Here is a 141,005-nt window from a genome sequence, read left to right on the forward strand (position 1 = left end):
CAAGTTAGCACATTATTATGCGTGTTTCTTTCAACTGTCGGTTTTTTCAATCATTACATCGCCTTCTAAGTAGAAGATTGTGTGTCAATCAATCAACCCATCAGTCCCCTGGTAAGTATTCTTGTTTTTCTGCTTATTTTCTAACTACAACGTTTTCAAGTCGTGCAAACCCATAAAATGTGTGCATTTAGACGCTGGAATGATACATTTTTTCTTCCAATCTGGTTAAAAAATTATAGGAATCAGATTATTAAATAAATAATACAATTTTCTTTGATGATCTTAATGAAATTTTATTTTATATAGCATCTGGAAGATACGCCTTTTTCGTACCACATTACTTTTAAAAACTAAACAAATCGGGAACCAAGGAAATATTTTGATGTGCGATGGCATCTGTTTTTAATCAAACAGCATAGGCTCGATATGGCATTCGTAAAAACATTATAGAAGAGTTTTTGACAAATGAATCCAACGAAATATCAGTCCTCTGGCCTCAGTTCTCTGAGCTCTTGATGAACAGAACCTAGAAAAATCCGGGGAACTGATAAACTTTGACCTCCTTGTTGTAAAAACTATTATGATTCCTTTTTTACTTAATAGGAAAGAAAATGGCAAGAGAAAAGAAAAAATGAAGTAGAGAAGAAGTATTAGAAAAGAAGAAAGTTGTCGAAACGAAAGAAAGTTGTGTTATGAAAGAATAAAAAAAAGTCCCGAAGTGGCGTAAAAGAAATGGAGAAACAGTATCTTAGGAAAAAAGGCAAAGGTCATCAATGTCAGCTCGCGGAAAAAGACAAGCTCGCAAAAAATGGAAAAGGTACGCCGCAAGTCATTATTAAAGAAAAAAAAACTGTATAACAGAAGGCTGAAAAATTAACAACGAATGAGAGTTCATTCGCTTTGAGTAACGAAGACGAGAGCAGTAGAAAATTACAACAAAACATAACAACGCATAACAATACCGAAACGTAACCAACTATTAAAGAAAGAGATAAAATTATTACAAAATTCAAAGCTGATTTCAACAAGTATGAAAAAAGCTACCAAAGGTGGAAGAAAAAAAACCAAAAGTCACAAGAACTTACGCCAAACCCTAAAATGACGTCTCTGGCTAAAGTTCCAACGACAAAGCCAATTGTGGAGAACATTTCTAAACTAGAAACGATCCACGAGGAAAAACAATTCAGTAAATTACTTTTGAAAAAAAGAAAAATTTTTAAACTCGTCAATGAATTGTGTGATATACAAAAACTTTGGCATACACAAAACCATAAGTCAAAAAGTTGCCTGAAAACAATCTTACAATCCTTATTGGAAGAGGACAAGTATAGCAAGTTGTGCGCAGGTGAAAAAAAATTATAGTGAAAAACAAAATTAGAAAGCAGAAACGTTACCGATTAGATATATTTAAAAACCTGTACAGAGAGTTTTGGAAGTTGGGGAACGTTATTATCACTTATTTGATGTTCACTAGATGATCTCTATTTTGGACCCAAACGTTGCAGACGGAGATACGTGCATAGCAATTAAACATTCAGTTGCTTATTGCTGCTCGAAACCGTTCGAAAAGTCTTCGGCTATCAAAATTTGTTAAATTACATCTCAAAACAACTCTGTAAAATTTATCCTTTCTTATGACGAGGTTGATGACACATTGTTAACTTCATACAAACAATGGACAGTTTCAAAAGAAAAAAAATATTGATTTAAATTTAAAAAAAAACATTGTATTTAAACAGAAGTGTAAAAGTTTTGAAATATTTGCTAGAGAACTCGTCGCGAAACTGCAATACGTCCGTTCTGATTAATTTTTTCCGACACAGGACACACAAGAAGAAAATTTGGAAACCGGACTGACCGAGTCTTTGTTAAGAAAATGGTAAGAAAATTCAGAATCGAAGAAGAGAGCAAAATTTGAAGGCAAGACCAAGCCTAATAGAAAAGTGAAAACCATCAAACGCCAAAAATGAGAACACTTCTTTAGGTAATAGTTGTTTGATTTGTGGAGATATATGTGAAGGAAACACTGAGAAAACACACTGAGAAAAAAAATTGTTGATTCAATCGCAATTGATTTTATTGGAAGAGTTTTCTTTATTTAACTACAACAGTTTTGAAGAGAATGAATCTGCAGTTTGATCTAAAACTATTTTATTCGCTTAGTCATGTTTAAAATCGTGATGATCATACATTTTACTGGCACCCCGTAATGCCACATTTCATTGTTTCAATGACTTTTTTCCCAATGTACTGTGCATCATTTGTTGTCAATGAGCACAATTTGACTGCATTGAGAGTGACCCTATTCTATTCAAATGTTTTAAATGCTTTTAGATTGCCAGAAATAAATAGAAAATGTGCACAACACTGTTGTTCAATGTTATATAATATTATAAATAAACTCTCAGACTTATCTATTCTTGTAAATTTGATTAAAAATGAAAATTATGTTTTGTTGACTGACCAGTTTGATTTGGGCTAGAAAACGTTCTATTCTTAATTACAAGCTGCTTTACTCAGCCAATATGCACAAAAAATGTTATACCAGGATCGATCACGTTTCCATCCCTCGTTTGTAGAACTACCCATATGTGTCGATTCTTTTAAAAGAGTATTGAATCGAATCTGCAGAGTTAGCGTCGAATTGCTAGTAAAGGATTCACCAGAATTTTTGAAAGAAACGGACATTTGAATGGGACAAATCTGCAGGTTTGATGAGTGTGTGAATCAGTTGCAAAAATGGAACGTACAATTGAAATTTCATGGTCTTTTGCGAATGTGACTCTCCCTTCATAGCGTAACTTCTCTCAGTTGCCCCGATAAAAGTGGCCCAAAAACTTCTCTGATTAATCAACGAACTGCAATGGATCTGCCGTAGAAAGTCGAAAGATTCTTCAAGAAAAGAATTCAGAAATATTTAGAAAGCGTGATTGAACAGATTGGATTCTTCGACAGCCTGTCGTCACGCTGCACACTTGGCTATTCGAACAAAATGATTCGTGTACTACGAATTTGGGCTCAAAGTTTCACACAACAGCAGCAACAGCCTGAGAATTCTCGTTCGATTCCGCGGAAGCGAGTTCCACGTATAAATTGTATCAAATTTTCTCTTATCCGTTTATTTTTATCAGGACTATCTCGGCTTTATTTTTACCACTAGTCCACGAAAATTGATCATTGATCACGAGGCTTTTTGTTCTCATTGCATTAGTGTCTAGCCTACGAAATCGAAATTGTCGTAACTAAGAGAAAAAGGAGTGTTGCAAGTTCGCTCTCTCTCTCTCTTTCCCTCTCTCTCTCTCTCGATGAAGAATTTACTTAGTATCGAGATGCAAGAGAGCGTGGATGAATGTACTGTGTGTTCATGAGTAAAAAGTCTAAGAATATTGGGCAATCTAACGCGACCAAGGCTAGTAAAGCCTTGAAGTCACCTTTCCAAGTGTTTCACTGGCAACACACACTCGGAGACATCAATCTTTCTTTCTTTCTCTTTCTCGCTCTTTTTCTCACTCGACAGTTTTCCACCGGCCACACAACTCGTGGCTGACACGTAAGGATCGTAACTACTGCTTGCTCACGAGAAGACTCCAATGAGGCGCGAGTTGCACTTCAAATTACGAGGAGAGATAGAAAGAGAAAGAGAGACACGAGTGATATCACTGTATTATAACTCTCGCACGTAATATCCCCAGTGCCAGATGAAGAGCGATTCCTCCTTAAAGTCATTCGTTGTGTTCACAAACGAACCTCTTAGATTATGTTTGCCCAAGCATTTGTCCTTATTATTCATACCTATCCATAATGATGTCTCGTATGGCATCCATAACCTCCTCTTCCTCCTCCATTTTTCCCTCATCCTCTCTCCCTCGCTCTGTACACACGAATGTACAGTGATATAACTTCACTCCTATTCTATCTTACGAGTTTTGTCCTTGGCGCATTGTTCGCGAGCTACCTACCCATTGTATCCAAGCTTCTTATGTTATTATACTTTTCTATCGCTATCAATTTCAACACACACGAACTACCAAATGTCATATCTTGAGAAAACTGTTTCTCAAACGTGGGCTAACTTAGCCGTGCTAAAAATGGAAAAAAGGCATCTTTCAATCGGGAGAGAATGTTAAAAAAAGTTACGAGACTCTTACCCGAGCTATGATCCAGTTTTGTTTTTATTTGGGCCCTGTCTTCACCTTCCATTCCATGATTGTTTCGCGTGCAAAATTCAAATTCAATATCATCCAAGGGCTTGTAAATGACGCGTTGATTGGTAAACTCGAGTGACAATATTTTTATGTAAAACAACATTAAATGCGATGGAGTAGGAAAATTATTGGATGACGATGATTGAGAACTGATCGAACGACGAGGTTGAAATGAATTTAACCTGAGCAGCAAGAACCCGCTCAGACATATTGGTGCAAAAGCAAGTTTATGCAATCATCTCGTTTCACACTAATACTCATTTTCGAGTGAACCTATTGTACTCCCTGATACTTAGACACAGAGAAACTCCAGTGTGTCATTCTTTCAATACGAACATGCACGTCTCTTGGGTCGCTGGCAATAGCGCAACCCACACACACACACACACACACACACATGCACGTTGCTAGAGAATGGGAGTCTACATATGTGCATGACCCAGGTCACGCCTAATATTTATCTCTATACACGTAAATTGTGCCAAACCTAGTGCAAGTTACGCACAGGGACCTCTGATGCACTGTCGAGAAACTCTACTCCATTATATTAGTGAGCACGTCTGCTGGACGTTCTAAATCACCATTAAGTCTCACTGCTCTCTCGGTCAAAGTTGAAACAGAGCCATTTATTATTAGAAAGCCTCTGAGAGCAGAGGTGAGAATAATAATTAAGCTCGGACTTTGGGAACAAAATTATTTGTACTGCAACCATCATACATCATAAAAACGTTTTACCAAACTTTCGAGTGTGCAGATTGACATGTTTTTTGGGCATTTTCCACCTCGCGTCTTTCACGCTCTTTGGTTAATCGGCGTCGAAATTTATGGCTCAGGCCAATCAATTTTTTCTTCATAGATTTGCATTTTCTTTTACACGACGTGAAAAAAGTACGAATAGCGAGTGAGAGAGAGAGAGAGAGAGAGAAAGAGCAAGAGAAAAAAAGGAAAAAGGAAGAAAAAGTTCGTTTGAATTGGAAATCCCGAGGACATCTCGTGCGTTCGCATATATAATCTAACGTGTACTTCGCACGCGGTGTGTATACATTCTTTCATACTCGTTTGTCCTCTCTCTCTTTCTCAGTGAGGGACACGCTCTAGCCCACGAGGACGGACGTCCCGCATTTAAATTACGTAAGAGGCACTTTCGTCGACGCCTCTCACGCTTCTCGCGCGTCCGCATGTTCGCGGCCCTGCCACGAGAGCCCGCGATTATACCGAGTGTCTTTCAGCTCTCGTTTCATCGTCTGTAACAGCGTCACACACGTGCGCTGCAAGGGAGCCTTCGAATCGCCATTTGGGGAATGCTTGACATTTCAATTTTCAACTAAAAAAGTTGAATCTGCAGTTTCCATTGAGAAAATCCACTATTTCGATTAGCCAATCGCCACCGCGATCTTTTCAGGAAGCTTCCTCGTTCATTTGACGTTTCGGAAATACGAAATGCCCGTAATGCAAATTCGCTTGATCGACAACATTGAAAATCTACATCGCGAATTCACTCGAGAGAAACACCCAACCGATCAACGACTCTCGACATTGGAATTTCATTTGAAAAATGAAAAATTTTCGTTTCTCCACTGTAATAAAAGTAAAATAAGACTGCAATATCCACTTTTTCGTTCCTCAACCACAACGCGGGTGCCGCCTTTTTTCCACGTTTCTATATGAATACACGCATAAATATATGAGAAGGAAACGGACGAGGACGCGAGGACAACGACGAGGAGGAGAAAGTTGGCTCGAAATATATACACGAAACTCGCATACACACATCTAGATGTGTTTGTCGAAATTATATATCTATACAATGCACGTTTGCAAACGATGTATCTTCCTCGACGCAAAGGACCTCTCTCTTCCTCGTTGAATGCGCGGATCCACTTGTGATAACGACTTGAACGCGCGGACGTGATGGTCCATATAGCGAGGGACTTTGCAGCTCTGCGAAATGCGCTGCCACCCACATCCGAATATATACATGCAATTCGTACACATAGATTTATTCGAACTCGTCAACGTTTCGTGCGTCTTTTTGTTCCTCCCTCTTTCTCGATTTTTTAAGCACTCGAGTTAAATTGGGGAGGATGAATAAAATCATAAGGGGATAAGCTCAAATAAAATAATGTGAGAATCAAATATATGACTCAATTCGTCACTTTAATGCTCAGTTTGTGTCGATTCGTATCATTTTGTTTTATGAGAGGTTCTAGCAAAGTTGAACGAGAGTTATCGAACACGGTGAATGCTTGGAACGTCAGGAAAGGTACAGCTGAGGGGGCATCGTATGGAATCTTTTTCGTGCATTCGACATCGTAGCTGCAGAGAAAAGTTGGCCTCAATAGAAATCACATGATTTCTTGCACGATTGGAAACGATTTTCACAAATTTGTGGTTCATATTTATTCATATTAATCATATTATCTCATTTATTTATTAATTTTTATTTAGGTTAATTAATAAATTAATCAATCATATTCCATATATAATCGAATTAATCGTATTAATAAAAATTAAAATTCATATTTTCAATTCGCCAATGATGTTTATGAGAAATATGCTTGCTTATACGAGAAACGAAAAATTTATCTGAGTACCATTTTGAATGGTTTTACTATTAATGTGCATGTTTCTATCGTATCTGTTCATAGCCACAAAAAATGAATTGTTTTTTTTTTTTCCTTTAAATTACAGTCAATTCATTTTCGTATTAACGTGTGGACGCGCGTGGGCAGAAAGGCGTCCGTTTTCACTGGCAATCTCGAGGTGCCCGACTCTTTTGCCCTCTCTTCTTGGGCCCCTTCCTTCGACTCTTATTCCGTACTCCGGGACCGGAGCACGTCGAGGTTTAACGCTTCGTAACAATGCTCAACTTTCTCCGTCACTTTCGTTTTCGTTGGTCGGTTGGTGAGCACTCTCGATTCTATATTTCTCTACCTCCCCCCTCTCTCTTTCTCTCTCTCTCTCTCACCGTACGGACTCTTCCTTTTCCTCTCACTCGGTCAGATTAGGAAATAGTGCGTATCCCGTCGCCTGTAACTCGTTCCTCCTCTCCCCGCTCTTTCCCGGCAATTCTATCGCCCTCTCCGCGCTCCCCTTTTCACTATATTCGCTTGGTTCTTATGTATGAAATAAAACGGCGAAGGAGAATGGGCCCGTTCTTATAAGCATTATACTTACGTGTGTTACAACGAACGAATCCAACTGTCTCGAGCATTCCCGCGATTTTAGAAAGGGCCTCACTTCCCCTCTTTCTCTCATAACCTCCGTCCCAGTCACCATTTTAGCCATGTACACCGAGTGAGAACGCAAACGCTTTGCCCGGGCTGCTCGGAAGTTCTCGTTCTCTTTCTTCAACCATTACGGCCTAGCCTCTCTCGCAACTCTCGGTTTTTTATTACGTTGGGGATTACACGGTCCTCAACGACCTATTGCCAACTTATACACTATGTGTATGTATACCTCGCACGTGAATCCGGTGAAATTTAACGGGCGAGTACCAAATTAGACAGACTTCTCGGTGACAACGATCAAACGGACTGTGTCTTTCGTCAATCGCTTTTTTGTCTTACGATCTCTCATTTCGTGACCCGAATCGTTGGGCTTTCGGAATAGAATCGCTCCAATTGCTGTGATCACAATCGCTCCGAATCCATGTGTTCACGTGTGATGATAATGCTTTTCAGGAACATCTTTCGTCGAAAATTATTTTATTACCGAAGAGTACGAATTTTCATTATATAGAAATTGTATTCGCGTACTCACGTCCAATCGTCGTTACTTGAAAGTGTCAAAGTTTGTCTTTTTCTTATTCCAAACTCGTTGTTTCTCGAGTATGAGTATTTTGGGAAGGGGAGAGGAAAATTATTTAATCGCAGAATTTAACACGTATATTTGTTTTTTTTATTATTCCATTGAAAAATAATGCCATACATCGTTTATAAGAAATAATAGAATCTGCACAAATCAACTTACCCGGCGCACCACTATTATTCGCCACTTCGTTAGGTATTTACATGTATTCCTTCACTTTTCTTTCAATAATCGATACTGTTGACAGCGATGTAAGTTTCATTTAAATGAATTTCGAGCGACCAAGGGGGAGAATTAAGGGAGTTGGAAATTGCAATTCCTAGGTAGATTGAAGGAGAAACGTGACAGATTTCGTAGCATTTTGAGGACGATAATGAGCGTTTTTATGTTCCTCAAAATTTTGGAAGAAATTTAAGGAGGGTGGCTCCCGACGATACAATGTTGCCATGCTAAACCATGTTAAATACATTAAAAATTTCAAAATGATAAGAATTTAATAAAATTTGGTGAACATATTCTTTAGGGCCAAATTTGACAGTACAAATTTTTTAAGATTTTTCTTCTGTACAGTTATCGAGTAATTGATCACTAAAGTTCAAGTGTATAAGCATAGCGTTTCCATAGGTATACATTCCGGGCATAAGAAATCTGCTTTAATCCGTAATTACTCGATAACTAAGCAGAAGAAAATTTTGAAAAAAATTGTGTCTTCGCACTTGATGTTGAAGAACATTATCACCAAATTTGATCAATTTCTTATCAATTTGACGAACGTAGCCACCCTCCTTAATGTTAGCGGATGAAATTCATCGCTCGTTCATATAATCATACAGCAAGACAGCGAAATAAGTGTGTGCAGCACTAGCCTACCCTGTTCCTCCAATAATATAAGAAAACACATCGAAGATTCATTTTTAAATAGTACAGTAATATAAATATAGTAATTAATCGAGTATTTTCGTTTTCGCTTCTTCTTCGAAGCCGCAGAGACTGACCCTTCGAAGTGACCAGCATCAGCAGTCCCTTCAACGATTCGCGCTCAATCATTTCAATACTTTTTGCTTCCTCGTCCCTTGTTCGTGTATAGTATAAAGAATTACGCCATTATCCTCAGAATTTGATTTTTTATTACTATCATTATTATCGTCGTTATTAGTTTTAATATTACTATTGTTATTATTATTATTATTATCATCTATTATAGATGCTTCGGCGCTGAGGCAGCCGTTTCCTGCCACTCTAAAAAAGCGTCGTTCCTTAATTTCATTCACGGGTGAAATCATGAATTATTTTATCAGCTAAATTCGAATGAGTGTAACTGGCGCAAGGTAATTGGAAATAAAAGAGTTCGTGACGTTTTGATGTTTTGTGAAAAACTGCTGTAAAATGAATTAGACATTATTTTCATAAAATTTTAAATAATTTAGAAACCGTGCTAATAATTTATTTCAATCGATCGCGAATAACGATTAGATTCTCAGAGAAGCTCATCTCTGATTTGGGGCATGTCAAATGATTGTAGCAATAGCATCAATCGACTTACAATTAGACGGTCGAGATCAATGCTTGATAATGACTCGAAAATGGCGGTGCAAGAATCGTGTCCGGCTAGATATAATGTAGATATAGATTGTTTTTCAAGAGGGCGAAATAGTTGAAAATTTTCATAGTATGAAACATGCGACATCTAAACACCAAGTTGTATGAACAGACCAAGTTGTATGCTTTATTTTTTCATCTTTCAGTATAATGTACTTGTTTCCTCTAATATTCTCCTTACTTTCTCGCAAAGTCACGTTTTTTCTTCTTCTCTGGCAGTGCGCGAATGAATACTTAATATTTCTTCAAGGCTGCTTTTTGGAATTTTTGTTCTGCGGCTGTTTTTTTCTTCGTTTTTTTTTTTTTTAAATACATTTTCTTTACAAATTTCGTAATGGCTTTTGTAAATGTTTCTAAACGAGCATAGCTATGCATAGAGTTCGGTATCGTTTAAAATGCTATTTATTAATAGTTTACGTGTTATTTGTTATTATACGTGTGGTCCGCGCACTGTCCGTTTACGCAATCGTCGTGTGTGCTCGCCGAAGGTCAGATACGACAATGCAACTGCATACTGTCATTCTCTCATTTCTCTCTCTCTCTCTCTCTCTTTTCTTTCTTACTTTATTTTTCTCTGTCTGTCTTCGAGAGCTTTGCATTTGCAAAGTGGAATTCTCGCAGCGTTCGTTCTGCTTGCAAATATCCGAAGGATTTCGTAATCGAGGATGGAGAGAGAGAGAGAGGGAGGGAAGGAGACGAAGAGTAAGAGAAAAAAAGAAAAAGATGGAGAAAGACGAACCAACAAATGCTCGCAGCAAGTATAGCTGCCATCGAGAATCGTCTCCCAGAGTAAAGAGAGATTTACCGAGTGGAGCGAGATCGAATTTCGCATCTGTTACTCGTTCTATCGACGAAAATAGAGAAACTATCTTCTGCCAAAGTTTTGTGTGATCTTTGCTCAATCAATGTTGTTTTTTCTACCTTTTCAGTCATCAAAAAAACATGGTATATGAAAAAAAATCTCGAGTCTCAATGGATTCAAACGCATCAATGAAGATTGTGTATTTTGAATCCGCGTGGATTTCCGTCCATAAGTTTTGCAAAAACTTTAAATTTTGTCAATCAAACTGATCTTCGTTTTCTGGTTTTCCATTTCAGACGTAAACATTATAGAATTTGATTCAAATCTCAACGGGCCCGGTTCGCATCAATCTATTTCAAATAAATAGGCGAGACAGAATACTAAAGAAATAGAACCAAGTATAGCTGTTACGAATTCCAAGCATAATTAGTATCGATTAAAGACTCTCAATATGCAGGAATGACAGGAAAACAAAATAGTGAAAATCCGAAACAACTAGTACGGAACTTCCATACAGAACAAGAGGAAATTAATCTGAGCGAGAATTTATAAAATAAATAAAAAACGCAGGTAACCCCCTACTGCCCTATATTCAATCAGAACCGAAGCTACTGTTTTAATCCAATAGCTGAGGACACAGTCAGTCACTACCGTATCTTCGTGAGATCATCCTACCGCAAGACAGCTTTTACACCTTACAGAGGGGTGCCAAGTACAAAACTAGCCTCACTGGACATCCAGGGTGGTCTTCTACTTCAAATTAGGATGGCAGCCGGAGGCTCTGCTCCGTCGGTACCTCTGTGTCCACACCCGAAATCTTTGATTCGGACTTTGTTGATTTCTAAAATCCCCAGTCGAACTTAACCAAAATTGTGAACATCCCTGGTAGACTTATTAGTTGAACCACCGCGGTTCAAACTTGCGAAGTCACTTGGCGTTTTTATGTAAGGTTTCTTCAATACGAATAATCAGAAATTCTACATCCAGCATCTGTTAAGATGATGGATCAGTCGGTAATCACACCTCGAATTTTTGAAATTGAAACTCTTTGACATCGTTCGTCCGATTAAAATAATAAAAATGTCATCGTACGCAGCACGATCGAAAAAATCCGATGACATTTTTATTTTTTCGATCAGACGAACGATGTGGAAAAATTTCCTTTTCAAAATTTGCAGCTATCTCTCTCGCACTCACGGTTGTGATTACCGACTGATCCATCATCTTAAGAGGACGGATCAGTCGGTATATGAGAACCGTGAGTGGGAGAGAGAAACTGCAAATTTCGAAATTCTTTGGCACAGTTTGATCGATTAGAAAAAGGCTCTGTCAGTCGATTTTTGCCATCGTCCTGCGCAGGCTGACAAAGTCTATTTTTAATCGGTTAAATGGTGTTAAAGAATTTCGGTTTCGAAAATTCCAAGTGAGGTTAGTCGACTGATCCATACTTTTATCGAGCGATGGTATATGCAGCGCCAAGTGTCCAAAAATCAAACTAAAATCCGTTTCTACCGGTTTTCGTCGCAAATATATCGATTACGCGAATATGAAAAATATCTAAAAATGCGATTTAATTAGCCGATTCCAAAGCAATTAATAAATCAAAATACGGGGCAGTTTGCGTACGCCATGACACCTTGTACGCCGGTCACAAAGATTATTTTATCACAAATTGTACACACATTCGTCACAACCGAAGAGACCAGAGTCGGATTCATACCACTTCACTGCTCATTACGAAATTTATTTGTTCCGATTTCAATAAAAACTGACGGAGAAATCCGGTAGACTACACACGAGGCGTCTGACATGTCACAGCGACCGTAATTTACTATATAGAGGAGACCGGGGCAAAACGGGATACCTAAGGGAATATTGAACTTTTCAGAAGTTTGGGAAGCTCCGTCTATTTTTACTCCCAAAAACTAAGAAATGTACTGGAATTCTGTTCAATTTTCAAAAAAAAAAAAAAAATCCGAGACAAAACGGGGTAGCCCTCAAAATCTCATGAATTTTTTTTTACTATGATTTTAATTCAATGCACCTTGGATGTATTTTACACCCGTAACCGAGTGCTTCCGACTTACCGCTGTAGGCGTTGAAAGCGATCTTAGCGCTTACAACGCTCTAACGTACGTCGAACGCACCATCTATAATTCAATTAAAAATGAATGATATGAAGAATAACGATGATTGCCAATGTTTATTTTGTAAAAATTTGTATTCTTTATCCACTGAATCATGGATTCAGTGCCAAAATTGTGCGGAGTGGGCACATGATTCGTGTGCAGGTGTAACCACACATGATGGTCCGCAAACATATATCTGCGATTACTGTCATAGACTGTAATCTGCGAGGCAGTAATCGCAGATTTACAAATACTTTTTGTATTTTTATGCAAAAACGTTTTTACTTTGGAAGTGATGTAAAAAAAAAGAGAATTTGAAAAAAAACGAATCTTTTGGAAAAAAAAAATCAAAATCCAAAAAAAACAAGGCATTTTGGGAAAAATATGTTTCATCTTCTTTTTGGACTAGTATGAAAATTGAAAAAAAAAGACAAAAAAATTCTCTCATTTTTCGAGTATCCCGTTTTGCCCCGGTCTCCCCTATATGGAAGGCGCCACCATCGATTTTGAGTTGATCACGTGAGCTCGGTGACTCTTAACCAAGGATATTAAACGTAATATAACCCTAAACCGTACCTGAAGTAACCAAAAATACCTCATTCCCGAAATGATACACGGGCTTTAATGTTGTAAAAGTTGTTACACGTGCATGAGTCTTGGTACATTGATATTTTGTAGCATCGATGGAAAATAAACCACGAGAAAAACAAACCTGACATGAGTAACCGTTCCATTAATACAAATTCCTTATTATCATATCCTCTCATTCACGGCTTTTCGGACTCTCCTCCCTCGAAATTCTATCCATATCAAGAGACGAGACTTTCTTCTCTGGGTAAGGACTTGATTTTCTTCAACTCCGATAAGCTCCTGGAGACGTAAGAGGACTTATTCAAACGAGAATATCCACAGAGTTGATCAGAATCATCCTGTTACCTTAAAATTTTTATGGCAATGATTATTATTTGAATTACTAGAAAACAAAAAAAAATGAAAAATCAAAGATCCTGCGGAACAAAAATGGCAAATCTGTGTATTTAAATCCATCGGTTTTTTTGCTGCGTCCGCTGTTTATTTGTAAGCGATCGAGAAACCCAGCTGAGCTAAAAAACACTCATCACCGATGTAAAACTTGGTTGCCGTCTCGAAGGCGCTCTTGCGTTCACTCGACAAATGCTTTGTCAGGATTTCCTGCAGTAGATAATAAAATCCAACGATTTCCAACTAATAATTAGTTTGCCAACAGAACCAATACCGATAAATTTCTCCATCAAAGGATCTTCATTTCTCAAACTGCATCGAGATTTTTTCAAGAGATTTGCAAATGGAATCAACCATTGAAAGGATTCAAGTAACTCAAATACGTAAAAGGACAGTGACATAACCTTCAATTCCAGCACGTAGTTTGATTATGAATCAGACTTTTTGTTATGATTTGATTGGCTAGCGTTAGCGAATAATATTGTGTGAAACATCATACAAAAACCTAACGTACAGTATTGTTGCTTTGCGATCTTTCGTTCATGGCGAATTCCAGGGTCTTATAGCATCTCAATATATAACATATGCATACACACGTGATGTATATACACATGTGTATATCTGTGTATGTATTCGTATATGGAAAACGTGGAAAAGAGAGCATATGTATAAATCCACGTCTTATCAATATTCCTATCGCGCCTTTAGCTTCAATCCTTTCCTCGTGGGATATCCTCGAATTTTCTTGAGTACAAGAAGGGATGCGAGAATGAGAGCGTTCTTACCAAGCACTGTGTACCACGTTTTCCAAACTCTCGATCACGATTCACTTCTTCGTCTTTTCATCTCATCCTCCTTTTTTCTCAGTCGTGTTTCTCCCTACCATATTCTCCTCACTTTTTCACCCTTTGGACCCGAACGCGCCATTCTCGAAGACGCCATTTATAAGCCACGTGCTACCATTCCTGAAAGCCGCATCAGGACTCGGCCATCACACGCTGCCGCCGGGACTCCCGTTTTGCCAAATCGACTTGAATAAAAAATCACCCATTTCCACTCTAAGCGATCGCGCCATTCGTAACCATCTTCGCGACGAGAAAAGGATGTAATAAGAACATGCTACAGATTTTCTCGTAGCCTGCACGACGACAAATATCCTTTTTCTTCAGTGTCAAAAAGGCGATACTGCGGGAGAGCAGATTTCCGGGAGAGATTCATTCGATAACACATGATTGTTTGATTCATGGGCGAAGGTTTCTTGCAGTTCGGATGTGTCAGGAAAAAAAATAGTTCCAGTGGGAAAACGAGTCCCTCGTAGTCGAAATTAATGGGAGCCTTTCGATTCGTTCGAATGCAAAAAAATCCTCGAAGTCTTCAACGAACTTTGAATCTCCCGCGATTTTGTTCGGCGTAGGAAGTCATTCTTCAGATGAAACCACCCAGGGCGTCGTGGAACTCTTGCAAATAAGCCAAAAGCTGAGGCATCGTTGGCCGATCGCGCGCTAAACCGAGCCAGCACACAGCCATCACCGCGAATAGCTCATCCGGACATGGTCTCGGCTGGGCCAAACGATAACCGTCTCGGAGACACGCCATCATCTCGAATGGATCCACCTCCACGTAAGGCTGCTGCCCCATTGTCACCAGTTCCCACAGAAATACTCCAAAGGACCACTTTGAACAAGAAACAACGAATATGTGACTTTGTGCATTGGAGCAGCATTAATGTTTCCCTCAATATGAGCTCAATTAAAAATCACGATCTTTTTTTGAGTATAATGAAAAAAAAAATAGGATTCGTTCGCTTCCGCCTGTTTAAAAAAAATAATCCTGAAAGATAATTTCTTCAACTCCAATAAACATCTCGATCTCTGTGTAGAAATCTGAAAATAATTGAATCTGTGTCTCACCACATCGGTCGACGTGTTGTACTGATTGTGCTGAAGGCTTTCCAAGGCCATCCAGCGAATGGGACGATTTTCATTGTCACCGAGGCAATGATAGTCCTGAGGAAAAATGTCCCTGGCGAGGGCGGCGTCTGCGAGTCTTATCCGAAAGCTGTTCGGCTCGATGAGACAATTTCTGGCTGCGACGTCCCTGCGAACCGTAAAGTTATTTTTTGTTTGTTCTCGAAGTGATATTTCCAAGAAAGTGGAGCGCCGAGTTTCATCAAAATTTTGTAATTTTACCTGTGCAGCAGGCCCCGACCGTGAAGAAACGCCCCGGCACGAGCGACCTGAGCGCCAATGTTGACGAGATCCCTCGTAACCGGATGATGATTGCCGTCGGTAAGATAGATTTTGAGATTCAATTCGCTCGGTGCACTCGCGTAAGCCAACAATGGACAGGGACTGTCGAGACAAGCGGCTACCAAAGAGGCGATGTTTGCGTGAACGAGACCGGCCAATTGGGAGCCTTCGACCACGAGGAGGGAGGCTTGATAGGCTGACGCAACTTCTGCAATATCATTTTTTTATTTTACCACTAATTGGTGATCCTTTTCTCGTGGGAATATTTGACGAAACAATGAAACTAATCGATCCAGAGATCCATTTATCGTTAGAGTACACCTGTTGGACCACAAGCTGATACGAGGTTTTTCTACTTTACCCAAAGCCAATGAGGTTCAATTTAAAAGCAAGTTTTTCAAATCGAAGGGAAACAATATCAACGAAAACATATAACGAAAGCTCGTACCTGTGACCGTTTTTATTATGACTTCTTGCTCTCTCCCGGCAATGTTTAGCGCCCCTTTGTAAACTCTACCGAAAGTTCCTTCTTGAAGTAGGCTTCTACAATATAGCGCTGATCTTGTGACTGCGAGTGCTCTTGCCTTGTCGCAAGGATCGGTCGTCTGCAATCAAAGAAAAAATCATCCACCTAAATTGTCATGTTTGAAATGTGCGCCTTCGTTCTCAATAATCTCGTATCTTGCAGGGGCCAGAAACGATAAACAACCATTTCAATTGTAGCGAGAAGCCTTCATTACTCGCTCGAATAAGTAACTCGGGGCGCAGAAATATACGAGGTTTCGTTACGTAAGGGAGTTGCTGTGAAATCCTCATTGAGGGGTGTCCGCCGCGGAACGAGAAGTGAAGAAGCGAAATACTTTGGCTCGTCCTCGTCCTCGTTTGTTATTAGTATTATACCGGAAAAATCCATAATATCGTCATAATCGCGATGCTTAAGAAAGTCACGAGTCTCAAAATAAGAACTGAGCGACGGGGGCAGCATCCGGGGGAAGGGAGATACGGATATCATGGCTTTCACTTTTCTCCTATCTCGTTTGCCTCCCCCTGTCGCCTTGTGGGGTTGGGTCATAGCCCTGGGCGGCCATCGCGAAGAGAAACGATGCGTTATAGCGAGAGAAAAGCTGTCCTTCACTCTCCTTCTTTTCCTTCTTCTCGCTCCCTCTCTGGCTCTCTCTTCATTCGCCAAGCCCTCCATCCGTCTCGCGCTCCGGATATCAATCCCTCTTTGTTCGCGGATGAATCCCCCATTGACCCTCGCAGCGTTTCTCTCCCAAGCATAATGTTCTCCTCTCCCAGACCTGGCCATTCATTAATTTCAATTTTCCGGAGTTTTGCCTCTGGTCGTGCCTGTATCCCTTCGCTCCCCGCGTACCGTAGCCGCGTCCTCTTACCGCCACTAATACCTGATATACGTGCGGACGAACGAGCATTATATACAAGGGGATATCGGTTCAGGGTTGTGCCGAATAAAAACTCATTTCTCCTGCTCGGAGTCTGGTGGCCCTTTGAAAAAATAAAACTACGCAAATATCGAGGACTCCGAAACGCATTAGTGTATGACCTCTCCCGGGTTAAATCCCCTCTTTTTACTCCTCTTGCCAGCAACTATCCCACGGTTTGGGGATGAGTGACAGTGGAACGAGACGATAGGAATGGAGGCGAAACGAAACACGAATAGCCGTATCGTTTGCAGATATATATCGGAATTAAGCAGTGGGGGGAAAAAGGGACGGACGCCAGATCGAATATTAATTCAACGGCGGAAAGGGCTTTTTCAACCCTGCGTCGTCACGATATCAAGGCCATTCGTGTGTGCATGTAGATTGGCTGATTGGTTGTTCAATTAACGTTTCCATTAGCCTTATGGAAATGTCCCAATCGAGGGATAACGAGTTTTTCTTTTAATCATTTTCTTTCCACAGCCTCACTTTGTACAGCTGTGCACACACCAAGTTATCCGAGTTACTTCACTAACATTCTTCATATAGAATTTTTTTAATTTTCATTCACTGCAAACGTTAAGTACTCCGATGATTCGACACTCGATGTTTCGAGATTCAAGAGCGAACGAACCGCGAGAGTGGTAACGAGTGGACCGATATTGGAATCGGAAATTATTTATGTGCTTCGTGCCACGAAGCACGAGCTCGTTTCTACGTGCCCCTGTGCAGTACGTTTGGTACTTGATGGGCACTGCGTTTGCCGTACTCTCGTTATACAACGTAAAATGCAAATACGCCAATTCCACGCAGCTTATCGCCAAGCGGCAGTCTGTAATTATTAGAGACACCCTCGTTACGAACACTCGTGCAAGCTGATATAAACGGTATATTATATGGGTCGTTCAATACCCGCCACAAGCTGCAACATTAATGGATTGTGAAGTTTCGAACGTGGTGATTGAAGTGGTTTGGGATACAATTAGAGCCTCTACAAGTTGCTCGACATAAATTCGCACTGATTAATTTATCCTTTCTGTTATATTCGAAAGAAAATTGCACCTTTCACTCCTCATCTATTAAACGATTCTGGTGAACCTCCAATGATGGACGAATAACGAGGATCAGTAATGAACTTTCCTATAGCGACAAGTGTTTTAATTAAAAGTATATACACAGCCAGCAACGAGGATTGGCACACAGTTTGGGGTTTATAGAGGAGAATCTACGTCGATCGATATTTCCGTTAATTAACAGGAAAGCGAGTAACCCGCATGGGAAAGGATAGAGAGACGAAAATTTAGGCCGCGATATTACGTGATGTCAGTCATCAATTTCACAACCAGTGAAATTCGGAATACCCTGTGAATTTCGCATCTCTCTTCATTTGTGTGCATATAAAATATTTAAAAAGCACATCAACGCAAATTTTCGTTCATCGCGTGGATAATTTAGAATTGATGGAACGTACACGATGACATCGAGAAATGCGAGCCTCGAAAAGCACCCGAGGGACGGCGCTGGGGAATTTTAATATGGAAAAACAAACAAATTTTCTGAAGGGTAAACATTAGTCCTGTGATCATATTGCTCCGTTCCTCTCGTGAGCATGAAAAAGGGAAAGAACCGAAGGTTATAAAGAAGGCTGAAGGAAAACAAGTCGAGTTGGGATAATAAGATTCGCGAGGCGATCTCAAGCGTATCGTTTTACGCTAAAGTATTGTGTGCATAAGATGTTGTCGGGGTTGGCTCGGGCTTAAAATTTTTTACGGTTCCGAGCCCACGAACCTTGGGGAAGAAGGGGAGGAGTCAGAAGGCAGAAGAAGAGGGAATGAAGGCCAAATATTATAGATAATGTATGTAGGACAGAATCGGTCGAGGAGTGAAATGGAAGAGCGGGAGAAAAGTGTTGGCGAACGTTGACCGCGTATACACAACGTAAGATGTACCGGTTGAACATTCCAGAGGATAGAAAAAACCTGAGAGAAAGTGAGTCGTCGGCAGGCGATTTCACACAGGAGAAGGGAGCTGGACGGTCCTCATGAGAGGGCGCTCTATCGAGCTTTTGAAGCGGCGCCTCTACAAACTTCCCAACCTCGGGAAAGAGAGCTGAGGTAGACGAGGAGGAGAAAATAGGACATTGGAGGTTGAGGCGTACGCGTATACCCGGTAAATTGATCCAAGATCAAAGCCGAAACAATCACAGGACCACTTCCAACCACCCTTGTTGGTTCACCCCTCACTCTCTCATTCCCTCATCTTCTCTTTACTTCTCCCTCTCGCTCTCTCTCTCTCTCTCTCTCTCTCTTTCGCTCACTCAATCCTCTTCCCTATCCGGTTCCTGGCAGCTAGGGACGAGGTTTCTCGCAAGCTCCCCTTCTCCAGCTTTCTCCGTCTGAGACGCTCGACGAGCATCATAGGCCTTCCTTTACCTAGATCTCCTTCTGCGTCTTTCTCGTTGATACTACCGTTTCATCGACGAGCCACGAGGAGGGTTCGCTCGGGCGGAGAGGTAACCGCGTGTGTAACCTACCATCGATTCCGAACCTTCCACTGCCTCTCTTCCCTCTCGCCCCTGCTCGCTCACTCGCTCGTTCTCTGCTTCTACGTTTGGATATCGAAGACTTCTCGCTGCCAGCAAATTCGAGATCCGCTCTATCCTAGCTTCCCATAACCTCGGAATTGCTAGACGATCGGATACAGGCGCAGCGCTGTCCCAAATATATATAAATGTCTATATTTACCGTGCAGTCGCTCTCTCGCTTCCTTCTTCATATCGATAAAACGAATATTCAAACTCCCAACTTATTCGATCAATTGAGAGATAAATTGGCCATTTTTTACCGTGCGTAATGTCAATTGCCTGCCGTATTTTCAGCGTAGAAATTCAACGAAATTGAAATACTCGTTAAAGAATGAGAACGTCTGCGTAAATACTCGCCGGTTGATTCTCCAATAAAAATAGCCGGCCCGTGGTCCCATGATTTTCAAGGAATTCACAGAGGAGAACGTCGAACAATTTAAAAAGGCTCGAAGGCATGAAGACTCCTAAATTTGGGGAAAATAGAACAAGTTTAAAATAGCCGAATAAAGGTCGAAAGGGTACTTCGAGTGCCGTATAGATATATATGATTTATAAATGTACGAGTTAACCAATGCTGCTGGTCGAGGCCTCAATACTGCTCGCCCTCACCGGCTCAAAGAGGCGGGCTGAGGGAGTAAAAGTTTGTTCGTAGAAAGCACGACTCGCTCGACCGCAAACTCGATAAAGTTTGAGCTCTACACCAGGGGGAGTCGGCATCAGCGAGCCATGGCCAGTCCGCCACGCGAGTTATCCCATATAACATTCCAATATATTTTCTCTCGCTTTTTCAACCCGGTTTGAGGTAGTTTCGCGCAAGCACCCATGTGCGAGAGAGATCGAGATGGAGCGAAAAGGAGACTATTGAGAAAAAGTAAATCGAGTAGATAGAAAGAGGGGAAGGAAAGTTCTCGTCTCGCGTGGTTTCCGCTTCCGGTTTGGTACAGCAGAAAGGCTTGAAAAAGCAAGGAAAAAGTCCAAAAGCGGAGAAGGAAAAATACCTAGATAAGAAACAAGAAGCGAGAGAGAGAGAGAGAGAGAGAGAAAGAGAGTGCAGGAAGAACAATGTGAACAGGAGTAAAAGCGATGGGAAAAGTGATCGCGGAAAACGGGGGTACATGGTATAAAAGTCGAATGAACGTGAAGTGCTGTACCAGCTCCTATCTTTCTTCTTTTACTCGTTCTCCTCTTTCGTTCCATCCTTCGAGTGAAATTGCTCGGTTACGGTGAAATCGGATTTTCCAGGACACGACAAGTGTCTCCGTCTTTCTTCCCTTCCTCTCTGTTATTCCTCATATAACTCATAGCGTTGAACGGATCTATGTATATTTATAGAGACATACATGACACTGGTAGGTAGTTTTGTTCTCTCCAGTCTTCCTGTGCCCCCGGCTTCCGTGTCCCGACTCGCTTCCTGTTTGCCTACAATTCCCTCTCTCGGCCTCTCTCATTACCGTCCTCTCTCACTCTTGTATTCCTCACCAACTTCAACAGGAGATAACGTCTTTGAGTCTGTGATTTCAATAGAGCAAGCTCTGAGAGAAACAACCTGATGACAAGGACGAGCTACCAAGTGAACACTGTACACCGCGATGTTACAACAATACTATACTATGTAAGACCCCAAGTGTATACAGCGTGTATAGCTGGGGGTAACATTGCACGAAGAGGCAATTCTCTTGATGTCAGAGAGCATACGTATACTGAATGTTTGCTTTTCGGTTCTGCCTTCTGTACTATACAGTTTAACAATGTAATTGTAGAAGAGTTGAGGCGTGTTCTGGGCACCATCGTAGCATCGGTATTTCTCTTTTTAATTAATTCTCCATGTTCTTAATGATTGCTAGTTTGTTGCAATATCTTAAGCAACGTAGGCTTTCGCACTGAGCCATTGTGGTGTAATCGATTAAATGTAGCTCGCAGATGGAGGCTTGTATGTTATTAGAACTATCTACTGATGAAAAGAATTTCTGTTTTGCGAGGACACTGAGTTGCGATGAAAGAAAATAGTGAGGACTGCAGTGAGGAAAAGTTGTCCAGAGCGTCCAATTCAAAATAAAAAATCCATGTGCTCGGTTAAAAACTGGCTGTTTAAAAAATGGAAATATTTCAGAATTTCAAGAATTGGACAACTATCGATCGATTTACTTGGCCGACAGAAAAATTCGCTACGAGAATTCCAATAAATATTTCATGAATTACTGTATTGAGATTGGATTACTGCTTCTTGGGAGTTGATTTATGGTATAGCTAAATTGATTTGGCGCAGAAAGCACCCAAACTAACAAAAAACATAAAAAAATTTTAAAAAAGAGGAAATTTGTAAAGAACTTTAACTATTGGTAACTAATTGAGCTTTAGTGTGCACATCTTCACAGCGAGACATTTCGTGCACATGGGGTCACTGTGACCCCAGGTCATTTTTAACATCGAATATCTCGGTAACTATGCGCTTTTCGGAATAAAAGGTTTAGTCACTTTTTGCAGTGAATTGATCCAACTTTAAGGCTGCAAAGTCGGATTTCCAAAAAAATCTTTTTCACTGCTCAAAAACGTGCTCAAAGTTGATAGTGCGCGTAAAAAGCACTTTTTCGGTTAAATCTCTCGTAAAAAATTAAATTTTGAGTTTTGAAAAAAATCCTTACAGAGTTTAACAGACAAGGGTCCATGCTTTGAGGGAAAAATAGTCCACTTTGCAACCGTTCCAAAAAGTGTATTTATTTTGGAGTATGAAGTGGCTATGCTTCCTACTTTTAGAGAGGGGATAACGATTTCTCAATATTGGGGGTTTTACTTATGAGATGCTCATCTGTAAATGCTATTCATGTGAGAAAAAAATTTTGGGGTCAACCTGACCCCAGATGCACACTAAGGGTTAAAAATCGAACTATAAAATTGGAGCGTGAATCGTTTTTTTTATATATTCTAATGCAAGGCACAGAAATTGGAGTTCAATCATAGTTGGACCGAGTAAAAACGTGATGTCCGATGAACTTTTTAGATACTAACGCTTGGCTACTTGATAATACGCGGTTCCTTTGTGATACAGTTGAAAGGGTCACCTCCACAATGTGCCGGACATATACATTATGTATGCACACGCGTATCATGGGTAGAAATGTTGCCTAGAGCGGCGTCTCGGGGGTTCCTGGAACTTGCATTTGCATCTCTTGGCATGGCAACCTCGAAGATTCCCCTGACACCCTCGAGCACCTCAACTGGAGTATTCCAGTGAAGCATCCGCCTTCCTAGACCACACCTAGTACACTTTTGTTCTATGGTCTTCCCAGCCGCGTTCTGTGCTCGTCTCCCGTCTCCATATACAAGCATGCACACACGTCCATATCACGACATGCTTTTAGCAATGATCTTCGTCGCCTTATCTTCTCACCAAGCTTTTCCTAGGAACGTGCTCCGCCCGAGTGTGAAATTCAACTTCCAGAAGGTACAGGAATGTGCTTGGCTCAGAGATAACAATATATTTTTATGAACGCAGAGAGATGCTAGGGAAAAACAAAGGAAGCCCTAGCCAAGATTTTGCTCGAGCGGGAAAAGAAATAAAGAAAATTACGGCGTTTGCAGGCTAAGTACCGCAGCATTCGTGAGCTTGCAATCTCGGTGATATGAATCGTGATGGCATGAAACGCGCTGACGCTTTTTTTGAGAATTACCCTTGAGATGAATAGGCTCGATTTTTTTTCAGCGTTGGAACGTCCGTCGATTCTTTGAACATCTCAATTCATATAAAACGTTTGTAGAAAGTGTCGAATTCACTTGCCTTTGATATAAGAAAATGAGGAGAGCTTCGGCACATGAAACGAACAATTTATTCTGTAAGTTCGCTCAAAATTCCCTCACCCACGAATCAATTATTCGTCCAAGAGAATTCTCGTTTGATATAAGTAAATTACTCTGAAGTGAATAATTAAGTTACTTACGTGACTGAGTTGAGTCACATTGCTGGCAGCGTAGTAACTCGCTCTGGATCCGCAAGGTCTCGAGTATAGGGGTTCGAGGTCGGCTATAGTTGCGTAACTTCCAGAATTGGCGCTGCCAGGTCTCGGGTCAACTCTGACCAGAACGGAACTTCCGGTCAAACCACCTGTCCCGGCTGCTGAGTAACTGCAACAAGGTAGCGTCTTCCTGTAAACACGAAGAAACTTTACGCTCCAGTTTCTCCAGTCTCCTTCAAACAACCATTTCCCATTACGTATGTGGACCCTTTTTGTAATAACAACTGAGAACGAAAGGAATAAAAATCATTTTCGAGATACATGCGGTCTTCATATTTCTTGGAGAGAACGTATAACCGAGGGCAAGAAATCCCCTTCGAAACGTCGCGAATCTATTGAGCAACATGGTGCTTTGGTTCATACATTAGTTTCAGGGTTCGATAAGAAAGAGAGAAAGTGGTTCCCCTCTATCGCAGTGACGTACACGATATTGTAGAGCGATTTGCATATCAGCCTCAGGGCAGGAAATCGCCGGTGGAGTCTCGAACAAATTTCTCCCTTTATGTCTCTCCCTCTCTCCCTCTCTCTCTCTCTCTCTGTCTTTTGCTTCTCTCTATCTGTACCCCACGTGCCTACATGCAGCCATCTCATTTTTGCTCAACTTGGTACCCTCGAATTGAGCGTCTATTGCCATTGTCCTCAAAGTAATGCCCGACAGGGGTAGAAGTACATTATACTAAGTGAATCTTTACAAGCATTAGCGCTAGTGGGAGCGGGTAAAGTGGATGATAATGAGAACGCTCTCGCAACGTCACTGATCGTAAATATCATTTCGCTATGACCATCCGAAAACGGAATACAAGTTTTTACTTTAGCTCGGCATTTTACCTCTTCACAAGTATATTTGCAATAAAGTCACGTTCTACCTCGTAATGTATCATTGTTTTGTTTCAACTCAGATCTGCACGTACACTCGAACCGCTGTGAAATATTGTTCTACTATCTCCAAACGATAAAACACACATATGCTATATATCGCTCAATTTCACCAGTTTGATCGTTCTTTCGTACTTGAAATTACCGCTTTGTCCTGAGGCCAGTGAATTTCAAAGGGCGCGAGTTACTCTCGACTCAGTTCCTATTCGTCGTATTGAAAAAAGGAGCCAATTTCACTAGGGGAGGACGAATATTGGGGTAGGCGAGACTCCCGAATATCGGAGGGGCTTTATTTTTCTTTCTGTTATCGAGGATGTAGAAAGAAATGAATTCCAATCGATTCTTCATCTTCCTTTACGTCAGTTTTTTCTGAACGTCGTTGATAGAAAAAAGATCAAACATACTTCCAAAGTATTTTCCTTTCAGAAACGAGAAAAAGGTAACTAAATGGTTCGGAATGCTCATGATTTCATTGATAGCTCTGTAACAGAAAAACCTTTTTTCCATCCAATCCTTGCAACATCCTGATTCACAGTAGAATTTGCTGAGTATCGAACAGAATTAACGAAATGGGCACTCATTTTTTCGACGTATCCCTGAGGACCCGAATTAATGATTTCTTTCCGTGTATGAACGCAATCCCTACGGTGATCCTGAAATATAGCGCATTCTCTCATCACAAGTATCTAGCTGGAGAGCCTCGGAAGGGCTAATATTTCCCGCGAGAGACAATCGGCTCGTTTCCCGAAGTCTTCTCCCGGCTCTTGTATACGGAATGTATATGGATCATTCCATGTTAATTCAACCACATTGCGACGGTGACTCTCTTCGATTTTTTTTATTCTTTAATATGTTTTTATACATGTAAAAAGAAGTCTTCAGTTAAATTTTTAGCTCGTTATCTCCACTCATTCCGGAGTTATCGATTTTTGCTTAAAAAATGTATATCTCTGAGTATAATTATCATAATGGCACTTTTAATACGGTCATTTTTAGCTGTTTTTAATCAAAAAATTGGTTTTTTGTTCAATGGGACACTTTCGATTTTTTTTTTTAAAATTCACAAAATGTTGTGTTAAAAAATAAAATTTTTGAGCCTTGTTGCAAGATGGGCTTCAAATAATTTCTAGTGAACAAAAATTAAAAACTTTTTTTTTTATTTCATTTCGATAATTCCTTCAACATTCTGAGACTGATTGAAGGAATGACATGATCTTAGAAGAAAAATAAATCGAAATGACAGAAATATATAAGTTTAAAAATTTTTTTTTACTAGAAATTATTTGAAGCCCATCTTGCGATAAGGCTTAAAAATTTTGTTTTTTAACACAGAATTTTGTGAATTAAAAAAAAAGTGTCCTATTGAACAAAAAACCAATTTTTGGTTAAAAATAGCTAAAAATAGCGGAAAAAGCATTAAACAAAATTATTTTTCCGTTTTTGCTTCCTCATAGGGGAAACTATGTGAAGATGAAAATTTTTTTTTCCAATTTTCAATGTCAATGCGCTCAAAATGTCCAAACAATCATATCTAGAAAAAATTTCCGGATTGCGCGTGTGCGCGCGCGCACGTGTGGGTGTTTCGCTGCCACCAACCTACACAAAGTGTAGGATTTTTGAAATGTAAAATATTTAGTAGATATTTAGTTTAATGATCTGAATGATTGGAATTAAGTTGAAATAATTAAGGCAATAGCTGAAATATTGCAATATTGAAATGATTAAGTGATCGAAATAATTTAAGAAATAATCAAGGGGTGCCTATATCGTCCCGTACGGGCCCCGAAGCAGGAGATTGGGTCGCTCAAATAATAATTAACAGGAAATTAGGTTTATTGATAAGATATGAAAAATAGAGGGTTTCGACGAGAACAGAAATATATGCGAAACGAAGAGATAACAAAAAGATTTACAATTTGAATGAATCGAGGTACAATTTTGAAGATGAAAACAACAGTGGATTAACGTTTACGCCAACTTACTTTCTCATGCGAACGGGAACAGTCCTCCCGTTCCGCGCCGCACACAATAACCGTGCCTTTAATCGACGCGCGCTTCACACACATACACACAAAATTAGTTGGTTTTAGAAGCATAACAAAAAGTGAGTTGCGAGCGGGCAATGTGTTGCTCACTTTGCGTGGTTTTCATGAAACCCAGACTTATAACCTCTATGGGGTTCATCTGTATCATTGTACCATGAATTACTACTACCCCGCCGCCAGTTAGCTGGATTACGGAGTTATCCCGAGGGACGACCAAGCGTCGGTTAAGAATCAAACGGAACTGATGTACAAAAATCCTCGCCACGACGACGAGAGCTCGAAAGCGATCGTCGTGATGGGGTTCTCAGTGCATCTCAGCACTTTAGTCTTTAAGTAACGACTTTAGTCGTTACCAAGGGTATCCACGAGCCACCTTGAAGGTCGCGTTCAGGCGATGCCGAATCGGCAGGTTCCAAGTGGCTTCTTCGATTCGGGATGGCACGAGGCATCGGGTAGTGACCGAATCAAGAGCGTTCTAGCAGTTTTAATAAGAGATAGTATATTACGACCCTAAGCCGGAAAGTTGGATTTCCTGGCATGTGCGATATGAAGGCCGAGGCGAAGCCGATTTAACTTGACAATTTATATGTGCTTTCCTATGAAACCTGGCATCTGGAAATACAACATTATTCCGAACGACCATATTCATTTTATTAGTAAGGTTACATTATTTTCTGTTTTCGCATCTGGACGAACAAATGTGTGTTATTCGTCCGGGTTCCTGGCAGTATAGCGCATAACATGAATGATGAAAGATATGCTATACGCGCCCGCTTGAAGCAAATAATGATGCTTGGCAACGAATAAACAAAATCATGGCAACGAATACAGGCTTCACATTCATATATCGAAATGAAAGGATCACCGGCCGCAAAAATATCGTCAGAGCGCACTGAAGTTAGCCGAGTTAGCCGGCCACGAAAAATGCTCTTCCCGGCCTGAAATGCGGCCGGAAAGTGCGTACTTTCGGCTAGGGGAGCAAGAAATAGTATATTACACACCTAGGGAGGGAAAGTAGACTACTTCAAACCGCGGGCAGAATTGTCACCCGAGCCGAAGGCGAGGGTGATAAGCACGCGGTTTGAGGTGGTCTAATTTCACTCCCGTGGAGTGTATACTATTTTTCACCACACATGCACCGAAAATTCAACCTTCCGATTTCGGAAAGTTGAACTTTCGGCGCATGTGTGGTGAAAAATATGTTAACGTTGAGAGGAAGCGTCATCAAGTCTTGCGTTTAATGATAACCAAACGCGGGACGTAATATGTGTATGTTATGGCACTACAAAATTCAAACGTTTATAACTCGAAAACGTTTTGAGATACAGGGCTACCGTTTTGCATAGATGTTAATCTGAACGAGCCCTTCATTCTCTGATAATTTTGTCAGAATTTGAAAAAAAAATACGAATCCTATGACGTTTTGAAATTTTTCAAAAAAGGGTGTCGACGCTCTAACTTCCGGAAATTTTAAGATTTATTACTAATTTTTTTTTATAAATAGATTAACATAATAGGAAGGTTGGTATATATATGCATATATATGCATATATAGATATACAGAATGCCTGTTCGGGATTTTGATCGTTCGCTGTTTCGACCCCCACCCGTATTGAATGTGGGAAATGTCGGTTGAGCGGTTTAAATTTTATGATTTTTGGAATTTTAAGAAAATATCAGTTTTTAGAAAAATTCGCTTTCATTTTTGGAAATTAATTTGGAAACGTTAAAGTCGATGAATAAGCTAAAATTTTCTTTAAAAAAACAATTAAAAGTAACAAATTGCTTGCTTTGAGCATCGTGCATCTTGTCCATCTTGAGGAAGCAATTTGCAAATTTTTTAATTTTTATTTAGAAAGAGGGTTGAAAATTTTTTAAAATTACCCGTATTAGGTGACATTATGATAATTATAGTCAGAGATATACATTTTTTAAGCAAGAATCGATAACTCCGGAATGGGTGGAGATAACAGGCTAAAAATTTAGCTGAAGACTTCTTTTTACATGTATAAAAACATATTAAAGAATAAAAAAAATTGAAGAAGGTCACCGTCGCAACGTGGTTGAATTGACATGGAATGACCCATATACGTCATGGGAGAGTCCTTAAAGACTCCTGTAAACGAGACCTGTACGCCTCATCCCTTGTATTTTTTTTTCATGTAGACCCGAATCTCTCCTTTCTTCTTCCTCGTGATTCCCGTGCCTTGCTTCCAATTTCTCTTTTTCTGCTATACTCTGGAGGACATTCGCGTGCAGGTCTTATATCCGGAGTCGAGAAGCCCGCAAGCCGCCCATGGAAGTGGAGTTTCAGGTCGTACAGACGAAAATCCTCGAACAGGAGCGCTAGCGTGTAATAAAATGTCGGGAGCAATGCCAAGCAACCGACAGATCACCCGGCTTATTGAAAGGATATTTCATTCGGGCTTTCGAGTATAGTGAGGGGCAGCCTCGAAACCAAATCTCCGGCGCTTATGTGACGAATTTCCCTACGGGTGTACGTGGCTGCTGAGATCTAAGTTGGGCCTCCATTTTTTTTATTACTGGGCCAACATACGTTTCGCCTAAAAGTAATAGGACAAATCCGCCGCAAGTTCCTTTGCCTACTTTGCTGTTTTTCGCCCCAAGAATTTGTCAGGATACTATTCTTTGTGGGGGATTGATTTTTGCCACTCTCTATGTAAGATCGGAAACCCTGCCAGAAATACCTTTCGCAAGCTCAGGTCTTGTGCACAGAGGATTATCCACAGATAAAAGACCATTCATGTGACCTCTAGATGTACCGATTCCGCAGAGATGAATCAAAAAACACGTTGCAGCTCAAGGAGAATGAATTTTTTCTCTCTTTGATATAAAAGAGAAAGAACCTAGTTCGAGGGTTGCACTTACTGGGATTCTTGAACTCGAGCTTTGCTGTTTTTTATGTACAAAGCGCTCGCGACACTTCCAACAACGAGAATGAGTGCACAGGCACAAGTGGCAGCTACGTAAAGGGCTCCGGTTCCGTTCACAAGTGGGCCAGCTTCCAGGCGTACTGAATCGTTACTAGGTGGTGTCTGGACACCTGGAACAATAAAAATAACGCATTAAAAACATTTGGCGAATGAACTGACCTTCTTGCAAGGATTTTCCTTTCATCAACTACGATTCAACAATACTGCAGTTTTATTTAGTTATCGGAATCTCATTGTATTCCGGTAACATATCATTGAGAAGATTTGCAGATATTCTAAAGTTCGCGTTTGATCCCTAAATGGTGTCGAGTCAGCAAAACTGATTTGACTGCGGTTCCTTTTCTTCGATAAACGATCGAGCCGTGAAGGTGTTGGAGTGTTTCTCTCGCCGCCGGGCGGTTGGAGAGTTCGATTACCAGAGAAACGAGGTGGAACCGGAAGAGTGCGAGCGCGAAGGACGAGCGAAGGACGAGAGGAAACCGCAGTCGTACGGGCAGGGAGAGATTGCTCGTGCAACGAGGCGCTTTGATCGACTCTCGTCTCGTCGTCAGGACGCGACTTTGTTCACCACCGCAAAGAGAGTTAGAGAGTCCCGTTGGGAAATTCGCGGATTCCTCCTTTTTATTTTTATTTTTTTACCCCATATATATATATATTTGTTAACGAGACAGTAAACCAGGGAGAGCCCCGTCTTCCTGTCTCTCTACTGATTCTTCTCATCAGCGCGCGCATTTCCCTTGCTGCAACTATTTTTCTTTTCCCATCGCCCATTCCCTAGCCATTCGTATTGCTGAGTTCACTTCACCAAAGAATCCGTCCTTTCCGTACATACCCTCTAAATAAAAATGCGAAAAAAGCCGGTTGCCAAATGAAGCCACGGTGGGCAGAGCGTGTCACAGCTCCCCGAACAAGCTTGCTCGGAGTCTTGACAATCTGAGAGAGGACTGATGTATGCAAGTGTACATTTCCAATGGTAAATTACTGGACGAAAAGCTCTTTTTTCTCGTGCTGCACAGATAGAAGGAAACGAAGGAACTCGAGTTATCGGGCAGAATAAAAAAGTAAGATGAGCCAGACATTTATACATTCTGTACCGGAAGATGAAGGAACCAATGGGAGCGCGGCGATAGCACCGGTAAGTTAACACAAGGGTCAAATCTACGTAGGACTTGATGAGGCGTGCCAAGGGTGAAAAGAAAAACTCGACGTCCAACTACAAAACAGGCGGTGAGAAAACTAAAGAAAAAACAGTTAAATAAATCTCCGATGTTTTTCGCCCTGGCTGGAAGCCTCTCAAGCATGGAGCGTAAGAAGGCATTCGGCTGGAGAGGCATGTTATTTTGTTTATTTACACCGACTTTCCATCCGAAAGCCTCAGAAAAGAGGTCGCAACGTAATACCGCGGAGTTTCGTTGTCTGTGCGCAACGTAAAGTTCCGTTTGCCCGGAAGCCTCTCGTCCCTTTCTTCCTCTTCCAACGTTCCTTCTTTCCCTTCCTCGTTCGTCCAGAGTTTCATGTTCTTCTAGGAAATATCCGTGTCTCTCGGCAAACCTTACCTTGGCAACGATGTTGCTTCTACAACTTGCATTAACTCCGAAAAAGGAAATTCTGAAGAAGCAGCCCGACCACCCTCGCCTCGTTCCTTCCACGTTTCGTCTTTGTCGTTTACTATGAATTCTGTCGTGCAACAAAAGCCCTGCAGCGAGCGAAACATTCGGGCGACAAAGTTTATTCGAAACTGTGCCATCGGGTGTTACAACGTCGCACCGTGAAATTCCAATATCCCGTATTCCGGCTCATTCTTCGATGCTTCAAACGGCCAAGTTTCTCCGATTCCCTCACCAACTTGTACGAATAATCAGTGCAACACTGTCATCTCTGTATATGTCGTATATATACGAACATACACCAACATTGGTCCAATCACATTTTACGATCTGTCGTTTGTACTTTCGTAGAAAAACCCTTTCGTCTCTTCCACCGAGGTACCTAACACCGCTCGAGCAGCGTATGCTGGAGCAATGTCGTGAAGAAAAGACGCCGAGGTTACGATGGAGATTCCATCTTTCCCCGTTTAAATTGGACGAGAGTTCCGAACGATATGTGCAAACTCGATGGCTCGTGTTTTCGGGGCCAAACCTTCGTATACGTGACCCAACTTCCTCGTTGGCAGAATTTAAAAAGACCAGACGGTCATGTACCACTTCGTGATCTCATCCTATTGCGGAACACGAACAGGGGTAGGGAACACACGTGTTCAACGCAATCTCTCGGAGTTGAGTGTCGTCATTTTTCATAAAACTATATCTACTTAGTGATACATCGTAAAATATATTATCCACAATATGGTAGGAGGATTATAAATGACACTTGAGTCTTCAGATCTTTCGTGATCGCTAGCTAGCCTGAATAAAAATTCTGTCAGTAGTTTCACGTAGCGCTGTCGTCGAGCTTTCTCAGCACGAGTTTCGCTGTCATTAGTTTCATTTTTTTCCGCAAAATAAAAGTGAGATTCTGTTTGGTTTGATTTTCATCAAGATCAGGGCTTTTCGATTATGAGATTCCTAGCGTTCAAACCTTTTTCACCCTAGTTCAAATGGAGATTGAGTCGGAAGTCACGGAGGCGTTAAGGCGGGTTCATTTATAAGACCGAGGAGATCGAGAAGGGGTTACTGCTCTCATGAAATTTCGCTTGGAGGCTGAGTTTGTGACCGAAGTATATGGTATACGGGTTTTCCATGCGGTGACCGGTCAACCACGATCAAACAGTCGCTAACCGAGATTTACGCCGGTCCGGAATTAAGTCCTGCGAAGACTCGGGGATTAACGGTCGTAGCGTCCAAACGAACGAAGACCAAACGAGAGCTGGTATTATACCTCCGTGAACCGCTGCAGCCCTCAACTGTTTCTATACTGCGTTTTCAATCCTTCGAAATCTCGTTATCTCTCTTCCCTCCTTCTTCCCGAGACGATCGCATTAAACCCTCAGGGCAATTTTCACTCTTTCATCAAGGGAAACGGCATCGAAAAATCAGAAGCTCGTTCCGAGCTTCGATTCGTTTTTTTCTCTCTACTCCCGTCCTGCTTCTTGTTTGCTTCGAGTCTGAGCCATCGAGAAATGTGCATAATCAGGAGGACGCAAAAGTTGAGACGTTGGACTTCGGGATAGAGCTCGCTCTCAAGAAAAGGAGCATCTCTTGATCTCCGAGATACAGAAATTCCCTCTCTTGATCTTGATTCTCAATGGCTTTGCGAAAGTCGGAAATCCCTTTCATTAAATCCTAGCCTCGGTGTCTCTCCCAATCGTAATCGCTACCATCGCCAACCATGACGAAAGCGAAGACAAGGACGATGAGATCCAATTTTGTTTCCGGTGGATTGCTTTTCCTTGTTCCGTCTCGCTCTGTAACCGGATCCGCTTCTGTCAACACTAGCTCTCAGCTTCCATTATGGACAGTGAACAAGAAGCAAGGGATGCTCCTCCGTACACCAGGAAAAGGGGCTGGAGCATCATTTTGCTCTCAGACTAAAGCTAAATCCATTTTGTCTTAATGTCATGAATAACGAGTAAAAATGATGGAACCGTCTGCCCGTTGAGTGTATCTGTTGCTCCACCCGGATCGTAAACGATCCTTTTACTATTAGATCTGAACGTTTCACATGATTGCCTTGGGAAAATACCTATCTCGGGTTCTTGACCAATCATTGTATCATGACTCATGATCCGCTAAATGTCCTCCTACCGAAAGATGCTTTTTCAGGAATAGCTCTAAGGATAGTCGTTGGTGATGATACGGTAGATTGAATTACACACATTGGATGTTTTCAGGGCTAATCGGATTGAAGGTCAATTATTAGACTGATTAGATGGAGGGTAAGACTTAACAAGATATATGCTTCGATCAAATTATCTATACGTGTCTGCTTATAACACAACAACACTCTGGTCAAGACAACGTGTAGGTGTGAGTCTTTATAAGCCCTGATAGTATGATGATATCACTGCAACAACGATACCGAGGCTCGGCTCATGGTAACATGGCTCTTGATACCGACACCTCTCTAACCCAGAATCGTTATTCGGTAATTATCTGCACCGGTATTATATTATCCACTGAATCACAGCGCGTAAACTCTGCTTGCATAGGTTCCCTATATCCCTTTTCGTATAGCTCTGACCATACAACAGATTATAGTATAGATTTAATTAACCAATATCGAATAACCGAGCGAAATTACCATCACACACTCGAGCAGATCGTCCCATCAGAGCTTGACGTACTACGAGCTTTAAAATAAGCGATAACCGCAGTCAATCAGAGATTTTAGAAATTACGGACATGAAGCATGTTATCGAAAATTCTGGTTCAAACTGGACCAATAAGGGGAATTTGTCTTTAGCGTCATACGGCAGAATAACAACCGTCCTCTTTACGGCTCTACTCAAAAACAACGCTGCTCCTAACAGTTCTACTCTCATATTTGAAAATCAATATGTCTCCTCTTTTTTGTCATTAATCTTCTGTGTTATCCGCCTAGGAATGTTAAAGAGTAGAGACGTGATTCATACATGAAATAAAAATCTTCGGAGTGGGAATGTTATCGAGTAGATTTGTAAGAGTCGAGTTGTGTTGCAGCTTGCAGCAAGTCGACTATTCTACTCTCAGTAATGTATTCAATAACAGTTCTCCTCTAAATACATGCTCGAAGAGCGGAGTTGTTATCGCGTAGAGCTGTGATAATGTAGCTGCTAGTTAAGAAGGATGGCTACATTCGTCAAAATAATAAGAAATTGATCAAATTTGATGATAATGTTCTTCAACATCAAGTGCGAAGACACAATTTTTTCAAAATTTTCTTCTGCTTAGTTATCGAGTAATTATATGGAAATGCTATGCTTATACACGTGAACTTTAGTGATCAATTACTCGATAACTGTACAGAAGAAAAATCTTTAAAAATTTGTATTGTTAAATTTGGCACTGAAGAATATGTTCACCAAATTTTATTAAATTCTTATAATTTTGAATTTTTTAATGTATTTAACATGGTTTAGCATGGCAACATTGTATCTTCGCTATCCACCCTCCTTAATAACTCTATCGATAGTCATTCTCGATAACAACTCCGCTCCTTAACAACTGCAGATCTGAGTAGAGGACGTCCACCCTCTTTAACATATCTACTACGATGTGATATTTAATCCCCAATATCTCTACTCATGATGATTTCAGAACGTATCTCATCATGAGTAGAGATATCAAAGATCATTGATTATACATGAGTAGACGTAGAGGTGTTATGAATTTTGGAGTGAAGATTTTAAGAGCAGAGTTCTTTTTGAATAGAGCCATAAAGAGGAGGGTTGTTATTCTGCCCGTCATACTGGTCTGGGACAGTTCTTCAAGTTTGCATTTTCAGAGCAACAAAAATGACCTGGTATAATAAACTGGTTAATTTAATAAAATAAGCATATTAATGTATAAGGAGTGCTTCAATACTTTGCGATTAGTCGGATCCCGATATGAATCCGTTCATAAATAGAACATTCAAAGCATACCTTTGAGACAAATTTTATTCCTTTTGAAAACAAGAACGGTGTCATTGTATCTCGTGCCAGGAGGTGCCGTTACGTTGAGTCTTAAGGTCATCGGTATTTCGGCGCTGAAGAGACCGGAGCAGGGCAGTCGGATTCTGAATACCTGGAGGGTAACCGGGACTTCACCCTTCGCCGACACATTGACCCGCGGCCGTAGGAGGGCGATGGACTCGGCGTTACCCCCGTGTACACCAATCACGTCGTAATCCAGTTCCATGGAATACTGCAACTGAGAAAATAAACGTGCAACGATAAAATAAAATATTCAAAGTGCAAGATATAAGGTCTTAGTTTCCACGTTTATGGGTGCATTTCGTAAGAAATTTTCTCGTGAAATTTCGACGTCTTATTTCCCGGCACGTAAAAACAACATAAAGTACACATAAAGTAGCATTATTGTTTTTTTTTTCCTTTTTAAGATGCGTCGATTAAAATATTACAAAGGAGCACGTAAAAATTTAAGCGAGCATGAATACAACGTTTTTCCCGGGGTTGTTTGAACCACCTCCACTTTCCTCTTCTTACGGAGCTTTTTTCCCCCGCACTGACATTGTTTTTCACATGCATTTTCATCCAGCCCTCACACATCGAACCGACTTTTTACCCATTGGCCGATTCCTCGGGAGTTTTACGAGCGCGTATCGCACCGACAATTCCCCGTGGCTGCTTGAATTCAACCCCCGCTTGCCCTCCACACTCCCGAAGAAGTCGACAATCGGCGATCACACGGAATGCCTGCGAGAGGGCCTCAGCTGTGAGACAAAGACCGAAAGGAAACCGCGATACAGCGTTCAGGCACGCCACAAGTTTTACGATGTTACATAAATAATAGGGTTAGTGCTTCGTGATACAGTGTCAACCCGAAGCCCCCACCCTCCCATTCTTTCTTTTTCTCTCACTCTCGGACTTTCAACCCTCTAGGATGACCTCTGGATCGCCTTTTTCGTATTGTCCAATGATAGTCCGAGCAGCAGGTTTTTAGACCTCGACGAGGCTCGTGTAATCGCTCTCCGAGCTCCGTAGCGTGACACCCGACGCTCTTGATTCATCCGACCCTTTCTAAAAACCTCACACGGAATCCCACTCTCTTTCGCTCCGCGCTTTGTCTCAACCTCTCTTCGTTATTCATGGTGGTTTACATGAGTAGCGTACGATATCGCAAGTCTCTCTTTTCCATTGCCACGATTGGTGCTATCAGTAATGAGTTACAACCGTAGAGGCGACTTTGTTAGCCATCTGGGGAAAAAGTTTTTCATTTGTTTGCACTAATAAAACGTTTTATTCGTTTTTCCACGTTGACGGAATACTCATGCAAAAATAACAGATAACGGAGAACAGGTTTTTAACGACAATGAAATACGTTTGGTCGAGAGGCAATTGGTTGAATTAAGCAAAAACACGAAGTTGCAATATAAACAGACAAGTTTTGGAACAACCGAGCGTAAATAATGTGTCGAGAGCTTGAATTATCGTTCTTTCAGTGTCTCCCCTGTCTCCTGCTGTCGTATAAACTTCCATACTCCGGATGAACGTCTTTCATGCAGTTCGAAAATGTATGTTTCCCTCCGAGCTAACTTTCTTCCGTACACAAGCTCCCTGCTCCTCCTTCCCTCTTCTTAAGTCAACTTTCCAGCACAGATTCTTCCTCAAGGTTTGGTAGGCCAACGAAAAGAAAACGAAATCCGTTGTAAAAATAAGTGGAAAAAATACAAGCGAAAGGAAGCGAGTTCGCGGTGGAAAGAGTAGAAAACACGAGCAGAGAGGCCATCCGCCGGTTCACTCGGCGAGCTATCCCCTTGCGTGATTCGAGCTCGAAGCGCAAGCCAATCGATTTATCTTAGCTCTCTCGAACATATCGAAAGGATTCGAGACTGAAAATCTATCGGAAGGGCGGTGGGAGGAATGAACAAACGAATAGTAACGCTACGCCATTGAGTGATTATCTGCAGCTCCAAGCAAGTTTGCTTAATATCCACTCTTGCAATCTTACAATCAGTAATAGCGTAAAAATGTTTGCACAAGGAGCGAACTCGCTCTCGCTACTTCCCAGTCCCTTCCAAATATTGTAACCCACTGTTTTACACCATTTACACTGCTCGCGAGTCCAACGTTACTAATACCTGCGCCAGCACGATTCTTGCTTCGGGAAACCGACTGAAAACTCCCGACCAATCCTCCAACTTCTTACTGTATTGTTCTACTCTTTTGTGACGTACAAATTTTTTATTAGCCTCAATGCTTTAACCATTTATTTAACATAATTCCAATAGTCTTCACGTTCGTTGTTACAATCCCCTATATTAATCGGATTTTGACAAAATAATTGAATCAACCACGTCGAGGTGAGGATAACAATGCTCTCCGATTACTATTCATAATTATAATGGGTACGAAATTTCCATTGAGCTTCGCTCATTACGAAGCATGCAAATAAAGCATGAAATTAGTTTGGCTACAATAGTGTACTTTAACGTAGAAATATAATGATGGAATGCGCTCGCGGATTCAAAGGATGACATACGAGGGTGAGGATACAACAATAAAGCTGAAAAATTTGTAACGTGTAACTGGAGTACCGTTTGGTAGTGGCACTTCTATTGGGGGACTGCATTTGATCTCTGCGGTAAAGGAATCGGCTGTGATGGCGTCGAGGGATGAGAAATAAAATAAAAAACGGTCGAAGAGTTTCTCGGTCGTCAAACCAATGTCATACGATAGTAGTAGAGGCACAGCGTTGTATAGACAGAGGGCAAAGGTCTTGAAGGGTTTTTTCTTTCCCGTTGTGTCCTTCGCTCGCGCAATAACGAAATGCCATTGGGTTTTCCGCTTTCTCCTTTCTTTTTTCCTTCAAGCCCTCGAGCGATCCCACTTTCTCCTTCGCGCGTTTTCTCGCTTCGACCTTTCCACCATTACCGTTATCTCGCCTCAAATCTATATACACTGTTCGGCTTTGCACGAGAGAGAAAAAGCTCGAACATGGTCCGGGGTAGAACGGAATGAAAGTTACGAGTTTACGCTTTGATTTGATTCCACGAATCCCCTCCGTCACCCTCACAGCTCGTGATCCGTCTCTCAGCATCCTTCACTTGCTCCACCAAAGTTTCAGTGTCGCCTCTTCTCACTCATCGAGAAAAAGTTCGAGAGAAAGAGAGACCGAAAGAGGAGACGAGCTCCTGCTCCCACACAGTTAAACACCAAGGGAGATTTCCACTGTGGTAGCCGTTAGACAGAAATTAAATCGAATCGCGTCTTTGACAGAAACGGGGTAAGGGATAAGAGTAAAGGAAATCGGAATCTCGTACAACAGATGAGAGAATTCCACGTTGAATACGCCAAGCGCTGCTTTTGGCATTTCCTCTTAGATTGAATGAACCAAATTCCGTAATTCATCGGTTGCAACATTTTACAGTGACTTTTTATATATAATCGGATTAAAATCATCAGTTACTTCTCGTAATTAGTTCGTGGAGAAATAATCTAAATTCCAGTTCCTGGTATCATGAAAAGTCCTGATTTTCAGTGAAATGAGAAACACTTTTCTAAACTGTTAGCATCGGTGTAAAAAAGATCAATACTAACTTGACCATTGAGAATTACAGGCAGATGTTTTGTAGCCAGCCGTGTATTCATCGGAATATAAGAAGCATTATGTTTTGTACAGGAAAAAGGACTGTGATAAAATATTGTTTATTTGAATAAAATTTGAAATAGGCTCCGAGGCGTCCTTCTTGTTTCTCGAGAAAAGTGAATTTGCAACAGCAACGTCTCGTGACGCTGTCAATGAAGTGCAGCTCGTTTAGTATTAGTGTGTACGTCGGTAGGAGAATCGCGTGACGAGCTTGAACGAATTAAAGGAACAAAACTCTCGAAGCTCCGAGCTCGCTTCGTGCTACGGAGGAATCCTCAATAGGAAAGCTCCTTAGAGGCACGCGAGCGAACAAGCGGCTCGAGGTTCCTTTTCCTCCGCCTTGCCCGTGACCCGCAAGCTCCCACGAGCGACGGTAATATTTCAATCAAATATTTAACCGTTAATGGTCTTACGTACCACGCTACAGTGAGCTGCAAAGGTTCTCGTTTTTCGTGAAAGTCCTGTATGAAAGTGAGTTTGATTCTCCTTCGTGTATAAAAGGTTTTATCGAGCTGTAAAGCGCCACTTTCGATGCTGCTATCAATCAGTCACGTTTATCCTTGTAATATGAAGCTCGCGTTCAAATTTTTCGTCGTCGCGAAAATGGTCCCTGCAAAAAGAGATTACAACGTAAGAAGAGTTCACGAGGGATGGGGAAAATTCCGAAATGAATCTGCGAGAATAAACATAATTCAAATCCATACATTTTTCAAATTCCCACGATCCTTTTGATCGTTTGCAATTATTATTAACACCGGTTGACTGGTGAGCTTTTTTCTAGTTTTTGTGCCAAAACTGGTGCAAGCCAATATGTTACCGAAAATCACGATAATTTATTTCTGAGGGTTTTCGAGGTTGCTGATTCCATTTTCATGTGACAAAGCATGAAATTTTCGCAGTGAAAAATTAACAAATTTCACCCTGAACCCTTATTTTTCACATTTTTGGGGGTAGCGAATTTTGTTTGATTTCGGTGAAAGAGTCCAGTGCGTCCATTGAAAAAACGAAAAATTTCACCCTCAACCTTCGATTTTCCCCATTTCCAAGGGTAGTGAGGTGAAAATTAAGTTCAAAAATCGACTCAGCGATCCAAAAAACCATTGTATACCAATTTTTGTCCAAATCAGTTGAAAATTGAAAAACTTATTTCAATATGTACACATACGATGCAAAACCAGAATGGGCCCGACTTTTTTTGTACACATATGATCGAATACCAGTCCAACCGGTTAAGATATATGGAGCGTTCGTAATTTTTTGAACATTCGTCGTATTTCAAGTGAGCTGTTAATTTCAAAAGAAACAACATTTTCTTCAGAGTTTTCCGTTATCTCACACGTGATAATAACGCCGGAGGGAAGATTGAGACCCCTACAAGCGAACTTGAGCCCTCTCGTCGCTTTAACGAGCGCTTTTAACGGTTTAATTATTAGCTCGACTGTACTCAAGAGACATAAGGGCTGTTTGCACCCTCGGCGTTAACGCAATACGCTTGAGCAACCCTGTACTCTTCGAGTGTGTATACATACCTATCAATATAAATATATGTATAACATTATATTGTACACATATAGCCGCAGGCGTGTCGAGGAGTCTGTTGCCTCGAAATTGTGAACGGTCCGGAGGATGCGCGAATCCGGGGCAGATGTGAACGGCTCGGGCGCGAGGGAGTCTCTACAACCCATTCCCGTTTTGTGGAAATGTTTCATCTATCCACGAGCCACGTTTTAGCTACAGTCTCTGCGGCAACGACCGGTACGTCTGTCTGGCTGTTTCTCCTCCTTCTCCACCCTCTGTCTCTTTCTCGTCGTCTAACATCCCTCTTCGGTCTCTCTCGTCGGTCCATTCTCGTCTGACGGGCAAACGAGCTAGCTCACCGGAGTCACGCGTATAATACATATGCAATTCTCATTCCCACTTCTCTCGTATACGTCCTTTGGGATACCTTGAGTTAACTTCAACGAGCGAATATGTGCGGATCCATGATCTGTCTCCGTCACTCTTCTGTCTGCTATACGCTGTGACACTCATTTCGTTTCTTCTTCCCCGTGTATATTGGAGGATTTCCCTTTTCATCGGTATATCTTTCCCTCTCTTTCCACTTCCGCATTTCTCTACGGCTCTTTGTGGCTTCGAAGCTTTGAGTGTGTTAATACGCGACAATCGTGCAGACACCGTCGCTCTCGCGAGAAGCTGAATGAACGCTCGAACAAACCCTGCTTCGCCGATAAGCAGTAAGCTGTCGCACCAACCCCGCACGAGATTTCCTGCGTCTATACACGTTGCACGTCGCTGCACTTGTGTCTGTAACTTCTCGTGTCTTCCCATGCGTATAACTGTGTGCGTTCCTGGGCACGATCGTTGGTCGTATGTAGATTGGAGAGGAAGGTGCATTAGTCCCTACTATCAGGGGCGCCAGTTCCAGACTCTCCCAACCCATTTATACAAAGAGACTTGGAATTATAATCGACGAAATTATATATTCCCTTGCCCTGGCCGCGTTGCCATATATCTGCGACGCAAATCAAACTTTTTCCATTATTTTATCTCCTCATATCGAATGCATCACAACGAACTTTTATTACGGTGAAAATTGGCTGGAATAGTATTCCGAATCAAAACTGTTATCGCATGATACGAATTGCTGTGCTTAGAAAGCTCCGCATATTTCACGTGTTCGGGGTGCGCTGATTCGTTCGTCTCTGGTCAAACTTTCACAATATACCCAATTCGCCTTAATGAAAAATATTGTTTTATTCCTCGTATTTCGGACATGTATTTTAAACGTGCGGAAGGGTCTGTAAAGCAGTCGCCGCTGAATTATTTCGTTGGGCGGCTCGTAGTCCAGACGCTTAATTGGTGGCAAGGGGCGAATAAAGTAAAAGTTGCCGCACGATATAAAGGGGTCCGAGGATAAGAAAGGGTTCCTTTGCCGTCAGTGGACGAAGACTTCACTATGTGCGGCGACACTGAAAAAGGCAGTTCGCAACTTAATGCGAAAACATTGCGTCTTCCGTCGTCCTCGCCGTGGAACTCGAGACTAACCGAGTCTTTGTCCGGGTGCTTGTGTTTGTTTATATTGGCTTTAGGGTGGGAAGGACGAGACGGAACGTCACGTGAGGGATTGTGCTACGAGTCCCAGAGGAATGTTGTGGTCCGAGGGCTGTGGAATTCCACATAGGACGCCTGGGTTTTTTCCTCACGCGCGCGCTCGTACGTACAAATAGTACAACGGTCGAGTCCACCGATACGGAACGACCTAATCTTTTAATCCTGACTCGGTCTGATCGCAGTGCCGATCGCAGGATTGGACTATCAGTTGGACGACGTAGAAAAATCTCTCTTTAATCCGAAAAATATAACTCAATAACGACCTTTTCCTTGGCAGTGCCGTTTATCCCTCAGCGTCGCGGCTCGATTATTAATCGGTGCAGTAATAGTCTCACGTTTTTCCAACTTCATTGATAGAATCAATCAAATCACCGCTAGACCGAACGCTGCGCTGGCGATCGGCCAAAAAATTCGGCGAGTCTTTATGGAACGATTAATAACTGAGCCAGTTATTAATTAGCAGCTTCATTTTTGTAAAAACCAAATTTCCGCGACCCGTCTCACAAGTTAATGAATGATATTTTCATTTTAAGCTCAAACGAAACGGTCAGAAAAACGTGCCGAGCGAATCGACCAGCGACCGAACGGTGGACCCCTGTCATGTCGACATTCCGGAGAATCATTCAGTTTCAAATACTTTTTTCAATATATTTCTTGCACGCAAAGAAACAATGCAGTTCGAATAAATCGATTTAACACCCGTTATCTAAATCTCATGTTAATTATCTTAGATCCATTCTCCCGTACATTTTTCAATTGCGCACGCTGTTGACAGATGTGCCTGAGCGAGCCTGCATACGTTACATTTATAATACGCAGTCATAAATCAATCCGCACGTACTTCCGTCCCATGTACATCGCCACATCTGCATAAATTGCACTCGATAAAATGTTCCCGGCCGCATATTCACATCTACATATATACAAGCGGATATAAATATTTTGCATATACATAGACCCACGTATACGAGCTGGAATAACAGCTACCTTTGTTTAAATATGCACATTCGAATATATACGAATATACATGGAGATAAGTGGTCCTCGCGTATCTATACATTCTCGCTGCATTCGCCCTGAGAGCGGAGAAGCGATACACTCGTAAAGAGAGGTGGCGTGTTGCAACTTAGTTGCGGAGTGTTTCACGCCTCTGCTTTTAGCAGTGAGCAACACGTTAAAACTAAAGCATCGTGCAAAAGCAGCGTCAAGTGTACGTTTCAACCGGTTTATCAAATGTAGTTTAGCGTTGCGTTTATCGTCGTCGTTCGCTCTCGCAAAATGAGGCAAGTAAGAAAGACCTTCGGTGAGCGACTGCCAGGTGTGCGCGACGACGAGTAAATTCCCTGTGTTCGCGTGTTTAGAAGGAAAACAGTCGGGAGAGAACGAAATTGGCGGTGACAGAGGTGTGGGCTGAAAAGCCTCGTCGTGGCTTGGAGCAGCAACTGTAGACACTCAATGTGCTTGTATGTTGCTAAAATAAAATATATACACATGTATGTATGCGAATGTAAGGTGAGAAACGAAAAGAGAGAGAGAGAGAGAGAGAAAATGCCCAAGGAGAGACGAATGCCCGGAGGAAGGGGGCACGTAGGGCAATTTTCGAGTAATTCGATGGGGCGCGATCGCCATAGCAACCCCTCGTCCTCTATGCCAGTTAACCCTCCTTGGAAGCTGGAGCGCCTGTTCAAACAACCCCCAAACTCTGTACCATATCAGACCAGTACTCACTTCGTCCCAGTCATTCCTCTCGCCTCCTCTCTTTCTCGTCCTACTCATACCTCTGTACTATAAATGTATGTATTCACCTCGCTCCCGCACTATCTCGCTTTCCCCGCTTCCTGTTCGTTCACTCGACTCCCTCGCGTTCCAAGTGTCCACGCACGTATATACCTATACTTGTATTCATATTGTATCGTGTGTACTTTCCAACACTATTCCTCGCACTCGTACACTCGCACGACACCAGATCAACAGGGCTGTTTATGTATAATATATATATTATGTATATAAAGTCCCAGAATATATTCTCGCGTACCAGGAGCCCAGGAATACCGAGAAATAAAAGGTCAGTGCGTATAGATATATTTTCATATTTGTTGTGCATCTATGTGTATTTCCGTTGTATGATAAAATTTGTACATTCTCTCGACGATCTGCATGCCGAGCTCGGAGAAAAACAGGGGAAAACAGTGGGATAGAGATACATCGTCGCGAGCATTGCATGGTGAGGAGAGCGTTGTTTTTCGACGGAGATTGAATGATAAACTAGATGCGGATAAGGCCTTTCTGATTTACGGACTGTTTCGTCGACGTGTTTTTTTACTCGACTTCCATCCACTTTTTCGCCGGAGTTTTTGATGAGACAATACTAATCTACAAAGTCAATTCACGCGCGGTGTGATGAGAATCTCCGGAGAATTGAAATTCTCCGCGTTCGCTAAAGTCGAGGCAAGAAAATATAATTTGTGAGCTCGTATTTTTAATACAATTATTATCCCAATGGATATGCAATCTCAGCCCTGGAAAACTGCGAGAAATCAAGATTGTCTGTACTGCCGGAGCTGCGAGGAAAACAGAGAGAAGAACGGGCGATAACATTCTTGTATTTCGAAAAATAAAAATAAAGCTTCGGGAAAAATACTCCTGGGACAGGGCCGCGGGAGTGTCTGATGTTGAAAAAATAGTCCGCAACCTCTGAAAATGAGAATACGCCGCAAGAAAAAAAATCTTCGCTCGCTCCATAATATTTCTCGAGTTCCGGGTTCGTATTCGTCTCGCTTGCACACACTCATTTATTTCCTCACCCGTTTTAGCGCTTCGCTCTCGCACGGAAATCCACCTCTTGAGATATTCTTGTGTACCAGACACTCGTATTATTTCTAATTATTTTTAAACCCACGAGAAACCGCCGGACGACTCGTTCTCACTACGCCGGTACACTCACGACTTGTACTACTTAGAGTAAGCTCTCTACCTCAATTTGTTTCCTTTGTGTACTCTAAAACTCGGAGAGAACATTTTTCTTCCACACGTTAAATCCACGAGTCCCCGATAAACTTGAAGGTGGTACAAAAACTAGGCGACCGTGAATCAAATAAAAAGAATTCTATTGACTCAGTTAACTCATCGTTCATCCTTCAACACGTTTAATTCTCGTAGTATATTCCGTAATGCTTCACCAATGGGCATTGAATTACCGGTAGTGAAGACCAACGGAGTGAGGGATATAAATTAGAGGAGAGTTACTCGACGGTATTATTGCGAGACCTGCTTAATTATAAAACCGATAAATTCATGGAGTTGCTCGGAAGGAATGATTGCTATGCTAGACTGCGCTATGTATTTCCCGTTACAGAAAAGGTCTTCTCGGTTGGACAGACGTCTGGAATCTCCGGGTGATAAACGAGCTTCTGATCCTGATCCCTGCGTACATGCAGGGAGAGTTTTTATTCTAAATATCACAATCTTAATGAAAAATTTAAACGTAATTTACAGAACGGACATGCAGAAAAAAGTAAATCTCGCATCGTTTATCTTTCTTAATATTCTCGTAACTAACTTTATGACTGAATCCGATTTAGTGACGATAATTGGAAATGAATGTATAAATAAAGAGTATCATTCCCGGTTTTAAAAAACATCGTTCATTTCAGAAGATTTGAAGGGTGAGATGCTCCATTCCTCAAACCTTTCTTATATGTTGAAGGTGTTTACAAGCGAAAGCATTGGACATTCGAGTCTTCTCGCATCTCTCGCTTATTGAGTAACGCTCAAAGAAGAGAAACCCGAGCTCTCGGACGGTTTCTCATACTTATCTTCCTCAAGACCTTTTCGAGTCTTCCATCACTCTGGAAAGTTTTCCAGCTCCCCTTTCACCGTTTTCGCAATTCCTTTGCTGCCCTTCTGCTCTCTCTCTTCTCGTGCCTTCGTCATCTCTTAACGCTCTTACCATCCACCTTTGCCCTGATCCTCATCCATGAGTATACAAGAGTTGGGGAAGCGTCTCTACAATTAGGTGCGTCGTTGGGCGTCGCCCGTGCGTTTCAAACCCCCATCAAAATTCGTTTTCAACGAAGCAACCGTAGATTTATAAAGATATACATATAGGACCCGCTTAACCGGTTGACTGTCGATCGAATCTTCAACTTCTCGAGTGTGTTGAGCCAACGTCGCGAATATTCATGTTTATCAAATGTGCAACCAACTGATAAATTGGAGATTCTTGGTCGCGCACCAATTTCCGATCGATACTGTCGATCGTTTCCCTTCTTTGATGGGAACCCCTTTGGACGAAATTATCTCTCAGTGATTTTCAAGCCTGAATGAATATTTCAAATTTTTAACTAGTCGAAACTTTCTTCACGACAGTTGTTGAAAACCGATTCGATAGTTTTTCATTGAGGAGTTACATTGGCCAGAAAAGATGAATCTACTAGATTTAATATAACAAGTTGAAAAGTTGCGATGAAAATAAAACACGAAAACCATAACTTATCAAATTTATTAAAAATTTCGGTAATTATGCAGAAGTGGGGCTCCGTTTACAATCCGGCTAATTTCTTTTTTTAAGTTTTTTTTTAAATATTTTTTAGTATTTAATTTTAAGTATTTAAGTTCTTTTTAAGTTTTTAAGTTTTTTTAAGTATAGCCCTGAATTCATAAAAAAAGATTTTAACCAGTTTTGGGGTGGAGCCCCACTTCTGCATATTTACCAAAATTTCAACCTTTCCGGACGGAATATTATTAGTGGACGTAGCCTGCACTGAAACAAAAAAAAATTATTTTTTCAAAAAATTTACAAAAAATTGTAAATATTGATAATGATCGATGATATACAATTGCAGTCATGCTTGCCATACTCGATTCACAACGTTTAACGCCATTTTTTCAAAAGAGACCAGGCAAGTAGGTGTCACTATTGGTGTATCGAACCCAGCCTCATATTGTTTCGTTGTGCCAAAGCACAAATACGTCTATTCAAAGCGCGATTTATATAAATTAGAAAAAATATTAAGAGTAATAAGAATATGCTAAATAAGAAAAAAAAGACGAAACAATCCCGGTCAAGATCGAGAACGGGAATAATATAAAAAACGAAAATTTCGAAAAATTAAGGGATTTGTCCTAATTAGAATTAAAAAAAAAATCGATTTTTTTATTGTATTTTTTAAAAGTGTGCATATTTAAAAGTATCATACTAAAATTTTATAAATATCTGAGCAGTCTAAGTGTACTTTTGAGCGACGTTTACTTGGCTGTCTGAGCGCGCTAAGCATCGCCCAGTGCGGTACCACACCTTTGTTTAAAAGCGTTTTTCTCAAAATTACGTTTTTGGATGGCTTGTTGATAAGATCTCCGAAACTAATCATCCAATCCTTACCAAAATTTAACCACATGTTCATCTTTATGACTATAGCTGTAGCATATCATACGAATTTTAAAATTTTGAGCGGAACTTTTTTGCAAAAAACGATGAAAAAAATGTGCTTTTTCGTAGTTTTTGGAAAAATGACCGCCAATTTGTCATTTTTAAAAAAATCGAAAATCCTATGATATGCGTTATAGCCATTTAGTTATCGAATCTAAAACCATTTTTATTTTTTTTCCGATCATCCATTCCAGAGATTTTATCAATAGCGCACAGCCACCTTTTTTTTGGACCTGCTTTCTCCCCCATTTTTCTGTACAAAAGGTGAGACAAATAAATATTAAAAAAATACATTTTTTTTGTGTATTTTAAAAGTGTTTTTTTTAGGCCTAATACTTTTTATATCCATATTTATAATTTATACCAGTCAAACAAATTCGGGAAGATAGTTTTTTTGCCCGTCTAATTAAGTAAGACCGCTTAAAAGGACAAGTGAATAAACAAAGGTTATGAGTCGTTAGCATGTATTCCACACGAACGAAGTGACGCAGAAAAAATTAATAACATTCTAGAAATTGTTTCAACTGGTAAGTATAAAACCTCCATGTGAGTAAATTTATTTATTTGAGACAATATAATAAAAAAAGTCTTATTTTTCGATACGAGAACTGAGACTCAGATACCACACGAATCTAATAAAAATAATAGACGATTTCGTCTTAAAAATATTCATTTGTTCACACGACAAATAACAAAAAGTTCCCATACGAATCTTATAAGTGTTATTATGGTGGATCAGCTCAACGAGTATCTATGAGCTCATAAAATACAATGAGTGTTGACTTGTCCTATGTCCTCATCCCTACTTATTCAAATCAAATTTTTGATGCAGAGAATGAGGCTGCGAAGACTTTGTGATGAGAGAAAATGTATTGCAAGCTCTCAGAGTAGATCTAAGTGGGCCAAAACTTAGAGAAATTAAATATCACGAGGAACTAAAAGATGCGTTATCACCATCGACCAAACGAGACCTTTTAGAGAAAAATAAAAAAGAAATTTAGAGTCGTACAACCAAAAAATTGACCTCTATCTAAACGCAACAAAAATGAATCTCGACATGGTTCCACTTTCGTCTGAAATCGCGAAGAAAAGAGAAGAACATTTCGTAGAAACGCAAAATTGCGTAAGTACGACCTTAGCTGCTCTAGGTAGAGCAGTTTCAGTGCTCATCGATCCTCCGGAAAAAGTATTGAACGAAGAAATTTTCACGAACTTTTTAAGTTAGGCTGATCAATTGTTATCCAATCTTTTATATCAACAAACTGGTGCACGAAAATCTTTCATCACGCCACAACATTTAGTAAAAACATAAAACCAACGGTAGACGCGATGATATCGAATGAATGGATGTAAAAGAAGTGTAGCATGTTTGGAATACCAATTTGTTTTGAAGAAATGATATTTGAAACATTAGAGGAAAGAACATAAGGAAAACTGCGTGACAACGTTAAAAAAATATAAAGCTTTGATCACCTTGAACAAAAAAAATTAAGAACTCCGTCAAATTGTGAGTTGATGAGAAAATGTCAAAAATGACATTAGTCTTAGGGTACACAGGTAAATTGGAATGGGCGTATTTCAAATTAACATCACTTCACATTAATTCGAAAATTATTGTTCTTTTATTAACATTAAAGTTTGTTTCAGTTTTCTCTCTTGATGTATTTTACAGAGTGGATGATATATTAGAAAATTAGGTAAAAAAATTGCTTTACATCTTTTTCAATATTAACAATACTGTTTTAATTCGCGAAATTAAAATTGTTTTTTGTTTTTTCCTCTAAATCTTATTGATTATATTATCACACGTACAAGGATCATAGATGACTTTGCTCATGAGTTTTAAACATTATCATAATCATACATTTAGCAACCGAAATTGTAGCCAGCACAAGCACAATGCGCCCATATATAATTCTTATATTAAAACATCGTACCCACTCTTCTTCGCTTCTATCTTGATTGTTATTTTTATAGCAAAAGACACATATAGCATCTTTTTCGGTCGGTGTTTTCGTACCCTCATTGAACTCTATTGTAATGTCGGTTTAGTTGGACTCGTCAACATCACTAAAGTCAGCGCCAGGATCAGAATTTGAGGATTAACACTCTATAGAACTTTTTTGGCTTTTTTCGTATTATTTTTTTTTTATCGGTCCGTTTTTCCTCTGTCTGATCTTCACTTATCGTATTTTATTTCTCAGAATTTTTTGATTGTGCAGATGTCAGGTTTTTTATTTATACAACAAAGTTGTTACAATTTCAGACTTTATCTGTTTACGACCTTGATTGGACTTTTTCTTCTGCGACTTGAGCACAGCCACAATATCGAAGAGTTTGCAAAAGCAGCTACACTAGTACATGATGGACCAGGTCTCACGTCAAAATGACGATTCCCTCGTGACGAAGTTGCATCTTCGACACCTGCAGGCGTTATCTGAAGATTAGAGACGTTCTCAGGTTCTTCTTCATTTATCTTATCTACTGCATCTGAATAATCATCATCCGTGAAAATATTTATGTTGAAAAAGTATATTCCGCCAACTTGGAAGCCGTTTAGAGCAATCGCTCCTGTTTGACATTTGATATCTAGAGTCGCGGCAGCGACTCTGAGACAAGTACATTTATAAGATATGACGAGTTGCTGCCAGAGACTCTTTACCGGAGCGATAGCGTTTCCAATTGTTTTCGAAAATTTTCAAAATTTGTTTCTTCAATAATTAATTAACTATATCATTTCGGAGAATATTATACGTTGACATATTTTTTATTATTTTTTTTCTTTCGTAGGCGTTTCCAAACAACTGAGTAATGTCATACGCTGTAATGTGTCTGTTTTTTTCTCTGAGGAGTATAGTCGAACTTTTTCACTGTTATCAGATTTCAATGGACCCATGAAAATGACTGAACTTTATGGATGCAGTGTGGAGATAAGGTAGGAACTACCACGTGATGATGTTGAGTCAGATTCATCACTACAATATTTTTGATATGGCTGTAATGGCCGACAAGGATTAATAGAACAGGAGATTTTTTGTCAGGCTTTACATATTCGATGAAATGCTGAAACCATTGAGCAAAGAGGTAGGTTTGAATCCATCCCGATGGATGAGCACTTCCAATAGAACCTTGTGGAGTACCTCACATATTAAATTATTCGTCATATTTTTCGAGAGGCAAATGATCGTGGGAGGTACGAATATTCCTGCTGGACTCATATAGAGGACATGAGTTATAAGCGATTCTCTTTCGGCTGATGTTAAGGAAGTTGAGGCTGTACAGTCATTTTTTTTTCCCAAAAGTGATGACCTGTACCTTTCAAAAGTTAGGCCAGTTTACAGTTTGGCCTAACAAAAATAAATCTGAAAAAAATTGACATTATTCGGCAAGCCTTGCTCATGTTGCCCAAAAAATTTCATATTTTTAGCATCATTTTTAACGGAGATATCACTGAATGTGTCTTGACTTCCATAAGATTACATGTTATTTGGCCCAAATTGTTATTGATTTTTCTCAGCAACGATGCTCCTAAACTGTCTGAAAATTTAACTGATTTTTTTTTACACTTCACTTTATAAGATGCAATCGGTTTAAAAGCGGTGACATCATTTTCATTCTAATGCCTCAACTTCCTTAACTCCAATTTGTTTTTTTTTCCTTCACGACCAATGATTTTTGGAATTCTACTCTGAACGGTGGAGAGCCCACTTTCATCTTGTAAGCGACAAAATGAAATTTTAGATAAGAGATAAGTTTATTTTCCTCCGTATCCATAATACCATTTTATATGAATATCACCAAAGGCAAGGTCGCCCTCTAAAAAATTTATTGACATCGCTGTCTATGTTTGTATCGAGTTTTTATATCGTTATCTCGACATTGTAATGTGTTGCCGCTTGAATTGAAGGAAATGATTGTGAATATGTGAGAATCTGCGTCTGTGTGTGTGAAACTGAAAATTTAAATTATTAAGAAATCGCCGACCCGACACCGAGAACGAATTTATCAACCTTGATATGTATTTTTTTCTGTTTTCGTTTTCTTGGTTGTTTGCGGAATAAATGAATGGTCACGAAATAGTATGATTTCTTTGAAACTGATCGTTCTCTGAAAATTAAAGGAATAAGTTACAATCTATATTGAAAATACGCGCAGCCGAAAAGTGATTTTCGGATAAAATTTTGTCAAGGTTATCATAAAATTTGTTTATTTTCTTTATTGTATTATATTTATTTTCTCTTTGGTAAAACCATTGGCTCGTGCTTGTGAGGTTCCTGTCGACTGTCTAATATTTGTTTGTTGCATTACAAAAATCCTTTCAACCAACATCACTAGCGAATCCCAGTTTATGAAGGTATTTTCAATGTTATTTTTCACGGCTAACTGTTACGCCAGTTTTCAAAAATCTGTTTGGGTTAAACCGTAAAACTTGCTCTCTATCGCCAGAGCGTATTATACAAGCTAACTCTCAATGTTTTTGTCGAATTTGTACTTCCAACTAATCACTTTATTCGTAAGCTCCACAACAGAAAGACCGCTGGGCTTCCTACAAAGTACAACCATTTTACACACACATCAATAATAAAAATGAAACAAAAAAAGATAAGTACAGTGACTAACAATGAAACAATTTGAAATGATAAAAAAATTAAATTAAACCTCTGTCATACAAACATACCTAAAAATATGCATATTAATGTGCGTTATTTTAGGACAACTTTGTTTTTTTTATCTGTTGTGCCTGAACGTCTTTAGTTAATGTCGAAAAACGAAGCCTCGCGAAAGGGTACCGTTGTCAAACCATATGTAGAGGTCGCGAATCAAAATTGAAAGTTTTCCATTTGATTAGCATTGAAAAAATGATTGTCCTTATTATTATTGGTACCGCTCTGCTAATTTTTTGTGAGAAACTAGATTCTCTTCAACAAAGTCCATTGAACCATGTCCGTAAATTCAATATTATTTTCGACATCGTTTCGAATTTGTTTTCGCTCCACAATTTCGCGATCATGCAGTGTCAACATTCGACCATGTACAAACAGTCGATAACAGGCTTGCATGTGGAAACCCATCGTCATCTGTACAGAGAACCTTCTGAACAATCGCAGGGTATTCGAAGTTTTCGAAAGGACATGAAAAAAGTTATGGTTGTTGGTGTATTCGGTCCCTTGTCTTAGGGGTATATTAGAAGAGCCATATTTACAGCATTATTTGCTGCTTGTTCTTGAAATTTCATTGTTGTATAAAATAACGGTGTCTTCAAAACATACCTTGCTTCTTCTGCGCTGAATGAGTATGTACGAAGATTTGAAAGACTATACGGCGAACAATACGTTCACCAATGTTTGCACTTGCCGGAAATGGTCCGACGAATTGGTTCATTATGGACTACATATCGTGCTTTCCTTTTGAAGAGTATTGTAAACGTTTGAGTTCGCAATTCGGCAGGATGAAGCGTATCCGTATCGTTGAAGGAATTTATATCATTGGTAAATATACAGAGAAAGATAATCTTCCTGCTGCCCTATAAAAAGAGTTTTTCAATGAGCCAACATCAGAAGTTCTATAGGTATTTCACGTACCAAAAGTTACACCTTGGTTATTGAGAGTTTCGGCGAGACTCTCAATAAGAATTCAAGAAAAATTTTATCGTCTTGGCAAGATTGTCAGAATAATTTTCAAAAAGTCCCCCAAAGATCTTTAAAAATGATTTTGTAGTGTGCCGGAAAGAGTCTCGGTGAGACTGTAGCAAGACGTCTCACTGAGAGCAATTTTTCTGTGCGAGATATCAGAGGATTCAACAAGCCACTCGATTTCACCTCTTTTTCCAATCCGCCTTCGACGGAACTTAACATCCGTCAAACACACACGCACGCATACACACACGCGCGCGCATACTCAAAGTTGTCAAATCCAATCCGAAAAATACAGCATGAATGAAGTACGACGGCTAAATTTTTTTATCGTTGTATTTTATTTGTTTGTAATTTTTTTTATAGTTATTTTTGTAATTTTTTTCTTGGTGTTTTTTTTTTGTTTGTAATATTTTCGTTCTGCATTTTTTGTAATTTTTTGCAATACATTATGTTTGTAATTTTTTTCAATCGCGATCCGATTTACTTGTCCTTTTTGCATTTATTCGACAACGTTTTGTTCCTTTAACGTTCCTTTAAACGTTTTTCATGCATTTCCATGGTTTACCAGGTTTACGATATTTTATTCATTTCATTTGAAATGGTTTTTTATAACATGAATTTACTTGTCTTGGATTCTTACCGAAAAATTATGTACATCAAAGATGTTTCCTTCTACCTGTAACGATGTAAATAATAACAAAGCGGCTCTTCTTAACACTTCTCACTGTTGAGTAGTCGCAATAAGTTCAAATTTGAGCCACTGAAACGGAGATGGCGCCAGTATGTTATCAAGAAGTTTTAGTACCTGCAGTATTTCACATATGCTACACTTTCTCTACAGTAAACATTTTAAAGATAAAGTAAAAGAGGCAAAGAAAATTAGAAAGGGGTGCGCTGAAATAAAAGAAAAGCCTCAAGCTAGAACTGATACGAACCATTTTGAAGTCGGAACTTGAAATACTCACTTCACATCAACACTCGAGTACATAAAGACACATCTTCGAGACATATTAAATATCTCAAAGATAACAAAACCAACAATGCAAACGACGAACCAAACTTCATCAAAGAAATAGTCAAACATAATTAACTTCAGTAAGAAAATAGTCAAGATTGGAGGACGTTTAAATTCATTCATTGTGAAATGTTTCGTTATTTGGGAGGTGGTTAATTTCCCAAATATCAGAACTTAGGATTTTTTAGATCCTCTTTTCTTTCGTAGAAAAGGTGTCAGTGTGCAGGTTCATGTACTAATCGGCGGATTTTGCCTGGAGTGGGTAAAACCTTCGGACTTCTTCATCCCGCTATCCGAAGTCTTGCTCGAATTCAGCCTCGTTCGTTTAAGGAGGGTGGCTACCGACGATACAATGTTGCCATGCTAAACCATGTTAAATACATTAAAAATTTCAAAATGATAAGAATTTAATAAAATTTGGTGAACACATTCTTTATGGCCACATTTGACAATACAAATTTTTTAAGATTTTTCTTCTGTAAAGTTATCGAGTAATTGATTACTAAAGTTCAAGTGTATAAGCATAGCGTTTCCATATATATAAGTATACATTCAGGGCATAAGAAATCTGCTTTAATGCGTAATTACTCGATAACTAAGCAGAAGAAAATTTTGAAAAAAATGGTGTCTTTGCACTTGATGTTGAAGAACATTATAACCAAATTTGATCAATTTCTTATCATTTTGATGAGTGTAGCCACCTTCCTTAAAAAGCACTCTCATTCGTATAAAAAGCATCCAATGCTCATAAACGATCTATCACGACGCAGCGAGGCGAGGTGCAATGCCTTGGGAGTGCGTCACCGTACTGTAATAGTACGGATAGACGCTTTGTCAACATCTGAACGGGCAGAGTGCAATATCTTGATGATTGACGTGCAAAACCTCGTATAAACAAGAGTACTTCTCCATTATTTCTTTCGTAACATTACAATTTTGGTAGGAGTAAGGACGAGGAGAATGAAAAGGTTGGGAGCTTTATCGGCGTGTGGGTGGTGCATCGTTTTTGCTTGATACTCGTGATGTTATTCTCCTTCCCTCTCGACTGTATTGCTTGTGGGAAACAAATCTCCCTCTTTTCGTAGACTTTCCAAGCAAGTTTGTACAGGCATTCAGGAAGGATGCGGAAGTAATTGAGGAGAACCGGAAACTGAGGGAGACCTAAAAATATCTCCTGTTTATTTACTCCCTTTGCCACCAGATAAAAAGACTTGACTTCCATTAAAAAAAACTTTAATATCATCCTGCTCTACGCCCTTTCGGCCAGTCAAAGCATCAAACATTATATATCTTTTGGACACCTTTTCTATGCACTGACACTCCGTCCGATCCTCACGCGGCTTACTACAAAGTCATATTATATACCTGTCTATGTCTCTCTCTCTTTCTCTCTCTCTCTCTCTCTCTCTCTCTCTCTCTCTCTCTCGGTCTCTGTTTCCCTCGCTCAGTTCCTCTTCCAAGATAAGCACAAGAGTTTGCTGAACTATCAGTAAACCTATCGCGAGGACAAATTTCCTCATCTAACTTTGCGCCCCGAGATGAGATGATCGCTCAATGCCATCTCCACCGGGTAGATCCGAGTAGCCACGACATGCGAAAGACTTTCTTGGCTCTGGTTTCCACTGCTTTCCTTAAAGAATGTCACGCTAGAAGTTGTTTCAGAATAAATAAAATACTTGAGTTTTAAACTGCCTTGAACGGTAGAACAGACATTTCATGATTTGGAAAGACTTATACTTGTGAGCGCATTTTTCTGGAAAGTCAGAGTTGTAAAATTAAAGCCTCTAATGTATTTAAATTAATGAGGAAATTTTCCAATCACTTGATGATTCCAGTAACTTAAGATTCCTCTCTTGAGGAAAAACCCGTGAACTAGTTTTGTTTAGTCCTCTCATCCTGAATCTCCCTCTACCAGACTCGACACCAACCCGGCATTCTCCACTGCTCTTTATCTCAGTGATGGCTCTTCCGCAGTTTCAACAAGAAGAATAAATGAACACCTGGATTTAGCTGCGTTCAGATTCGTAGGACGACATTTAAAAACGGCGAACGTGGTAGAGAAATGGACAGCAAAAAAAATGGTGTCCTTACAGTCATTAAGGAGCAGCGCTGCATTAATAAAAATTGTTTCTACGCTCATGGATACTTGGTGCATTAGGGTGTGTCGAAAAAAATCGATATTTTTTTTTGGGCTCCACAAGCATTTTTCCTCTTATTATGCCAAACGATGAAGCTAGCCGAAAGGACAGCCCGAAATAAAATTATTTCGGCCGGCCCACCGCATACTTCAATTTTCCATAAGAATAATACGTGAAAAAAAAACTTCGGTGAACATTGTTCCATATCATCTTTTAAAAAAAATCCACAGATATTCTACTTACGTTTTTTTGTAGAGAATTGAATTCTCTACAAAAAAAGTCCTTAAAGTCATTGGCCTAGAACCAACCGTTCAATGGCTACAGCAGTTTGAAGTTTCTAACGTCACCTAGTCAGATTTCGCATGTATCATTTCCTATTTTCGAGGTTGCTCCCTTTAACGGTGCTGTTTAAATTAGGCTAAAGCCTATGTTTTTTTATATTTAAAAAAAATTAAGACTGAAGCAGTTCGGCATTACGCCAACGTGTGCGCTTACAGCGCTCAAACGGTTCGGTATTACGCCAACATGTAATTATAATAAGTTAATCAATTCAATTGTAAGCACGGGAAATAAACTGAACTGTTTTCTCTCTCTCTCTCTCTCTCTTTCTCTTTTCCTATGTATATCTGTATCTGTGCATTTGGTTTGGTTAATTGAATTTCATAATTTATTCAAACAAATAGAGGAAAGACAAACAATTTGTCGTTCGTTCAAACAAATGTATGTACCCGATATTTTTGCCTAGATAACGATCCTAGAAGCTATTTTTGAAAAACTATACTTAAAAATAGTCTTCCGTCCAATTTAAACAGTACCATTAAAAGGAGCGACCTCGAAAATAGGGAATGATACATGCGAAATCTGGCTAGGTAACGTTAGAAACTTCAAACTGCTGTAATCGTTGAACGATTGGTTCTAGGCCAATGACTCTAAGGACTTTTTTTGTAGGGAATTCAATTTTCTACAAAAATACGTCAGTAGAATATCTGTGCAATTTTTTTTACAGATGAAATGGAACAATGTTCACCGAAGTTTTTTTTTCACGTGTTATTCTTTTCGAGCTTCTTTTCGACACACCCTATTGGTGCATATAAAAATGGATAGATTCTCATACATTTTTACGTATATCCACCTGGTTCATTGCTTTTTTTCATAAGATCCATGTCACTGAAATTTTGCAATTGAAAAATGATTGGATTGGATTCCTCTTAACGGATTTTGATTTTTGTAGACCGACCATCGACTCTGCAGCCGAGAGTTGTCGTTTTAGTGAAGTTTACTGTTCAAAACGTCTTCGATCTTTACGAACTCCGTTTCACAATCGTTCGGACCTCGGTTGTCTCGCGCTCTTGTTAAATCTCATCGCGAAAGAGCGAGGCATGAAGTCGAAATGTTCTCGCGAGGGAGAAGAGCCAGGGGTGAGAGTTCAGTCTGCCAAAAATAAAACAAGTGTTCGAGCGAGGGGTCGCTGGATGCTGATGGTCGAAGAGTTTGTCGACCAGTTGGTAACGGAGCATGTGTGCTGTGACGCGGGTGGTGAGTGGCCCGGCAAAATAAACGAGAAAACGTCTCTCAAGTGGAGCGGAGCGGTCGAAGCGAGTATCCAGAGACAGGAGAAAGGACAAGAGCCTGGCAAATTGAAAATGTTGCACCCTGTTTAAAGTTGAGATCGGAAGTTGTGTACTAGCCGTGCGGGAATCGGAAAAGAGAAGTAGAAGAGAGACAGAAACGAAAAGAGAGAAATAGCAAAAGAGACTGACGCGTTCCAAGTCCGTCGGTCCTCCTGTTTTTCACTTTGTATACGCATCCAGAAAGTCTAGTTAGATGACAGTCCTCGCTCATGGTGTTTCTTGCCATTCTAGTTGACTGGAGGGATCGTCGTACGCCCTCTGAACCCTGCACTTTTCCTCTCGACCTCACCGGCACCTTTCACAGGCTGCTGCACCGTATAATGCGTTTTCCATAGCAATGTCGTTTATCTACCTCGTAGTCCAAAAGACGCGAGAGCTCATGAGCCTACATCGGATCCTGGAATCGACTCTCTTACCTTCCCCAACACGTTTCCCCTCACTCTTCCTGTATACCGTTAACATAATAACCATGGCATTATGCCCACGATACATGCCCCCAACATTCCCGAGTCCTCCGGCCTCACCGGTGTCCTGATCGTTCCCTGAGCAAAGAATACGAATACAGGAGCTTTTTATAAACGATACATAAAAGTCAGATGGCGTTCCCAACAAAGTACTGTTGGCCAACTCAATTTTCCATCCCAGGGAATCCAATTTTCTATAGCTTGAATATTTTACCGGGTGACTTGAAAATTTCACCGAAATTCAGATTCAGGAAAAACGAATCAACGGCTCAGAAGTAGCCATAGAATTGGATGGCTCTAATTTATCCAAGGATTCCACCCTCCTTCCAATTAGGAGTATTATTATACACACTTTACTTATTCAAAAGTTCTATCCGTCGCTCAATTTACAACGCATCTATAAATAAAACTTCCATATTTTATTGAAGTCTCATAAAAAGCTCATTCACGACTTGCTTTTTATCGAGGATCGATAAACAACGCAATACATTTATAAAGCATCACACCCCGCCAGTTTGGCTGGGCATCTCCGGTTTCGAGTGATTATGTCGCATAATCCTGGATGCTGCGGAGAATGGGGTTGGTCAGGCGGGGCTGTGGCTGCTTGCTGCTCTCGTGATGCACTGAAAACAGCCATATAGCTATACCGTGCTGTCAGAGAGCAACACAGTGGCGTGGTATTTGTCGCGAGGACGAAGAGCGAGAGGTGAAAAGAGAAAGCGAGAGCGGTGTGTTTCACGGTGTCGGGTGTACCGTGATATTCCCTGTTATCCGAAACACGAGGCTGTTATCCCACAGGACTTATCGTACGAGCGAACGAGCGCGCGCCAACGAAAGGGGTTTGGTGTGAATTCGAGAGAACCAAAGCACAAGAAGAGCCTGGACTGATCCGGAGAGAAAGAGAAAGATGGAGACTGAGAGAGAGAGAGAGAGAGAGAGAGAGAGAGAGGGATTTCGCGGTAGAAAACTCGGTTGAGGAACGAAACGCGGAAAGGAAGGAAATACGAATGCGCTGTCCCTGTTGGAGAGAAAGAGAAGGACTCAGAGAGGGTTGAGCATTAATCAACTCGTGTCACCAGCCATGATCCCCGTGAATTCGCAATTAATTTACAAATTGCTAACATCAACGTTACGCACTCACTACCGAGAATTCGCGGTGTAATCCACGTGTAAAACCATTCACTGTATAGTCATGTACGTTATAGACAAAGTGCACCGGATTTGAGGGTATGCTCGTAGCCGGGGTGAGTTTAATTGTAGAAAATTTATTTACTCAGAAGAAATACATTTGGGCCCTCCATGATCTTGCAATTCGAAAAAGTACTTTACCGTGAAAAATGAAAATGTTTAAATGGAAGAAGTTAAAGTACATAGATTGAACGTAATCGATTTTTTCCTCATCGCCGTAATGAACCTGTCAATCAAACCATTCGATCCTACAAGCTCGACGTTAGCTCTGCAAACTGATCAAATTAGGATGACTCACTTTATTCTACTATCCTCTTTTTCCCTTGATCCAAGGGTATAATCCGTGGAATGGAGTTTTCTGAATTCAAGGACCTCTCGCGCAATGGAAGAAAGATTCGAGCCTCAATACGTGAAAAAGGAGAACATGGGAGTGACACATCTCTTCATTCTTGTTGGAAAGCTGAGCCCTTATTACGTTGTAGGAGAAGGAGATTCGGATATTCTCCCATTGCTCTTGCTCTCTTTTCTCCTTTCTTTGTCGTCTCCATCTTTTTTGTACCACGCTAATCACGAGACGAATCGACGAGGGGAAATCATCAACGTTCTAAACATACTTCGTCGTATAAAATAAATCCATGTTAGGCAGAGCACAAGGCAAGTGCCGAGAATTATTCCCAGCCCCTGCAGCATATACCACAATGACAGTCGACGTTCGATCGTGGGAGCCGGTAATAACTTTCGTTTCTTTTTTCACCAAAAGTACACGCCCCATCGAGCGAGTCTCTCAAAATCTCATTCCACGACACTCCGTAGCACATCGAGACTCGTCCAGCCCCCGTAAGCGCCCCGGGGAGGCTGACAGTATTACAAGTAATTGTCGCTATGGAGGGTTGATGTGGCCAGTGAACGAGACCCCCGAGTCTCTCTGAGCAAGTTACTCCCACGTTTCCCCCCATTTTTCCAGCTTCCTCCTTCTACACTTCTCGCGTATTTTCTCAGCTCTATTCCGCCACCAATCCCAGGAACAACCCTCCAAACGAAAAGGATGCGATCGCGTATTCCGTAGACCAGATCCCGAGCCGCGACTCGTAATAACTTCACAGTTCTTGCAGGGTGAAAACTGAAGTGCCGGTAACACTACTGTGACAAGTGGATGATTCACGAAACGTTTGCAATTGCCACGCTCACTTCGACAATCAAGGGCGAGAACGATTTTATTTATAAGCTGCGAGAATTCAACTTTCGTTGATAGCTTCAAATGGATTTTTTCGTAATTGTTAGCCACATGTATTTATCGTTGGACGTTAAGAAGAAGAAATAAAATTGGGCGTTCCTTGAAAATCGGACCAGAAAAACTTTGCAAAATATTTACTTCGTAGAATTAATTTTGCTAGGCGGTTAAAGAAAAACATCAATCGATGGGGCATAATGAGAAATAACGTCAATTTATCATAGCTTACTCGTCAGTTTGCACAGTGTTAGGGAGAACAAATAGATGTCATTTCCTTGCATGGCAGAGCCAGTTTCACGTTGAGTCCACCGTACCGTACCTACCGTTCGTCGTTATACGACTGAGCAATTAGTTTTTTCACCTGATACTTTCGTATTATCGTCATTTCTATACCGGTTCGTGAGACCCTTTCGTAAATTTCTCAACAATGCTTAACACAGGAAGCTTTGGCTTGATGACGCATCTGTTTGAGAATAATGAGGGTTCGGGGATGCTTTGAGATGAGAAAACAAGCATGCTATTCGAGAAGGTGACATGGAATAGAAGATGAAAATAACAGCTTATTCATCACTGTTGAACCAAAATATCGTCGGTGAAAAGTAATAAATCATTCTCGCTACTGGCAACTTTTTAGGGTCTTGGGTCATTGATCATTATCTTTTTGACGATGTGATTCATAGAAAATGACATGTAGATATAAAACAACCGACAAATATCGAGTGAGTCATTATTCTGTGATCGTTGATGTGGTTTTATTTCATTACAGTTGAACAGGAATTTTTGCCACGTCGGACTATGCTGTAATCAAAAAGTTTTTCACTATCTAAGCTACATGGATCGAGCGCAGATAAAGCCTCATATTGGAAAGACTGCGAGAGAGGGAGAGAGAGGGAAAGAAAAAATTTCGAGAGATCCAAGGGACCGTCGAGGGTTCCGAATGTCCCTGGAGGAAAAAGCCCCACTAGTGGGATCTTGATAAAGTAAAATAGCGTGTACCCACAGTGAGTCATTGTCAGTTGGAGAGAAGAAAAATCCGAGCAAATCGGGCCGAATAGACCGGCCCTCGATTTAATATATACATACATATGGATAGAGGACTGGATGTCGTCCGATAGAGATTCGATCTATGAGCAAATCGCATCAAGATAAGAAAGAGACGAGCGAAGAATTGGATCGACGTCCCTAGACGACAAATAAGCGAACAGAGCAAACATTGTGTACACGTATTCACAACAATGCGAAACTGTTGGAAGGAAGAAACAGAAGGTCAAATAAATGGACAATTTTCGACACGATTTATCTTATCAAGGAAACCCTTCAAAATTTCTACCAACGTAATATCCCATCCGTAAATATATTCTTATCTTGATACATAATTGCAGATTTTCTTTTTAAGGAAGTTGAGGCATTAGAATGAAAATGATGTCATCGCTTTTAAACCGATTGCATCTTATAATGTGAAGTGTAAAAAAAAATCAGTTTAATTTTCAGACAGTTTAGGAGCGTTGTTGCTGAGAAAAATCAATAAAAATTTGGGCCAAATAACATGTAATCTTATGGAAGTCAAGACACATTCGGTGATATCTCCGTTAAAAATGATGCTAAAAATATGAAATTTTTTGGGCAACATGAGCAAGGCTTGCTGAATAATGTCAATTTTTTTTCAGATTTATTAGGAGATTTGTTGAGATTATATTAATAATAATCTGTTTCCCGTGCAGCTTTTTGAGGCTAGGATCGTCACCGTTCGTGTTTTCGATTGAGCTTTCACCAGTTTTTCGTCTTTTTTTCCCCAACTTTTCTTTAAAGTGTATGCAACATTGCCAAACTGTAAACTGGCCTAACTTTTGAAAGGTACAGGTCATAACTTTTGGCTAAAAAAATGACTGTACAGCCTCAACTTCCTTAATTTTGACATTGAAAGCGAACAGAGCAAACGTTGTGTACACGTATTCACAGCAATGCGAAACTGTGGGAAGGAAGAAACAGAATGTCAAATAAATCGACAATTTTCGTCACAATTTATCTCATCAAGGAAACCCTTCAAAATTTCTACCAACGTAACATTCCATCCGTAAATCAAGAGACTCGGTAGAATCTCGGTACCGTTATCTTGTTACATAATTGCATTTTTGTTTTTAATTTCGACACTGAAGATAAAGAATATTCGCAACTTGAAATGCACTAGGCCAAAAGAGCCGAGAAAATAAAATGAAAGTTCATTCGATAACGAAAAACAAAGTGGAGCAAAGAATTTCTCAATTATAAAAGAGGCCTTTATCTCTCAGTGCAATTTGGCGTTCAAAATGCATTTTTCTCCCTCGGGCCTTGTACCAAAAAGGAAGATATAATAATGCGAAAAATCACGCATATTAATACTTGTATGCTCTACGGTAAAATGGCGTCGTGAGTTGGAGATTATCATCGTCGACCGAACGCATACCAGGAGAGATTTTAGGTCCGAGTGTGCAATACGTATAAATATATTTTTAACTCATAGTGGCAACTCGAGCTATCCAGACTAACGAACCTCGCCGCTCCGTCGAGAACGGGAAATCCCACAGATAACAGGATGGAAAATGCTCCCGAGGGAAAGCGCCAGAGAAGAGATAGGCGACCTGCTCTCTGTGGCAAAGCACATCAGAGTACGCCTCACTCTCTTTCTCTTTTCCCGTCTCTTTCTGGACAATTTCTCCAGGATTTCCTGGGATGAACATCTTCGCGTTTACCGGACGGTCCCGATGGTTGTGAGCGCGTGTTTTAGCACGATAGAACGAGAGCTGAGATTGCAATTGGCATTGTGCATCCCGGGCGCATTGTCCGAAATCTTCTTATCGACTTGTTCGGTTAAATGTGCAAGTGAGCGTGTCCCGTCGCATTGTATTTCGTATGTACACTTCTACACTTATATTTCGAAGAGCTTCCCTCCTCCGAAAATTCATTTATATATGCACGAACGCGATACTGCAGTGATTCGATCGTAATATTCCGGAGATTCTCCTCGGGAAATTAAAGCAATATGTGCGAGCATCGATGCGAGGAATTCTCTCATATCCTGCCTCTTAGTATTCTTATTCCAGGGGATTTACAATGCCGTACAGCTGTACGATCATGAAGAGATTCCCTTCGAAAGTAGAGCAATTGATGTAATTGAAATTTCATCGAAATACGTTTTTATTTATTCTCGCGCATGACGTTTTTTTCCGCTGTTATATTTGATTTATGGAACGCTTGAGAAACGTGTGGTCGTTCATTCATTTCATTAACCAAAGTGTTGTAAGCTCCCAGGGCTTGTCCTGCTCTGAATCACGAGCGATTACGTGAGAGTTTTAGTCGAGACACTTTGCTTCCCGACCCTCAAGCAAAATATGATGGAGTTCTTCATTTTTCGGTATTAACATTACTAATTAGGAAGTTTGCTGGCGAATCTTTCCAGAAGATGTGCCCGTTTGGGTTCCCCTTTTGCCACTCGCGAAATCACCATGCCGCCTTATGTCTGGAACGAACGGAATGAGGGAGAGGGAAAAGTAACAGCTTCGCGTCGATTCATTGCCGAGGCATTTACTCCCCCGTTTCATATTGCTAGCACGAGCCTCATGTATTCGACGTTAAGGGAGCCCAATATTTTACACCTTACTTGCTTTCCCCATCAAATCGTAGAGAAAACATCATTTTATGAGGCAATCTTAACACAAAAGCATATGACCTCATTTATCGACGAAAAAATTGGCAATGCCATTAAAAAAAATCTATCACAAGGGAATATAATCGCTGTGACAAACGATCCAAATGAACGTTTCAATCAGGAACAAGGGCTAATCCCATTTGGAAATACGGTGCAATATTAATCATTTGATGCAGCACGAAGTCTATAATCCCGTGAAGCTTCACGAGCGTTATAAATAGATTTTATTCATGAAAACGTCCAATTTCATTCACGCGTTACGACGAAACTAACAAAAGGTATCCAATTATCATACGCAACGAGATACAAACGCAGCTTCAACAAATGCCTAATTTATTTTTTCATTATAGTTCCAATATCGAGGAAACGATAAAATCAAAATTATCGTACAAAGCGGTTTGCCCATTTTTGTATTCGCTACAAACAGATCGACCTTTCCAATCAGCCCTAAAAATAAGGGTGCAGAGCCTCATTTTCATTCGACTCTCTCTCTCTTCCCCCCTTAAAAACCCAGAGATCCCGCTTTCCTCTCAGCTTTTTTCTGTGATCTCGCTGAAGCGGAGAAAAAGTAAAGAAAAATACTGTTTCTTTTTTATCGTAAAAGGAGGGTGGGTATTCTTGTACTGGGAAGGGTCTTGAGACCCCGATGGCAGAGACGAGAGGGTGGCACAAGCCATCGTGTAGCGCAGCGTCAATTTCCTTGTCGTTTAACGTTTGATTGAGGGCGCGAGGGCGTATATGTATGAAAAAAAGAGAGACGACCAACGTTGGCAAACGTAAGGGCGGGAGTTTGAAAAAATTTGTACCGAAATGCGTGGGTTGTGTCTCTTTACTTGACAGAACTCAATTTATACGTAGACAGGGATAAGGCGAAAAAGTAAGAGAAAGAGAGACAAGTACAGAGCAAAGGAAAACGACTGCTCTTCGGCAAGGGATGAGCGGTGCGATTTCCAAGGGGGAAAATGCACACGTTTCTCCTTCACTCCCGAACATTTGGTATCCTTGGTGACGGAAGGGAGAGAAGTGAAAACTGAGCCGGGGATCGTGCCTCGTGGCACCGCAAAGCGCGCACCAATGTTTGTATTTCATATTGATAGAGTATTGATGCCGCCTACCGACCCATCCATCCCGCTGCAATCCTTCCCCTGATCTTCCACCCACTCGCATAGCCCACTGTCTCTGTCCCTCTCAACCAATTTCTCCTTGTTCTCTCGCTTTCCAACGATTGCTGGGCCACTCTGTGGGACTGACTGCAGGTCAGGCTCGTGAAATCGCCTCGTAGATTGATGGTGAGATGAACTGCAGGTTTAGCAAACCACGGAGGAGCTCTAGTCTGTGCGAATCCCTTCGACTACCCATCCCACTGTTGCCTTGAAACATTCCAGAACTACCCTCAATCTGCGAACTCAAACGACCGAATAAACGGTGCTCTTCCTTCGTTCGTCCACCATTTCCACCGCTTAATTTATCCATGTTCTGATGGATGTAAGTACGGTTTACCAAACGCTGAAACGATCCGTCGATTGCGCATGAGGGAAAACAGTGAAGGAAGAGTTAGTCGAAGAGTAGCCATTGAGGCTGTCTTCATATTGGAACTTGCTTGCAATGGAAATAATTTCGTTGTATAGAACAAGAAACGACGTGATATACGCACGGACTAACGCGCATTTGCGGATAGCGCGCAGTCTTTATAACTGCCTGAAGAGTTCGATCAAATGTATGGAGAATTTTGGGAAGTGTGATCAATCAGAGCTTCGCTCAACCACCCTCGAGGCTTTGCTCTTCATTGATTCGCACTCACTACTCCACTTTTCCTTTTCCCCCTTTATACCGAAGCACTGCGAAATATATATGCCAGGGCGTGAAGTCTCTTGACAGCAAATCTACTCGTCCCCATCTCTGCAGAGACACTCGTCGTCATTTTATACGTTCAGGCACTGTATTATATGCTCTAAAGGGGATGCTCTCTAGAACACATATTTGCTCCCTCTCCACTTGCATTGATGCGTCAGAGAGAAGCAGCTTGGCGAGCGTTAATGGACGGTGAAAGTATTTTTCACGAATCACACCCTCTGCGTACTCTGGGTCATCGGCACGTGACTACCCTCAAATAGAACCGATCAACTCGTCATAGTGGATCTTGTCACTCGTAACGGATATTTTTTCCACGCAATGTCGTACGAATTAAACAAATACACGAATGTTTATCTTTTTTTCGATCCCTTGCTCCATATGTAGTAATCGAAGTGCGAATGACAAAGATGGAAAGCATTCGTTGAACTGTTCACTCGAATAAAATCTACTGAATTACAACTGCGAATTACGATTTTCAACTCTTACCGGATGACCAGCGAGACTCTGCCATGTAAACTCCAAATCTGCTATGTTTGCGGGCACCAGAACAACGAAATTCATCGCGTACGTGTTGACTGAGCCCTCCTTCACATAATACAATTCAGCTTCCAGTCCTGTAACGATAAAGAATTATTGTGAGACAAAAGAAAGAAAACCGACTATCACACAATATTTCGGATGAATTTGCTAGAAAAATTTGCTGTGTTTTCTATATCGCCATTCTATTACATTTCGCCAAAGTGCATAGTAATTTTGATGCCGAAAGCAGTTCTCTCAAATTTTACTATGTACGACAGGCAAAATTTAGGTCTGCGACATTCTTACATCGAACGATTTATCGATGTCCGAATGTCACTCGTGTCTTTGGCGAAATGTTAAAAATTGGTGAATTGGACTGGACAAATTGCTTGAAATTTTACTATGTGCCACTGGTTAATTTTCTTGTTTATACAGAGCAACGTCTCGTATAATTGGTGGGCGCATGAAATTTGCTATGTTATTGAGCAAAATTCAGTGCGGTAAAAATGAAAATACGAAACTATGCAATTTTTCGTATAGCACAGAGAAACGACTGCTATGTTATCTTCTAAATTTTCATCAAATCATTTCATTATTTACTATGTTTTTGATGAAAATTCGCTCGGTGTTCATTTTTGATATAGTACAGCGCGTTATTTACTATGAACTGTGGTAATGCTTCCCCAAAATTTTGCATTATTTGACGCACTCTGTAGCGATTATTATTATAATATCGATGTGGTCCGACGTTACTATAAAAACATAGTAATTTTTGCTATAAAAGTCTCTCTGTGCAGTAAAGATTTCAAGGTTTATATTATATTATATTGAAACGTCTCGTTTTGTTAATTTTAAGGAGAATCAAATATATAGTTCGTGTACTGGATTCTGTATTTGACTGGGATTTATTTCTATTTTTTGCTTATTTATTTGTCTATTTTTTTTTTTAACCTCAGATACACTCTCGGGGGTTATGAAAACCGTGGTAGCTTCATCATTGGCTCGCGTAAAAAGGAAAACTATTGAAGTTCTTTCAAATGAGTTTTTCAAAATCTAGCAAAAAGAAAGAAAATCTAAATTGACCTAGGAACTTTGCCGGTCCGTCGCGGCCAAGAAAGAAGAACAGAGCTTGGCAGTCGTGCATATACGACAACGTAGCTTCTCTTTTTTTCTAGGACACCAAGTATTGCGCTAGACGCGATGCTAGTACAAGGATCGGACGATGCGTGGCAATCGTGCAATACGACCACTCGGTACTTGGATAAGAGGAATCTTTTACTAGGCGTCAGACGCAATCCTGATACGTAGTAGGATGTTCAGGAGAACAGGGAGTTTGGGATCATGAAATAAGAATGAATTTATAGTCCAGTATGCTCGCCTTTTATACACGTGGTCAAGCGTCTCATGTGTCTCTTGAGAGAAAATCCAGATTGATCTGGATTTTGGGATCGTCTCTCTCGGATTCTCGGATTGTTTCTCTCGTTGGTGGTCAATGCGAGGAACGTCGAGCGTACGGGAGAGCGTGAGCGTGTGCTTGTTGGTGGGGATCGCGGTATTCGTGTAGGCGTATGATCGTTCCGTTACAATATAATAACGCAAAAGCGTCTTGGAAAAACTATAATTTGAAAATGTTTCAATTCACCCAGAATCGATTTCGATAATGTACAGCATCGATAAATCGCGGTCCGAGATTAGTTTCGTCAAATTTTTGATTGTGTCAAAATTGCTCGAATCTCGGTCCGCATCGATGTTTCACTTCTGCCTTCTGCAAACGCGAATTTTAATAACGCTTTCGAACCCAGGAAAATTTGGATAACGCTCCCAGGAGGTCTCGAAAAGTAAAAGAAATCAGTGGAGTGGGATTAAATTGAAGAAGCCCGACCGTAAAAGCCTGAGATACAGAAGAACAGTGAATAAAAATGAACAATGTGTAGTTTCATTTGATTCAGAATGACACTCGCTCCACTGTAAATTCCAGGCGGAATGTCACTTCACAATTGACAGTTGGAAGTAGTGAGAATTTTTTTGTGTCCCATGAAGCTTTTCGAGCGGCTGCATGCCCATAAAGTCGGAAGATCGAGGAAGAGTAGTGGGAAAGGATGAGAAACTGAGTAAGAGCTTTGAAATGTCGCCATCCACATATTTCAAGACGTTTTTTCCATATCACGCTGGAGAATCCCGAGTGGAATAGACGATGTGCAGAAAAATCTGAGTATATAACTGCGGGCTATGCAGTATGAGCAAGAGCGAGCGGCAAAACGAGAGGAAGAGAGAATGGAAATTTTTTCTTCGAATTTTTCTCAGTACGTGATTCGGGCGTCATCCGTCCGTCTTCTCGGATGACTACGCAATTTGATATCCAGCCTCTACCGCTGTGGATTCCCATATCGTTCGGAGGAATATACTTCAGTGAATACTTTTATATGTGACGTCATATATACATGTAGACACGAAGGATATCGTCGGTAGGATGTACGAACGCGTTGGTATATCCGCAGGAAAAAAAGACCGAAAAAGAGCTGCAAGGAAACGTATGCGTTCACTAGTGAAAGAGATGGCAAGGAGTAGAAAAAGTACCTGTTAGTAGATACGGGTGACGGAAGTCAGACGCACGGTTCCTCCGTATCCTTCTTACACAACTTGAGCTTTTTTTGGCTCCTTCTTATTTTACCTTCCCCCTCTTTCCCTCTTCCTCAGCATCTTTTCATTTTACCCTCGCCATTCTCATACAGCGATGGGATAAGACCGTTTTAAAGAGAAACGAGAACGTATTTCACGCAAAAGAGAAGTACGCATATATCTTCAAAGTGTGCTTTCGAGCTAGGGCTTCGATACTTTTTTCCCTTGAGCACGATGTTTGGTAACTAGATGGTTAAGGCTACCGTGCCGGAGGGTGAAAGGATCCGAGATACTCCATGAGTTAGAGGCTCTGCAATGGTAGTCTAGTCTGTTTATTTTCTTCCCTCTGAAATCCCGTTGTATCTCCAATTAATCTAAATATCTTTGAAAAATAGACAATTAATTTGACGTGAATTTTTCAAATTTAGATGAAATAAGTGTTGCCAAAAATTTGGTGGAACCTTGGGAAAGAGCCTTCGGGTTTCAATAAACCGTGCCCATCACCCAATCCAGTACTTCGAGTCACGTGAACTCATACGTTCATCGATTCAGCTCCCCTGACAGTGATCACAAACGGGGGGGGGGGGGGGGAGATCATTTGGAATCCATTAGAAAGGGAGAAGTCGTGAAAAGAAAAAAGCCATATTATCTCGCTAGTAGCTCGATTCTCATAATGTCCCTCGAGATTTTTTTCCCTACGGAGGAAAGGGCGAGTGATGGAATGGTGTTCGGTGCTGCTATATACAGACAGAAATAGATATATCGGACGAGCACCCAGCAAGGACGACCTCTCGAAGGTGTGCCAGATCCTAAATCCCGCTGAATCGTTTACCACGAGAGCGGCTTCAAGAGACAGGAGCGAAGAAGAGAACGAGAGTTGTACGGAAGCTTCTCTACCGGTGCTAAGTAGAAAATCGTGTCTGGCGTATGAACGCGCACGCCATACACGTACAGACCCATACACCGATGGGGACAGAGAGAGAGAGAGAGAGAGAGAGAGAGAGAGAGAGGAAGAAGCATGGACGCTGTACGAGTTGCGAATCTGTGTTTGGGTTCAGTGTATGCCACATCGGAATCGTGCCGGTGGTAAGCACCCTGCCATCGCCAGACGCCGACTGCTAATGCGAAGTGTGAACGGTGTGGGGGCGCGAGATGGTATAAAAGAGGAAAGGAAGTCCCACCCCTACCTGTTCACCCTTCCTTCTCTCTCATCCTTTAAACATATTCGTCGGCACGAGTCCGCAGCTTCCTCAGGTGGAATGAGTTTCACAGCATCCCCCTTGAAAGCTCCGTTTGCTATTTCTACATTCCTCCTTTCGTGTTCACCTCTTCACGGAAGGAAACTACCGCAACGGCTGCCGGAATGCTCCTCCACTCAGGCTACATTCGTATATATGCGAACCCCTTGGAACACGCAACCCTCGGAAAACTTTGAGGAAAATCTCCGTCGACGAGCCTCAGGCCACATGCTAATGAACTCAAGGAATTAGCACACCGGAAGGTTAATTCGCGCGCGCTACATAGCGTGCACGCATACACTTATGATGTTTCACCTCGCGAAAATCCGGCTCTTTGCTAAACTTTTCTCAACACCTTAAGATTAAATCTATTACGATAAGGAGCACTTGAACCTCGTCCAAAAGATCTTATTCCATTTTGTCGGATTTTACTTTTAATTCGACGACGTAAGCGGCGTCGCGCATGTATTTTTACTACTTCGAGAAGAATACCATTGGCATAATCTTTTCATTGATCGTATCTCAATATCATGGGAACATACGATGAGTTTTTTAAGAGTTCAAGTGTTCGTGTAGGATTGTATCCACATATCTATCCATAATCTAGCGTGTACGAGCGACTAAACGGATCTTTACGATGTCGATGCTTCACAAGTTTCCAGCACGTATAAGGTCGTAGTTATGTACATGGATCTTAACCGGTGGTGGTACAACTCCAGCTCCGAGTCAAGAACGAGAGAATATTGCGTGCATGTATAGACATGAAGTTTGGAGAAAGGCGGATGAGAAACGGACTGTGGAAGGAGGGAAAATTGCAAGGAGAAAGGCCATGTTCGATCGGGGGTTAGGAGCCAAGGTAAATACATTAAGGATACAACATCCTGAGGGAGAACATCCTGTCTGGGGACGAGATTCGATATGGCCACGTACCCATCTCTCGTGTACTTTCTTTTTCCTTCTCCTCTCCCTGCTCACTCGCACTCTGCTTCTCCATCTCTTCCCTTCTATTCCGCAAACTCTAGCGAGAACGTTCAGTGCCCGAAGCTTTTTAGACTCTAGCGATGTTTTCCGTTAGCTTGCACACCACTCGAACTTTCACATTTACGTCTGCATAACTAAGCCCCCTCGTATATAGGAGTAGAAATTTTCGCCCGTAAACTCTGGGTATCTCATCCATCTTTTGATAACGGGATTGAAAAAACAATTGGTGAAAAAAGGATATTGTTTTTAGATTAATATTTTCCGTCAGGTAGAAAATTATTATTCGTTTGAGCTGTTCATTTTATTAACTTTGCTAATCAAGCTGAATCCACATCGGAAATTTCCACCGTATTTTCCAATGCACTTCATTTATCTGAAAGCACTCTCTTTCTTTGTAATCAGATGAAGAAATGGCGAGGAAGAGAGCGACAGTGGCGGTGGAACAAAAACGATTTGTCTTTGGATTCGTGGCGGGAAATCTTTTAGCTTCGATGTCAGCATGGCTTCTCTGGCTCCTTCGAACTCGTACTCGGAGTGCAACAGGACTTAATCTCGATCAAGCAAAAGGTCTAACCTTGATAAGCTCTTACATCAAGTCAACGTCTTTTCATTCCATGTACTAGATCGGGTTTACTAGATCGACCGACGAATTACGAATTCTCATATCCGTCAATATTCATGACGATTTTATCGACATTTATCTGATCGAAGTATTTCTAGTTTTTAACGTAACTTCTGTACTGCATGCTAGTCAAATGAGTGCTAAATTTTCAAAACGCTTTTAGACCAAGTTCAACGTACCGATTAAACTTATTGTTAGTAGATATGCATTCAAGGATATTTTATTAACGTGAAAAAATATGAACGTTGATGACACGTTTTCACAGGTATTTTTCGAAGAATCATTTGTAACCAATTTTATTGCACCAAGTCTCATTTTGTTCCTCAACTAATCCTCTACGAATTTAGCACGTAGATTTTTCTTCAAATTCATTCCTTCAGAAATTATGAATGAAAAAGTTTTTTCACTCAGTGAATTAATCAATTAGTTGCAACAGTGAAACGATCAAGTTAAAAAAACAAGTACGTGGTCGATTCGTAGAGGACCAATTAAGCGACAAAATGAGGCTTGTTGCAATAAAATCGTTGAAAAAAGGCACATTATTCTTTGAAAATACCAATGAAAATGTGTCATCGTAGAAATTTGCATTTATTGCAAAACGACGGTTTTGCAAAACTGTCGTTTTTCATATTTTCAAATGTTAATGAGATATGCCGCAATACAGATCCACCAACAATACATTTAACCGGTACGTTAAACTTGGTCTAAAAGCGTTTTGAAAATTTAGCACTAATTTGATTAGCATGTAGTGCTATTCAATTCATTCAAGTGGAAGATTCTATTTTTCATCATCGAATCTGTTTTTTCCACACTCGACTGATTTTGCAGAAGCATGTTTTCTGAAAATATTACACTGTCAACTGAAACTCAGCGACAGCACAGCCGCAGCTAGAGGTTTATCTCTATACACGTAGCCATACATATCCTCAACTCTTCAGTTCGCAATGCCGAAAACGGAAGCAAGAGGAAGGAACTAAGCTCGCCCGAAGCGTCGTGGAGAGTTGCTCTCACAAATTATCTTAGAACAGCTCGCCTCCGGGCTCGAGAAGCCTTCTCTTCCGTTGCAAATTATCTGCACACTCGGTTCCGCGTCTCAACTCTCCCATCTCATCCCTTAACTTCGCTTCCTCTTACTTGCCATATCCCTCATAAAACAGGACTCTTTCCCGGGCAAAGCTCGCGTCGAAACTTTTGCTTGCTTGAAATTTGATCGCGAATCGGTGACTTCGATTTATGGTGAAATGAAAATCTAACGCGTCGTCGAACCCCAACGGAAAATCAAGCTTATTATTTCTGTCGCATGGAAAAGAGAAAAATCCGAAATAACTGCATTCGTGACGCCATTATATCGAAGCTTTTCTATCAGCCATCATTTTCCCAGAAGAAAAAACTTTTATGTGTGTCAAGCAAAGGCGCATAAAGATAATAAGAGTTATCGCATGATGAAGCCACTGAAAGGATTAAAAGCTTAGGTGGTGGAGCTTCAAAGGCTTTTTTTCCCGAGGCCTGAGAAAACGAACAACTCCGGAGCTCCAATGGGTTTACCCTCCGTCGCGGTTTTTTTCTCTCGTCATATATATTTACGATATCTGCAGAGAAAAAAGGAGACTGCAAGCGAGATGAAAGATCATTGTTTCTCGAGTGAACAAAAAGTGGCGTCTTCGTCGATGTAATGCAAAAAATAAAAGAGCGAGAGAGCGAGGAGAGCGCCTGGTCGAGTTGAGTGGAGCGGTATAACGCACAAAGAGAGGGAAGGGGTGTTTGTCTTTAATTAAAATCAACCCGTTTTACTACCGCTAAGGCTTGAAGTATATGGAAAATGCACCGGATATATATGTATACGACATGAAGAATGAGCAGAGGAATGCGAAAACGAGAGAGGGTTAAAAGTGAGAGAATCTGCAGCCCTTGCGGGACTCGGTGGCACAGAGTCGAGGCCTCTCTCGGCACTTTGTCGAGTGGGGAGTTCTTAATATTCAATTATCCAGCCGCGCTTTTAATCAGCTGTATGGGGTTGTATAACGCAGCCTCGATCACCCCTGCTGTACTACCAACCCTTACGACGAATAGTACGATGCTGCGAGATAGAGGGCGGCTCTGCCAGGGGAAGGGCTAGTAACGAGGAAACCTCGCTCTCTCTCTCTCTTTCTCGTCTGGCTTTTTCTATTTTTTTTCTCGTACGTCCCAGACGGCGAGTAACCACTTAACGTCTGGCCCAAAGCCTGTAATTAGCAAATGTACCATTGAGTATTCTGAATAAATATTGTATAGGAATTCGACCAAATTCTTCCCTGTTTTTTTGTTATTAAACCCGAACCACCGAAAGCTTCGATGAACAATAATTGTTTCAAGTGTTTTGTACGGTTAACGAAGGTTCTCTGGTGCAATGCAGAAAGCAGCACAGCACCGGTGTACAAGAGTTTCGCTATCAACTGTGAGCAAGAGTTATACTATTTCTCACAAACCTCCACGCGATTCTCCGCACGCTTCAGTTGAACAAACCGATCCATGGAACAAAAGTGTGCATACGTATACCGGAGAACTCGTTCGCGTATATTCATAGCGCCGAATTCAACGTGCACCGGATGGAGTTTGCGATTCAAGAGTGAAGTTGTTGGGAACATCAGTGAGAAACGAAAACGACGACGGACTAATTATTTTCTGGAAAAGCGTACATGGCGAAGCCTTATATCACAATGAAATAGATGAACTACAGGGGAGTGTCGGTTTGTATGTTTCTGTTGCTCGAGAATATCGTCACTCTCGCGCCGCTTAACAAACGTCGTTTTCGCACGCGAGAAAGCTCTTCCCAGCTCATTAACCGGCCACATTTTAACCGAAACAGTGGCGATACAGATATACTCAATATTTGGCTCGTGTTCTTGTAGTCGTCAACTCTGAGCAACTCTTAACCACCCTCCGAAAGCTCTTTCTAAACCACCGACGCTCAACACTCGAGATTGCCTAAGCTTTTTTCGTGGTCCGTAAACGCGTAAATAGAAAAATGGGCATTTTGAAGGGTGGGGTTCAATATGTCGAATAACTGAATTGTAGAACAGTCGCGATATTTCGAAATTTTAAAAGTTGGGATATCAGTTTGGAGAAAAATAAGTTATTCGAAATTCTTATTCCCGATCGACTATTCAGCAGATTGCGTGTTTAATCAAAAGTTCTTTCTTTGAATTCGTATTTACCCGAAAATATATATTTCAATAGTTTTCATTTCGAATGCAATTTTAACAGACTATCCGAATGTCAAAAGTTCATATTTTCCAATTTAAAATGGAGGGAGAGTAATTGTTTTACAGACAGACCAGAATGTAGAGGAGCAAAAAATCGAAAGTGAATTTTTCGAGCCTATAAAACTTAGATATGCGGAATAGCGATAGCTCGAAAAAGCGAAAGTCAATATGGCGATGTTTAAAATTGGAGATCACCGGTCTGAGTAAGTGAGTGAGTGAGACGCGTGTATTTGGAGCTCCACTCCATCTCTTTATTTTGATCGATCGACTTTCTAACGTTTCGCTATTTTGACTGTTCGACTTTTTGGTCTTTCAGTATTTCAACCTCAGTAATATTTGGTCTTTCGTTATTACATTTTCAAAATTGTGAATTTTCACAGTATCACTGACTGTAGTGATTTATGAATCGAAAGAGTGATAGTCGAATTTTCGAAAAATCGATATTTTAGTCATTGTCCCATGGGCGATTGTTATATTCTATTTTCGATGCAAACGTGCTTCGAACCTTGCAGTTTCTGCTTTATTTATTTTCGGCATTCAAAGCTCTAGTCGAATCTATCTGTCTCGATATTATCATTCGAAGTTTATAAACTCGAGATTTTAGCTGTTCGAAATTTTAGTCCAACATTTGATCCCCACCCATTTTGAAAACGGTATGTTTTTAATTTGCGAATTGAAGTGGTACATGCTCTACTTGTCACGATTTATATGACATGAAATTAACTTTGAGGGAGCCATTTTCGTATTTAATTGTAGAAAAGGCTCGTTTCTTCATTTTTCGTATTTTATATACGCCACTGCCGTCAGCGGGCACCATCCCATCGGGATTATAAAGTGGAAACTTCGCTTGGAACGTTTTTATGAATTTGTCTCTTCTACATTTCTGGCTGGCAAATCACCTCGTGGCGAGGGGCTCCGAAACGGAACTATAAATTTCCAGTAATGCGGAAAATTCGAGTCCTAATGTTGGACTCGTTAAGCTGTTTGCTGGGTTTCTTTTTTTTTCAAATTACGACATACGCTCGAATTCTCATTTTCGCTTGTTCGCTGCAACTCCGGTTGCTTAACACAAACATTTCATGTTCTCAAGTTCCTCTTATTCTATTCCAGCGAACGCCTCGATTTCGTTATTTTTTCCATCGCTCGGGAAAAAAAAAACAAGTAGGAAGCATTTTTTTTATTCTCATGTTTCCTTCCTGTGTTGTAGAGCTCGGTAAACTTTTTCCCGCAAGAGCCTCGGCAGCGTTTACACAAACGATTGCGTGTGTTCTATTTCGTTTTTCCCGTTTTTCTCTTGCCCTTTTTTTGTTTAATCTTTATGTACCTCTTGTTTTCTTTCGCTCTCACACTACTCCAGCTCCGGACTTGCATTTCCTAAAGCTCATTGCGGTTGCATACAACCGTATCTTTACACTTTTCCTCTCTTTGCTCTTTGTGCCTGCGGATTCGTAAATGCACGGTTTCAACGTCAGCTCTATCTTTGCCTCGGTTTGAACGCTCACTTTTTTACCGTTTCTTCTTCCCTCTGCCAGAATTGCATGTATTTTTTCGGACGTTGTATTTCTATTTCAACATGTACGTGTGCGAAGATTTCGTTCGTCAGTATTGCTGAACAAATAAACTTTCGAATGCTATGGGAACGCTCTTCTCAAATTGCTGTGTCACTTGGAGCAATATACTGCTGTAATTTGATACACTACTATCGACGAAAACCCGAAATGTCTCAAGAAAAATGACATACGACTTGAGATTAATTTACTTGAGGATTGTCATATTATTCTCGATTATTTTAATGGGCCAGAATCTTTGTTTCAAATCCTTTGAATGATATCTGCATTTTTGTCCATCGGTTTGCTAACGACGTTCAGCACACATTTTTAAAAGCCGTGGCTCAGGGAATGCGATTGTGCAAAGCTTTGCATCGCGCAAAGCGGCGCGAAGAGGGTACTCGACATATTTTAGTTTTGCATGACTGAAATATGAGCATTCGAATAAAATTTAATGCCACGAATAAAATGGAGGGGCACGTACGTACTTGGAACTTTTCAAAAAATCGATTTGAAATCAGTGTTACTTTGAAAATATGGTTAAGGTTGATGGGTGACGGCTACGTGATTTTTCCAGCAACTATATTTTTCGAAAACTTCAAAAGACGAAACATGCTTGAAAACAATAATTTTATTATTTTAGAAATATAATTGGTTAAGAACCAACATTTTTACACAATTTTATTATTAAATAAACGTTTGAAGAGTTCATTTTGACTAGCGTGGTGCAGCAGCTGCCGCTGCTATTGATGTCACGCTGTCAGTTTTGTTTACAAATTATATAGGTTATGAAGTGAGTTTACTGTCCAAAGTAGTATTGCAGTAGAGGAAAATGAAAAAATGAACGATCAAAAAGTTTACCAGGATAAAAATCGTCGTTTTGGAAAAATTTACAAAAAAAAACGTGGCGAAGCTAATGAACGATAAAATATGACCAAACGGTCGAACTGACGTCACATGCGATTGTACATTGAATGCAGCATTATCAGACGTTACTGATCCATTTGTCGTGTAATCCGAATCATTTTTTATTAGATATTTTTTCATATTTCAGCCGATTTTCAATGGTAAACTTTAAAAACTAAAATACTCATGTATTCTTGAATATCCACGAAATACAACGATCCATTTTTTTTGCGAAATCTTGGATATAACTAACGAAAAAATTCAATAACTTTTGATGTGTGTACGGCTTTCATATACCGGAGTGATAAGTGTCAGAGAAAAGTCGATATTCAATAATTAATTTGCTGCTAAACTACACGGTAACTAGCGTCGAAATTTTGCAAATCTATCCAGTACGTAATCATTTTTGCCTACCAAAAGTATCATCGCGTAATCTTGCATAGCGAATATTCACCCATCTACCTCAAGTGGTTACATTCTTGCATATTCATTTCGAATGGAATGAATAATGATTTTGTATTTGTTAAAATGAGCTCATTCTCGTTCACGAAAATTTTGGAATTCTGAAATGAAACATAAGATTAATTTGAATAATGTGATTAAGTTGAAAATTTATATGAAATTGATCCGGAGCAAGACTAAGCTCACACGAGAAGAGAATCATCACGAAACTCGTGCGAGACGATGATGTCTTGCTCCAAGTAGAGAATTTGAGAACTAATTGATGAGATACCACTATAGAGATGAGGTAATCGACATGATAAGTTTGAGGAGGAACTTCATTACGAGATTAATTGAGTTAGAGAAAAAACACGAACGAGCGCAATCAAAATAGAGATACAATTTATCACACAAAAGCGCCGTAAGATTGCTCCCGACAAAAGTGTAAATTATAAAGAAAAGATAAGTTTGTTTATTTAGATTACCTGAGGAAATCTTGACCAAATATAATCAAGTGAACGAAAGAATATGATTTATTAAATGACTTCGATCACTCGTTAGTTCGAATACACAGATGCAACGGTTAAGACCTCAGGAAATCACCTTCACGATTTCGTACAAATTCGATGACGTTTTTTTGACGTTTTTCGAAGAAGAAGCTGTCTCCAAGCAAAACAAAACTTCTTTGTTTTTTTTATCTATAGTTCTCCATATATCTGAATAATTAATTACCAGACAAAAGTGTGACTATCTTCACGGTCAGCGTCAATCGATAAAAAAAAAACACTCAATTCAAATAAAGATCGGATCATCAAACGAACAATTTTTTTTTATTTTTATAACATTTTAAAAACAGTATTGTTTGCGATCAGGTCGGCATATTTGAAGTTCGATCGCTCGTCATGCTGAAAATGAAAATCTTAAATGAAAAGGCGATGAATGGCGGAAAAACTTCTGTTGCACGCGTGACACTTACGCACCTGTCACTTTTCTGCTTCTGCATTAAAATCGTCGTGTTTCCCTGCGTGAAGTCCTTTGTAATCGTCTCGTTGTAATAGACGTGAATACGCTTTTCTCTCGCGTTCTCCACAGTGTTCAACGTACCCATTAGAACGCTCAGGTGTGCCCTGGCAGTGAGCAAAACCACGCGATTGAATTGACGACGAAAACAGAAAGCGAGTGTTGCAGAGGGCGAGGGAGAGAAAAGCGGTACAAGCGCGGACAAGCCAGTTGCCAGCTTTTGTGCTAACAACGAAAGAGTTGAATAGAGAGTAGAAGAGAAAGAGAGATCGAGAGGCAGGGAAAGAAAGAGAATAGTGCGAGAAAAAGCGTGAAAACGAGTCAATTGTTTAGCTTGATGGTTTATTGTTTGAAAACCATCACGAGCTCGTTCAATTTCGAGAAGTGCTGTAAGGCAAATTTGCAGAAACAAATCTAGCCTCGTATTTTTGCCCAAGGGTACAGATTCGTATACAAGGATGTTCAGAGGAAAAAGAAATAGAAAGTCTGAGAAAATGAACGAACATTACGAGCAGAATGGTGCCAAGGTGGAGTCGTTTCAAGATTTCACGTGCTGTCTGGACATTGCACTAAAAAAGGGCGTAACTTTCACCCTTTAAAGAATTAAGTTATTCGAATGAAATTCCTTCTCCGGGCAGCCTTCGGCGAGTGAAACAAAAGAGCCAAGAAATTTTGCACCATTGCGTTGTCACCCGAGGAGGAAAAAAGTGGAGAAAAGGGGGAGTGAAGTCAGGGGAGGCTATGGAAAGGGGAGAAGAATAAAAAATAAATAAAAGTGAAGAGGCGCGAGGGTCCTTATTTCGCGGGGCCAATAAGACGATTATGAATAGACGTTGCTTATCTCACTCTCGTTAAAAGTACGAGAAAAGCTATTTCATTTGAATTTTTCTTTTAATATACGACGACAAGCCAGACGGAGGAACATGAGCTTGAGCAGTAAACCCGTTTCGCATCGAGCAATTGAAATACACGAGAAAGCGTGGATGCCAATTGCAGCTCCGAGCTCTTTATCCACGCTGGATGAAAAAGTAATTGCGAAAAAATTATTGAATGAAATACAGAGCAGCTTTCGTAGTAGAGAATACGAGAGAATGGGAGAAAGAGAAGAGAAGGAGCGAGGGGACAGGTAAACGAGGACAATAAGTAGATGGTGGCTGTATGTTCGCTCGGATTTCTTTGGAGCGAGAAAATGACCGCGGCGACTGCCTGGAAAGAGATCTCTTTACAAACACCTGGCGACAGGCCGAAACTCGTCGAAAGAGGAAAAGTCGCTGGAAATGAGAGAAAAAAAAACAACTTCACAAAAATAAAACTGAATTTATCCGCGATGGAACGAAGTGGAAGAAAAAAACTATATTAATTTTTGAAACTCTCGGTCGTTGCCGCACCTGGCAACGGATGAACGAAATGAGTTACGTTAATCCACAATGGCATTACGGAAAAGCAAACTGTCTGGGTACGAAATTCCATCCGTTGATAATATAAATCCAAATCTGTGTAACTCTATTCCTCCTTGAATGAGCTTTCGAATGTTTTTATAAATCTCATTAATTCAATAATTAATTTGATCGAAAAAATACAAAACCATCGATACATTTTAATAACAATTGTGTTTAATGAACTGAGTGATTTTACCTGGTTCTGTTGGGTTTGGTTATAAGCAACATATAATTTTATATGACCAATATGTAAACAATTTCGGGATGAAAAAGAATTCAAAGTGTGATTAAATTCATGTTTACATCTTTATATTCTTTGTCTTTAGCCTGTTTTTGAAAAATATATATAATTAGTGGAAATTCAATAAGGAAATTATGAGAATTATTTGATAGTTATGAAAGAAACGATAATTACGATAACTTAACAAATAGCCGAAGCCTTAATTTGAATTCTCGGGAGAAAAAGATTTAGAGTGTTGGAGTAAAAAGTAGAGAAAATCGTTGTGATTATCTATGAAAAGAGTCATAAGAAACAAATTAGAACGGTTCGTCGTATTGAGTTTATAGGTTTTGCATTTTATTTACGAAAATTTTTTATATTCGCTCATTTTTATTTTTCACTAATTGTATATTTTTATACAACTAGTAAAAACCATTGCTATCCTATGAAAACCAAGCACGATAGATTTTTACATTAATTCTATGAAAATTATAAAAATAAGCGATTTTATAAAAATTAAAAAATGACAATAATTATAACAGTTTTTTTAATAGAGGAAGTAAATCTCTACGAAAAACTACCAAGAAGTTTGTTCGTGAAACGAAAAATTGAATTTTTACAGTCTTATGAAATTTTTTTTTTTTTTTTTATCGATTTAACTTCAATTGGTGATAGCACCAAAACGGTTGCTCCGAGCTAATTGTTCATAAGGGCTTTTTTCTTAGGGCAATCGATTTTCTATAAAAGCATATTCTTGTCGTTTTTGCGATCTTTTTCTAAAGAGTTATGATACGATGATCAAACGTCTCAATAGTTTCGTGGGTTATTCTTATGGAAAATCCTCCAACGCGATGCTCCGTTCGAAATAATTTTTTAGTGAGGTCTGCTTTTGGGGATCTTATTTTCTCCTTAATTCGACTTTCCCGGCTGACTGCAAAGGAAAAAAAATATCGTTTTTTTCCCGCACACTCTAATATTATCATTCCACATTAACTAAATAACAAATAAGACCAAATTGTTTTGACTAAACCTCTGATTTCTAATCAACTGTATTCAACCCATGCTCAAACGAAACTGAGCTGTTGTCAAGGGAAAATCAATAATATTTCGATATGTTGCACATACATATAAACCAAAAAATTGAATATCTAATCAACAACTCATTTATTCACAATACATATAATAATAACAACAACCAATACCCGAGCATGAGAAAAAATATATGTTTCGTAAGCCCTTCGTCCAAGATATTGAAAAGTATAGATGAAATATCCCCATGAATTGAATACGACGCTTATATCAATACGGAAGGTGCAGTGCGAAGATCTGTACTGGAATAAGTGTAATTTACACGAAAGACTTATTCCGAGTGGTCGATTACCAAGTTTTAGCACATTCTCGAGTCTTATGCTCACGCGATTTGAGGGCGAACGATTTGGTAGCCTCGATAGTTAATCGAGCGGAGTGGAGTCCAAGTGTCCATCGGAGGAGGATGGAAGATGGCGATGTAGACAGACGGCGACTGGGACGCCATAGCAGCTATCTTTTCGAACACTTTCTTCGCTATATTGCACCGACTCTCTTTGTGTGGACCAGTAGCGTTGCAAGCATTGAGTACTTATTCCAGTACTTACTCCTCGATCGTTCCAGCCGAGAGCCAATTCTCGTTCCTCGTGGCCAAGAACTACGAGCATGTACGAACTTATGTATATGTACAGCAACTTCTACATATGTATAGAAGCTATTAGGAAAGGAAAAGGCACAAACCAGACGAGTTAACGGGCAGAGTAAGCCAAGTTAAGCCCTTTTGTGGGTTAGGATTCTATGTATACGACGGTAAAGCGTAGGCCCGAGCGGTTTTAGCCCTGAGAAAACTCGATTACGTTGCTTTCGATCTTCCACTTTGCACCAACCATCCCCTTTTTCACGACGACTACCATCAAAGCGTATTCCGTTCATTTCTCTATTGAAAAGTAGTGCTGGCCACGGCACTACGCTCTTCACTCTGTTTTTATTCGATTTCACTTTATTCTATTTCTTGCTGCGCGCAACACGGAAATTGAGTTCTTTTGATTGAAAATTTTAAACACTCACTACGTATTTACCACGAAATAAAGTTTGAGTACGAGCCATTTTTTGACACGTGGAATTGCCCGAGGTACGCTGCTCTCGATGTTCAAAAAAATCGCCACTTTTTCATATTTTAAATGATAAGCAAAGAGTTGGAACTTCAAAACACATTTATCATATTCTTTGAGTTATTTTTCGATGAAACAACACATTAATAAATAGGGGAGACCGAGGCAAAACGGGATATCTAAGGAAATATTAAACTTTTCAGAAGTTTGGGAAGCTCCGTCTATTTTTTACTTCCAAAAACTAAGAAATGTACTGGAATTCTTTTCAATTTTCAAAAAAAAAAAAATCCGAAGCAAAACGGAGTACCCCTCAAAAACTCATGATTTTTTTTTTTACTATGATTTTAATTCAATGCACTTTGGGTGTATTTTACACCCGTAACCGGGTGCTTCCGACTTACCGCTGTAAGCGTTGAAAGCGATCTCAGCGCTTACAATGCTCTAACGTACGTCGAACGCACCCTCTGTAATTCAATTAAAAATTAATTATATGAATAATAACGAAGATTGCCAATGTTTATTTTGTAAAAATTTGTATTCTTTGTCCACTGAATCATGGATTCAGTGCCAAAATTGTGCAGAGTGGGCACATGATTCGTGTGCAGGTGTAACCACACATGATGGTCCGCAAACATATATCTGCGATTACTGTCGTAGACAGTAATCTGCGAGGTAGTATAATCGCAGATTTACAAATACTTTTTGTATATCTGTGCAAAAACGTTTTCACTTTAAAAGTGATGTAAAAAAAAAGAGAATTTAAAAAAAACGAATCTTTTGGGAAAAAAATGAAAATCCCAAAAAAACAAGATATTTTGGAAAAAATATGTTTCATGTTCTTTTCGGACTAGGATAAAAATTAAAAAATTTCCCTCATTTTTCGGGTATCCCGTTTTGCCCGGGTCTCCCCTATATAAATATGTTTTTCATGCTGCCCGTAAGACCTCGTTTCCGAAAGTAGTTCTCCTTTACTTAGGAATTCGCCAGGAATCACGCAGTCCACGTGAGAGCTCGCGATCCAACCCAGCTTCGGGAATTTTTTTATTGGATTATATTGCCTGGAGAAAAATATATCTCCAAGATTCTCACCACCCTTTTCTATAACCACAAGTATATACGTATAGTTTTTGACACGAGGATATTGAAAGAACCGCGAACTTACTGAAATTTGTCAAATTTTTATCTCACTTTATATGCGAATATTACATTTTCGAATCGTAAGAAAAATTGCAAACCCTCAGATAATACACGTGACACTATTGGAAAACATGATGGGGGCGTGGTTTAGCAAATTGACTGGGGATGAGACGAGAATGAGCGTCCATTTTTGATGATGGAAAAATCCAGGCAGCGACCGGTTCCAATATTATCCTTCTGAATATACGAGAGGATTGGAAAAGCAATTTTTTAAAATTTTAATTAGAAAAAATCATTTTTCAAACCATTTTTTCGTCTCCTTTGTGACTTTCTCGTTAATCAGTTCGTAAAACATACAGAAATGAGCTTGAAGACAAATCGAGTCAGTAGAAAATCAATCAAAGGAGTATATTCGTTGCGAAGTAAAATTTAAACTGTAGTAAGTTCTCTGGGCGCCACGTTTCGACCCACTCGCATCATAAGTATAATGAACAAAGCTTCTCACCATGTGAATAACGCGTTGATAGAGGCGATCAGCCAAGTGCGACGAGATTCGAGATTAGACGCGACCTTGGAAATTTTAACTCCGTCTACGAGCAGACACCTTTAGATTTCCACCCTCTAACTTTGACTGTCACCGCGATATGCTTCCGAGGAAATTCCACTATTCACACTTGGCCGAACGACGATTAATTTATCGAAGCAAAGCGAAGAGGTTTAAGTCAGTACATTCCATTCTAATCGCTTCTAAAGACGTTTAAAAATTGAATATGGAAATATAAAAATAACTTTGCATATAAACTTTAGTATCATCGACTCAAAATAGCGGCGCTTATTAAAATTCTAAAATTCCAATGGGAGAATCGCACGTGAGCGCCGAAAAAATTCGAACTTATAGAAGTACTGAAGATGATGTCAAGATTTTTTCAAATATGTTTTTTTTTTTTTTTTTTTTAATTTTCAAATTATGAATGATTAGTGGCTCTTATGGATAAAACGTCAATTTTTCAATTAAAGTTTCCGATTTGTTCGGTAAATATTCCAAATTATCAATAAAAACTTGGCCTCCAATTGATATCATACATTTTTATACTGCACGTAACTTGGATATGAAATTTTTCAATTTGTTCAATATTTATGAATTTTTTAAACAATTTTTTATTTTTTATTTTTTTTATAGATTTTTTTTCCTGATTGAAACTTTTATTTATATTTTAATAGAATTTTTTTAGATTGTTTTTTATTTTTGGTTTTTCATCTTTGTTGAATTTTTTTCCTGGTTTTGAAATTTATTTTCTGTCATCCAGAAACAAGGGACCATCGCAATGTACTTGTCCCAACCTTCTTTTCCCCAGGGGAATTTTGGGGTTTTAAGCTATTTTCAAAAGAATTATCCATCGAAATGTTCCATGAGCCGAAAATGAAAGTTTTTTGCTCAAACATCAGGAAATTATGGATTCGAGTAAATTCAAGTAAAAGGGGGAGGATTCGAGAGGAAAAGTTGTGCGGTGCTGTGATGCGTGACTGGAGTTTCATCATTAACGACAATAAAGTTGGTCGCGCAAAAGTTCTAGATTCACTCGACTAAAGACGTTTCCTCTCTATTCTCAAATTCGTCGTCGTTTGCGAAAAGCATACAGGAAATTCTGGTCGTTTCTGCTACGACGTGAGCGAGAACTCGGGAATCTCGTAGCGAAGGAGGAGAGAAAAGGTGCAAGAGAAAATAGGGGATGAAGAACCGTGCGAGAAGCGCACGAGTACTGGTTGTCGTTGACGTCGGCGACGCCGACAATGTAGACAGCAGTTTATGTCGTCATGGGACCAAACTCTCAACGCGATTTGCATTAAGCAGATAATATTATGCAAACGTTTTCTCCCGCTCTCTCCCTATTTCGGGTAAAATCATGCTAAAATTTCGAGATATGAAACCAGAAGGATATTCTACCTTTGAATACGTATGTGTGTACCTCCTTGAGACTCACCTGAGAACGTACATTCACGTGATAAAAGCCTCCAAGCTTTAGCAAAGAGTTATCTACAGAGCTCGGAGTAGCTTGAGAGAAAGGTGATAATTTTTTACCTGGCACATGTTCCTTACATCTATGGTAGCAGCAAATTTGCATACCGAGTTAATGCGCAGAACACTCCCTGGCTCGAGCCAATTTTACATTAACATTTTTTTTCTCGTCCTACTCCAGAAGCAAAAGTCCCCGATCTAATGCATTGTCGTAAAATGAATTCTGATTTATGATAAAAAAAGAAAAAAAAACTGAAGCGAAGCGGGGGGGAGAAAGAGAGATATCGCTCGGAATTCTGGAGAAGCTTCGATGAAACTTTCAACGGGTTCATGAAACTTTTTGCGGATATTCAAGACTGCATAATATCCTTCAGCGAGTATGGAGTGGGTGGAAAAATAGAGGGATTTTTTTCCAAAGTTCCTTCGCCCAGATTCGCACAGGAAAGAGGTTGTGTTTCTTCATGGACGAGGAATTTTTATTTGCCAGGTGTTTTATGCTGCGATGTTACGAACGACAAATGTAACAGTCCTTTCATGATTTTCATCCTTAACCTCTAACAAGTGAGTTCCGTGTGTACAATCGTACCTTCCTAATACGTCCTTCCTCGTTCTCTCGTACAAAGTAACCCCCGGCAGCGCGTTTCCTCGATTCCGGCATCAATTTAAGCGGAGTGTGCCGAGGCAGAGGCGGGCGGGCGGGCTTGAAGAGGGGTGCTTGGGTGAGCGTTCGCCCGTTAGCCAAATTGCAGTAGTTTGGGCGCCGACTAGGGAGATCCGCTCGAGCGATAACGTAAACCGGCGTGGTTTATGGGCCGGTGAACACTTGTTCCTCTGTGCAACGGTAAGTACGTAGTACATGGAACGTGCACGCCAATATATACACAAAGGTATAACATTGCTACATAAGTATAAGTATTATATGTGACATCGTCAGTGCAGACCAAAATATCGTCGGTATTTCAACTGCGGGTGGTTGGCGCGGCACTTGCTTCGGCCACGTGTCCCTTCGACGACGAGTTATAGCCTAATTCTCATCTCTCTACACCGCGTAGTGAACTCGCCCCTGCCCTTTCAACTGCGAGGACTCCCAACATTTCGTGGACTCGCGTTCCCTCGCTCGGGCTACGTTTATAATCGACGAGCATGATAATGGATTGATCGCAACATCCGTCATCGACCTACCAGCCGGATATTCCGCCGCAAAATATATGCACCGCCCTTCTTCGATGGCGCTGCAGCTCATTTCTTCATGCCCAATGTCATTAAATACCGTGCGTGTGGGGCTACACCCACCTTTGTAAATCATATTGAAATCATCATAAACTCATCCCCCGATTGCATCGGGGAATCGCATCGGATATGTGCGGTGGGAAAAGGTTTTTTTCTAATTAAAAAGACTCTCGTTCACTCCTGTGTGCATTTGTGTCGAAGCCACTTATTATAAGCCACTCTATAAATCATCTCTCTCAAGTTGTACGCGGAGAGGACTTTTATATACGAATATTTCCGATGAATTTGCTAGAAAAATTTGCTATTTTTTGTAGCAGCGCTGTTCTATATCGTCATTCTATTACATTTCACCAAAGTGCGTAGTAATTTTGATGCCGAAAGCAATTCTCTCAAATTTTACTATGTACGACAGGCAAAATTTAGGTCTGCGATATTCTTACATCGAACGATGTATCGATATTCGAATGTCACTCGTGTCTTTGACGAAATGTTAAAAATTGGTGAATTGGACTGGACAAATTGCTTGAAATTTTACTATGTGCCACTGGTTAATTTTCATGTTTATACTCGCAACGTCTCGTATAATTGGTGGGCGCATGAAATTTACTATGGTATTGAGCAAAATTCACAGTGCGGTAGAAGGGAAAATACGGAACTATGCAATTTTTGGTATAGCACAGAGAAACGACTGCTATGTTATCTCCTAAATTTTCATCAAATCATTTCATTATTTACTATGTTTTAGATCAAAATTCGCTCGATGTTTATTTTGCTTCCTCATCGAGGAAGCTTTGTAAGGATGAAAATTTTTTTTTTTCAGTTTTCAATGTCAATATGCGCAAAATATCCAAAACATTGAAAAATCATATCTAAAAAAATGTCCGGATGTGTGTGTGTGTGCGTGCGTGCGTGCGTGCGTGCGTGCGTGTAATGGCACTGCAAAATTAAAACGCTTATAACTCGGAAACGGTTTGAGATACAGGGCTAACGTTTTGCAGAGATGTTAATCTATACAAGCTGTTCATTCTCTGATAATTTTGTCAGAATTTGTAAAAAATTGAAATTTTCATAAAAATGGTGTCGAAAATTTAGAGATTTATTAATATTTTTTTTTTTATAAATCTACCATCATAATAGCAAGGTTGGTATTGAATTTGGGGAATATCGGTTGAGCGGTTTAAATTTTATGACATTTTGAATTTTACGAAAATATGAGTTTTTCAAAAAATCGTCTAACCGCTTGAATTTTTGGAAATTTTTTAAGATATTGTGTATAAATCTGTACTTCCTCTATACTTTCCAGCAATGTTGTCTGAATTATTTTATTTCAATGTAAATAGAAAAACGATGAAAATTGAAAGTTGCAAACTGTTTTTTTTGATGGCTCGTCATTTAGTTTTTTTTTATGAATTTAATTAAACAAAGAGATATATTAAAGTTCGTAAAAGAAGATAGAGAAAATACATTATTTCCTTGTATACAAAAAAATGCTGCAAATTAAAATTTGTAAATTGCTTCCTCAAGATGGTCAAGCAGATGCACGATGCTGAAAGCTTCCTCTATGAGGAAGCCAAAATGAAAAATATAGCACCTCATAGAGCAAGCTTTGAGCATCGTGCATCTTGACCATCTTGAGGAAGCAATTTGCAAATTTTAATTTGCAGCATTTTTTAATATAGTACAGCGCGTTAATTACTATGAACTGTGGTAATGGTTCCCCAAACATTTGCATTATTTGACACACTCTGTAGCGATTATTATTACAATATCGATGTGGTCCGACGTTACTATAAAAACATAGTGATTTTTGCTATAAAAGTCTCTCTGTTCACCGTCACATAAATTGCCTCCTTTTATATACTCTCCCCTTGAGCTTTTGTCTCCATAATTTTTTGAGGATTCTGTCCGTGATTTTAGACAAGCTTATATTTCATGTCGACGGGCCTTGTAAACGTTTATCGACATCAGTATCGTCGAAGCCATGAAATAGGGGTTGTGCGGCCCTCCTATGATCGCACGAGGCCTATTGTCAGCGTGGTAAATATGTATATAGGGATTTGTCGGGCCTTCGAACCTAGCAATTCTGCTGGTGTCGCTGTTGGCTGTTTGTTGGTCGGTTGTGTGACTTCGTGGTCCAGACTGCATCGCAAACATCCGTAGATTGTGTTTCACGTACGCTCTCCAAACTCACGATCCTCACCTGCCTGTGTTTATATCTCGTTCGAAACTCTCCTTCGCGTATACATGTCTATATATTAATCGGCGATAAATACACTGGGTAGGCGTTTAGGAGGGACACCCTACGTTTTGTCCGAGTATGATTGTAAATCCGACGACATATATGGAAAGCCGTTTATACGAATTGCAGCTTCCACGGTATTTTTACGCCATCCTCTCTGTTTTTATCTCTTCACGCCTGTCGAGGAAATTAAAAATCGATTGGACGCGTTACCAACGAAATTCTGAACCACGCGTTCCGTCGATTATTATTGAGAAATAATTCGTGTTATTTAACGAACGTGATCTCTTTTATACGCTGCTATTTTCTATTTGACGCTTTGCCGAATAAAGCAAGCGCGTTCAATTAACGAGCCACAATATTTTGAGGCCGAGGTATCAACGCTGAGTGTACTTCTGAAAAAACCCAAATCACAATTCAAAAAGCCCGAAATTGAATGAGCCAGACGTGTATTCCGGCTTTTCGTGTCGCTAGTAAAATTTTATATTTATACGCTCATATGCTTCTGCCTCAAACGACAAAACCGACCACTCGTACAAAACGACTTTTTCACCGATTCTCTCGAAAAAATATATCTCCCTGTGCCAAGGGTTTGTCGCTCGAATCTCTCGTGGATTTACGAATAGGAAATAAAAAATGACAGATCGAGAACGTTGTCGAGAGAGAAAGCGAGACAGAAGCATACGCGTGTCGCATGTGAAAACGACGGAACGTCGATGCGCTTGACACGGACCTCTCACTGTGAGAGACATGACATGTGACAGTTGCACACTCAAACACACCCACACTCTCCTGCAAATCGTTTATGTCGAGTGGATATTCACAAACATATTCGATGTTTGATTGGCGGCAATGTTATAGATATATTTAGTATATTAACCATTTTTCACTTGTCATTTTGTAATCCTGTATAACGTGATGGTTGTAGGTAAGAAATATTTGTGAAACTAAATATGATAAATAAGAAAAATCCTAAACTGGAAGGATGGAGGAAAATCAATTGCGTATTGTGATACTGTCACCGACGGCGTGAGGTGTGCGGTTTGCCTATGGCTTCAGCGATTTCCCAAGTTGACCAGCCTCGAGAGTGGTCAGTACACGGATGGGTGCCCGCTCAGCCGTACACTGAGTTGAGCATCGATCACTGAGCAGAAAATAGTTTTAACGATTTTTTTTGTTTTTTTTTTTTCGCGTCCACTGATTTTTATCTCTAATCAAAATATTGTGGTTAGAAGAATAATTTCTTAGAAAATCATCGTTGAAAGTCTTTCTGATTTTATTGTGGGAAAAAATTTCATGATTTCTCGACGATTTCAGACTTTTTTAGCCAAATGTCATATTGAAAAACGGGACCATAAATAACGATTCAGCTTCAATTGATTACGTCCCTCGAAAAGCCTCATTGTACGAACACTGAACTCTTCCTTCAACAAAACTGTTTTATTATTTCTATCGCGAGAGGGATGAACGTTGGGGAAAAATATTGACGCGATTCCATGAAACGAGATATACAGCCCTGCAACGAAAAACTGAGAGCTGTCGAGAAAGTTGAGTCCTTTAATACAACACGGCGAAAGTTGCTTAAAAATATTTTATATGAAATGGAAACTTTTATTATACGACTAACTGTCATGGTGAGAGAACAAGTTCGAGGACACCTGCTGTTCGCAATTTTGAAAAATACCTCTATATTTATAACAAAGCGCATTGCAGAAAGTCCGAGGGAATGAGTATAAACTATTTTCTCATTTATTTTTTCCTTTCGCTTTCATCGTACTCTTTCTTTCTTTTTCTCCTTTAGCATCGCACCTTTTTTTCTTCTTTCGTCTTCGTTTCGTCGCGACTCCCCATATCCTGTTTCTCTATCCCTCCGTGTCTCTTTTCCTCGATCCCGTCGAGGGAGAACTTTCTGGAGGCGAAGTAAAGTCATTTCGCCCGTGCAATCTAAGTTAAGTGACTTTCGAGAGGCTCGGGCGAGCCTGTGAAACTTCGTACCTGAGACATTCGCTTGCGTCACATTGTATATATAAATTCATGCGTTGTAAGAGGAAGCGAGAGCAAAAGAGAGAGAGAGAGAGAGACAAGGGGCGAGGAAGGAAAATCCAAACGTAGCTCACACTCTCCCCTTTGCGATCCGAGGGTGAGAAACCGCGCGGTTGCTCTAATGCACATAGACGAATTTACGAAGAGTATGTGCTCGTACTTTTTGCCCCATCCTTGGAAACGACCCACGAGAAGAATTCGATGACGACGAGGAGAGAAAATATTATTGGTGACCAATCTCTGCGTGTAGAGCGTGCTCCACTGCGTTGTAGAAGATCGAGGGGTTTATAAAAGTGCGTATATAGGTGTGTGTGTGTGTGTGTGTGTGTGAGCAATATCGGAATAGAAAAATAAATGGGGAGGGTTGGAAAAAGGAAAGAAAAACAAAACCATAATCGAGCATTGGAAAATGGTTTATACGGTAAAATACGAGATTTCAAATATAAGCACGTTCTGTTTGTTTGATTTGCGTTGACAGACCTGGAGTAGACAAAATCAATTATTTTTTTATTGTGTGGATGCCTCGTTATATATTAAAGTGTCACGGAGTACTAGAAAGTAAAAAATCTTCATTGCCTGCGCATTGTGTTTCGTGAAAAACTGTTTTTCCCAATATCATTGCTTTATGCGGATGGCACTGAAGAAATATCATCCTAAGTTCGTCCAATCTCGGTGGAGTGACGTAGACACACTAACGGGGCGTTTGGAAAATTGAGATCGTCGCGGTTCTGTCCCGGCTGTTTCGGAATGAGAAAAAGTCTAGAAAAGACAATTTGAGGAAAATAAATGGATTATACAGGCAGAATTGTCTTTCCAATTCGGAAAGTTTCATTTTAAGCCTACAAAAAATAGTATTTTTTCATAAAGACTTGGACAAACAAGATTGTTCTTTACCAATTAATTTGTTGGGTGTAATTTTGATGACACTGCTAGAAATTAGGCCAAAGTGTGTTTTTACCTCATGGTTTAATTTTTAAGGAAAATTTCGATCAATGAGAACTCAATTTCTTTTACATACCAAAGCTAATATTTTTCCGCGTATTTCTTAAATAAACAATTTCAAAATGATAACTTAGGAAAAAAACTGGTGCCTTTGTGTCAACATATACACTAAGATAAATATGGAAACGATGCAGGATTTTTGAACAGAAGAGTAGCTCAAGAAGAAAAATGGAATATCCGTATAAACGTCACGGCAATCCCCAAGCCATATGTAAGCCGAGAAAGAGGGCGAAAAACGAAAAGCTCTAAAAAAGAGACGGGAGAAGAGTACGAACTGTGATCAAAAGTCAGCGGAAAGTTTTCTCTCTTCGGGCTCAAATTTCATAAGCTTCCAACGTCTCGTTGCTTCTTGACTCTTCTTTCACGGGACAAACCATTCGGGAAATTAACTTTGGATAGAAGAAACCTTCTGGTCGGTCCGCTGTATTCGAGAAGACAATTCATCCACTCCATTTATGCTCATCGGGTAAGAAAAAAGCTTCCGTTCTCCGGGAGAACCGAAATGAGAATGAAAAAAAAAAAAAAAAAACGTACTCGCGTAAGCGAGCATATTTTATTTCTGGGTCTTTGCATTCTTATTCGTTTTTGTTGGGGAGCTCGGAATATCTTCGGCTGGGCGTGTTCTCTCAAAGATTAATACGAATTGAGACAGAGAGCTATGATTCGTGCACATACGCGTGCTATTTCAATAACAATATTTTGCTTTCCGCGTCTAATGAATGGCCCGCGAAAACTCCTCCCATGTATAGCCTCAGACCCGGGAGAGGCATGAATCATGGGGTCATAAAGTGAATATAGCGCGTGAGCGAAAACAGCCGCGTGTTTATAGGAACGAAAAAAAGCATAACTGACTATCTCGTACAGCCAACAAACGGGAGAGTTAGTCGAGAGCATCGGCCTGTGCAGTAACCGAGGATGCATCGCTAGACTACGAGCTCGTTAACATTGCATGATGAAAAAAAGTGTTACCCAAACGACACTTTAGGGCTCGCACGCCCACCCCGAAACTTCGAGTGGAACGATATTTTTTCCTCCCTTCCTGCAACATTGCTCTGTCGTAACTTTTCGTCAAAACCAGAAAAAAGCGCCAATTCGAAAAACAGCGTTACGGGTTTATCAATTTTTCAATCGTAAGAGCTTCAAACAAATCGATCCAAATTCGGAGTTTGATCGTTTCGCTGAGAAAACTTTCCCAAAAAAAATGGCTGAACAATTATGCAGTGATAGAAAAATTTACGACTGCAGAAAAAGCTATCGGAAAATGCTATCACACGTGAACTAAAGTTTCTCATTTGGTTAACGAAATATTTGCGATGTAAAATATAACAGGCTGTGAAAATATAACAGATTTAAAAATGACTATTCGTTGAAACAATTGACATTACATCCACGCGTTTGTCTGATTTCAAATGGGTAATCAACAGTATATCAAAAATAGAGATTTCAACATCGTATCAATTTATTTGGAAGGGTCCGAGTTCATTTGCGACGCGTTTCCAAACGAATTATATTACTATGAGGGTATAACAGCGAGGCCATTTCATTTATTCATCAAACAGAGACATAATGTCGATGGAAAAGGAGAGAGAATTTTAGGGGTCTGTTTTTCGTTGCATTCGCACATACACAGCTAGCGGATTTCCTTGGGATTTTATGGTGGATTGGTTCGAAACGTACAAACACGATATAGTGATCCGAACAGTCCGTTGGACGGTCAGCATATTGCTAACTAATGAAGCAAACGAGGTGAAAGGTTGTGTGGTCAAAAAAGGACGAAACAAAACCGTTTTGCTCTCCAACTGAACGAGCAATCAAGTCGTAGAGAGATAGAGAGCGAGAGAGAGGATTTTAAATTGACAAAGGGTTGAGATGAAAATATCTACGCATACGTGTAATCTGCTATACATATTCGTCGACACTTGTGCACATTTCAGTGAACGTGGATCGCGAACTATACACGTGTGAATTGGATATATTCGAAATATATTTCTATAATGCAGGGGCATTCTCCGGTACAACAAGCACGCTTGTTGGAGCTTTTAGATTACGCGTGAGCCGAGGGGGCATCCACCTTTCAGTAGCATTGGTCACAAAGCCAATTGTACATTCGATGAATAAATAAAATGGATGGGCGCAAGAGAATGCGTGAAAAAACGAATAAACGGCCGCGGATAAACGAATTTAAAAATCGATGTACAAATTTATATTTTTATAATACTATTGATGGGGTTTTAATCTGAAAATCCAATCACGATTTTCATGAATAAATAAAAAGGATGTGGACGTACTATTTCGAAGGCCGAGTACGTTCGAATGCTGGCGCGAAACATCGGTACAGAGACTCATAGAGCAGTTGTGTTTGAGGATAATAACAATGATAATACTTCACGACTGCACAGTCGAAAACAGGCGATAAATAATTCTCAATAATATCGTCACGATTACTGGATAATGTCTGGCGTTTATTAACGTTGTCATCATACGGATATTTATCCCCCTCATATTTTCCAAGTGTAAAGTTTAAGTATAAAGTTCAGAAGGGGATAAAGGGGTGTCAGAAAATAAATTTAATATTGATAAAAGAAACGTTGGCTTGTCGCCAGAGAGGCACACGAGAATGCAGGAGTTTTTACAGGCTCGAGGTTTGAGGAGGGATGGAGTAGGAAATCAAAGAAAAATTCCGCACTTTTAGTTTCTCTGGAAACGCCGAAATATGCATAGCCATGAAGCAACGTTGCCAGCAAAAAGGGGTGAAGAGTGTACACACGAGACATTTGAAATTTGGCATAGAGGGAAACGCTGAGGAGAGAAAAGTGGAAGAGTGGATAAAACGAGAGCGAAATCAAAAAGGATTTTATGCTCTCTCTTTCATATTCAGTGTTCTCCACATCGTTCTGTATTCCTCTTTTACTTTCTATCATTCTCGACCTCCGCCCCTTTTCTCTCTCTCTCTCTCTCACTTTTTCTCTCGACTCTGACTTTCGATTTTAGCACCTCGCCTATCATTCCATCTCGTTCCAATGAAACCACGACTGTTTGTAAATAGGATTTAACGGTAGCCTGTCAAAAGATATTAATGATAATCCCGTTCGACTGGACGAATATGCATTATTAATGCTGCACTCTTATCCTGCTTATCGACATTCATAAACAACACCGATGAAATTTATGACTTGCCAAACACGGTTATTTCCTTCTTTCGAAACCGGAGTTGGATGTTCCAGTTCTGTTGAGTTCGTTATTCTTTCGACATCAAATTGCTGATTTACCAGCATTTGATTCGATACCGCTCACATCACAGTTACTTATTTATCCAATTTTAACTTACAATCTCAAACGTGAATCGGAATCAAAACAACTCTCGTTGCATTCGTTAAAAATTATTGAACAATCCAATAAATGATATTCATACAAACGATTGAAACAAGTGCAGACGAATGAACTCACCCAGAAGCTTCATAACCTGAGACTTGCTGATGAACAAATCGAGATATCCATCGGTGAATCCCACGAGAACGAGGATCACGAGTATCTTGAGCCGCTGAACTTCGATGAATCCTTCGCCCGACCGCATTGTCACGTCATTTTAATCTAACACTAACCTTTCGATAACACACACAGACACCACACGCACAAAATCCCCCTAACTCTTTTCAAGCCTGGTGAAACGCGCGGATTTCTGGCCTCTGTCCCCTCGCGCTTATCTCCGAAACACTAGACCCCTTTACAATTCACCCTCTCGCGTATTTTATCACAAGGTTGTCTAGTGATACGAGCCACATCGCGTTATCCGGCAATAAAACTTTGCGCTATCGTCCGTATCGTGTTTCGACTGCGCTGTTGGTAGGGTCGTCGCAGTTTTGGTATTGCATGCGGCGAGCACATGCTCTGACAACCTGACAAATGTCATCTCGTGAGACTATAACTTCAGCTGGACACCTCGAGTCTTTATTTCATTCTTTTACCATTCCCTACCCGCGAACCTCTCTGTTTCTCGGCTTTCGCTTCTTTCTCCGGTGAATTTTATTTTCAGGAAACTGTGACGTTTCCCTCCACTTCGTGCAGTCGGCATTTATCAAGCGAAAATAAATGTAGTTCGCCGCTGCTTCGTCTGATTTCCGCAATGCTCTCTGTTTCTTGATGTCCGTTAACTCGCTTTCTGACGCTCGTGCGAAAATGGGAAATTAAATAATGGAAAACAAACGCACGTACTCGGCTTTCTTCATCTCGTTCTGTCACTCAGCACGAGGTGGCTGTTTGTGAGTAATTTATCACCTTTCCGGTATAAAGGAGAATTAGTTGCAACTTAAGTCTGACAGCTTGACGAATGTTTCGTGAAAGTTTTGTTAGGTTAAAAAAAATTGAATTGATACAACATTTGTTACTCGTTCGAACGACGTTCAAGTGTTGCTGTAATTTTACGAGAGCAAACGGCTCGAAATTTCTCGACCAGTTTTCCCAAGTCACGTGGAGTCTCGAGATTTGCGATTCAGGGTCTCGTGGGCAGCGGAAAAACGGGAGGCCAGTCGAAGACGCGTCGTCGACGTTTGCGTCGTGACGCGAGACTGAAATGGTACCCCAAGTGCGGTTTTCGGCTAGCTTGTGGCAGCGATAGGGAGAAACAGAGAGAAAACTGGTGGGAAAGGAAGATGAGAATACCGAGGACGGGGGTGGTCTTGAGCGCAGGCGTCGCACATTCACAACCCCCCAGGACTTGTCGCAAGGGCGGGCCAGCGACCCGCCAGACCATACGACGAGTCAGTGCAACGGAGACAAAACGTTTGATACTGAAGGGAAAATTGAACAGAAAGATAGAAGGAGAGAGAATAAGGGGGTTGGAGCGCGCGAGGGTGACGGAGCGTTCGGACCGCAGGGACGGACGGATAAATGACGAATTTCCGGAAATCGTGCGTACGTGACTGAGCGGACCAAATGCACTCGTCCATTATCAAAAACACCGAAGCGTTTGGTGCCTCGTTGAAAAAATGATTGAAAAGTGTATAATCGAGAGAATTGAGAGACGAATTTTGTAGCAGCTTTCGTGGGGAATGAGCGTTCGATTCATCATCGAAATAAAAACAGCAGCATCACAACTCCAAATCAATGTCCATTATTCAATTTGATATACTTGATTTTCTCACGATTGGACACCGAAAGATGCAACCCCAAAAGTCCCTATAACGAGGACCGATGGCACGGAAAGTTTGGATGAGGGTGAAAGAGCTATCCGGGTACGTGTACATTTAGGATGAAACGGTACGTGCTCACCCTGCTCACCGGAGGGCTGTGATGGAGTTGATAGCACGATGTCCGGTGCAAAACATCAAAAAGCATCATCAGCAGGTACAAGAACAACAATGAAAAGGATTAGCAGACACAGCGATGTATATATGTACGTATTTAAAATATGAAAACATTCACCTGTGTCAATATGAGTGCAGGATTAGAGGCATAGAGCCATAATCCTTAATACGATCAAGCACATTCATTACGCCCTTTCATTTTCGTCGAGATGGACAAATGGTTAGTCCGACGGTTTAAAGTCAAAAGGACATATCGGACGTGCTGAAAGGTGGATTCGACAGCCTCTCAGAGCCCTGGCGTCCAAACAGTAGGTATGTATGATGCGGTATGTGCGGAGGGCAGCTGTTTGCACGCGCTAAAATGCTCCACGAGAGCTCGATTCTCGTATTAATTTATCGGGACGACACTGGATTTTCAATATTAGTCGGTGTTCTCTGCGAGAGAGAAAGTACAAACGATATATATACATATATTTACAGATCCGAAGTGATGAGGGAGCAGGAGGAAACGAGTGAGCGACGACACACATACGCAGAAGGGTTGGCCTGGCCAACCCCGGTGGGACATAGCACCCACGCGCAAAACTGAGACTCGGAGGTATAAGCTGTGCTCGCACGAACGCGCTACCACGTTTGGGAACGGTAGAATTTAATTAAACAGGACTAAGCGAGAAAGAGGAAGGAGGAAGGGAGATTGAGGGCCAGGCTGTGGAAGCACAATTCACGGATGCTGCTCGTACAGTTGCTTCGCGTATACTGTTATTTATTTATATGTTTTCATATACAGGCGTATAAATACAAGCAAGAAAACTCTCCGTTTGGCTTTATGTCGCGGACAGTTCGCCCGCGGATTCACGATTTGATCTACGAAAGTTTGGCTCTCTTGGCGATGCTGCGAGGAAAGAGGAGGCGAGCTTTTGTTTGGACGGAGGGGCGAAAGAATGAAGGAGAACTGGAAGAACGAGAGAACGAGACTTTAATTAGGAACCGGGGGATTAATTAACTCCATCAAATCCAACCGAACCTCAACGCTCTCTCTTTTCTCTTGCCCTTCCATATAAACCCGCGCATGCACACAAAAACACCCGCACACACGCGTTCAACGTGTCGAGACGATTGGCAAATAATTGGCCCTCGTTTTTTTATCTCCGCCACTTCGGCGCTTGGTCGATGCCCCCCTCGAGAGTGAGAGGGAAATCGATGTAATGGAGGAGCGGGGGAAACAGTCACGGGTCCAATGCAAAGGGCAAAGAAAAAGTAAGCGACCGGAACGAGGAATAAAAAGTTTTTCGTCGATAGTCTTGCTGCTAATTATACTACGACGTGTCTCGTTCTCGATGGTTGTATGTAGTGACATCAAGCTTCGTTCATATCCACAGCGTTTGGAGCCTGAATTATTTTTCGTTGGTACTGCCCACGTATGTCGCACCGCTCGCTTGTTTCAATCCTCATATCGTTTCGCTGGGCTCAACAAATTCGCAGACAAACAGAACCCCATAGAAATAGCTAACCTAACAAAATTGATTGCCGATTGTTTTTTTTTTTTTTTTTCGCACAAACACGAGGAACATTGAACAGAAAAATCTTTAATGGATGAGGTCGCAGGTAAATCGAAAAAAAAAATAAAATATCAATCTGTTTTTCCCACAAGAGAAAACAAAAAGCACGTTCCATGCAAACTTTGCATCCCAACGAGGGGCGAGAACAATGAGTTCGTCACGCTCCACACGAGTTGACAATGATTATAATTGCAAAATGCAAATGTATATTCCAGAAAAGGCAAATAAAAAAATCTCCGTCACCGGGACGAGAATCGAGAAAAACAATAATTGCTCGACACCTCACCTCGTACACTGAGGAAACTCTTGAGAATAAAGAGGAAGATGAAGACTCTCAAAAAGAGAGCTATAACGAGGTTGTGATAAAGAAATTCGAAGTCCTTTGGAAAACGATCCAAATGCAGTCCAGGGCGAAGCGATCAAACTACACCCAGAAAAAACCATTGGCAAACCTGGATGAAAGATGAACTTTCAGAAGACAATACACTGAGAAAAAATATATGGCATTTCTGACTTTATATTTCATCTATAAAGTATGTTTCCCTGAGATGACAAAAATGTTTTATAGTTACGGTAACGTCGACAAAACACAGCTGAATTCACGATATTTCCATGGTATCAGTGCATATATATTACTCGGGTTTTACGTTAGTTTGGTTAGTAGTGGTGCTTTCGTTATGTGCAAGACATCTATTAAAACGTTTCATTATTGGGATCTCATTATAACTTCCTAAAAGGAAAATTAACTAACGAAGGATCCGGTATTATTAGGATTTTCTGATCCTCTTCTCTCTCGTTGGAGAAGTTTGTGTTCGTGTAAACTGCGACCGATGGAAAGGTTGCGCAAGCGGGTGGTGCTCCGTTGATGCGAGAGTGTTTCTTCCGTTGTAAGAAAGAAGTTTTCGTTTCGTCTGAAAATGGTGTTTAAGGACGTTCACGAGTAAATCGATTTTCTATAGATTTTCTTAAAATTTAGATGACACACTATTTATAGCTTCCTTAATGTACTTGCAAAATTTAACATGCAAGGTATAAGCAAATCATGAGTTTAAGAGACATTCTAATTAATAGCAGTCACAATTTTCTATAGTATTTGATAAAAAAAATGCATCACGATAGATATTGATATTAGGAATAAAATATAAAAAAATAGAGATGCCCAGCCGTGTCGTTCATACGTAGTAACGATTCAAAGCTATAAATTTGACGATTTTGCGAGCGTGATTTTGCCACGGCATGAAAGGGATGACGCCGTTATGTAGCGGCAACACTGCCGGGCAACGATACGTAAGGGCAAGGGGGAGGGACTTCACGCGCATGCACACTGGCAGGAATTTATTTTCATCATATTCAACGATTTATCTCATAAAGAATTGTCAATTTAAGCATTTATGGCTACACATTTTAGCTCTCATTTTCGGAGATTTTTTGGGAATGACACATTTTTATAAAAATAAGTTGTTCATACAATTAATTTATACAAAATGGAATACTACTGAAAGTACGTGGCAGGCAAGCAAGGTTGCCAGATTTCCGCATCGCTCTAAAAGGATCCTTGCATTAGTGTATATTTATAGGGTGCGCCAGAGCCTTATTCGTATTAGTGCATAGAGTCCGTGCTAAAAGTTTCGAAGTAGGGAGAGGGGCGCGCGCTACACAATGACAGTTGAACTAAGCCGAGAGAATACGGAAATTTTGTCTTCGATTATCAGTCGTGAACGTCCTTAACATAGTTTACCAAGCGGTTTTCATTTCTCCGTTTCACAAATATCTTTCATGCATGGTTCCAGTTATTCTCACCGCGCTTCACATATATTCTCTCTAGTTATTCGCATACACAAAAATGATAAACTACTTATCGAGATACATTTGCGGCGGAGTCCCTCGGTAACTGCTTGCCCCGATTAAAATTGTCAAATGACGACAAATTACCACACCCCGGTGTATTTCCAGCTTGATTGGAATTCGTTTTCACGTAGTCTGAAGAAAGTTTTGATCTTCTCCGGATGACGATCCCGGAGCGGAAGAGGATGAGGACTCACCGTACTCGGGCAGGACCGTGATTTTAGACCAATCCGTAATTAGGCGTGAAACAATGTGAACGGAAGAGCTCCTTACACTGTAGCCTTCTAACTGATTTCTGCCACACGAAAAATCGTGCCAGAAAGTGAAACTGTCGTGTTACACTGCATGATATAAACTTACAAGCAAACGGTTCAAATTCTATTACAGTACGACGCTAAAGTTTCCAACGTTGGAGTCCAACGAAATGAACGAAAAAAACGTTTTTAATTCACCAATTTTTTATTTCACGAATCGTTGGTGCAGCTTGAAAAACTACGAATCGCAAATTTGGCAGGGAACAAAATAGGAGAATTACTGGAATTATTGGAGAGTTTTTTTTCGATCATTTCGTTGGACTCCAACGTTGGAAACTTCAGCGTCGTATTACAGTACAGTGAATAACACTGTAAATAATATTAATCTTCATAAAAAAAAAAAAAAAATTGGTGTACCTTCTTCGTGTACATCGTTTACAATTAGACGTTTTGGTGACTTTCATTCGCAGAATATTCATAGGTATTATACATATGATGAAAGGTTGTTAATAACAAAAATAAGACCGAATTATATTTCAGTGATCGTACACCACGCATTTATGGGAATTATTACTTGTTTATAATTCTCCACATACGATATTTGTCATGTTCAACTTTTCACAATATTGTTACACGCACAATTGAAATGCTTGTTCAAGTGGAAGTTGCAATTATAGTTTACTGTAATATGTTTAGTATAACCTACCATGGACTTTTTTCTCAGTGTGTATAGAGAGAAAAATACTCTCGCAAAGGCGACATATGTGCAGAACCGCTTAAAATTAATCGAGAAATGAACGCAGCAATGACAGACATCACGATAAAGAAGAGGGATCAGCATTTTCTCGGCATGATCATTGCGCCATTGGGAGCAGCGGTGTCGCTCCTAATTGAAGAGCGTTAAACTTATTGTGGGTGCTACTCACTTGTATGGAATGGCTTCACAGAGAAAAATTAGCAGTCCAAATAATCATAGAGGTTGAAACGATTAAAGCACCGTACCAAAAATTGGGTTTTGTCATAAATTCACTAAATCCATCACAAAATACACATTTTTGGGATTCATGAATAATTCGATTGAGTTCACATTGAAGCTGAGCGATAAGAATAAGAAAGAAATTAAAAAACTACTCGAAAATTTTACAGTATGAACAGAACGTAAAGTTATAAATTTTGTACACTTCTGGGGAGCTTTGAACTCAGCGTGTCCTCCGGGTGCCTACGGGATTATTTATTATAAGACCCGAACCGGAGAAATTTCTCAAACTAATAATTTTCAATATTTATAGGGGAACATGCGGGGCAAAGTGGCCACCCACTTTTTTGGGGCATTTTTGAATTCTGGGGCAAAATGGCCACTCATGGAATTCCGATTTCTGGGGTACAGGATCAGTGAGAATTCTATGTTTTCTGAGATCATTTTGCGAATTACTGATAAATGTTTATTTTATTTTGATTGACAAAAATCACACTTATAACGGACTTTATCTTCATCAACACCTGCACACAAGGTGTGCGCCCATTTTAGGCATGTTTCGCAGCGAATCCAGTCTTCGGAGTCGGAGGAATGCGAATAAAGTTGATCGCAGAAAATACAAGCAACGTCCGCCGCAGACAAGAATTTTTCTTTTTTGATGATCTCTTCTTTCTTACTTACTAGATTTGCGCGATACGACGGACTCGTGATAATGGCGGTTTTCCCACGATTATTTGCCCGATAAGAACGGGGTTTTGCCACGGCGGGTAATGGCAAAATTTATCGAAGTATTCCGACTAATTTTTTTTTCATCCCATCGAAGGAAGGTCCCTACTATGCCTCGTTTCTTTTCGGTTTATCGCAGCCTTCAATGTTCCATGCGGGAACAGTCAATTACAACGTCTATTTAACGAGAAGTGACAATTATCGATTTTCACCGCATTTAAGGGGGTGGCCACTTTGCCCCAAATTTTTTTTTTTCAAAATTCGAGAAATAATAAGGAGGTGGAATCACTTTTGGGACATAAAAATAAATAAATGAACATGTGCTAACCGACAAAACTCGTTAAATTCCTTAAGTGGGCTACTTTGCCCCATACTCCCCTATTTCTTATTTAAGAAAATTGCATTTGGAAATTCCTGTAAGAATTATACATAACTGATTAATTAAAATCAAATGATGAAATTTGAGTTATTTGCGGTATAGAACTGAGCATCAGAACAAATGTGAAAATGATTATGAGTATTTATTTTATAATTGAGAGAAATCCACCATAAATGAGTGGAAAATATATATAAAAAAGTGAAAAAATTTTGTTTGAGGTTGCCAAATCCAAATATATGTATTCGTATAAAGTTGATGCTTTCACCGTGTCGTGAGCAAGTGAGAAACTATACGTATTTCGGTCTTTCGCTTTTTAATTCTACCGACACTTGAAACATTCATTGCCGATAAAGATGAGTGAAATTCGATCGGAATTATACGAAGACGTCTCATTCCAAAATGATTACTTTCCTCCCAAAGTCATCTTTTATTTTCACAATAAAAATCATATTAAAAAAAATTATCTCGAAACAATATGACTATCGAAACAAACGAGCGATGCAACACGCGTGGGCAGCACAAAAAACGACAAATTCAGGCTTTAAGGAGGTTGAAGCGTATCTTATGTTAAAACTATTTTCCAACTTTGCACATAGAAATTTTTTAAACAGAAAGCTTAAGACAGTATTAAACTTCTGGCGGGATATGCCGATGATTCACCGTCGTGAAATTGAGATATTTATTGTTGAAGTTTGCAATTTTTTGAAAGCTTCCATAAGAACCCATGTTTAACCTTGTCATTTTCAACAATGAATATCTCGATTATCAGGCGGTGAAACTTCTCCAAATTTTTCACACATAATTAATCGCTGTTCAAGAACATTCACGTAAATTTTCAACTCATTAATTTGGAATAATAAAATCTAATGTATTTTTCGTATCATGTCCTATATATATCGCTTCAACTTCCTTAAACGTTGTACACGGAGAAAACGAATTCGTTTTGTATAGTGAGGAACATATGATTTTTCAAGAGTTTCAAAAGTATTTTTGATTACAAACAGCTTTTTTTTGAATTTTCCAATTTTTCATCCCTTGAATTCTAAACAGCTTTATGTGGATAGCAAAAAGTGATGCACGTGCGAGAACTATATTTCGTTTTGTTTTCGAGTGTTATTCATCATGTCAGACTAGCACTTACTGATGAGTCGAAATGTACTGTAAATCACAAATTTGGACTGTCAGCATAGTAAATTCTATGATAAATACACGAATATACACCGAATTCGTGTGACATTTACTGATGAGTCGAAATGTACTGTAAATCACAAATTTGGACTGTCAGCATAGTAAATTCTATGATAAATACACGAATATACACCGAATTCGTGTGACATTTTGCCATACATATAGTTTTTTTTCAGGGTTGCCCGAGCATACTTTACAATATAAACATTTCAAGTGGCTGAAAACATTTTTTACTAACTTATATAAAAAAGCACTCTTAAGCCTTTTGAATTATAGTTATGAGTATTGGTCTTTTCACTATAATGTTTTTTTCATGATTTTGTTTTCATGAGTTGGTTTCGTAATTTTTTTTTACATACCATTATGTTTTGAATTTTTGGTCTTTTCACTATGATGGATAGAGTTCTTATTACTGCTCTTCGAATTAATGCTGCAATCCAGTTATATACTGTCCCCGGGATACTATATTCTTAGTACTTTCCTCAGAATTTTTGGCCTCGTTTTCTTCGTGTAGATGTGAGCATAGCTTGACGCTACTATACATATTATCATCCTCGATCGTACGATAGATGGTGCGTTTTTTTTCAAAAATCTGCTTAAAAACGATATACAACTAATGATTTTTTTGCACGTTTAGCTAGCTAATTATCTATATTATGAAGCTTTACAATCTAAACTATATACTGTTTGATACAATCGATCGAATGTTTCCCTTCATTCGGTTCATTCGTTCAATCCCAATCAAAGGATTGGGATTGACCGACTTTTTTTCTTCCAAATATTCGGTGCATTAATTGACGCTTCGTTAATCGGTTGCATGGATGCAGTCAAATGAATCGACTACTTCAAATCCAATCAATATTTTATCATCATTTTTTGTTCACGCTTTTTTCCCTTCGATTTTTCCCACACACACTGACTCGTATCAATAATAGAATTTGCTGTCTCTCTCTTGTGATTGCGAGGGACTATATATCGTAGAAAAGAAACGTAGGGGCATCGACTCGAGGGTGTCTCGCGCGTCCTCGTAAAACGATACAAAGGAAAGTCCTGAAAAGAGACGTACGCATACTGTCCAATGCTTGTACATATATACACACAACCTGTTTAGTTTAGTATCGATCAGGAACTTGCCACGACGGTAGACTCGCAGGCGCGGATACCCTCGGGGCCATCGAGGACGCGATTAATTATTTAAACTTTTCTCATTAGCCGATCGTCATCATTCCATTCGATTCGAGCAGGAAAACGGGGGAGAGGAAAAAACTGCTATGGATCTTCACAATATCGTGAAAAACAGTTCCACACGGAAAGACTAAAAACGTATTTCCCGAAAGTATGTATATCGAGAGAGAAACATCGTTTCCTCACCCCCTTGCCGCGTGCACCTGACGGGGCCCAAAGTCGATAACGCGCCTGCAGGACAGAAAGTCGAAGAACTTTGAGTCACGAGCGTGGAATCCAGGGGCGAAAAGAAAACGCGTGACAATGAGACACAAATTAAATTGCGATTCAGGACACTGAACTAGTCAAAGACTTTGGAACACGATGTCGTACGGGGAAGCAAAGAGAAGCGTTGCTTTTCCGCACCACCTTTTTCTCCGCCGCCGCCCCCGCACCTTCTCTCTCTTCTCCTTAGTTTCGTCAACGAGCTGAAAACAATTCAATAGAAACTCCCCGCAAAGTATCTCTCATGCTTCTTGTTACAGAGCCGAAAGACTGAGCAATTAAGGAAGAATTTATCAACGTCTTCTTGTTGACGACCGGAGGCCAGACCCGTTGGAGAACGATTCATATTCCCTTAAATTTTTACATGCTCAAATAAAGATAATAAAGCTCGAAAATAGTAGAAGATGGGGAATCGAAATTTTTTCGGCTTCTTTTATTAATTTCCATGCTTCTATTTGGCAGCATTTGCAAAATATTTACGCATGTATGAAGATTTTATAATTTCAATTTGTCATAATCACCTTAAAAAATCGTAATAAAAAAAAAAAAATTAAAAAGGACTTTTAGAATTTAGAACGATTCATATTCCCTTAAATTTTTACATGCTCAAATAAGGATAATAAAGCTCGAAAATAGTAGAAGATGGGGAATCGAAATTTTTTCGGCTTCTTTTATTAATTTCCATGCTTCTATTTGGCAGCATTTGCAAAATATTTACGCATGTATGAAGATTTTATAATTTCAATTTGTCATAATCACCTTGAAAAATCGTAATAAAAAAAAAAAAATTAAAAAGGACTTTTAGAATTTGGAATCGACCTGGTGAAAATCAAGTTTATACAATTTCGGTGTGGATCATTTGAATTGGAATGATTAATTAACAATATTTCCATTCGATATAATGAAGAAGTAAATGTAAGGAAATTTTCCGTCCACGTGTTTCAGCGCAGCAACGGAACGAGGCTGAGCATCCGTTCCTTTTTTCAGGCTTCGATAATGGTCGCCGTCGTACCAGGCTAACGACGCTCGGAGGCAAAGTAATGAAATACGAAATTTGAAGGGTATACGAGGGCGAATGTGAGAGCAGAGCGACGGTTGTACGAACGATTAAAAATAATAACGGTGAAAAACGTGCGAAGAAAACCAAATCGGCGATGAAGAGAGAGAACAAGGGATGAGGGAGCAAGAGGAAGAGAGAGACAGAACGAGAAAAAAACATAACGACTTCTGTTGGCCGTGAGCCGGATAAATACTTAGCTCGACTCTGCATCAGAGACAATTCAACTCGAATTTATTTATTCGCGGAGTACTGCGCGTTTTTACGCCATCTGTCGTTGGAGAAGGAAGCTGAACGACTGAATGAAAAAATCATCAAACCCTTGGAGCATTGAACATTCGAATTGGACCAAAAAATACGTTCTCATTCTCCCAATGAGCTGGACCGTTCGCGCGTGGGAGTTAAATTTTCGATGACTAAAACTTCGGATGCGCAGAATGACGAGTAGTGTCTGAATATAAGAATACGGACCTTTTGAAGCTTGTAATAGCGCAAATTAAATAATGAGAAACTCAAGAGTTCCGATATTTCATCACTCGTAGAAATTCGACTTTTCTGAATGATTCCCTGAAAGGTTTAAACAGTAAACAAAAAAACAACTTTCATCAATTCGGATGGTTAACAATTCGGGCCCTGGATTCGTCTGACTGACACGAAACGCCCAATAACCCAATCCACAACGGATACCTCTCTTCTCTCGTCTATATCTACCATTTACCTCACGCTAACTGATTACTAATACATCTCTGGGATCTCGTTGATTGCGGTATACGAAACTAACGAGGTCCTCGAGACACGGTTCTGAGTTTGCCCTCTGGTATGTCGCTTGCTCTTCTCCCATGCGCCAATCAGTCAGATCATTAACTCCGATAATTAATATAGATCGGAAATCGATAATCCACCACAGGCAAGATGAGGAGTGGCTCTGTAATCCGGAATGTCTTGCAGAATCGTATAATTTAAAGCACGGATTCTGGTAACGATTTAACGTCATTGTTTTTCGTAAGTTCAGCGGAGCTGGTGCTGACTTCCCATGCAAATAAAAAAAAATCTGTCAGCAAAAAGGTTATGCTGAGAAAATAAATAGAATCGAAGAAAAGATGTTCGTTGTCATTGATTTAAGGTAGATGGGTGAATACTCGCTATCCAAGATTACGCGATGATATTTTTGGTAGGAAAAAGTGAATACGTACTGGATAGAACCGTGTGGTTTAGCACCAAATTAATTATCGAATATCGACTTTTCTCTGGCACTTATCACTCCGGCATATGAAAGCCGTACACACATCAAAAGTTATTGAATTTTTTCGTTAGTTACATCCAAGATTTCGCAAAAAAAAAAATCGATCGTTGTATTTCGTGGATATTCAAGAATGCACGAGTATTTTAGTTTTTAAAGCTTACCATTGAAAATCGGCTGGAATATGAAAAAATATCTGATAAGCAATCATTCGGATTACACGACAAATGGATCGGTAACGTTTGACAACGCTGCATTCAATATACGTTCGCATGTGACGTCGGTTCGACCTTTTGATCATATTTTGTCGTTCGTTAACTTCGCCACGTTTTTTTGTAAATTTTTACAAAACGACGATTTTTATCCCGGTAAACTTTTTGATCGTTAATTTTTTCATTTTCCTCCACTGCAATACTACTTTGGACAGTAAATTCACTTCAAAACCTATAAAATTTGTAAACAAAACTGACAGCGTGATATCAACAGCAACGCCAGCTGCTGCACCACGCTAGTCAAAATGAACTCTTCAAACGTTTTTTTAATAGTAAAATTATATAAAAATGTTGGTTCTTTACCAATTATATTTCTAGAATAATAAAATCATTGTTTTCAAGCAAGTTTCGTCTTTTGAAATTTTCGAAAAATACAGTAGCTGCAAAAATCGCATAGCCGTCACCCATCATTAATGACTTTTTTCACTAAATTGAAGCGTCGATAAAATACAACTGTTTAGGCCTCGAAGTACCAGTTTGAGAGTTTCTCGAATCAATACTCCCCGAAGCATACTCAAATTTATATTATGGACATTGTAAGTGCCAAAGCATGCACTAATTATGAAAACCACAGAGCAGAGCTGGGGCACTGATAATTCAGGCGCCATTTGTACGTAAAGGATGGCTGGACAGTGTCGCCGGTGTAGCAGCGTCTGGCTTTTCTGTCCTTTGTACAAATATTCATGCACACACAGAGGCAAAATCCAAGCGAGTAGATCGACGGTTGAGCACGTTTGAAACATACGATAATTGGCCACGGAATTCGTTGTGGGCCACCTGGAATTTCGCGGTGGTAACTTGTAGCGCGCTCAAGCCCCGAACACACGTACACACACGCACAGGAAGCCTCGTGGCCTACGATAATACGCCTCGGTGAACATTTGTCGAGGATAGATGCTCGCGGTTTTACTCGTGGCCAACCACACGCACACACGCTTCTGATTTTACTAACAAACGAGATATTAAGGGGGTACCAGGAGCGGTTACATAGAGCTACTGAGAATGGGCGAAAAATCGTTGAGAAAAGTTGGAAATAAAACGTGCCTGCGCTTATGACTGCATATATTCATCGGTTTTCTCGGATCGTTTATAATTATGAATTTTATGATTGCTTTCAGCTGATTATGAAATTATAATTTCTGAATATGATCAAGAAAACAGAGTTTTTATGAGGAACTCATCAGTGAATGGAACGTGGCACCGATCACAACAGCGAATTCACTTTGAACTATTCTTCGAAATAATTTAGTTCGATACAGATTTGACATTTACGAATGTAAAAAAAAAAAAATTGTCGACGGAGTAGTATAGCAACACAATTTTTCCAATGACATCTGTAGGAAAAGTGTAAATATTATTTAAAAGATTTACTTTTTCGATATCCATGTTTACAAGCAAAAAAAATTTTTTAATCCTTTCCCAAAACAGTCGACGCTCTTCTGAATATTTACCCGGCAAAGTTATCAACACATCAATCAAACGAAAAAAGTTGTTCGTTTTTTTTTTCATTTAGCGACTGTTCTGAATATCCACGAGGTTGTCGGAAACAATCAATATTCACGAACAAACACGAGCATAGTGCAATGAAGTACAAATTGAAACTTTGCGGACGGAATATAAAAAAAAAAAAATACTGAAAATCATAATGTTGATGCAAAACTCAACAAAAAAAAATTTTTTTCTTTTTTTTTAATTTATTGAAAACTATAAATATTGAAAATGAATAGGGCGATTGTTAAAAATTTTTAAATCAACAAATTCATTGGAATTGGAACTTTCGGCTTTTGACATATCTCTATTAGGGTGGTCGTTATTTGAAGTCAAAATTTATTTTACTCTTTCCGCTCCTTAAAACCCTTGACCACGGGAATTGAAGTTTTCCATTTAAAATACATGGGATGGATTTTCTTGCGTTTGCAGTCACTATTTCACTGTGGGCCTAAATATCGTAACGGTTCGCCCCTGGCGTCTTCACGCTATGCGTGAATTCGAGAGAGCTTAGGACCAGGTATGAGAGAGATGAGAATACGAGATTCAATTGGGTCGAAAAAAAATTATAATGTTTATTTAGCTGAAGGCGTGTTTGTGTACAAAAAGTTTAATGATGAATGGCTGGTGTTTGCGTTCCTCAAAACGTCTTTTAAACCAATATCCCTCTGAAACTTGTCCACTGTTAAAAATGTCCATGGTAATTTTACAAAAAAATTGTAGGAAGTTTTTATGCACCACGATTAAGCAGTAATAAAACCCAGCATTGTAATTTCCCTACACAACATATCCCTACTCAGTTTTGAAAAATTACAAAATATTTGTTGTAATACGACTAAGCATTTATCGAAAATTTGTTCATTCATTTTACAATACCAATATTGTAAATTTGCTAAAAAAATTGGGTGAAGCTGAATAGTAAAATTACAAAACACTTCTGTTGAGTTACTAAATCTATTTTATGTAATTTGTTCAGAAAAATTTCAATATCGGTTTTGTAAAATAAATTAACAAATCTTCGATAAACGCTTAGTCGTGATGCAACAAATATTTTGCAATTTTCCGAAACTGAGTTGGAATATGTTGTGTAGGAAAATTACAACGCTGGATTTCAGTACAACTAAATCCTGGTGCGTAAAAACTTCCAACAATTGTTTAATAAAATTACCAAGAAAATTTACAATCATCGATTTTGTTCAGACCAAGATTAGTTTTAGTCAGATTGATCTTCGATGTTCCAGAATGGTTTCGATGCAACTGTTTCTTTCGCTGCTTCATGTCGTAGTGATGGATTTGGTAGAATACTTTCATCGGTTGTTCCGAAAATCAAATTAATTTACCATCTTTTATTTGTCCAATATCAGTAGTCAAATATAATAGTGGTTAAAACGTGAATGAGAGATATGCACATTTTATAATCATTGATATATATTAGTAAAGTATACATCGTTTACTGAAAGGATTGCCGTTGGTTTCACAAATTTACATTCATAAAATCACTGATAACTAATTTCAAAATTTCGTAATTATAAATTCAAAACTTTTGAAACTGTAAATATTAACAAAAGCAAATTTGATGAATGAACGCCATAATTATTATCTAGCACGTAATTCGACTTTTCCCTAATACTGGCAATAACCTCACAAAACTAAGTAACAATGGTACTTGGAAACAATCCATGACAACGAATAAACAAAACCATGGCAACGAATAGAGGCTTCACATACATCTCGATATATCGAAATGTCTATTTTAAGGTTGATCCTCTGCGACAGCCCCAACCAAAAGTTATGTACTGTCTGCATATTAAAAGGCTTGATAATTCGTTCGGATCGTAATCAATAACTTTGTAAAGACCCTATATACGTACTCGGTGCCAGCAGATATAGTACAAATATCATTTGCTTTCCTAAAATTTATTCTAAAAGTATTTTTGATCCGACATCGTGAGTAAATTTTTTGACGGAACTATCCAGGTTACGCTTCAACACACAGAAAAGGTTGTCTATGCAGACGACATTCGCTTGTTCGCTTGCAAAATATATCGTATGCAGCCTAAACCTTCGTACTTCTCGAGGCTATATCTGTCAAACTAGATGGTCAATCACCTTGATTTTTTTTCACAATATCTGTGATATCCTGCTCTAGCTCCTCCTCGTTTTTTATAAACTTCCTAATTTTAGTACTAGCGGTAGAATTAATAATGTGCCGTTTGCTTATGCATGGTCCATGTGTTACGTGTTAATTGAGTCAACTTCAATTACATATATCTCGGGTTCGGGATGGTGAAACTTGTTAAAATTTTATAGAGGTCTTGTTCATATGTTAAGCAATACGTATGCCAAATTTAAATAATTTCCTAATTTAACTGTCTCGTGGAGGAACCACCTTAAGAAAGGATTACCATCTGTATTCTCTATAATTCTGTTTTTATGTTTAATTTTGACTCTGTTCTAGTCGATTGTCTCGTGTTTTGTTCAAAAATAAAATTTACTAAAGTGTAAAAATACGAAATGTATTTGCCTGTGTTTTGCTACTGAGCGTCGCCTCGAGCGGCTAAACGCTGACTTCAAATAGGCTATTTTAAGTGATAAAAAGGGGAGTGCCGCTTCAATATGTTTGTAAAATTGTGAAATTATCAGGAATTAGTTTACAAGCATGTTGCTACATGGAAAAATGCCCCAAACCCCTACCCTTAAAATGTTGTATAACATCACCATAATAATTAAATTTTTTTTTTACTTTTTTTTTGTTAAATGTATTTAAAATAGAATAATTTTCTAAACATGTAAGGAATTCTTGTTGTCTCCTTTTTTGCGTTTGGATTATTTTTTCGATATTCACTTACAATTTGTAAAATGAAGTGTTTTTGTTGTTCGTTTCGTGTGAGTATTTTATTGAAGTCGGCGAACAGGCGAACACCTCTTTCCGCAACGTCGTTAATCACTGTTAATTGTTTTGTGATTTTCACAATAAGTATAATTTTCATTTTGACTCCAAAGAGATGGATCAGTCTTGAGAAACTCGTGATCAATTCCAAACCTTCGGAAAAAGTTGAGCGCTTGAGGGGTTACGAAACGATCGATTTTTTAAATTTGATCTGAATCCGTTTGAGAAATGATTCATCGATTTCTTCGCGTGCGGATCCAATTCCAAAACCATGTTGCGCTCAACATCTAATGACACTTATTTTTAATCCAAAAATGACTTCGCAGCTGCCTCAGCATTCAGGTACCATAAGTGATTCCTGAATTTTTTAACAGTGACATTCGAGACCTCTCGATCAATCGACTTACAGTTGTAGAGATTTTTCAAATACTGTAAATCGTTATTCAGCGCTGCTGACACAAAGGGGGTTTTGGAAATTTTTTCCATGTAGCCACACGCTTGTAAATTCTTGAAAATTTCAAGATTTCACAAACATATTTAGGCCCACAGTAAAATAGTGACCGCAAACCCAAGAAAATCTCATGTATTTTAAATGGAAGACTTCAACTCCCACAGTCAATGGGTTTAACATTGTTTCAAAAATCTGAAAAAATGACAGCATTACTTTTTATGTATTTCGAACCAATTTAGGGGGCGGAAAGGGAAAAATAAATGTTGACCCAAATAGCGACCACCCTAATCTACGTGTAAATGCACTTAACGATTTTTCCGTTCGAATATTTACAACGAAAATTCTCACATGAATTAAAGTCTTCCCGGAATTACGAATGTTCCGTAGAATTGGGTTTGTACCCATGAAAAAGAGCTTCGACGAAATTGCATTCCCTTACAAACATAGGGAAGCATTGGAAAAGGAAATAAAAAGGAAAATTCAGCAATTAATCATAACGTGGTTTTGGAGAAGTGCGTTTGAAAAATCTGTGAAATATACGTTCCAATATGTCGTTGGAAATATAATATATAGTTTGAATTCGTCCTCAATATGCCCGGCGGTTCGAACTATCGCACGTCAAAGTTTTCCAGTAACATGAAGCAGCAGCGGCAGCAGTAGCCCCGAAACTCTCGAGTATATATGCCCGCACCAATATCAACGAGAAACAGTATTCGAGCTAACGCCTCGATTGTGAAATCGTCAACCCCGGCACCGCGAGAGGCAAGGGGGGGGGGGGGGCCGAGAGGAGATACAACGTCGCGCTAGAGCGAATTCGATCGATCGATATCATCGTGAACGTAACTCAATATAATCCGAGATCGTCCTCTCGATATTCGTGTCCATGTGGCCGTTGCAGCCGTACATATGGACACAACCACACAACCATTCGATGCAATCCTCTGTGAGGTAAATGTTCGCATTGCATGAGCGTATCCCAATATTCCTACCATTTGGCGAATATATTGACGTACATGTATCTATATAAAATATAGATGGGACATTCCACTCCGATCGGGCAGCGACGAGGGATGAAAATCTTGAATTACCCCCAGGAATTCACGATTTATTTATCCTGCCGGAAGAATATTTTTCCCAGCAACCGCTCAAAAACCAACGTTTTTATTCGACACGCACTGTTGTTTCAACCTCCCCATTATTGAATGCAAACACACAATATTCATTTGACGCGTGATCCTGCGAACTATCTCAAAATTATTCATTAAGTCACACACGTTTGCGTGTAATATTCCATCAAAATAATGGTTCCATTCTTTCGATTAATCCGCGTCGATAGTTTCCAATTCGAAAGATATTATCGTGAAACTTGTTTAATTATGAGCAAAGCTCCCCGCGGTGTAAAAATCGGTATAAATGAAGCTTTGTGCGTCACAGCGTCGAAAGTGAGTTGGATTAGGAGGGCTCATGTAAATTTACGACCGTGGGGGGTAATATGTGCAGCCTGTATATTTGGGCAAGGTGATATACATGTCGTGGAAAATTGAAGAGAAGCCGAATGTGCAGGAGCTTTGTATCATTACGATAACCGCTGGACGATAGAAAGCCCAGCCCTTTCATTCATCACTTTTGTCGTTCTCTCTTCCTATGTCCAAATGCTCGATCTATCAATTATGGAAATATACACCATCGACTGCGGTATGCGTTCAATGATGGATACACGGTCGTTAGTCATGAAGTGGAATATTACGAAAAAATAAGAGCAATGTAACGTGGAATCCTATTTTTTGAATTCTCATGAGCAAAATAACTCTTTTCGCAGTTGTTGCAGACAAAAGTCGTACGACGGTGGGTATTAAACTTGGCAATTTACACTATCGAGTTTCAACTCAATTCCCAAATTGAACGATTTCTTATTATAAACTCATCTTCTAAACGAACTTAACCAGACAGCAGTGCACGCGCATATAGATGTATTTGATTGACTGGAACAGGTCCCCCTACGCCCCAAATTCGATTCCGTGCGAGATTAGATTCACGTCGTACTATAACGTGCACTCCTGCAGCTGTACTGACTCGAGACATTCATTAACCCCCCCGATTCATTAGCAACGTACCACGTATATATTCGGCAGCTCCACATACGTAGCTCGTATACACGTACGAAATACGTAAGAACGTAGAGGCTTGCTGTAAAATCGAGCACAGTGCTGCCACTCTATAGAGAGTTTGATTTCATTTACTTACGAGAAGTTCAGCGGGGGTCACCTCTTCGTGCGGGGCTTGTTTGCAACGGGGATGTAGCGCTAAAGCGCCCAAGCGAGTGTAACACACGTGAGTGAGTCTCGTTTCAGCCAAAGAGAGAAACGGATATAACGACATATCGCTCCGTACAGTAGTCCAACTCCGTAATAGTCAGACTTCGATTGGAATTCTGGCCCGTTAAAGATAAGGGTGCGCGCAATGTGGCGGACCCTCTTTGTGCTTCGAATGCTCCCTACAATATGCTTCCAGCCCCGATCCCTCGGCCCACACCCTTGTCAAACGCTGCGAACGACTATCTCACATCGAGCGTCTCAAATCCACAGGGTTTCTCAAAGATAGTTCACCACTTCGGTATACATACGAGAAATGTTCTGTGCTCGCTTTCTCAACCTCCGTTCACGCTGTTCCACGATCGAAGGAGCTGTATTCGCTCGAAGCATCCGCTTGATTGGAGGAAAACCGAAGCACATCTCGGAAGCATACGAAAAACTAATTACTTGTAGGTAATAAAATATATATTATATGTTATATTAATTGATTGGTTTTTTTTTTTATTTTCAATATAAGGAAAGAGTCGGAAGCGAATAGACGTTGAACGATCGTTGCACTTCTGTGAAAATAATAAATTTATAATAACATGAATTAGTTTATTCGTATTATTTAAATTATTTCGACTCCTGCATACTTTTCATTTTAGAGTACCAATGATAGACGAACTTTTATTACGAGTCGATCGTTTCGTGAAAATATGTCGAACGAAAAAATACTTTTGACGAATTACTCTGCCAACAGTAACCTCTTATTTTCTGTGGAATTCGATATGTGCTCTCGTGTTACAATGAGCACGAGTTAAGGATGTGTGTAAGTTTGGAAAAACGCGCCCTTCTTATTTGGAAAGGCGACGAAACCGAGTCCGTACACGGTTGGATATAAATATACGTCCATTCCTCATCAGCAAAAGGGCGAGCCTCGGTCAATCAAACCCGAGAAATGGAGACGCGAACGCCGTTTGGATCGTCACCTGTCAATATATTTGCGTATATGCCATTGTATCCTTATGTATATCTATATATTTACAGACAGAGAAACATCAGCGAGTGTGCAGGGGCAGAAAGGGACTGCGAGATGTATAGGCTCTTTTCTTATCGCCCCTCGCCAGGGTGCGCTAGCGCACACGTTGACTAAGCGCCGAAATACGATTCGGCACACTTTGTTTTCTCTCTCTCGCTCTCCGCCTCTCTTTTCTGCTCGGTAGCGATAATTGCACACACCAAAAGCATTCGTCCGGATCCCAAAGCAACCCTGCGTACGATGCTTATTGTTGGATCCCATACCGCGAGGACGACAACGCATGGATAAGAGAAAAGAGAGAGAGAGAGAGCAGGAGCACAATTCCCAATGGTATTCGAACGCTCTCGAGCGAATTCGATCCCGAAAAGCGTACACACCCACCATCCGGGAAACAGACACGTACGCGGACTCACATATTTATCCAGAACGTAAGGGACCCGGCCTGAAATTCGCGAAAGCAAAAAGATTAATGTATGTGCGTTACTGGACTCGAATTTCGTGCTAAACAAAAATCAGTTTTCGTGCTTTATAACTTTACACCGATGCGAAAGACTAAAACGTCCATACTTAGTCCTCATTACAGAATTATTATCAGATATAGTAAAAATAACTATTTTACGCAGAAAAAAGAAAGGATATACTAGTCAATGGACAGTCTTTGACAATATTTTTTCAAAGAAATTACCACGGGCAATCATATATAGCACAATATTATTAAGATATCTGGTAATGATTTTTAACGGTAAATAATATTTAAGTTTATTTCATTACGAAAAGGATTTTATGCAGAGTTATTAACACGACGCGGTAGTGCAGTGTGAAAAGTTTACGTCTCGCAACATCGGACGTAGTCAGTTGACAGCAGAGGTCAGAGCTTACCATAACGACAAAAAAGTTCCATAGAGCATTGTGCAAAAATCTTTACATTTGTAGGTTGTGCGACGTTGCCACAACTTCACGGGGTTATGAAATCCTGAGGTTCCGTGAGCATTTGTCGTCTTTAACTTTATATTCCTCATTCAAAAGTCTGGTGACCCCCTTTTTTTAACGAACCGTTAAAATCCTCAGGGCTCGATGCATATAATAGACGTTTTTTATAATTAAGGTAAGAGTCGCGCGACTCTATGGTCAAATGACTATTTATTAATCGTCGAAATAAAATAGGTTATAAGAAAGATTTTCTGTATTGAATAAATCTTAGGGCAATTTAAACTGTATTCGTATAAATTTATCCCGTCAGCAGTCGCGTCGTGAGAAAAAGTCTCACATTGCCCGGCGGTGCGAAAGAAAATGTTTTTTTTTTTCAGAAAGAAAATTTTTTTTTTCCAATTTTGTGACCCCTACTATTAAGTATGATAGTTATTTGATAAGTAAAAAAAAAATTGAGATTATTCCCCCATTTTTCAACGTAGTCAAGAGACGCGGTAGCGGCTCGACGCCAAGTATTAAAAGGAAAAACTGCAGCGCAAAAGAAAAGCCAGCGCGAGCCCTGCCGCTACTCTTATATACGCGAATATGCCGGTTTTATGACGTCACAGAATTTTCAAATGGCTCTCACAAATAAACCATTTCATAAAACAGCTTGAAAATTTGTGACGATTTTTTTTCGATTTTTCTCTTTCCATTGGTCTTTGTTGCAAGTAAATCCGTCCAGTAGATCCTGAGATATGTAACGTTAGTGATTTAAAATCCATCATTTCGGGATTTTCATTTTCTTAGAGACAGAGGGGCGTAAGTTACGCTTGTTTACATTTGGACTTACGTCCTTTGCACGATTTCTTACTTTTGTCACACTCTACGTCACGCACTACGCTGAACGCGGCTACCCCCTCTCCTTCTGCGTCGTCGAGCGAGAGAGACAGAGAATGGGCGCACAGCGGGGGCAATACCAGCTCCTGGTTTGCGCATAAAATATGTATATAATTATATAATATATATTTCATTTATTAATATTAATTAATAATAAAATATTATTATAATAAATATTTTATTATAATTAATATATAATATAATATATATATTATATTATACAATATATAATATAAAATGATAATAATATAATAAAATAAAAAAATTGAATAATACGAATAACATTAAATAATAAATAATAAAAATTAACAAAATATAAAATTCTGGTCGACGCCGCTGGATTTTTCGAGGATGTCTAGGGCGATAGCTCATGGGTTTTGGAGGACTAGGTTTAAGTACATTCTATCGCGATTTTCGATTTCTAGGTGGACGACCCCATAGTTTTTTATGTCCAGATATATTCCTCCATGGCTTTCGTCGTCTAGGTATGTTTTTTCATGGTTTTCGAGGTTTGGGTCGACGGCTCCTTAGTTTTCGATGTCCAGGTATGTTTCTCCATGGTTTTCGTGGTCTCGAATAATTCCTCTATGGGTTTCGATGTCTAGGTATATTCCTCTATGGTTTCTGATGTGCAGGTGTATATCTCCATAGTTTTTAATGTCCAGGTGTATTTCTCCATAGTTCTTTATGTCTAAGGTATATTTCTCCATGGTTTTCGTGGTCTAAGTATGTCTCTTCATGGTTTTCGCGGTCGAGGTCGACGGTTCCACAGTATTCGATGTCTAGGTATGTTTCTCCACGATTTTCGTGGTCTAGGATAATTTCTCCATGGGTTTTGATGTCTAGGTATATTCCTTCATGGTTTTCAATGTCTAGACGTGTTCCTTCATGGTTTTCGTGGTCCAGGTATATTCCTCCATGGTTTCCGATGTATGGATATGTTTCTCCATGGTTTTCGTGGTCTAAGTATGTTTCTTCATGGTGTTCGTAGTCGAGGTCGACAGCTCCACAGGTTTTGATGTCCAGGTATGTTTCTCTCGGGTTTTCGTGGTCGAGGATAATTCCTCCATGGGTTTCTTCGATGTCTAAGTATATTTCTCTATGGTTTTCGTGGTCTGGATATGTTTCTTCATGGTTTTCGCCGTCGAGGTCGACGGCTCCACAGTTTTCGATGTCCAAGTATGCTTCTCCATGGTTTTCGTGGCCTAGGATAATTCCTCCATGGGTTTTGATGTCTAGGTATATTCCTTCAGGGTTTTCGATGTCTGGATATGTACCTTCATGGTTTTCGTGGTCCAGGTATATTCCTCCGTGGTTTTCGATGTATGGATATGTTTCTCCATGGTTTTCGTGGTCTAGGTATGTTTCTTCATGGTTTCCGCAGTCGAGGTCGACGGCTCCACAGTTTTCGATGTCCAGGTATGTTTCTCTCGGGTTTTCGTGGTCGAGGATAATTCCTCCATGGGTTTCGATGTCTAGGTATATTCCTCTATGGTTTTCGTGGTCTGGATATGTTTCTTCATGGTTTTCGCAGTCGAGGTCGACGGCTCCACAGTTTTCGAAGTCCAGGTATGTTTCTCTCGGGTTTTCGTGGTCTAGGATAATTCCTCCATGGGTTTCGATGTCTAGGTATATTCCTCCATGGTTTTCAATGTCTAGGCATGTTTCTTCATGGTTTTCGTGGTCTAGGATAATTCCTCCATGGTTTTCAATGTCTAGGCATGTTTCTTCATGGTTTTCGTGGTCTAGGATAATTCCTCCATGGTTTTCAATGTCTAGGCATGTTTCTTCATGGTTTTCGTGGTCTAGGATAATTCCTCTATGGGATTTGATGTCTAGGTATATTCCTTCATAGTTTTCGATGTCTGGATATGTTCCTACATGGTTTTCGTGGTCCAGGTATATTCCTCCATGGTTTTCGATGTATAGATATGTTTCTCTATGGTTTTCGTGGTCTACGTAGATTCTTCCATGGTTTTCGTGGTCTAGGTATGTTTTTTCATGGTTTTCGCAGTCGAGGTCGACGGCTCCACAGTTTTCAATGACGAAGTATGAAGGACCACGAAAACCATGTTCCTTCATGGTTTTCGTGGTCCAGGTATATTCCTCCATGTTTTTCGTCGTCCAGGTATATTCCTCCATGGTTTTCAATGTCTAGGCATGTTTCATCATGGTTTTCGTGGTTCAGGTATATTCCTCCATGGTTTTCGATGTCTGGGTATGTTTCTCCATGGTTTTCGTGGTCTAAGTTGATGGTTCCACAGTTTTCGATTGCTAGGTCTGAGTTTCCATAGTTTTTGTTCTCTAGGTATATTTCTTCATCATTTCCGTGATCTAGGTCGATGACTCCATACTTTTCGATGTCTAGGTATGTGTCTACATATTTTTCAATGTCTAGGTATATTCCTCCATGGTTTTGGATGTCCAGGTATATTTCTTCATAGTTTTAAATGTCTACGTATGTTCCTTCATGGTTTTCGTGGTCCAGGTATATTCCGTCATGGCTTTTGATGCTAGGTCAACAATTCCATAGTTTTCGATGTTTGGTTATGGTTCTCCATTTTTTTCGATGTCTACGTCGACAGCTCCATGGTTTTCGATGGCTAGGTATATTTCTCCATGGCTTTCGTCGTCCTGGTATGTTTTTTCATGCTTTTCGAGGTCTAGATCAACGGCTCCGTAGTTTTCAATGTCCAGGTATGTTTTCCCATTGTTTTCGTGGACTAGGTTGACGACTTCATAGTTTTCACTATCCCGGTCGATAGCTCCATAGTTTCCGACGTTTAGGTGAATTTGTCTATGGTTCCCGATATGAAAGTCAACGGCTCCATAGTTTCCGATAGTGTGGTGAGTTTTTCTAAGGTTTTCGATATCTCGGTCGTCGGCTCTATAGTTTTCGATGTCTAGTTTGGCGACTATAGGGTTTTCGATGTCTAGGTGGATGCCTTCGTATTGTTCAATATATATTCGACAATTTTATATTTCCCGATATTTAGGTAAACGGTGCAATGGTTTACGATATATTTCGTCATAGTTATCGATATCTAGATCGGGTGGGGATCAAATGTTGGAATGACTAAAATTTCGAACAGCTAAAATCTCGAGTTTATAAACTTCGAATGATAATATGGAGACAGATAGATTCGACTACAGCTTTGAATGCCGAAAATAAATAAAGCAGAAACTGCAACATTCGAAGCACGTTTACATCGAAAATAGAATGTAATAATCGCCCATAGGACGATGACTAAAATATCGATTTTTCGAAAATTCGACTATCACTCTTTCGATTCATAAATTACTATAGTCAGCGATACTGTGAAAATTCACAATTTTGAAAATATAATAACGAAAGACCAAATATTACTGAGGTTGAAATACTGAAACACCAAAAAGTCAAATGTTCAAAATAGCGAAACGTTAGAAAGTCGATCGATCATAATAAAGAAATACAGCGGAGCTCCAAATACACGCGTCTCACTCACTCACTTACTCAGACCGGTGATCTCCAATTTTTAAACATCGCCATTTTGACTTTCCCTTTTCGAACTATCGCTATTCCACATATCGAAGTTTTATAGGCTCGAAAAATTCACTTTCGATTTTTTGCTACTCTATATTCTGGTCTGTCTGTAAAACAATTACTCTCCATATTGAATTCGAAAATATGAACTTTTGACATTCGTACGGTCTGTAAAAATTGCATTCGAAATGCAAACTATTGAAATATATATTTTCGAATAAATGCGAATTCAAAGAAAAAATATTCGATTAAAGACGTAATCTGCTAAATAGTCGATCGGGAATAAGAATTTCGAATTACTTATTTTTCTCCAATCTTACATGACGAATTTATTAATTTCGAAATATCGACCATTCTACAATTCGGTTATTCGAAATTTCGAACCCCACCCATCTAGATCTGCGATTTAATAGTTTACATTGACGAGGCAGGTTCAGACGTTACAGAAGATCATGAAAAAATGTCACTGGACACCAATAACCATAAAGCTGTGGTCTTAGACATTGAATACCATGGAAACATCTCCTTGGACATTGCAAACCATTGACAGTATCCATGTCAACATGGAATCCATGAATGAGAAGAAGATAGTTTCAAAAATCATTTTTCCAAGTAAACAAGTGGAGGTTTCAAAAAAAGGAATAGAAAATGAAAATATCATCCCATTGCATAGGTATTTCCCAATCTTTCATTGGAAAATTCGAGTTGCTGAATGGATAATCAAAATCGTCACCATTATTGCTTGTAAAAGGTTTCAACTCACATGAACATAACCGCACAGTTTTCGTCCGTCTACATAGAAAAATTAGCTGTGTTGATTGCTTTTGTCATATAGTGAAAATCACTCACCTTGAAATAAATCGTTTCAAAAATTTTCGTTTAAGACGAGGAATGTATTTTTTTTCTTAAGTAAATATTGTTACCGCGGTAAAATCCAAGTAAAATCAGATAAAAAAATAATTGACAAAGTAAGAAAAGAACGCCAATTATTAAAAGGTCGCGACCGTAGTTTCCAATAATTTACTATATTTGCATTTTCAATAAAAAACTTCAAAATATAAAAAAAAAATGAGATCGTTTTCTGAAGTTGACAAATATAGTGAATGAAATACGATTCCCATATAGTTGTCACGTCTCGCAAAAAGAAGTGAAATCAGTAAATATTAAAACTTCAAAAAGTAAAAAAGGCACGCCAAGTATTAAAAGGTCATGACCGTCGTTTTAAATGATTTTCTATATTCGCATTGTCAATAAATAAATTTTAAAAAATGTTTAACTGTGAAAAAATATGAGATCTATTGTAACATATACAGTGAATGAATTACGTTTCCTGTAGGAATTCTGAATTTTGGAAATAAAAAAAAAATGAGATCATTTTCCAACGTAGCCAAGTACAGTGAATGAATTAAGGTTCTTGTGGAATTCATTCGTGTACACTTTTAGCCCTAATCCCTCACTTATTCAGAAAAATTTTCCAGCAAACGTCACAGAGCAACAAAGGTTTCTCGAATAATTCTGCAATTATTAAGAGATTATCATCTGTTTTTATGCTAGCTCGGGTTATAAACTTAAAACAGTTTACGCGTACAAGTGCATGCATTGTATCTATACGATGAACTGCACAAATTCATTTTCAACATTACACACAAGCTTGGCGTGCATGGTTTTCAATCGGAAGCTCGGCGAAGGAATGCCTCATCCGTCCATATATTTGAAGAAAACTTGATGATCCTCTCATGTAATTGTTTTTTAATTTGCCATCCCTTTTCCATCCAACTATTTTATTGAGTAGTTCGACGTGAAATCCCGCGCTGTGTACACAAAGAAAAATATCTATTCTTGACTAGTTTGACTGATAAATTCATTACTCCAAATGTTTCGTATTCAACGCGTTTTCTTTTCTGAAATCAATGTTTACACAGCTTACTTCTTTGTTCATCCATTTCAATACTTGTGTAATTCATCCAATCATCTGCCCATTTGGTAAAAAAAAGAGTGTACGGACAAACGAGTGAAAGTGACGCGTGGATAAATTAAAATGCGTATGGGCATGAAAGAATGGCCGTATCTATCCGTACAAGATAAAGGCATATAAAGGGATTGATTGATTTCATTTCTTTATCCGTTCGTTTAATTATTCAATTTTATCCACAAATTTGACCTATCTGTATTGTTTACCAAATCATTATATAACAGGGCCCCTCGTATTTTATTGGGGGATCGTTTTTTTTCACACTCGTTCATACAATTCTAATTAATTATTGTTTTTATAGTAAATTTGAACAATTGTCTCTTCCCGAGCTTCCGATTGAAAACCATGCACGCCAAGCTTGTGTGTAATGTTGAAAATGAATTTGTGCAGTTCATCGTATAGATACAATGCATGCACTTGTACGCGTAAACTGTTTTAAGTTTATAACCCGAGCTAGCATAAAAACAGATGATAATCTCTTAATAATTGCAGAATTATTCGAGAAACCTTTGTTGCTCTGTGACGTTTGCTGGAAAATTTTTCTGAATAAGTGAGGGATTAGGGCTAAAAGTGTACACGAATGAATTCCACAAGAACCTTAATTCATTCACTGTACTTGGCTACGTTGGAAAATGATCTCATTTTTTTTTTATTTCCAAAATTCAGAATTCCTACAGGAAACGTAATTCATTCACTGTATATGTTACAATAGATCTCATATTTTTTCACAGTTAAACATTTTTTAAAATTTATTTATTGACAATGCGAATATAGAAAATCATTTAAAACGACGGTCATGACCTTTTAATACTTGGCGTGCCTTTTTTACTTTTTGAAGTTTTAATATTTTCCTATACTTTGAAAAAAAGTGTGAGAGAAAGTCTCATATAACGCGACCGCTGACGGGTTATACAAGATCATATTTAATAATTTATGATTAGAAATATCTTATGATTGCTTATTTGACTCTGATTTTAAATATATATATACATATATCGGTTTTCTTCTCACCTGACAGTCGAAAGATATCCCAGCCTCCAAACTCGCCGGCTATCACGAAAAGTATACCATTCTTAAGGTTGCCAAGTATATCGAGCCACTTCATGGCAGTCGATCTCCTGCCATTTTCTGAGTTTTCATCGAGATTATTTTAAAAATTCTCTTCGAATGAGTCGATCGCCTTATATTTTTATGGTCACATTGGAATCTTTATAATATAATCTATGAGGAGCAATTTTAACATAAAATATATCTAATCGATAAGAAAATGAATTCTGCAATCATAGTGTTGGCGGGATGGGTTTCTCATAAGATGCCGTGTTATATTTCTATTATTGATCGTAAATTTTTTGATATAATCTTCGGTAACCTATTAAATCCTTTAGCCACATGAAAGTTTGTCACGTAAAAATTATATAATTTAAAAATCACGAGTTCGTGTAATATCGATTGTCGCGCGATTCCTATCTTAACATCTGATATAAGAATTTATCAAATTTTAAGTTATACAGGCTTCTCGAAGTCATTGTGGCTATATACGACACGTAAAACTGTGTATTTTTGACTAAAAATACTTCGATTAAACAGTCATTAAGAGACCTAGAAATTTCACAGAGATTAAGTTTTAAGCTTGAACTATAATATACAAAAAAATTGGAGTGTCAGCCAAATTCACGTACAGCTTTAGAAATGCACATTATTTTAAGGTCGTTCCTCCACGAGACAGTTAAATTAGGAAATTATTTAAATTTGGCATACGTATTGTTTAACATATGAACAACACCTCTATAAAATTTTAACAAGTTTCACCATCCCGAACCCGAGATATATGTAATTGAAGTTGACTCAATTAACACGTAACATATGGACCATGCATAAGCAAACGGCACATTATTAATTCTACCGCCAGTACTAAAATTAGGAAGTTTATAAAAAACGAGGAGGAGCTAGAGCAGGATATCACAGATATTGTGAAAAAAAATCAAGGTGATTGACCATCTAGTTTGACAGATATAGCCTCGAGAAGTACGAAGGTTTAGGCTGCATACGATATATTTTGCAAGCGAACAAGCGAATGTCGTCTGTATAGACAACCTTTTCTGTGTGTTGAAGCGTAACCTGGATAGTTCCGTCAAAAAATTTACTCACGATGTTGGATCAAACATACTTTTAGAATAAATTTTAGGAAAGCAAATGATATTTGTACTATATCTGCTGGCACCGAGTACGTATATAGGGTCTTTACAAAGTTATTGATTACGATTCGAACGAATTATCAAGCCTTTTGATATGCAGACAGTACATAACTTTTGGTTGGGGCTGTCGCAGAGGATCAACCTTAAGCTCTTTATTCGTTTGTTGATTTTCACTAATATATATATATATATATAAATTGGAAACGCAAATGAAAGAAACAAATGAATAAAACGCCATTCGTACATTGAAATATTCATAAAACGTCCTCCAAAATCATTACAATGTTCGACGTGCTCCAATTTTTTCTATCACCATTCAATGTCAAAAGCGTTATATATTTATTTATGCATATAAATATGAAATTATTGCTGACGTTTCATGACTAGATTCAGTTATTATAAATCAGTATTCCCTCGTAAATCTCTTTTTCAGTCGAACCGAATAAGCGAAGTTCGTTCGATAAGGAATTAAGGGAATACGTGAAAATAACTGTAAATTCGTAGCTAGAGTTAACACGAATGAGGTAGATGCAGGGGATAAATAATTACGATGGAAAGGCATGAGTTAGACGAAAGTTTTGCATATATCTTGAGAAAAGCTACGTGAATTATGGCACATGTATATCTATGTTTACATTCATATCCATACGGAGATCGTCTAGTGAAAAGAGAGCGAGAGAGAGAGAGAGAGAGAGATGGCTGGTAGTTGTTTGCCCCTAAGTCTCCCTGCGTGACTTCCTTTGGGGTAGTCGGCTTACTTCCGTCGCTAGGACCAATCACGCGAAGCAAATAGTCGTAATGCAAACCTTCCGAAACTTTCGACATCCATCCACGTCTGAGCACGCAGTCGCTCCATCTATTTTTTTTCATACCACTCTTCTATTCCTCCGTTCTCATCTCTGTGTTGCCTTGCAATATAAATTTGTTCTTAACCGTATAAACATCGCAAGAGTTGAGTTTATTTCCCCTTGGATCGAGAGGATAAGGGGCTCGCGCGGGGAGGGCTACAACTTCCTGTGCAAGAAGATTGAAATCTTGTCGATCGATTTACGTGCATATCTCTGTACACGTATACATACGAATAAAAAGCCTCAGCTCCAACGCTTTTGCAACTTTAATCCCCATTTGCCTCGAAACCGTTTTTATCCTTCATTGTGTGCTCGACTCGAACGATTTATGAAATTTATTCTCCTCTTTTATCGTGCTGGTTGAGACTGAAAAATTGTATTGGAAATGGAGTATCTTGCTCACTCGCACAATCATGAATAAAATTGGTAACGATCGAAAACAGGTCTTATTCGTAAATACGAGAATCCAGAAAGAAAAGGGAATTTACCAGTCTGTACACTGACTCATTCAATGCGGGTAATCGCCTCGGAAAATAGCCAAGACCACCTAATGGAACAACAGAAGAAAGACTTTTCCGTTTTATTCATCGCATGATATTATTATCATAAAAGACCAATAGGTAGAGCGTATACGAATGAGTTATTGCGTGAAAGGTAGTTTCAATTTGGACCTGTGAACAAATCTGGCTGTTTACGAAACGATGAAATATCGGTTCGATCATATTCAGAATGTCCGATCATAGATTCAGAAATTTTCGTAAGATTTAACGACGATTTTTCATCCTACATTTTAGCGATATATGCAGTTGCATTTCGTCTACAAAATTCGATACAAAACTCATTCTGCTATTCCAAATTCACACGAAATGCTCGAGTGTCTGTAAGCGAGCCAATGTGTCCGCATCTCCTCTAGGAAGAGGTCGTTTGCCGGGACGTTTAAGGGTTAACAAAATATCATAAAGAGGCTGGCAAACTATAGTGGTGGTAATAGTTGCCAGACGACATCAACGACGAGGCTGGCTTGTGAAGAAAAATCCGAAAGGAGGAGAACTGTAGATTTATTGTTTATTAGCCTTTTTGAGAGGGTTCTGTGGCGAGAGAGACAGTCGTATGTACACGTTCGTGTTTGTCTGTATAGGAAGTATGGACTGTTAAGTAAAGTCCATTGAAAGTTTGCTGGCTCGAGGGTTTCGTAGGACAATAAAAAATATATGTATTCGAGGATGGATGGGGGTTTGCAAAAGAGGGAGAGGAATGAAGACGACTAGAAGCAAAGTAGATCGGGAGAAACGGAGAGAGAAAAAATGGCGAAGATACGAAAAAAGTAGTTGCGAATGATCGTGTGAGACAAGGGTGCGTTTGGACACGAAAGGGATGTGTCTTTCAGGGATGCTCACATCCGCGCTGTGTATTTTCTGGCTAGCTTCTCCCCTCTTTTCTCGTGTCGTATCATCGAGGCAATTTTCCTTTCGCTCGCGCCCCCTTTTAGACGAAGCAAGGCTATAGTTTGCTCCGTCTCTCTCTTTCTTTCCGTCACTCTCGCCACATTTTCTCTTTACTCTCACTTTTACGAGTTTTTCCTTTGGCTCGCCAAACTCGTCTGAACGGAACGTAAATTTTATCTAAAAATCCTTTGGAGGGATTAAGAGCCCGAAAATTGTATGGAATTAGAAATTTTTTTCACAAACTTCATCGATTACGACGAACCGTCGGCTCCAAAGCTTCTCCCTTATTCCCATCGATATCGAGCAGGTTGATTTCTATAACTGCAACGAATATATGAATCCGTGTGAATTGAGAAGAATGTTAAAAGTTCGAGCTTATCGTGTTACGGGTTGAAGTGTGCAGCGGTGAAAAAACACACACACCAAACTCCGAACTAACCTCGTTCAACACACGTGAGAAACCGAAAGTCAGGTAAACGTACCGCCCTCTGCCATCCAACGCAGCTTCAACAGCTGACAAGAATTTATTGAAAATCGAAGGAGCCACGAGCATTGCCACGAAAATCGACATCGATCACGTGAAAGCCTCCCTGAAGCTTTAAACTTCAGTCCCTTTGTGCCTATCGTGTCTGAAAATAGAAGACGAAAAATTTACAACTTGCTTCTCGTCGGTTTTTCAGCACGGGATTGTTCCTTTTTCGGCATGTCTCGCGCTCCGCTCGTACGAACTCGGCTCTACAACGTGATATCAACTTTAAGCGCCGCGAGCCACTTGGAAAACACGAATGTACACTCGTAGCTTGTATTCTTCCACAAAATTTATCGATACAAACGGTATAGAATTGTAAAATATATCGAAATCCGGATGTATTTTCCGCTCGCCCGATTACCAAACTGGGCTTCTCTACTTCGAGATAATTTTTTTGCCACTTTTTTCTATTCGCGTTTTTCGTTTCGTCTCGATTGCTAAGCTTCAACGATTATTCTGAAGCTTTTTTTCACCGTCGCTTGTATATCCACTCGTTATCGTTCTTCCGTTGGCCAGTTTCAGTTATAGATATACGCGCATGAACGCGGGCTGCTACAAATGCTCGGAAAAAGTGATCGAGAGGAGAGAGGGAAAGAAGAATGTTCGACTGATACGGTCACACTTTTCTCTTGCCAGTACTATTTGTTTTTCTTTTTTATCGTTTTCGGTACATACCTATCGTTTTCCATAGAGAACATAACCAACCCCTCCCTGTTTTTCTGCATCCACGAAAGTGCATCTCCAATCGTTGACTGGTCGCAGTTACAGCTTTTTTTTTAAATGCCTACCGGAGCTCGTGCTCTTTTTGTTCTAGGGCTACGATTCCCCCGCCCCTTGGACGCGGATAGACACGTTTTCCATGTCAGTACGGGTAACGTCCAACGATATGGTATGTTTCACCAAACGAGAGATAGATGGGATATGTTGAAACAAAAAAAACATATACTATACGTTGCTTTGAAAAGGTAGCATGTGTATGGAAATGGAAACTTCTATCCATGGGAATCGTTAAAAAAAAATGTATATTTTTGTCATTCGATGGGATTGTATCGACTTTTCCTTAGCGACACGACAAAAAAAAAGAAAATATCTCTGATGCGATTCAATGCAATACCGATAGATTCGACCAAAAACGTTGATAGAGTTTTTAAAAATCGTTTCCTCCATTTTCCAGATTGAGTATTAAGTTTCTTTGATTTGTACAAAAAAAAACCTCTCCCATTGCAGTTTATTTGATCAGATTCGAATTCGGATTCCACTTGGATTATATCGTTCTTTTAGCCCGTTATCAAATTCGATCAAGCCCATTAAGACGATTTAAAAAACCTGGAGGATCGTAATAATACTTATGGATGTGCGGATATTTCTCAAAACCGTCAACTCCGAGTTTTCCTATATCAACAGAGAATAACATTTGTTGGCAAGAATCATTTCGTTTCCCCTCAAAGCGAAGAAACTTTTTTGAAATTGAATCTATTCATTGTTTCTTCGACGGAGTATAAATGTTACACTTACACGTGGAATAAAAGTCGGATGTTTTTCTTTCCTCTTAATGCAGCCCGGTTCGCGCAGTCTTCGACGACCACCCATCCGATTCGCGACCTATTCACCCTCCGAACGTTCCATCATTCCGAGACCTTGTTGAAACATTCATCACTCCCTGTTCCGACAAAAAGTAAACTTAACGTGCCCACCATGCTGCGTTCTCCAGTTCCACCTCGCTCCCCCATTCTTTTCCTTTCATCTACAAACTCGTTCCAAAAGAGTCTCGTACATAGCAAAAAAAAAATAATAAAAACAAAGTTTATTCAGCCTGAATCGTTTTCTTCCACTTCGCATTTTTCTATCCGAAAGAAAATATTCCATCGACTAATATCTCGATAAAATTACACAGAAGCTAATACCACTTATGCAACCGGAAATTACTTAATTTACGAATAGCTCCCATCCTGTCTGTCCTCGTTCGATAAAAATGGTTGAAAACAACGTCTGCACGATTATTCCATAAATATAAATCGCGACAAATATTCCAGCGAGCTTTCCACGTTGCCGAGCTTCATTCGTGAACTGTTTGGAAGTGTAGCCGAAAAAAAAGGTCGGACCATTATTCTCGTCTGCTCGATGGGCTCTATCTCACAACTCGTTGAACATCGAAATAAATATACGACTGGATGACTTTTTGCAAGCTCGCCATCCCGCCGCTGTGTTTCAGGAATACGCGCCGAGGCGAATTCCACTGATGCAAATACGTTGTATGTGTTATAAGCATTCATAGACGAACGACAAGCCGAGATAAAAAAGATTAAAAAAAGGGTGTAATCAATGGAGTGGGGCACCAGTTGCTGGAGGAAATTGAAGGAGAATTGAAGGATAACGACGAAACGTCGGTCAGTCTCGTCGCGTAAATTTTCATCGCAAAGATAATGACTTCTGCCAGTCATTCTCCTGCGCTGACGGTTAGTTGATAGAAATAAAACCTACAGAATTACCATCAACGAGGGCGTTAACACGAATGACCGTTGTAGATCAAATGCAACGGTCCATGAACGCGCCACCGAGTACATAAATCCACCTACATAAATGTCTATGACGTATATACTTCGCAAATATAACGTACTCGTTACGGTCATAAGAGAAATGGAGCGTGCTTCGTGTATGTTTATCGTTTAACTGGATCGCACCTGTTAGTGGAACGTGACAGCGTCCAAATTGATCGTATCTTCAGATTTCACAGGCTTGCTCAATTTCTTTCCGTTTTTATGGTCCCTCCGACTGACTTTTTTTTACTATTAAGAGAAATTTCTCACGTGACACGCGTTGCGAAGATTATTGAAAAAGTACCTCGAAAAGCCTGCTACTACCAAAAGGAAAAGCTCCAAAATGGACAGTTCGAAGCGTGATTCGTTGAATCTTTTTCCAATTTAATCGTGCCTCCCTCTGTCCACCGAATTTCTCGTCTTTTGATGTTCGAGAAAAGTGAAAATCTTCACTTGGAAATATTTGGGAGACTCATCAACTGACTCATGTTAAAACATTGACCCTGAGGCTTAACGTTTGGCAAACTAACGAGCTATCATAATTCATGATTACCTCCAAGGAATTAATTAGATTCTGGATTCACTAATGTATGCGTGCGCCAGACCTGTCAGAGAAGATCTTCCAAGAAAATGTAGTTGTTTGATGTCTTATGAGGTTTCTCGATTATTCTCTACACTCACAACTCACACACCAATGAATATGGACACTTATTTATCCTGCAGTGACGAAGGACTCGCTTTTCTTGGAATATCGCCTGTCTTACGCCCTTTTGTGTTGCTTATAACACGTACAAATACACGCATCCGGCAAACCTGATGCGCCCCGTCTGATATTTCATACATACTAATACGCGCAGGGACGGAGGAAGGGGACGTTTTTCATAAGACGTCGAAAATACAACCCTCGCATCAAGGCGCTTCTCCCAAGTTTACCAAAAAGGGCTCAGTCGCCCGTACATAAATTATATATCTGTATACATCCTTTGATTAGAGGATCCTCTGATAATGACGTGAAGATCGAGCGCCGAAGGGCCGTCAGTCAGTTCAAGCGTCGCTTAATCGGATATCCGAAACTATCCGAGCCAGTCCATAGCCAAGAAGATATTACCCGGCTCCGGGCGACTCACGCAGTGTGGGGGGGGCTTAGCGAGGGGTTAATCGAAGCCAATGGGCGAAGGGAACGATCGAAAATTCGTACTTCCAACAAAATCTTCCACATTTAACGAACGCACAATTCCGTCACAAGCAGGCGACTTTGAACTCTGAGCAAACTTCCATTTGCAAAAAAACGACTGAATTACTGACGGCTCGCTGGATCGGATGAAATTTGATTCGATCATTTTTTTTATGGTTCGTTGTTAAGAGGCAAGTGGATGCTGCTTGATAATGACGCGAAAAAATTCTCAGAGAAGAGTTCCGAATCGACGAGAGCGTTCTGCGAGAATCATAGGTTTCTTTAATTTCAGACATTTCTCTTATCATTAAAACCGATTTTCAAGTAAACATGCTCTGAATCGCTGAAGCTTTGCCATAAAGATCGCCAATGGGAAACGATGGCGTTATAAAAATGAATGTACATCAGTACAGTGGACGAATCGAACGAAGCAGGAAAGACTGCGAAAAAGGAAGAAAACCTCAACCACGAAAAATACCACCGCGTTCGAACGAACCGTCTCAACGAATGAGCGGAGAACGGCGGAGAGGGGAGAAAGGAAAAAGTTTACGATCGCTTTTTATCGCACCGTTATTGACTCAAGAATACTTTTACGGTCGCTACTATGATTTTTACGATACCGGTCGCCTATTAGCCATTTCGTTTCTCGTTCGTATCGATGACACACTACGATTCTCACTCGTTCCCGTTGTTTTTATTTTTATTCTGTATTCTTTGCCTCGTGTAGTGCTTAAAAATACTGGGAGAACTCTTCTCTGTGTCGTTACTATTTTTATAAAGAAGCAAAACTATTTTATCCTCTCAGTCACGATTCGGCTTCATTCCATACCCCATTTTCTCAACCGTAACTTCCGTCGTTACCAGGAAAAAGCATCCCGTAGATTTTTCATAAATTATTTCGACTCTACGATACTCAAATAATTGCTGGAATATAAACATTCCTTTTCTCTTCTAGAAAATCGAGGTTTTCTCGTTTGGAAAATTTGTTGTTGAAAATTCACGAAAGAGATGCGCTCGCATTTGCTAATCTTCTGCTGTTTTTAACACAATTTTGACAACATTCAATCCCCGCTATAACCATTTTCATGGCGGTATATACACACACACGTTTGATTGCAATACAATCTCGGTGTGAGAAAATGAGGATGGAGGGAGAGGATTACCAACTCCGTTAATCCAGCTAGGCCAGACACCTCCAATTACAGGATCAAAGGATATTTCTCTTTGGCTGTGAGCCATGCATTCTCGCCTGGTTTCCACCGCAGGCGAATCTCGAAGGACAACTTGCTCGCCGAATTGTGCGTGAATTCGGAAAGCCCTCGGGACGCGGAGAAACGGACTCGAAAAGTTCTTTTTCCACGTGACGTTCGGGCTGCAATTTCACGCGGGAGAAGCGTTAATTGAAAAATTCGATTTATTTTCTTTTTAATCTGGGAGTTTTGTGCAAATATTTGTCCTTTTGCCAGGCACAGACGAGCGGATACGCGGCGTTTCGAGAATTTCGACCAACACGCCGCGAGAAATCCCTTTGATAATCTTTGCAGGAGCAGGAGAACTCGTTCGCTTCGTCTAATTTAAAAATCCACGTAAATCGTGAACGTCGTTTTCGGAGAATACAAAAATGCGGTTGTGGGGTACATAATTTGGAAATTGTTCGACATTCCGACACGTAATCGCGCTTGGAAAGTTGTCGGAGACCCCTCGCTACGCCATCCAGTTATATATTTGTGAATGGGATGTGACGAGGGTAACGGGGCGTGAGAGAAAGCTTAAAATAATTCGCATACCCACCATTTTACTATAAAACGAGTACGATAGTGCGGACTATCTCGCTTCGCTTTTCCCTTCCCTTCTTTATTGAGGATATCTCAGGGCATATATGAGATCTAATAACGTTAACGCTCATAGCTCGTCGCAGCATCCTGAAATATTATTTTTTTGGTGCAGAGGTCCACCGGCGAGCAGTGCTCGCCAAGAGATAGAGTCGAGGAATTATGACAAAGAAATATAGAGGGAAAAGAAAAAATGGAGAAAGACTGTGATAGCTGGGGCAGCGATCGTTGCGACTGGGAAAAAATAAAATTTCCGTAGAATTAAAGTCATTCCTTCTCATTAAAATGAGAAAGGAAATATCGCCGAGTCCTATTGTTGCACTTTGAATAAGAGCTCGCCCCGGTAGAGCTCCGAGAATTTTCACTGTAGAAATACATTTCACCCTCTTGCTGTGCTAGTTTTTCCTCTACGAAGGGTCTTATCGCGAGCGAATAAAAAAAATTTCGTCCCATGGCACTTTTGTAATCTAAAACATTGCCACAGTTACATGTACACGGGTCTTCTCGTGCTAGCTCGACAGTCATCCAAACTCGCTACCTTTTCTCATGAGATTGTTTATACCTGTGAAAATTTTCGTTGCAAACTTGAACTAGCTAATAAAAAACCTTGCATCGAAATTTTCATTCGAATTATATTTCCTATCCTTTTCCCCAAAAGCACACTGCCAGCTATCGGGTCTGGAGAATCAGAGGAAATTTCGTGAGAAATCATTCATTACGATTCATCACATGCGTTGTTCCAAAAATTCGTTTTGATGTTTTTTTTTTTTTTTTTTTTTTTTTTTTTTTTTTAATAGTATTTTTATTGGTAGCTGCGTCTCATATTAGAAATTCCTTGCCGGAATGAAATGAATTTCATGCGAAATAGCCCATATGTGTGGATATTTATATGTATCGTACGTTTTATGCGTCTCGATGTAATGGACTCTGATATAGGATAGGCAATAAACCTATACGGGTCTGCTGGTATGTCCTGTACGTTTGTGCTGACACCAAACGTTTTTTTTTTCACTCTTTCTTTCTCTCGAGCTCTTTTCTCTTCTTCATCCTCTCTGGTTGCTCCCTCTTCTCATATTCAAATGAATATCGTTGCATTTCTTCGGGAGGGGTTGCTGAGCGCGATATGAGTCAGTGAATAAAGCCCGGAGTGAGATAAATTATTACATCCGAACTCGTAAAAACATCTATAAATATCGCAACTGTACAATTTTCTGTTCTCCTCTCATCCCGTACGTCGTCGAAGTTTATTACTTAATATGCACTGTTTTTGAGTGTCTAATTTGGAAGGAACGCCCATTGGGGTTTCTGTTTCAACAACATTTGACTGAAAATAAAAAAAAAAACTACCAATCCCGACAATTACATGAAAAGAAAGAGCTGTTGATTCTTTTCTATGCTGTTGATTCTTTTTTACACGGATAGGCGTTGCCCTCTGGGCTCGAAGGAAAGAAGCTTGAACTCTCTCCCCAGCTGGTCAGATAGTCCAAGAGCTCCGAGAGCAAAATACAAACTCTCAGTTGATCTGAGCAGCCGTGAAAAAACAAAATTCAAAGACTTTTCGTTTATTTTCGATCGTACACAATACGAGCTGTCAAATGTAAAAAATAGAAGATATTATGCAACAGAATTACATGGATTTATGTGTTTGAAATAACGATGAAACAATGGCGCCTTCGACAGCCAAAAGTTCGAAGGCAGCTCAGTCGGAAATATCGAAAGTGTCGAGTCCGGGGCGTGAGAACGAGCGACCAGCGAAGGGAGAAACTCATCGTAAATCCTCGGATATTCTCATTCTATTATTAAAAAAAAAAAAAAAAAAATCTATCGTTAAAACGCTTACAGATACATCCGCGTTATAACCCCGCAAACTTTTCACGATATATCCATCGGAATTGCAGGCCCTGAGAATGTCATCGAATATAAATTATCGGATCGTCGTTTTCTCGATATCGGTTGGACGGTTGAACCATCGATGAGGATCACCAGTAAAATTATTCAATACGAAGCTCAAATGGCTAAGCCCCACATGAATTGGTACATTTTTATTCATGCGAAATTGAAAAGCCCGGAAAAATCGATTTATTCCGAATCCCTTCCGATGATAGGAAATTATTTCAATGTTCAATTTGTACGAAGATTTAAAAATGTCAGAACGCAGTGTTCGAGTTACGAGGATCAATGTGAAATCCTAATTTACATTAACAGGTTCTATCGGCATCGAAATAAAGGTACAAGATATTACGACGATCGTAAAACTCCTTTCATCACGTTCCATGAGAATGCCTCCGGTCAAGTCTTTTATCCAAACGGAGCTCCTGCGATTACGGTTAAAAGACCCAAAAAACGGACGTGTAATTACTGCGTTTCGACTCTCTTTTTCTCTCTTTCATAATATCGTCATTAACCATTGAATGTGATACGACTATACTTATAAAAAGTGTGGACTAAAAAGTTGCAGCATTCGTCCAACTAAAAAACTGCAATGATACTTTTCATTCGAAACAAAAACTAAACTCCTGGCCATTTTACCCGAGGTGCGAGGCCGTGTGAAAGTTGGTTAAAAAACAATATGAGCCGGATAAACGACAAACGATCACGTACAAAATCAATGAAATTTTTTCATCGTCGTCTGCACAGATATTTCTCCACTCATTATTGTTTATTTTCATTCATTAATCGTTTAAATGATGGTCGCTTTTGAATCCATCTTTCGTAATATTTTTAAATCCCTCCATTCTTTCCCATCCCTTCAGCTCCGAGCCGGGCGATCACTCGAACTCTCTTAATGACAAAGTATTCGATCAGCTTTTGCTCCCGACTTACTAAAGTTAATAAATGAAAGTCGTATTTTTCGTATCTTACACGGAGATAATTTAATTTGAAAAATTACCGTGAGTAACGACAGTGCGATGACGAGCTGCGATTCGTTATATAATTATGAGAGAAAAATTGATTTTTCCTCTTTAATTCACTAAAATTACATATCTCAGGATTGACCGGACGGATTTACTTGCAACAACGATCAATAGAAAGGGAAAAATCGAAAAAAAATCATCACCAATTTTCAAATTATTTAATCAGATGGTTTTTCCGTGAGAGCCGTTTGAAAATTCTGTGACGTCACAAAACCGGCATATTCGCGCGTATATATAAGAGTACGGCAGGGCTCACCCTGGCTTTCCTTTTGCGCGGTAGTTTTGCCTTTTTCTTCACAATATTTATTGTTCAAAGTAGAAACTTTAACCGAAGTATTTACTAAATTTTGACGCCCTATCTGCAATATTTACTGTTACAAAACTGAAAATTCCGCAAAATATTAAAAATTTTACAGTGCGTTACGCAGTAATGATTATTTTTCGTTAACTTGTCCCCGCAGTCAAATAGATCAAGGCAAATTTTACAGTGAATCTTATGCTAAATATTGCCGTTTAATTCTCTCCGTGTATAAATTCTAAATTACCCATCACACTTTCCAATCATCTTACTCCACATTGACAATGATTTTTTTAAATTTATTTCAAGACAATTTGTACACCGTATTTACACCAGGACGCAGAGTTCCTGGAGAACATCATCTGGAACAACAGATGCTCGCAGTGTTCGACGCTTTAGGCAATGGCATTGTCCTCAACGAGGACAATAATCCAAGGTATACTCCAGCTGCTGAATAAACCTGTTGTACATACCTATACAATGTCGCGTGAGTGTTTTGGGCGTGTCTCGTCGCAAATTAATTATAGTAAATTCACGACGATTAGAGATCTGTCGTTGAAACATAACATTTCAGTTACAAGCGTTACTGCGTTGCCATAATCGTAACTAATAGTTGATTTCATTCGAGATTGACCTATAATCAGATCGGTGGAATTTTACTGGACAATAAAATGCCGTATATTTGGACCTGGAGCCGGAAAAAAATCGACGGAAAGATCGAGTCGGCTGATACGGTATGAAAATTGTATGTGTTTTAAGAAAAATCTCGATAATTTTGTTTTTTATGAAGTATGTTTGAGAATCCTTTCAGTCACGCGATTCGGTTTAAAAAAAAAAATTCGTCAGAAAAAATTGAATTGTGAGAGCGGAAATGAAATGAGTCTATGAGTGAAAGGGTTAAGGAAGTTCATTTAATTGTTTGTCGATGCCTGCAAATTTCATATATGAAGACGGGTAAAGCACTGAAACCCGTAAGAGACCGTGTTAATTTGGAGAATCCGTTTTAATTTTTTTCTCACGAACAAAGTCTCCTCGGGCCTTGAAATTTTGGCAGGACATTTTTTTATTATCCATTTTACTGCATACAAATTTTTTTATCAAAATTTCTATGTTAACTCGACTACCGCAGATGAACTTCCTTAAGAAGAAAGTATGTTGGAAGTTTTGGTAAATATTTACTTTATTCACTTTTCCTAAAAAGCATGGAAAATTATTTTTCGAGCATTATTAACAATAAAAAATAATATCGCGATCAATTTTAGGGAGGGGGAAGGTACAAAAACCAAAAAAAAAAAAATATTTTGAAAAAGTCCGAAAGAAACTTCAGTTTCTTCGCTATATTCAAAGATGCGTTCCGGAGTCACCCAACAAGAATTGTTTGTTGCTACAAATACAATAGAATAATATGAACGATAGTAAAGTTTACGTAGTATCATTCAATGGAATAAAAAAAAAGTAAACAAAGGCATAATGTTCACGTGTCTGGCCACAAAGTATGAATGTCAACGATTTCAATTTGAACAGTATATACGGAATAATCATGTGTGACGGGTGTTCCTTGTCGCTTACAGAAGCAATCGTTAAATTTCAAACGGAATCTGAAAGTATAACTTTTTTGGAAAATCACGGGGTGTTTGAACGGGAAGTGATCCTGCCGTGCTCGATAAAAATACCAGATTTTGGCGTTGCCAAAAACAGTTTACAAACTAAGGAATAAAAAAATCATATGTTGTTTTTTCCCGTTTTCCCTCCTTAAAATTAATCGCGATAATATTTTTTATTGAGAATAATGCTCGAATGTGTGTGCGGAATCGTTGGATGGGTTTGAATATAGGGAAGAAACTGAAATTTCTTTCGGACTTTTTCAAAATTTTATTTTTTTTTGGTTTTTGTACCTTCCCCCTCCCTAAAATTGATCGCGGTATAATTCGTTATTGATAATAATCCTGGAAAAAAATTTTAAGACTATTTTGGGCAAAAGTGAATAAAGTAAATATTTACCGAAGTTTTTCTCCTTGAAATAAAAATAATGATTTGACATGACCATACAACTTCCGTTTGGACGTTGAATTCAACAGGAAACGAATTCAACGCATCTCAGAAAATTGATGCAACTGCTGGCCCCCAAATCTGCGAAGAGGTGACTTTCAATCTAATTTGTATCTCTGTACTCTGCGCCAGTTGCGACGAATGCAAAATTTTCACAGTTCAACTGGTGCCAAAACCCCAAGGAGTGACCGGAATTCAGGCAAAAAAGAATCTCCTCCGATAAACAAATCGAAAAATGTCGTTGCCGAGGAGGATATTATCGTTGAAAAATTCTCGGATATAAACATTTTCGAAAAATCCCGAAAAGCCAAACTCGCATCCGTGAAGATCATTTGTCTCCGATTGAATCGTTATCTCAGTTTGAGGATCGTCGATCGGCACAGTATCAGCCTTAGATTTTCATGGCGCAGCAGAAGCATTCGGTGATTAAATTAAAATCTTTCTTCCACGCTCTTCTGTCGAAATATGAAAAAAAAGACATTGATTTACTGCAAAAAAATGAATGATGAAAAACTTCCAAAAAATGTCATTTCGATTTCACAACGAAGTAATGTGGCATGCCATTTTGCCTAATG

General features: G+C 39.7%; 1 protein-coding gene across 1 annotated transcript; it reads right to left on the minus strand.

Moving 5' to 3' along the window:
- Positions 1-12,994: 12,994 nt before the first annotated feature.
- On the minus strand, positions 12,995-96,747 carry LOC122407755 (tyrosine-protein kinase Drl-like). The gene is made up of 9 exons (XM_043414169.1): positions 96,342-96,747; positions 66,781-66,908; positions 35,247-35,514; positions 29,622-29,796; positions 23,737-23,941; positions 16,224-16,380; positions 15,716-15,983; positions 15,437-15,623; positions 12,995-15,200 (listed from the first exon to the last, which is right to left on the minus strand). The coding sequence occupies exons 1-9, from the start codon at positions 96,466-96,468 to the stop codon at positions 14,952-14,954; spliced, it is 1,764 nt and encodes a 587-aa protein (XP_043270104.1). The 5' UTR covers positions 96,469-96,747; the 3' UTR covers positions 12,995-14,951.
- Between the last annotated feature and the right edge of the window lie 44,258 nt (positions 96,748-141,005).

The sequence above is a fragment of the Venturia canescens genome, chromosome 3 (genome assembly GCF_019457755.1).
Source record: "Venturia canescens isolate UGA chromosome 3, ASM1945775v1, whole genome shotgun sequence".
Taxonomy (NCBI): Eukaryota; Metazoa; Arthropoda; class Insecta; order Hymenoptera; family Ichneumonidae; genus Venturia; species Venturia canescens.

Excerpts from the sequence above, each read along its gene's own strand:
- LOC122407755 (XM_043414169.1), bottom strand. The coding sequence starts at position 96,468 with ATGCGGTCGGGCGAAGGATTCATCGAAGTTCAGCGGCTCAAGATACTC. Across the intron at positions 35,515-66,780 it reads AGAGTCTCGCTGGTCATCCG|TTGCAGTATTCCATGGAACT; the intron begins GTAAGAGTTGAA and ends TTATTTTCTCAG. Across the intron at positions 15,984-16,223 it reads CATAATAAAAACGGTCACAG|AAGTTGCGTCAGCCTATCAA; the intron begins GTACGAGCTTTC and ends ATGATATTGCAG.